Source organism: Andrena cerasifolii, chromosome 7, assembly GCF_050908995.1.
Source record: "Andrena cerasifolii isolate SP2316 chromosome 7, iyAndCera1_principal, whole genome shotgun sequence".
Taxonomy (NCBI): Eukaryota; Metazoa; Arthropoda; class Insecta; order Hymenoptera; family Andrenidae; genus Andrena; species Andrena cerasifolii.
Window position 1 is genome coordinate 2,538,923 of NC_135124.1, and position 121,954 is coordinate 2,660,876.

Below are 121,954 nucleotides of genomic sequence, written 5' to 3' on the forward strand. Positions count from 1 at the left end.
CAATAAAAATTAATTTTTTCGTTACAAAGTGTTCGTAAAAAATTAATTTTTTCGTTACAAATTTGCAACTCCGGCGTGCGAGTCCTAACGAACGTGTTCCTATATCTCCATTTCTACCGAACACTTTGTAACGAAAAAATTAATTTTTATTGTTTGAATGTGAACTAAAATACCCTGAAAGTTTGGAAAAGATCCGCTTAACAGTTTCTTAGAAAAAATTCCCAAGAATCACCTTATTCCTAGCGTCCTAAATAGGGCTTCCCCCTTAAGGTCGATTTATATTATCCGTTCAGACACGGAACGTTACGGAACGTTTCGGTTCAGACAACAACGATGTAGTGTTTATACCATCAGTTCACATTCGGCAACGACAAGCGACAGGCGTCAGAATAATATATCTTTTGTATGGGGGTCATCGTTTCAGATTCTGCCTGAACTAAATACATATCATACTAGTCTCCGTTCAAACACGTTCCGACAACTTCAGTCACGTATCGTTTCAGTCAAAACATTCTTTTCGAGAATGTCGATCGTCGTATGCCTGAAGCGTAACGTTGTTACGAAGGAGTTAGGTGAATATAAAAGATCACTAATATGTTCACTAACTTCAATTGTTAATATATATTTAATATAATGTTCGGACACAATAATATTCGGAATATGCGCGGTAACCTCGGTAACCGTTTACATGAAGAAGTCAGGAGTGTTTCGGCGTTGAGACTAATACCAGAACTGCCCTAGGTCAAGGGAGACAAGCTTATATACTGTCGAGATAGGTAGGTACGTAAGGGCGAGCCTGCCCTTTGGACATGACTCGAAGTGACGAATCCTGCGTGGTGATGCGGCAGTTTGGGATGACGCGTTGTTGTTGAGAATACACTCATTATGTATTCTTACTCATTACAACCTGTTGTAACTGATCGCGACGCTGCATATAAACATACGTATCCAATAACCCACAACAATATTTGTATGAAACGAAACGTTCCGTGACGTTCCGTGTCTGAACGGTTAATATAAATCGACCTTTAAGGTCTGCGCACACATATCAGTTCCGTGTCAGTTCCGTATCCGTCGTGCCAGTGGTAAGAAGAAGAGGGACGTAGAGGGTCTCTTCTTCTTACCACTGGCACGACGGATACGGAGCTGACACAGAACGGATATGTGTGCGCAGACCTTTAAGGTCAGAGCTTAGTTCATGCAGAATCTGAAACGATGACCCCTATACAAAGGATATATTATTCTGACGCCTGTCGCCTGTCGTTGCCGAATGTGAACTGATGGTATAAACACTACATCGTTGTTATCTGAACCGAAACGTTCCGTGTCTGAACGGATAATATAAATCGACCTTTATACGTGCCGCTACGGCACCGACCGCGGACTATGAAAACCTCATTTCCGAAAGTGAATGGTACGAACCGCAGTCTTTGTTAGATTGTGAACTATTAGCGTTAGGTACCGAACGCACTGCTTCAGGTAGCGATAGTGGATGACGTATCGTTCCTTATCACGAAGCGTGGCGAGCAGCTTGGTCTGTTTACCGGTAGTCGCGAGCTCGCGTACGGGACAGAACGGGAGATCGGCGTGCGCGTCGTGAATCTCCGGAGGATACTTGAGATCCACTTCCAGCGGATAACCCTCGGGCCCATCGTCGTCGGGGAAAGAGTCTGCGTTCATATCGTCCATCCATCGAAATCCTCTGTACGGCATCGCCTGCGACATCGCCCATCATCCGGATATCGTGATCCTTGTTCACTGTACTGATTCTGTTCTTCTCCTCATACTTCTTACCATTCTTTTCCTTCTTCTCCTTCTCAACCTCCTTCTCATCCTTCTTCACGGATGCTCGCACACGCATACGCATGACTCATTACCTCAAATGAGTTCCCACGGTATATTTTTTATGCGAAAACTATATACTACCAATTTCTGATAAGCGACAGGGGGGGGTGGGCAACGTAACGGCGCCATGAAAGTAATACACCGTCTCCCCCCTTCCACAAACATTTCCAAAACGTTTGTTTTACACAGTTACATATGTGTAGTGTCTCTTTTATTGTACTGAGTGACGCTGAGCAGTAACACAAATCGTATACTGTGGGCAAGCTAAAATTGTTATTTAGATCATTCAGGTAAGTTTCTCCTATTTTGTTTTTTGTTAATATTTATAGTTAAAATACAGATATTAAACCAATTATTTGCTAGACCGTTCTTAGATAAAGTCTTTAGAAGTTCCTGTACTTGATTTCAGCAAGTCTTGTACAGTTTGTATGTTATAACAGTTCTATTCTGAAAAAACATGGCTGAGGACAAAGGTAATACGTCACTATGGGCAGGAAAGTAACGTGTTACTTGGGGGAGCAAAATAGCATACAGGGTAGGAATTCTTCAGATGATAATGATTGTCTATGTTTGGTTTGCTTGGACCCTTTCAGTGAAAGCTGTTCGAGAGAGAAGTGGATCCGATGTCTAGATTTTAAGGGTTAGTCCCACGAAGCCTGCACCATGGGTGATCTTCACTACGTATGTCATAATTTTAATTCGGAGTATGTAAAATTTAATACCTAATATCATTCAACTAAATACATAATACCAAAGAAATGTCTGAAGCTGGTTATGCTTTCTACCTTTCGTTATTTAAAATTTATTTATTTTTATCGTTACTTAAAATATGTGTATTTTGTATAAATGGTTTTTCTATCGTTTTTTATAATAAAAAATCCAATTTTGCGTTGGAAGAAGTGTTTTACTTAATTCCCCTCAAAATAGTGTTACTTTCGCCCCCACCGTATGTTACTTTCGTCCTATCCCCTGCAGGGCAAAAGTAACAGTGACAGTCACTGCGTAAAACTGCCATAACTCTTTGACTACTAATCACGTAAGGCTGAATCTGGGCTCAAATGATAGACCAAGAAACATACTATCTTAAGGTATAATTGTCATTTATATATCTATAAAAGGTAATTGTATGTTAAGCTAAATGTGAAAAATGTTACTTTTGTCCCCGCTCTCCCCTACTTCTTCCACTTACATTTTTCCGCTATACACTAAACCCTTTTTTCTACACATTTTTTTCCTTCGCTGTTTCCATTAATTTTTTCCACCACTCTTTGCTTTTCATTTTTTATTCGTACTACGCATAATTTGACTAATACCGCTGACTCAGACACCCCCATCATCGCCACCGCTCCACGGACATACTCTACTTCGAGTCAAGAGGTCTTGCAGACTTCATTGCATCGCATACGTTCGTGTCCGCGCAATTAGTATCCGCGTCCGTTCAGTAGACTCCACCGTAGTACGTATTCAAAATGTATAACCGACATTTCAACACTTCCCACATGTGCGGAAACCACACCAATCACTGGAACGATACGGATTTTCCATACCAACAACAGCAACCTCAACAACAACAACAACAACAGCAGCAGCAACACCATAAGAATATAAGGTACATAGTACATTGTATTCCTCTGCGTATTTTTCGATTTATACGAAAACAACCGAATCAACAACTCTGTGTTGGAAAGTTACAAAAACGATTGCTTAAATGTTAATTTCGAGAATGCGGACTCGGCTGCGGTTGTCTCTCGACTGTCCTCCTGAGCCATCCAGGGTACCCTCCTCACCCTCGGCCCAGTGTCTTCGATGATCTATCAGCGCAACAATTGCCAGATGGCCCTCTCATATCTCTCCAGCTTCTATCGCGAGACCTTCCTCGCGTAAGCCGCCGTACCGCGACAAACACAAGGCGCGGCCCGCCAATATCCTACATCTGGGTATGTGGTTCTTACAGCAATGCATCTGCATCAGTACCGAAAAAACCTATCATACGAATCACGGGACGTGATTATTCATTGACCGCTACTGCCTACAAACGTCTCATAATCGGGATTTGCATCGGACAGGATTCGTGCTGCATCGAGATCGCGATAGCCGGTAATAAATGTCACGAGGTCTGCTTCTTTATGTCTACGTGGAAATTTCTACTGCAGCAAAAGAATCACAGATAGTTCGACGTTTCCGTTTCGATGCACCATTAGCGTACCAAGACCCTATCGTGATCGATCATTTACGTATCGATTTCACACGAATACACAGTGAATGAAGTGCTAAAATCTCCGATAATAGTTCCGTCATATACATGTCTGAAGCTACGATACTTCAAATGTTCAAATATGCTCGTTGTATCGACTACATGTTCTCGTATTTATCAGAAATTCTGTACTCCGTAACCAGCAAGTACGCTACTACAACGACCGCGGACTACGAGAAAATCATTACCGAAAGCGACTGCTACGAACAGAACTCTTTGTTAGATTGCGAACTATTAGCGTTAGAATTGGGATTGATCGTTCGTGATCAGTGGCGGATTTAACAGGGCGGCCGATGAGCAGGTGCCGCCTGGGCCCCTGCTCGCAAGGCCCCACTAGGGCCCCATCCATAACGAAAATTATGATTTTATCCAAACTATATTTTTTTCTGTATTATTACACTGAGCACGTTTTCAGTAAACTACAGCTTTAGTTTCTCGAAAAATAGGCCCATCCTCAGAAGCCCCCCCCCCCTAGGGCCCTGTCTTAAAAAATAATGATTTTATCCAAGCACTTTTTTCCCTATATTTTTCTGTACATTTACCCCCTTTTGGTAAACTACCTCTTCATTTTCCCGAAAAAATGGGGTCCCCTCCACGTTTGCCACCTGGGCCTTCTTCTTAAATCCGCCACTGTTCGTGATGCATACCAGACGCCGCAATAGTATATATGTATATATGTTTTTTCTATATAATATGTTACCAATAAATACAATACTTTTTCACACGATTATCTGTATTGTCTGATACCTTGCACGGCCCCTTTTGCATGCACGTTACCATGAATCGTTTCCGTATTGACAATGCCCAACAAGCAGTGATAAATATTCCTCGTGGAATCATACCTTAACGCATTATCGCATCTCACGCTCCGAATATGTTTTGCTACTCCACCCCACGGTTGATACAATGAATTACTCTCTCAACCAGTGGACCGTCTTCAGGGGTATCGACTTCCATCCCTTCAATCTTCTGAGCATAACATTCTGATGTCGACGACGACGACGATCAAGTGCCAGCGCATAATACCTATGTTTTTGTCCGAGGAAAAAGAGAGATGCGAACGTATTTCGTAGTGCTCTCTCGCTCGCGCGTCTTATTTAAACGTCGTAACTCGTTCGCGGTCGCGCCTGTGCGCACGCATTGCGCGGCTGCGACGAGACGTGGTTCCGCCTGCGTCGTCCTCCCTCGAAATACGAAACGAATCCCTTACCGTTTGAGTATACATATACACGCTTACAATGGGGACTTCTTCCTTGGATGTAATGTTTACTGAGCTGAGCACAGAATACGTAAAGATAGGTGGCAATTTGGATCTTGGACCTCTCTTGATTATTCGTGCACGCGCAGCCTACTCGCCGTATACGCATTCAGGTTTGGACCTGGTTTGAGAGAGGTGCCGGCAGAATTCGGTCACTTATCTCGTAGGACTGTGAAAATGTTTCGACTATATACAATAAAGATTTTCGCAGTTACTCCCAGGCTGATAATCCTGGGGCATCCGAGGACTTTGGTCGAATTCGGCAGGCTTTGTCATTGCCAGGAGGTCCACCACCAACCCAACACTACCTGTGGGCTGTGGACAGGATGCTCACTTGTGTCAAGGATGTGTCGTCTTCACTGACGTTACCCCAAAAAGGGTTGAAAATTCCCAAGTGTTTTCTCCTCGACGTAGTTTATTAGTAGTCAACGTAGGAGAATTATAATAATATTAAGAATAACGTCCGGACCCGCCAGATGCAACATTTCTAGAATCTTTCTGTGCACACGAAACCGCCATTCGAGCATATAAATAACTCGAAAATTCCAAAAAAAATTTGAACTTTGCAGGAATGTAGTTCAAGTGATGCTAATATAATGGAACTGTTACGAGCCAAGGCTGAGGGCAATGAGATTGGCGGCTGCAAGGCCAAGGATCGAGTTTGTTTGTTAGAGTTTGTTAGTAGTGGACGAACCGGGGTCTGGTATTCCCGGGATAAAGAAGTTGGTTGTCGTGGACGAACCGGGTTCTGGTATCCCCGGGAGCCACTAGGAAGGTAAGTTTCACAGACGAACCGGGGTCTGGTATCCCCGGGAGCCACTAGGAAGGTAAGTTTCACAGACGAACCGGGGTCTGGTATTCCCGGGAGCCACTGGGAAGGTAAGTTTCACAGACGAACCGGGGTCTGGTATCCCCGGGAGCGACTAGGAAGGTAAGTTTCACAGACAAACCGGGGTCTGGTATTCCCGGGAGCCACTAGGAAGGTAAGTTTCACAGACGAACCGGGGTCTGGTATCCCCGGGAGCCGCTAGGAAGGTGGAAGTCGTGGACGAACCGGGGTCTGGTATCCCCGGGAGCCACTAGGAATGTTAATTTAGCCTCGTAACTTTATAATGCGATACACCTCGAGCGGTAAAGACTTATCTATGTGGGTTAGTCTCGTAGAGGTAGTTCAGATGATGATTGGATTCAAATAAAAGAACTCTGAGTAAGAAATAACTAATTATATTCTATAACCTTGGTTCTTACAATTGTTTGAGTGTTTAGTTGTCGCGGTACCTAACTCCACCTCTCGGTTTTGACGCACTGAGAAATGCAGGGGTCTCAAAGACTTTAATAATTACAACGCCTATCAGCAACACTGCGAGCTGTATGGCTTAAGTTGAATTAATACTTGACGAAAAATGTTACTCGATCTCGCAAGCCTCTTTCGTCTAAACGTAGTACACTTGCAATGAGCCCCCGAGTGTGGATTCGTAGCCCTTTTTATACGGTGAAATTCAGCTAGAAAGTAGTGGGGACACGAATGCCTTCAATTGAATATTAGGTTTTCGGGGAAAACTCGGTTGCATCACACCACTGCAGGAAACGGTGACCCCGCCGGGTCACTGCATTCCAGACACCCGAAAGGGTTAAAAAGTCAAAGATAGGTCTGCGTACGTAACAGAACAATTTTTATTTCGGTAATGGAACTGTAATGGGTCCTACCATATTTTTTTTAATATTCGCTTATTTTTTATAACTTTCCCATCGTCTCTAGGGTAAACAATCATGCATTTCGGATTCCTTATGACCTGTAGGAACATATCCTGTAAAAAACTTTCGTTGTCAGCCAGGTCCAAATTTCACCAATTTCTACCATTCTCCTTTATTACTTATTGTTAGTTAAAACACGAGTGTTTTCCTATACCGTAACAGCGTTGCGCTGCCGATAGGCGGTGGGAAACTGTGCAAGTAGAGGAATGCGTGTGACTGCTGGCAGTGCTCAGATATCCTCACGTATCACATATGCTCACGTCACGGGCAAAGAGTGTGCAGTATCGATTTGCTTGGTACTTAAAGGCAGAAGCACACTGTTATCACGCACTTATCACGTCACGTGAACTCACGTGCTATTACATAAACTCATGTCACGGGCAAAGTGTGTAGTGTTGTTTTACTTGGTATTTAAAGGCGGGAACACACTGTTATCACGTCACGTGAACTCGTGTGCTATTACATAAACTCGCGTCATGGGCAAAAACTGTGCGATGTCGTTTTACAGGGGACAATGCAATTGCAATTTGACAAAAAAACGATTGCACGCAATGGCGTTAATCGCTTGCAGAGTTTTGTTTCTCGTCGAAACAACTTCTACTCCGTTTGCTTTTTCCTCTTATGTTCCTTTCTTAGTCAAATTACAGTTGCGTTGCAGCCGTGGACGAACGGTCTAAGTAAAACGACACCGCACACTTTTTGCCCGCGACGTGAGTTTATGGGATAGCACGTGTATTCACGTGACGTGATAACAGTGTGTCTCCGCCTTTAATGTACCAGAACCACGCTGAAGTCACCTCATGCATATCACGTCACATCACCATTTTCATGCGTGGCAGTACCTAAACACGCTATTATCCTCATTTTTGCAGTTTGTGGTTCTGTTTATTTGAAAATGGAAAAGTTGTTAATCGAAAAAGTCAGGGGACATGAAGTACTATACAATCATAGATCGTCTGATTATCGCGATCAATATATTCGCCAAGCAGCTTGGGAGGAAATTGGAAGGGAGCTAAAAATACCAGGTAATTACAATATTAAATGATATTAAAAATCTAAAATTAATCAAACTATTTAAAAATTCACACAATTTATATTGTTTTTCTTGTATGTATTATGTACGGATTCTTTCCTCACGAACACTATGAACTTGCCAAACTACACAGCCATCATCAGAATTAAAATATTCTTTAAATTCCTCCCGATCGTGAAACACTTCATGAGTGCTAGTTCTTCTTAGAGATCTAAATTCAAGAACGCTGCTTCAGGAAGTTGAAGTGATTCAATATCTGGTTCAAGCGCATAGTCTGCACACAACATGTTGTGTAGACAGCGCGATGCAAGTACGATTGTGTCTACAATTCTGGTTGCACTTCTAAGTACAACGCATTTTCTACTACGTGTCTTGCCCATGACAATCTGTAGTTAAATATTTTATCGGGCTCGTTGCCTCCTAAATGACTCCTGCGATATGTGCGAAGTAGTTAAATTTTTACTGGAAATGCTTTGTCTCCAACGACGACATGTGGCTGTAGTTCTCCGTTTTCTATTGGAGGTGCCGGTTCTGGCACATTGAATGTCTTATTGTGTAAATTTTTACCAATTGCTGACTTAGAAAAAATTCCACCGTCACTGTTCCTGCCATACGAACTGATGTCAATTGCAATAAACTTATGATCAACATAAACTAATCCTCCAAGTGCAATAGAATGGCTTCCTTTATAGTTGTAATACATGGATCTGGCATTAATAGGACACTGGATATTAACCCCTTGGCTTACAACATCAAGTGAGATTCGTGGTCTCTCGATCGGGCCAAAGATGGAAAGCACGGGTGAGACTCGTGGTACATCGATTGGGCGAAACGTAAACAACAAAGGTCAAGGGCACGCCTCGCGAGCAATCCTCGACGACGACTGAACGTTTCGCTGATGTCTTTTCATCTCAGTTATTCCTGGCCGCATACACATTTATTTACACATCATAAGCCCCGTTAGCCAAGTTGCCGGCACCTTTGTCGCAACTGCGTAACGGGGTTAAGACGTCTGCGATTGACAACTTCGGACGCTGAGCCGAACCGTGAAATGGCTCGACGCGTGGCTCACCACTGGTGCTGATTTGGTGCCGGCGGTCGGAATTTAAACGGTAAGCCAAGGGGTTAATGTGTTTGCCGTCAATAGCACCAATGCACTTTGAAAACTGCCACATCTGTCTGTATCTTGCTGCATTCACCAGGGGCAGGTGGTTCTTCTAACCCCTGTACGGGCGGTTGCGTTCCCGGTGTACCCGATTCGCATGAGGACTGGCATGCGATTTTATGCAAGGCCGTCCCCGGCCACCAGAGCGTCCCTGGTGGTCCTGGGTGAGTGCATGCACCCCAAAGAGAGCAAAAGATAGCCAGGGACTTAGTCTGGTGGCGAATATATTATATTCTTCGTGACCTGGCATCCTGCTCAGAGAGTAAAATTCCTACAGTGGACGCCGTGGAGTCAAGCGTGGTCCTTCTCTGCTTTTTCCGACCCGGCCCTGGCGGGGTCGCTAGTTATGTACTGCTAATACCACCTTGCAAGCCAAATGCTCGTATAGGCGAAAGCCTGAGGAAGAGCGCGCCCCTTTTGGGTCAAGACGGCTATACTAGATGTATCTTGCTGCAACAGTTTTCCACCTTTCTTCTGCAGGTGGTGGCATTGCAATTGGCCCGAGCCTTTTCCATATCACATCACAAACTTCTTTTATAATTTCTTGAACAGCACTAAATCCCAATCTAGTGTTGAATACATCTAAAAGAATCGCCTGTCGCCAAAAATCTGAAACAGGAGGAACACTGTAAATAGTTTCCAATGTTTAATATTTCCTATTCAGGGAATAAGGCCAAAGAATGTTGGGACAAACTAAGAAGATGTTTCTGCAATGCAAAAAATAGGCGCCGTGATGACACAAAAAATGGTACGGCATCCAAAAAGAAATCTTGTTGGAAATACGAGCAGCAAATGTCGTTTATTATACCTTTTTTAGAGAGCAGAAAGTGGGTATAAGAGGATTAAATTACTTTTCTTCTAGGGTTTCGATTTTATCTAATACTTTTCTATTAAAGGACGCACGGCAAGTTAAACAGATCTCAGACTTCTGTCAATTTGGCGACTGAACCGGAAGGTGTGTCAGAAAAGTCTAAAGCAGAACTTAGACACATTGATTTAGATACGGAAAGTGAACTAGGAATTCAGGACAACCAAGCTGCAGATGACGAAGCAGCTTTTAACGATGCTGGAACTATTGAAACACGTTATGAAGCCATGAAACTTTTACATAACAAAAAGCAAAAACAACAAATTGATACTCCAGCACAGCAAATGGTTCATATTCTAGAGGAAAGTTCAGCCGTAAGAAAACGTCCGTATGAAGAAGGGAGTATGCGCCCAAAAACATCTAAAACAACTAGCCTTTTAGAAACTCTAGATGACACGGACATGTTTTTTCTAAGCATGTCAAGAATGACAAAGCAGTTGCCAAAAGTTGAACAATCACAAATTAAACTTGCATTGAGCAATTCGGTCCTATTGGCAGAAGTAAAGTGTAATGAACAATCACTTCCTTCAACTCCCCATCCACAACACTCCTTTCATCGAAATCCTATACAACAACAATCATTTTCTTCATCTCCATCGCCGGCACCAAATAAACCCTGTCTTAAATATTTGCAAGTATTTGATTATTTAATACTTACCTCACGCAAACAGCTAATCTTCCTTCGGTACTGACGACTCTTTGAAGTTTTTGTATGTCACTTTTAATGAGTCCATGTAAGAAATCAAATCCTTCTTTGATCATTCGAAAATACCTGTGAAACCGTTTCGAATCTTTTCGTTATTCTTGAACTAATCGTGAAATTCGTCGAATTCTTTTCTTTTTATTTATCTCATGGCTCCATGCTCATCTTGGTTTTTTATTTTCTCTATTGAGAACTGTAGAAACAGCCACAGTTTCCATCTCCTCTTCTCAATCCGAAGAACTATATAATTGTAAGCACGATATCGCGGTTTAAATTTGTCAACGTCGTAGCACGTGAGCTCACATGACGTGATAATCGTTTGTTTGAGTCAGTTTCCGCCTTGACTTTACCAGCTGGCATCGATGAAATTCGTCGATTGTACATACACATAATTCACTATCGCGCGCCGGCTCAATTTTGGGGTCAATCCACGCCGAGTCGATCATTTTTTCCCTCGATGCCTGGGATTTTGCTCAAACTTGAATATGTTGTAGTCCTCGTGAAATTAGGGGGAGGGTTAATTCACCATTTTGACGATTCCGACTTTGTTTAGAAACTACAGGGCTTTGAATTTTGCGATTTTTGCCCATTTTCGTAAAAATGGGTTGTACTTAAGAATTTTTATCTCGGAAACTACTTGTGGGATTTATTTGATTCCTTCTTCATTTTAATTTAGACGGCTCGGCCTTACTGAATAATTTTTTTTCGGTTGAAAAATCATTTTTACAATAATGAAAATTATAAACAAAATTTTATTTTTCAAATTTCGGCTCAAGGTCGCCATTGTAAAAATCCGAAAATATACTACCATACTCGCTGAAGTGTTTTCAATAAAATGAACTAATCTCTTATTGGTAATTTTATTCAACGTCGCAAGAAGCTGTTTAAGACAGCGGTGCGCCTTGTTTCAGGTAAGCGAGCCGCGTGGTCCGCTGTTACGGTCGGCAGATCGTACCACTCGCAGGACCCATCACAAAAGTGTCATTTATGCCTGCAGAGATTTTCCTGTGCTGAAACGAAACTGTTGTGTATACCATGAAATTGTTGTAAATAAATGATAGTTTCAAATAATAAATACAAAATGATAAATACCCAAATATTGTCAGATATAAAAGTAAATACTTCATACAAAGAAACACTAAGATATTTTAAAAACTGAATCGATGATATTTGACTGAATCGGTATTTATTGATAAACTTTACAAGGTGCTTAATGCAATCAGCTTTGTAATTAAATAACAGATTTAAAGTTTCTCTTTTAGCTTATTACACCTATACATGGACGAACAAAGTAGTTTTTGTTTAAAATTAACATTAACTTTACAAAGCAAGCTTTAAACACTGTATGTCTACAGCATCTCCTTTGTACCTATTCAATTGACTTAAGAGATGTAGCTTTGGTTGTTCGCAGTGAGTCGTATGTAATTCATATGCACTGCATATGTTTAGGAGTATAGGTTCTTGTAAACTTTTTACAGGGTTCTTTGTAATCGCACTTTCATATAAGTGTACCGCTGCTTTCAACTGTCCCGTATATAAAAGACAAACAGCCATATTATTAGTCAACGCAATATTTGAAGGATCTATTGTTGCTGCAGTTTGAAAGCATTTGTATGCTTCCTGAAATGAATTTTGAGCTACTGCCATTAATCCTCTGTCCATTAGCTCTCTAACAGTTTGCCCACTGTCCTGTTTATGACGACTTATAAGCAATTTCTCTGCAGCTGAAACATCTCCCAGAAACAGATGTAGCCTTCCTATGCTAGATTTTAATGCATCTGATTGTTCAGGACTCCAGTCCGGGGAATCACATAATTTTTCTAAAATATCTATAGCCAGTACATAATTCTTCATTGCAACTGCAGAATTAGTAATAGATATAAGGACCCTGGACCTTCTGCCTTTCCATAATCGTATAGCGTCTTCTTGCTCTGTAGCATTGATTTTAATACGAGCTCCATCCCCACCGTGTCCATTATTAAAATTTCTTATTAATTGATTGACCGTGGCTAAAATCTTATACAAATTATCTAATGCATGCTTAGCTTTTCCACAGTACAGTGGAATTTCAGCTAAAAGCAATCTAAAGGAAAAGGAAGCCATGGAACCTGGTTTTGTACCATACAGTTCAGGGTAGAATGTGAAATACATATCAGGCTTGTCTAAATTACCAAACGGTTTTGATTCTTTCTCTAAAACATCTATTTGTCTAAGTTTAGTAAGTAGAGCAAGCCTAGTGTACCATAATTGTAAAGAATGTGGTGTGTGTTTGCTAGGTTGATTGATTTTGCCATACCCCTGGGCATACACGGCCAAAAGCCTTCCTGATAAATTTATTGCCGCTTTGTAGCAGCCAGCTTGTATTAAGTTTCTCAAACCACGTTCATCTTGCGTTACATCGGAAGCAGTAAGTACATTCCTGTGAATGTTTTCATCTTCGCCTAAGAAGTGGATAGCAGTAGTCTTTATTAAGTCAGGCATGTCTCCCTGTATTGCAAGTCCAGGCATTGTTAAGTTGTCTCTATCAAGAGAGTTAGTTCCATTAGTCGATGTGGCGATACTCCTTAAAACTTTCCTTGTCTGTTCTGATGGTATCCAGACATCTCTGTGTATATCGTTTGATGCACTGTGGTCAAATCTCTCATTACCGAGCAACACACTATTTTTTAAAAATTCATTCGAACGATCCGTTAATAACTCGAAATCTGGAATTCTGCTGCTCGAACCCCTCTGCATGTTGAAAAAATCGTCTTTTTTAGGCGGAACAATCTCGTCGAAAATCGTGTGCGACGTATTCTCGAAATAACGACTGATATCAGCTTCCTTATCTTTTATAACCTCTCCCATAGTTTCGGATTTCGGTTTCGCTGAAGTTTCATTCTTTTCGGCCATTCTACATTTATCTACTGGTTTCTTCCCATAAAACTTATCTAAATAAATTTATATGATCTTGGGAATTGTTATAAATTTCAAATGATACCAGGCCTTAAACGTCAACTGGTTAACTGTCAAAACCAAACAAAAGCATTTTACTACGAAGTACTTAAGGTCCGTTTACACGTGACACATTCATTCCCAACGAATCTTTAGTCCTACCAAAATCAACCAATCAGAATCGCATGACACATAACCTCAACTCGTCGCTCCCAGAACGGAACGGTGTGAAGTTGCGCCAGAAACGGCATTACCTCACTACTCGGTGCGGTGATGTCATGAAATAAGCGTAAGGAGATTCATCTGCCTAGATTGAAAGTGGTCAGAAAAACTGTTCCGTTCAGCGGAATGTTTGCCAAATGGAATAACTTGGACTTTGTCGTCGCCATCTTGAAATTGTAAATGACAGATGATGAGACAAAAAAGTTAGAAATACATGGTTACATTACAGGAGAAGTACATATACACATATCCGAAAAACATAAAATAATGTACGGATGGTGCAATAAATACTAATATTACGTGGTTACAGTAGGACGTGTGAATATGAAAAATTGAAAGGAAAGTAATGTTATAATTTTTTAAAAGAAAAAAAATTTATAAGCTACAGTATGAGTAAAATAATCATTATATAAGAAAACGTGTATATATATAAATTAAATTTGAAAGAAATAACTTCCATAGTAACAACTATGTTTACATTAATTAAAGTTGTTAGATTATAATAAGATACTTTGTCTAATACTTTGACTGAATAAATCGAGTTTGAAACCAAGAAATTTTTTATTAACCCTTATGTGTCGTAAGGATATAATTGGAATGGCGAAGCATCTTATTACATAGAAGTCATAGAAACCAAACAGTAGAATATAATACTATGTATATACCTATTTACGTGAAGTAAACAGAAGTAAAATACCGCCATAAACGTAAGAGTTGTTAAGAGTGGTTATTAAGAGTGAAATGGTATATATCTGTTTCTCTCTCGTGGGATTTCGATCAAACATGGCGGACAGTGGCTGCTGTCCAGACTCTTATTATAGTGTCTCTATCCGAGAACGTGACAGTAAAGTCGTGACATTTCGCTGTCGTGACATTGTATAACAGCGTGAATCAAATGCCACGACATGTTTACGATATCGTGAAATCTAGTGTTGCAACATTTGATTCATATTGTCAAACAATGTCACGACAGCGAATGTCATGACAATGTCACGACTTTACTGTCAAAAGGTAAGTACCTTTAGGGTGCGTTCCACTTAAGCCCACAACATCCGCGTCCACGACCGTAGGAATATCCCGTTCCACTTGCTTATAAGCTGTTGTGAACGGGGTTCGTAAGCGTCAGTAGGGAAAGGCGATTTTACTAGATTTTTTTCTGAAAAGTCGATTATTTTACCGATTATGAATTATTTACTATGGTCGTAGTACTTGATCTTGATTAAATTATTTTTTATAAAATACTTCAATATAGCTTGTGTTACAGTCAAAGCGTGTTAATTCAGAAGCGATCACGAAAATCGCAGTTTTCTTCTGAGAAAGACGAAAGATTGATACAGTTACGCGATGTAGCAGAGATTTTCTGGGAAAGGAGGCGGATGGGTTCTCTGCCCGTGGAGCGATGATCCGCTCTGCTTCACGTTCACCCTTTGGTATCTGCCTCCAACTTCTTCGCGGGACAATAGTAAGGAATTTGAATAAATAAACCAAAACTTGTTTCTGTAGTAACTGGTTTTACTTTCTATTTTAAAGCAGGACAAATTAAAGAACACGTCGAATTGCTTTTGGCGTTAATCAACGAGAAACTATGTACAATGACGCCGTTATTCAGAATTAAAATGTATCATGTTTTTTGTTAATAAAATTATCCAATTATAGAAATAGTTTCTTAATTAATAATGGAACCAATCATCTGATTGGTCTCCGCTTATTAAAAACGAGCGTTTCACAAGGTATCGGTGATTGAATTGCAAATCAACCGAAAACAATATTTAATCAAAATTATTTAGCGAGCGTTTTTAAATAGTATTCGTTGGAAAGGTTTTGTTCATAGTTTCAATTGCTTCGCTTAACAATTCAAATTTGACACGTCTAAATTTTGCTATGCAGAGCCATTTAACATAAAGCTGCGTTCACGTGTTACCACGCGGTATATACATACCGTAACATTCCTTCACCCTTACGAAAAAAGGTGTTTTTATAAAACAATTTTTCTAAGCTTACAATTCTGTAAGTGCATACTTCAATTAATAATTTAATAAATATGCGAAATATGAATGTAGCATTTAATAACAGGAATAAGTATATGGTATGGTTTTATTTTTCCTTTACACCCAGATAGCACACAGACGTCTATAGGCACCCAAAAGACGTCCTAATTTAGGACTCCTAAAGCCGTCCAGGCCTAAAACAGACGTACACTGTGCGCCAGAATCGGCTTCCCTTCGGAAATTTGGCAACGTTGCATGTCACTAGAACCGCTGAGTTATGCCTAGTGACATGCAACGTTGCCAAATTTCCGAAGGGAAGCCGATTCTAGCGACTAGTGTACAATTGACGTTTTTAAGACGTTTTTGCTGTGTAGGTATGTACTGTACCCGAATGGAAAGAAGTCGGTTTAAATGTCACAGGGGCAAGAGGGGTTCTTCGCTCGCATTGCCTCCCGCCGCCCGTGTCCCGTTTGCTTACTTTGTATTTGTCGAGGTTGTCGCGCCGGCCAATAGGGATATACTATTCGGACCCTAGAGTTTCTCAACCGACATAATTTCCATCCGGGCACAGTACCGCCTCATACCGCCCTATGTTTTACCTCCTTTTCAACTTTAGTAACTATCTTCAATTGTTAACTATCAATTGGGGGCACAGTAATTGGGACAAAAACATGTATTTTTTTTTCAATTAAAATAATATGAAAAATTAACATTTTCAACCCGAAAAAATGCCATAATAAAGAGAAAAGTTCAAAACACCAATAAAAATTTTCACCAAGCAAAATTAAAGTAAGAGAAGACAGTAATTAATTCCATCGCGAGCAAGTCGGCGTCAAAGCACGGTAATTGGGACATCTACCCTATTTAAGGAAAGAACTATACAAAATCATGGAAACAATAAAAATAAGAAAATAATTAACTAAGGTTAAGGTTTATTTTTTCCTTGGTATGTTTACAAAAATGTATACCCCACACAAAGAGAGGCATTTTAAGACATATCTTATACAGCCCAACGAATTTTAGTCGGAAAATAATTAATATACTGTATATTTGTAAACATTTAGGGCGGTATTCTCAGTCGCTACTTATTCTTAAGCATTTGCTTACGAATTTTGTATTTGTATTTTTTGTTTTCCTGTGTGTTTCTAACACACAGGATGGCGTTTCAAGCATTTCGCTTATATTGCCCAATGAACGATAGTCATTTCATTTGCTTACGAATAAGTAGCGACTGAGAATACCGCCCTTATGAAACTGCACTTTCTATTTTCTATACGAAAATGTGTGCAGTGAAAACCAGGCTGAAGTAAGAGCTCTGTGAAGTGCTTAACCAATCGGTTCCATGCTCGACGTTCCTGTCACTTGACAAGTTCGTCTTCGTGGTATCGGATACATGAGATAACTGCATTTTGTCCGTATATTTTCTTTCGGACACTGCCTTCTCATTAGACCACAGAAGTTTTGATGGTGATTTTCCAATTGTTGAATTTTATTTATTAACTTTTCTTATCAGATATATCAATTGAAAAATGGCTGTGGTAGTGAGAACATTTTCAAAATTCACAGGTAAGATTTGAACGATCATTTATGGATCATTCAGTCTTCAAATAAAAGGGATACACACTTCGACATTATTAACACCTTCGCGAAACACGGCGAGATTCCTTACCCCTTTCCCAAAATCTTCAGTGAAAGGCGCCGTTTCGGAAACTAAAAATACGTCTGACATCCCGCGTTCACGTTAACACTCCATTATATAAGGAAGCGTAAAATTATTCGTAACTCGCTCATTACAGGGAAATGTGCTTTAATCAATTAAGCTTTTAATATACTTTCGTTTGCTAGCAACTAACAGCAAAGTATTATGTAATTCCTTATTAAATACCTTTTCCACCTACATGTGCTGCAGCATGAGCCTTCTAATTCGTTTTTTTTATTTCGTCTATATTTTACAACAATCATATTACCTGTTAGTATTATTTCACGAAACTATTAAAGCTGCCGTGCTTTCTGTTCATCTGAATAACACAATTAATTCCTTTGTCCTGACATAGTGTATGTCATACCAATCGATCAAACACATTGAATGATATTCAGTCAATGAACCTTGACCTAAAAGTTAAGAAATTTGATATTGTCTCTATAAATAACATCTGGCTTAATACAATAATGATTTATAGTGCATCTCTCTAATGAATTAATATGTGCCCTGTATTTGTCATGCTCTTAAGTCTGATCTTGAGAGAAATATTAAATAGGAAATTGTGGGTAACATATTTTTCATTGATATTTGGTTCCAATGTATACCGTAACTAATAAGATCTGGGTTATGTACAGCATCGCCATATATTATTCCTTTTTCTGTTACAGTCAGGAATTGTGGAAATTTATTACGTTCTCAAGTGAGATTCAATTATACAGACACTAGGAAAAATCTAAAGATTGATTCCAACACCAAAGTTATATGTCAAGGTTTTACTGGAAAGCAAGGTACATTTCATAGCCAACAAGCTATCGATTATGGTACTAAAATTGTAGGTGGTGTTAGCCCCAACAAGGCTGGCACAGAACACCTCGGTAAACCAGTCTTCAAATCTGTGAAAGAGGTGGGTAAATAAAATTCATTTACAAATATAATTTTCTAATTTTAGTATGCTATTGTATATGTTAATGCTTTTGATAGTACAGATGTTTACAAGTGCCCTGGGCAATTATTTCGAAGTTTTCCATCCTCGCCGATTTCGATGGTTTTTCGATATGTTGTCGGGGACACGATTCTAAGCAACTTTTTCCTATACGTGTTACCACCGCACGACCTTCGCTTTCGAGATATTCGCGGAAAACTGCTACTACTACACAATGTATTCTGTCGTATAGGGTCACGCGAACTCGGACAATTTTCGGAGTAACATTTCGAATTTTGGTGCAACTTGGATATGTTGTAGTCTTTAGTGATATTTAAACGTACCTCAAAGGATTTTTCAAAATTTTGAAAAATGTCGATTTTACAGCTGTTTGAAGTGCTAACTTTTTTCAATACATTATAGCTATGGAAGTAGTAAACGGGTGGAGATGAGCTTTACGGTGTTTATACAGAAGAAATCGAAGTTTTAAGACAAAATTATTTCAGTTTAAAAAAAAATTTTGTAACCATTTTTGTGCAATTATTTTAAAGAAATGCAGGTTTTTAACAGCGGGCGCGATTTAAAAAATCTGAAAAAGTAGAATATAGTTCTATCCTTCCCCTTGATGGACAAATTTGCAAAAATATGGACATTTTAAAATTGGCCCTGTAAAAATTTTGCCGAAAGGTGACGCTGCGTCGCCCAGCACCGGCTCGACTGGTCGGGCCGGGCGGTACTCGCAGCGGCCAAGCGGCTATACCTGATATTCTTATACAGGATTCTCGAAAATGGTAAGTATTTGAAGAAAACTGAAGGTGGAAAACTCTTACTGTTTTTTATATCCAACATAATATGGTATCTCAATTTTTGGTGTTCGCAAGATTTTCCTTGAAACGAGGGTGATTTTTAGTTTTTTTAAATGGAATTCTATATATTTGATTACCCTATACGAAAGCGATTGTCAAGACAAATTCGACCATATGGTATACTATGACCTTTAAGGCCACACAAGGTTAGGAATGAAAGGAAGAAAATCAATCTGCTAGATAGATAGTTTAATATATTTCTTTCATTCCTAACCTTATGTGACCTTGAAGGTCATAGTATACCATATCAAATATATAGCATTCCATTTAAAAAACTGAAAGTCACCCTTGTTTCAAGGAAAATTTTGCGACCAAAAATTGAGATACCGTATTATGTTGTGTATAAAAAACAAAAGAAAATTTTCCTTCTTCAGTTTTTTACAAATACTTACCATATTATAGAACACTGTATAATAATATCAGGTATAGCCGCTTGGCTGGTGCGAGTACCGCACGGCCCGATCAGTCGAGCCGGTGCTGGGCGACGCAGCGTTACATTCAATTAATTTTCATTTGGCCAATTTTAAAGTGTCCACGTTTTTGAACACGTGTCTGTAAAGTGGACAAACAGGGCTATATACTCCTATTTTTCCAAATGTTTAAAAAGGGGCCTTCAATTATAAAATTGCATTTGTTAAGAATAATTGCTAATGAAATGGTCAAATATTCGTTTTTATTAAGAGAAATAATTTTTATTAGGTACTCTTATATCTCCACTGTAAGCACCCAAAAGGTCATTTTTTAATTTTTGGAAAAAAGTAAACTATATTTCAAAGATCTGTAACATCCACAATTTTTGACATTTTGAAAAATCCTTCGAGATATGTTTATATATCCCTAAAGACTACAACATATCTAAGTTGCACCAAAATCCGAAATGTTACTCCGAAAAGTGTCCGACTTCGCGTGGAATGACCCTACCTACTTAGAGCACGCATCCGTGGCAGCGTATGCGCCAGCATGAGACAAAATAAATGACGAAGCTGACCTTCGTTTCCGAGATATTTGCGAAAAACTCCTTTTGACTTATTCTAACGCAACGCATTCCACTTTCCAACTTGTCCCGGGTATTAGTATTGGTCGGGGCTAAATGAGGGCGGGGGGCGCGCGCCCGCTCGCGGGCACGTAAAGCATGGTAGCGAACCGATATGAGTCAGGGTGTTGACGGGCATCCGCAAGTTTCTGGTTCAAATCTCTAAACATGCATCAGTTCGCTATCATGCTTTACGCGCCCCCCGCACTAATCTAGCCCCAACCAATACTAATACCCGGGACAAGATGGAAAGTGGAATGCGTTGCGTCAGAATAAATCAACAGAAGTTTTTCGCAAATATCTCGAAAAGGAAGGTCGTGCGGCGGTAACATGTATAGGAAAAAGTTGTTGACAATCTTGATTCTGATAACATATCCAAAAATCATTGAAATCGGTGAGGATGGAAAACTTCTAAATAATTACCGTGCTCTGTTAATTAGTGGAGTGCACGCCGTGCGAAGAGCACCTATAGATTTTCTGTGAAAATGATTAACAATGATTATTTGGCGAATAATCTCTGTACATGAAATATGCTAAATGCAGAAACCTTAGTACGCGTCGCAAGGGTTGTATTAAAAATATTTTGTATGTTGTTTTCCATACAGGCAAAAGAAGCCACTGGCGCCACTGCAACTGCTATTTATGTACCTCCCGCTGGTGCTGCATCAGCAGTCATGGAGGCCATCGAGGCGGAAATGCCATTAATTGTATGTATCACAGAAGGTATTCCACAACACGATATGGTGAAAGTTAAAAGGCGACTTCTGGAGCAAAGTAAATCTCGTCTTATTGGGCCGAATTGTCCTGGAATAATAGCTCCGGAACAGGTGCAGATACTTTAAATTTATCACTATTTTTGTGTTAGTTTTCATATATATATATTACTGCATATCCAATAAGCGATATAAAAGTAGCCTGTCCTTGCTAACTGTTTTGTAACATGTCACTATTTCAGTGTAAAATAGGTATTATGCCAGGACATATACATCAGAAAGGAAAAGTTGGTATTGTGTCAAGGTCTGGAACATTAACATATGAGGCTGTGAATCAAACAACCCTTGTGAGTGAACGACACAATTTCACAATTCTCCAAAATTTATATTATTTTCAAATATGTCATAAATAATACGAGTTAATTACATTACGCTTTAAGGTTGGTCTGGGGCAATCACTTTGTATTGGAATTGGCGGCGATCCATTTAATGGAACAGACTTTATTGATTGTTTGGATGTATTCCTCCAAGATCCAGGCTGTGATGGTATTATACTGATTGGTGAAATCGGTGGCAGTGCAGAAGAACTGGCAGCAGAATATCTCATCGAGAAGAATACTGTTGGTTGCTCTTCTGAATTATTGGTACCCAATTCCCGTCCTATCCTTTTCAACCATTGTAACTCTCTTTCCCAGGAAATCCCAACGTTCCTTATTATCCAAAAGCATTTCACGACTCTTGTAACTATAAATTATTTAAACATCAATGCGTGTAGATATTACACGTGTAACGTAATTTTAGGGTGACAAAGCTAAGCCAGTAGTATCGTTTATCGCTGGTATCACTGCCCCACCTGGACGAAGAATGGGACACGCTGGCGCAATTATTTCAGGAGGAAAGGGAGGTGCGCAAGATAAAATCAATGCACTCGAAAAGGTATCAGGACTCGCTTATTATACAATCCGAACATCGTGCTCGTAATTTCTATTATATTCTGATGTGAGAAAACTTTCTTCATAGGCTGGTGTAATCGTGACAAGGAGTCCTGCGCAAATGGGAAATGAGCTTTTAAAAGAAATGACTCGTCTTGGTTTGGTTTGTAATTAAAAAAGAAACACATGCTGCTATAAGTATATGTAGTTTGCCTCATGTGCATGTATCTTCAAAGAATAAATTGAAAGTATAAACAATACTGAAATCGTTTACAGAACGAAACAATATAACATATTAAAATATACAAATTCTCGGAGTTGCGATACTATGACATTGTTCGAAATTGTCCAACTATGTTATTCCTCGCGAGAATACTTATAAAAGTAAACACGAACATTTGTTTAAAGAACTAAATTTATTTTCACATTGTACAGTCACAAAAACTACTTTTACCAATATAGTTTCTATTTTAACAGTCGCAACTATCCAAAGATAATTTTAAAAGTATCTAAGGAATCATTAACTGTTATTGCTCTATCACTGTTTTTCTTAACATAAAATTATAAATTTTTCTATGCCATTACGTGATATTTTTAAGAAATGATTAAGCAATACTTACTACTATTGTAAATTGTGTCAAAGCTATATCTGTTATAATAAATAATCAAAACAATCGATCAACCTGTTTTCTTATAAATGCAACGCTTTATAATTACATATAAATGCTTCTAAAGTCTTTTAACAATCTCTTCATGTGGAAAAACCCATTATTTGATTTATATACTCCGCGATACGTTTACATTTTTTATTAACAAATGGTTTCAGCTGAGCAAAGTCCATCGTTTGGATGGTATTAAGCAAAGTTTTGCAGGTACAATAATATAAATACTTATCCATATGAAGTTGTTGCGCTAATTCTATTTGATGATTACTCATCAAACTCTGATTTGTAACTACAATCACATTTTTCTTATTTTCCAATCCATCAAGGATACTTCCTGCTCCTGCATGGCTTATAATAAGATCTACTTTTTGGACATACTCAAGTATGTTCGTACTGATGCAAAAATATTCTATAGTATCAAATCCACAACGCGGAGTACAATCCGGTGCCAATGAAGTTTTGCCAATTTGCAAAATTAGCTCATTGTAACCTTTTAATGACAATGCCTAAAATAATTTTACTAAGGTAGAAAGTGATTATGTGAAACATTTTAGCAATTAATGATGTCTGCTATTTTATTACAATCTCAAGTACTATAAATAAAAAATCATAAGTAATCTATAGACTCATTTAAGATTAATGAGCAAGCCTTGATTGTCATACATCATCGAAAGGTATTTGTCAGGAGGAATAAAATATCGTCCTTACACAATCCTGCATATCCTTAAAATCAGATGCGAATAACATCAAAAATGGATATAATGTTAAAAAATTTCAAGTTCACCAGCCAAAGAAATGGCTGTGAACTCGCAATGGGTGCAGGGATCGGCGGGCTTAAGCTACGCTGGATGGAGGGGGAAACACCTACAGGATACGTGCGTAAACTGCGCCTGCGTCAGTCACGCACACATTACCACCGCTCCTGTAGGTGTTTCCCCCTCCATCAATGTAGCTTAAGCCCGCCGATCCCTGACTGGGTGTAAGTGTATATACACCGCGTACACGGAGTGTAAACAATTCGGATTTCAGACACCAACCGCCCCCATACAGTGAAAGAGCCAACCAAAGTGAGGAGCGACTATAGGCGATTTACATGATTCTCTTCGGTTGGCTGTTTTACGCTGTTTTACGCTATTTCACTGTCGAGTACGGTCGGTATTCGTAAATTACTTGCATTCTGTGTATAGGCATTCAAGACATTAAGCTACAATATTCTTGGTCAGCTGCCATTCAGGTCTTCCCATGGTATTCTATAATGTATAACAAACAATATTTGGTGGCTCAATCATCAAAAATAAGAGGTTTATGTCCTTTATTGACAATCCCGAAATTACGAATTTTCAAACCATTTTCGTCGGCGTTTCTACTTGATTTTTAGGATAAAAAAGCCATGGTTAAATGATTTTTTATGATAACTTTTCAATATTGTATATCAATCACAGCATTCTTTTAAGTCACATTATTCTATAGACTGAAGATTGTTCTTAACATTTTTTACTCTCCTTACCTCTAACACTGCTGAGGTGAGTACAGTCTCTATTAATTCATGAAATTTGGTTGTGCCAACGGTAACAAATACTTTCTTTTTTAGCAATGCCATTTCAAGCAACGTCACGTGTTGAACGTTGAACTTGGTTTAACTGTTGCGTAAACCTTGCATAAACCATGCATAGTTAGCATACACCGTTGGGCACATAGATAAATATAGATAAGTATCTCTTTCACGGTAGAGACACTATTATAGCGTCTCTATCTCACGGTAAGTTAGAGCACTAAAGAGGCGAGTATGCGCATCCACCATATTGGGTCCTATGGAGAGAGAAGATTACTGAGTACCCGCCTTTTTGGGTATTGTCAGATTCACTTTATAAACAAAATATGCGTTGTTGATATTGATGCATAGTAGCATGACACATTATTAGAGTGTTTTATTACATTTAAGTTTATATTTGGTTTATAAAGCGAATCTGCCAATACCGAAAAAGGCGGGTACTCAATAGTTTTCTCTCTCCGGAGGACCCAATATGGCGAATGCGCATACTCACCTCTTTCGTGCTCTACCCACCAGCGGCCATGACCGTGATGGAAATACCGCTTCCCGTAAGATCACCGAAGTTTTAAACATCACGGGGTGGCGTACTGGGGAAAGATGGGTGACCAACCTGTCTCCCGGTGCGTCGCTGCTGCTGGGACCCGAAGGAGAAGAGGGAAAAAGGAAAAATGACTATCGTTCGTTGGGCAATATAAACGAAATGCTTGAAATGCCATCCTGTGTTAGAAACACACAGAAAAACAAAAAATACAAATACAAATAGTGCTCTACTATGTCCGCCATGTTGTGGCTAAATCTTACGAGAGAGAAAGAGATGTAGACAGGTATTCATAGTCGCTACTAATTCTTAAGCAAATGCTTAAGCATGCGGCATCCTCTACTAATCTAGTAGCTAGAAAAGAATGCCGAATGCTTAAGCATTTGCTTAAGAATAAGTAGCGACTGAGAATACCGCCAAAGGTCGTACTTTAAGCATTTGCTTCAGGAAGATCTTGTTCAAATAAGTACATGCTTCTATGACGTCACATGTTCTTAAGGCCATATCAAGCATTTGCTCAAGATGCCGCCTAGATTCATAGACGTGACTTAAGATCTTAAGCATTTGCTTAAGAAACGCTTATGAATACCGCCCTGTTGTCCATGCTCCCGGCACCGCACTACACGGTGTGTATTTAGTTGCGCCAGAAAACGGAACGATACGATGAGGAGTTGCGCCAGAAACGGCACTGTACGCTTGTGCATGAAGGTGGCGCGTAGGCGCTTCCGACATTCAAACATTCACCATTCCATGCTTCCTCGTGCTGTTTTGTTTATAACCACGAGTTTAGTAAAACATGCCGATAGAAGTGAAATCTAAGATTTTGACGTACGAAGGGTGTAATTATTTACGGTATCGTTTGCTACTATCTACGTTATCGGGCAAACCTGTGCGAATAACAAATATCAGAATCAAAGATGATGATCCCGGACTTAAAGGTTAGTTACTTTTCGAAGGTATATGAAAATCATAAATTTGTACACTCGTGTATTAACTTTTTGTATGTGGAATATAATTGCTTTGAAGCAAACTTTGACAAATACCTAACATCCTTTTAAACTTCGTATATTTAATCTACACATAACAGTTCCGAAGATCAATGCTTGTTTGATTTTATACAGGTTTTTAATTCACTAATCAGAATTCTGTTCACTTCAGTAAAGGTCACGATTTTCAGCAATTCTTTGTAATCCATTGTATATTTTGTTTATTAGAGTACGAAGTAAGTTTCATACGTTTATTGGATAAAATTACAAATGGATCAAGGATAGAATTAAATGAAACCGGAACTAATTTATATTACAATCCTGGTTTATTAAATGGTGGTGAGTTGGAGCACGATTGTAGCTTGCAACGAGGCATTGGATATTACTTAGAAGCAATTCTGATATTGGCACCATTTTGTAAAAAAGCAGTTGATGTAAAACTTAGAGGAATTACTAATAATACAATAGGTAGGTAAATAGTTTAGGTGAAATTTGTATTATTAAATATTTACCAAAATCTTAGCATTAATTACACTAGTTTACAATAATTTCTTGATGTAGACTCCGCTATGATATTCTTATGTAAGGTGGTCTCGTAAACTCAAAAATCGACATAAGACGAAATCCTATGGATACGTTTTTAAGATATCGCCCGATGAATATTTTGGTAATTTTTTAAGGAGACGACCCAACGTTTTTGGCCATATCTTGCGTTAGAGTTGACCGATTTGATCTCGACGACTCTTAAATTAAAGATAATTAAATTGCATACAATTCTTTCCTACAGTGTTTTCCAATCGGACCAATAGTTTAGGCGGAATCCAGCGAAACTTAAGAAAAATGTAATGTTTTGCGGCCGAAATTGAAATCGAAAATTCACTACATAGCCTGAAAGACATGGAAATTATCATGTGACATCCAGTTTCTTATTTTTTACGTAAAGTGCGCACCTTTACGAAGAAAACAAGACCAATCTGGGCAAAATCCATGCACAAATAAGGAAGTTATGGGCGAAAGCGCAGGAGAGCCTATTTTCAACTTTTTCCCCATTTTTGCATTTCTTCCGGTTTCTTGGCGAATTACGTATTTGTCTTCAATGAAAACCAATTTAAATGTATTTTATTTTATTTTTGTTTTCAAGCAATTCTAGCTCTTTCTGTTTCGTTTGCCGCATTGAGATCTGTTTCTCCTACAAGGAACCAGGCATAGTCACCCATCATTGACTCATACCAGAATCCTTGGTAGCGTCTCAATACTTTTCATCTGTTGATGAAATCTCTCGCTATATTCATCGCTTACAACACCAAGATTTGGTGGGAAGAAATCCAAATGCGAGTGGAGGAAATGGATCTTCAAAGACATCTTAACGCCTGTATTGAGAGAATAAAGAAGTAAGAAGCATGTTACGGCAGAAGATCGATACAAATGATATTATTAGATACACCACTGCCACACCGATTTTTGTATAGTTCTTGAGCAAATCATTGATGATTTTCACAAAGTCTGGACTTTTATTGTTGCCAAGAATACCAGCGACGACCAATCGAAACGAATTGAATGCGGCAGGTTCATTTCACGATAAATGCAATTCAAATTACTCACTTTCCCGCAACTTTTTGATCTGTGGCCGATCGAAAACGCCTTTCTTGATCTTAGAGTCGGAAAGTTTCAGGAAAATGATCTTCAAATATATGAGTGGACCTGTTTGTAATAATTTCATTTGTATCGATCATCTGCTGTAACATGATTTTTACTTCTTTATTCTCTCAATATAGGCGTTAAGATCCATTTTCTCTACTCCCATTTGGATTTCTTCCCACCAAATCTTGGTGTCATAAGCGGGAAAAAATAGGGAAAAAGTTGAAAATAGGCACACCCACGCTATCGCCCATAACTTCCTTATTTGTGCATGGATTTTGCCCAGATTGGGCTTGTTTTCTTCATAAAGGTGCGCACTCTGCGCGAAAAATAAGAAACTGGATGTCACATGATAATTTCCATGTCTTTCAGGCTATGTAGTGAATTTTCGATTTCAATTTCGGCCGCAAAACATTACATTTTTCTTAAGTTTCGCTGGATTCCACCTAAACTATTGGTCCGATTGGAAAACACTGTAGGAAAGAGTTGTATGCAATTTAATTACCTTTTATTTAAGAGTCATCGCGATCAAATCGGTCAACTCTAACGCAAGATATGGCCAAAAACGTCGGGTCGTCTCCTTAAAAAATTACCAAAATATTCATCTGGCGACATCTTAAAAACGTATCCATAGGATTTTGTCTCATATCGATTTTTGAGTTTAGGGGACCACCTTACATAAGAATATCATAGTGGAGTCTCGATCAAAAATAATTTTTTGGATTTTGTAAACTAGTTTTATTATTGAAACTAGAATTTGGAAGAAAAATTATTATAATTATGTGGTTTAATTTTTAAGATCCATCTGTAGATAGAATTAAAGCAGCTGCTCTGCCCATACTAAAAAGGTTTTTAGCAGGTGATAATGAAGTTGTATTTAATATTAATAAAAGGGGAGCTGCACCACTGGGGGGCGGAGAAATTTATTTCAAATGTCCTGCCAGTCGTTATCTGAAAAGTACTCAGGTTAGTTTTATTCTTTAAGTCAAAAGTGGCTTCTTTTAATAACTACATTTCGTAACTTTATTTTAAAGAAAGTTTATTTGTAGTTTCAGAATAGTGGGATGGTAAAACGAATAAGAGGCACTGCATGCAGTATACGCGTTTCTCCTGCTATTGCTAATCGAATTGTAGAATCTGCCAAAGGTGTTTTGTTGACGTTTTTACCAGATATTTATATTCACACAGATCACTGTAAAGGTGCATCTAGTGGAAAATCACCAGGTATAGATATTTTTAACCATTGCCTTCATTGTATTCTTATGTGTATTAATTGGGTAATTATTTACTGTAGCGATTTCTCACCGATTTTGATGAAATTTGGATATGTTGTAAAACTCCACATTTTGAACAACTTTTTCCTATACATGTTACCGCCGCACAGTCTTAGTTTCCGAGATATTTGCGAAAAACTTCTGTTGATTTATTCTGACGCATCGCATTCCACTTTTCAACTTGTATCGGATATTAGTATAGGTTGGGGTTAGATTAGCGCGAGGGCGCGCGCCAGCTCGCGCGCGCGTAAAGCATGGTAGCAAATCAATGTAAGTTTGGAGATTTCAACCAGAAACTTGCGGATGCCCGTCAACCCCGACTCTGTTCGGCGGCGTCGGATATTAGTGTGGGGGCTCCCGGCAACACCTCGGCTCACATCGGTTCGCCACTATGCTTTACGCGCCCGCGAGCGGGAGCGCGCCCCCCGAGCTAATCTAGCCCCAACCAATACTAATACCCGAGACAAGTCGAAAAGTGGAATGCGTTGTGTCGGAAACGAAGGTCGAGCGGCGGTAACATGTGTAGGAAAAAGTTGCTCAGAATGTGGAGTTTTACAACATATTCAAATTTCATCAAAATCGGGGAGGAATCGCTAAAGTAAATAATTACCATTAATTGTTTTAAATATATATGTATATACTTACATACCAATGTGCCAGGTTTTGGAGTAAGTTTATCAGCTATAACAACCACTGAAGTTGTTTTTAGCGGCGAAGCATTTTCACCTCTTATGACAACAGGTTCTTTACCTTGCGTGCCAGAAGACCTTGGTAGAGAAGCAGCTATGAAACTAGTTGACGAAATTTATAGGTAGAGTAGACAATTTTAGGTGATACGACATATGAAATAGTCAAAATAGAACGTAAGTTTTTGTAATTTTAGAAATGGGTGCGTGGATTCACCTTTCCAATGCATCACTGCAATGTTCATGGCACTAAGTAAGAAAGACGTTTCCAAAGTTGTAATCGGACCTTTAACACCAGCGATGTAAGTAACTGTTTACTGTAATTTCTAACAAATTTAAAAAGTCAATGTATAGATAAAACCAATTCCGTATCCTTACAGGATACAGTTGCTACGTGATTTGCGGGATTTTTTTGGAGTTGTTTTTAAAATTGAACCGCTAAAAGATGAAGATGAAATATTAGATCAAGTTGTTTTAACTTGTGTAGGCGTGGGATATACCAATATAAGTAGGCGGACATTGTAAAAGATTATATTGTACTCATATTTTTATTATACATATTAGTTTTTATAATTGAAATTAATAAATTATCAAAACATGTCCTTGTATTTTAAAACAATATTTTTTTTTTATGTATTCTTTATAAAACAAACATTTGCAAGCGATTTGGTTTGGAAGGCCACGCACGGAATAACTCCAATTTCATTGTGTTCCATAAACTTTGGTAATTTTTAGACCACTTTTTGCAATCCAAATAAGTAACTTTTTTTGGATGCCTTATATTGCAGTCAAAATTTGGATACTTGTCACAAATCCGTAAAAACATTTCAAAAAGAGCTCGCCTGGTTACAAGTAAATTGTTACCTTTTTTCCTTTTAGTAGCTCCTTGTTTTCTACCCTCCACTGCAACTTCTGTATTGCTATAAATGAAAGTTTATTATAATTACTTTTACTATTGTAAGAACAGAATTACATATTTGTAAAGCGCGACAAGACGTCCGCCGTGTAGCGTCTGGCCGAAAGCAAAGGGTGATCGAGGTAGGCCTCCGTCCGCAGCCGACCAGCCGAACGAACGACACGTCTGCGTTTTATTAACCTTCCCCGATTCCCTTACATTATTAATTATAGTTAATTACAAAGGACGCTCTCGTCGGTATATTTTAATGCCAAAGAATTTTTAACATCAAACCATTACCGATTTCTTACAGCAGACCATATGATACTCGATGGACATGGATGCTTTCTTTCGTGGTTTCTTCGTTGTTCGAAAGAAATCTTAGCTTGCATGATTTTTAATTCATGCGTCTCCTTATTGAATCGTTTGTACAATCCACGTTCCATTGATTCTAAAGAAAAAGGACATTTACCTCCAACTGTAATAGTTGCCATTTTTATTGGAGGTATTAATATTGATAAAAGTGAACCTTGTAATCCAAGAATATTCCACCTAGAAGATATGCAAAAGATAAATACCATAGGATATTATTCCGGAAGGGATCGGTGGCCGATCGAGATGAGGTTTGGGGGGAGGAGGTGTGGACCCTAAATCTAAAATTGTAGCTTCGGGTATTTATTAGTTTCCGAAATATTAATAAAAAATTATTGTTAATTTTTTTTGGAAATTTTGTTTGGACGTTGGTGTAGGCTCCACTACCCGGGAATCCTCCCGTCCCCCAATTTTTTAATTTTGTAACTACAGTCTCATTTTTAGCATTGCCAAACTCATCGGTTCGCCACCATGATATACGCGCCCGCGAGCGGGCGCGCGCCCCCTGAGCTAATCTAGCCTCAACCAATACTAATACCCCGGACAAATTGGAAAGTGGAATTGTGTCGGTATAAGTCAACAGAAATATTGTTAAAAGGGGGGACCGTGGTAAAGTGATTAAAAAAGATCGGTAAGGTGTATCCTCTTATGCACAATTACCCCTGTATCTTTTGAACGCATTAATTGCCGAAGCTAAAATCTTATATTTGGGGTCTTTCCAAACCCCTCGTAATACCCACCACCAAGTTTCATCTCGATCGGCCACCGGTCCCTTTCGGAAGTACAGCCATCCATCCCATATTCTGTAGAGGGTGCCTGAAAATTATCGAATAAGCCAAAACTGTAATCATAAGTGTCACTTTGTGTGGTTTATACTTACTTTGCCATTTTATCTGAACACGACAAACTAAGAGTAGGATTTCCCCTCCCTGGTTTAGTCCGCAATGGTCCAGCAATATGATAATTCACTCCAGGTAAATAAGGATCTTGATGCTCTTCTGTTTCAACACATTTTGCACCTGTTCTATATATATCTTTAATTACTTGTCCTTTTTTATCATTACTTGATTCCATTATTACTTTTCCTTCATCATTATAATCGTCTTTCCTCTGTTTTATTGGAGGTGCATTATCTCCATAGAACTCTTCTTTGGGAAATATAGAACAATCTCCACAGGGTGTTTGACTTGTGAAAAAATGGAACGATATTCGATCGTTTAGTTTAATTTTTGCGTTCTCATCCATTATAAAGACATCACTTTTAGCGCCACTGAGTAGTAGATCAATTTGTTCATACAAGTATCTTAAAAAGGCACGCCTGGAAAGAACCTCGGCATGGGAATCACTTAATCTACAGCCTTCCTCGTACAATTCCATATTTATTAAATCTATCTCCCCTAAGCACTTTGTTCCTGTAGCAAGAGCTGCCAAAGACAATAAACCATCGTGCTTTCTTAACAATATACCAGATAAAACAGTCCACTCTTTCTCTGATGGTTTACCAGTTTTATTTAGCTTTCTATACTTTTCCGTGCAAAGCTTTGCAACCTGATCAGCAAAATCCTCCATGCTATTTGGTTAATATAAAAGTAACATCCATCAAGCCAATATTTATGGATTAGTTGATACGATTCATTTTTTTCATTTGTTCAATATACATTTGAAGGGTCCCAGGCATATTTCTGTTGAGGCAGAGAAGACAACACTTTCATACTTTCCTCGTCAATGGTAAAATCCAGTTGTATGTTATCTCTTATATGTTCTCTTTTTACAGCTTTGGGAATGACACCTGCAATAACATTGTTGAATGAAACTTGATGGTAATATCAATTAAAAGAGTAAATTACCGGCTGTACTTCCGAAGGGGACCGGTGCCCGATCGAGATGAAACTTGGTGGGTATTACGAGGGGTGTGGAAAGACCCCAAATATAAAATTTTAGCTTCGGAAATTAATGCGTTCAAAAGATACAGGGGTAATTGTGCATAAAAGTGTACACCTTATCGATTCTCTTTATTCACTTTACCACGGTCCTCCCTCTTAACAATATTTCTGTTGAATTATACCGACACAACGCATTCCACTGTCCAAATTGTCCCGGGTATTAGTATTGGTTGGGGCTAGATTAGTGCGGGGGCGCGTAAAGTATGGCAGCAAACCGATGTGATTTTGGCGATGCTAAAAATGAGACTGAGGCTGCAGAATTTCAAAATTAAAAAATTGGGGTCCGGGAGTTCCCGGGCAGGGGCGCCATGCACCAACGTCCAAAAAAAATTAAAAAATTTTTTTTTTATTAATATTTTGAAAACTAATAAATACCCCAAGCTACAATTTTAGATTTAGAGTCCACACCCCCTCCCTACCCCTCCCCCCAAACCTCATCTCGATCGACCACCGGTCCCTTTCGGAATAATATCCAAATTACCTACCAATTCTTTGTTGTAAGGCCCACTTTAATAGTAATTGTGCTGGTAATACGTTAAGTTCGGAAGCTATTCGTGTTATAATCGGATCTCTTAAAAGACTGGTATTACTGCTAGTTCCCAGAGAAGAATATGCTTGTACATGAATGTCTTTTTCATTACAATATTTAATTAATTGTTCCTGACGATAATGTGGGTGACATTCAACCTATAATATAAAAATATAATATACTATCATAACCAGTGGTGGATTTAAGAAAAAAGGCCCAGGTGGCAAACGTTGAGGGGCCCATTTTTTCTGAAAATAAAGAGGTAGTTTACTAAAAGGGGGTAAATGCACAGGAAAATATAGAAACAAAAGTGCTTGAATAAAATCATAATTTATTTTTGAAGACAGGGCTCTTGAGGGTGGGAGGGGTCTTCTGAGCTGGGCCCATTATTCGGGAAACTAAAACGGTAATTTACTGAAAACGGGCTCAGTGTAATACAGAAAGAGAATATAGTTTGGATAAAATCATAATTTCTTTTTAAGGATGGGGCCCTGGTGGGGCCTTCCGAGCAGGGGCCCAGGTCGCAACTGCTCATCGGCCGCCCTGTTAAATCCGCCACTATTCATAACCACTATAGACTAAATATTGTTAGAGTTATATTACTTGATTAACAGCTGGTGGCACATCTTCGCAATCACGCTGTAATTGTTCTAGATGATTTACTGTGTAATTAGATACACCTATAGATTTGAGAATTCCTTGTTTCTGTAAATCCACTAACTTTTTCCAAGTCTTTGCTCGTAAACTTCGATTGTTTATAGAATTTTCAGGTATACGAGATGCACCTGGCCAATGAATCAAATACAGATCAATATATGCAATATTTAGCGCTTGAAGAGATCTTTGTACGGATTTTTCTATTCCTTCTGCATTCCCATTTTCACTTGGCGCTGTTATAAAATACAATTTCAGAATATTTTGTTAACAACATTAAATGTTAATATATTCACTATCTGGACCATGTATACTGCAATTGACAAAATAGTCTTTCAGTATTCATACTATACTACATCAGTTATAAGCTTAAGGCCCGCTGCCCACATCCGATTTTTTAACGTGCGGTGCTTTTGCGTTGCCGAAATTACGGTTCAAGCAAAAGGGGTACATGGACGTGCGTCGCATCAAACAAATGTACATCGCCTAATTTAATTTATAGTACTTCAAACCGCAATTACGTTGCCGTACCATCGCCGCACGTTAAAAAATTGGATGTGTGCAATGGGCCTAAATTAAATTAGGCGATGTACATTTGTTTGCGGCGCAATCGTCGCAATCGCATATATGGTCTTTCAGTACACAATAACCGATACGGTTAATGTACACATCCGTTATTTCGCCGCAAAATGGTTGAATTATTGCTAACGTTTCTACAGGAGTTATAGCAAGTCTCATCCATGTATCTTGTGATTTGATTCTGTCCGTTATTGTTGCTGTTAGCTCATCAAATGATTGAACACTCATTCGAAAATAATTACTGAATTTTTTCTTAAATCAGCTAAAGATGTTGAAAATCTACCTCGCCTAATTCTCAAATCAATAAAAGGATGCACCCAATACAGTCTTCTTTTTTTGAAAAGAAAATATGTATTTGTATACAAAATAGGCAAAAATTGCACGCTTCCTTTGATATACCTCCATTTTCGATAGCAGCAGAAAACGCACTGACCATCATTTTTTCCGGCAACAAGCAGTCGCCGCGAGTCTCACAAATGCATGTGTACACCTTTTGCCTGAACTGTAATTCCGTTAACGCAAAAGCACCGCACGTTAAAAAATCGGATGTATGCAGCGGGCCTTAGGCCCGGTACAGACGAACGGTTTTCGGCAGTTTGCCGCTGCGTTAATTCGTGGTGAAGCAATACGTACGTTCGTCAAAACGAACGCAAACGTACTGCCTAGTCGCCGCAAAACTTTGCGTCCCGTGTGAACTTCATATACATTTATGTTCTGCTAAAACGCGCGCGGCGAACCGCTCGTCTGTACCGGGCCTTACGATAGACTTTGCTATGGTCTAGCATATAAAAAATGATTTGTTATTTCAGTCCAGTAGTAAATGTATTAATTATTCATGGCTACATACATAGCTTGGTTGTGATAAAAATATTGTTTCTTTCAAGATTATATTTGGGCAATAAACTTTTTAAAGCGTAACCAATGTCTTCCTCATTTCGATAAACTGCAGCTGTGTCTGTACATATATAATAAAGGAAAAGAAATATACAATACTTTTAGGATATATTTAGAATCCAATAATTACTTTTATCTGTGATCTACACATACCAATAGAACGAAAACCTGCTTTTAAGCTTTCATCAACAACCTGATATATTATATCCCTCCCTTGAATCCTGTATGTCCCAACTGAAAGTAACATGATTCAATATTTTATAATCAACGACATATCCTATATTAGGTACAGTCTATAACTTTGTTTTATCTTAAAATCCAGCAATTAAAATAAACAATATACCAAAAATAAATAAATGAAGGTACTGGATGTTTTTATTATTATTTTTATATTTTCCTTGTTTTATACCATTATACGGGCATAATATATATTTCAAATAAAGTTACATTGAAGTGTGTATGTTAATGTAAAAGCCTGAATATTGAACCAATGTTGGTAAAGGCCTGAACTAATGTTTCCCACTGGGGAGTATGGTACACCATTAGAAATGGTTGAAAAGCTTCTACGTAGAGAAATCCAACAAGTGTGGTCATGACTACTCTGTAAGAGCCAAAAATAATGTCCCGCTCTGATTGGTAGTTGGTAGGGACTTGGGGTTAGATTTATTTAGCAGTGCCCTGTGAGGGGGCCCCCTAATTTTCCAGAGATTTAAAATAAAAAATGTGTTTTAAAAATGGATTGTCATGGGGATTTGAACAAGCAACTCGTGGATCGTACGCATCCGCAAGTTGCTGGTATGCTGCCTACCTACCCAGATAGCACACAGACGTCTAAAGACGGCTAAAATACGTTCTAAAGATATTTAGAGCTAAAACGGACGTAAAATTGGCGTCTTTATGACGTCTGTGCTATGTGTGGGTATTTACGTACGTTTTAGAGTACGTTACTGAAACGTTTCTATATCTTAAATCTCAAAAGTTGGCGGGCCTTCTCGTGGGGGGGGGGGGGGCGCTAAATACATCTGACCCTAACCTACTACCGATCAGAGGGAACATTATTTCGGGCTTTTACCAACGTTGGTTCGTAAATCTTAGGTTTCACCGGTAATTCTTAAGATCTACCGTATTCGGACTTTTACAGTAACATACAGTATACAATAATACACATCAGGAAACAAAACAATATCTTGTATGCCCTAATAATCTTACATCCAACAAGAGGCATAACATATCCGCTTGAGAGACGAACATTTTGCATTGAACCGCTCATAATAACATTTCATGTACATAACAATGTTTCATTTCAGTTTCATTTATAAAATTTATCAACAAACACATAATCCCATAGCGAATTCGGCAGACACGCACTGGCACTGCACTGGTTCCAGAAACTGTTGTGCGTGACTTTGATTGGTTGATTCTTATAGAGCTATCTTCGTATCTATCAGCAACAACCAATCAATGCCATGTATGCTAATTTCTGACACTACTCATCGGTATTTTACACCGCGATGCAAATGCATTGATGACATGTTGCAAATGTACGTATATGTCGTTTTTAAGCTGATTTCATACGTGTCACTTGTCGCAAATGTAGTAAATAGAAATATTCATTATTTCAAGGTTTTAACAATTAAAGTGTTGGAAAAATATAGTTCTTTCTGACTCGCTTGTTGGTTGCAAGCGAATACTGTAGAGTACTGTAAAATACGGCGATTACGTCGAAAACTATTGGGATTGGCATGTTGCGAGTTGCGATCCTCGCCCTAGCGGCGTTTAGCGCAAGCTCTTAAAGCGCGAAGTTCGAACTTTAAAGAGTTAAGGATGTTTATTATATTAGAAATTTGCCTTCGCCTCCTTTCTTATCGCTTGGAAAACAATGTATTGATTAAAAAAAAGGAACAAACGTACGAAGAAGCCTCTTTCTTCGCCTCGCAATTCATCAACGACGTTGTTAAAGCACAGACGTGATACAATAAAGTCCGACCTTTGATCAATTTTTAAATATCTTTGTTTCATTTCTTAATAGTTCCGGTTAATATTCAATAATTGAATCTAGTTCAGTTCTGTAAGCTTTATTCGATTCAAAGTTATTGGTTACAAGTCGTTTCGTTCAATTAACTTCACACGTTTCGCAAGCAGCTCCACGGACACCGGACCACATAGAAATTCCCCCAAACCATCAGAATTCTCCAGCCGACCCGCAACAGGCAAAGCTGCGATACCTGGTGGCGACCTACTCCTTACATCCTCTATTAACCTAGTAGCTAGTAAAGGATGCCGAATGCTTAAGTATTTGCTTAAGAATAAGTAACGACTAAGAATACCGCCCTTAAGCTTAAGATCGTCTTAAGTCTTATACATTTGCTTAAGATGCCGCATAGATTCATAGACGTGACTTAAGATAATCTTAAGGTCGTGCTTAAGCATTTGCTTGAGGAAGATCTTGTTCAAATAAGTAAATGCTTGTATGACGTCACATGTTCTCAAGCCATCTCAAGCATTTGCTCAAGATGCCGCCTAGATTCATAGACGTGACTTAAGACTCTTTCAGACTTTAAAGACGTCTTAAAGACGGCTTATAGACGACGTGTGCTATTTGGGATCTTATTAAATATAAGCAATTGCTTATTCTAAGCAAATGCTTAAGATCATCTTAAGCAACGTCTATGAATTCCTGATATCTTAAGTGAAATACGATCTTCTTCTAGAACATGATCTTAAGCATTTGCTTAAGAAACGTTTGTGAATACCGCCCCGAGTACTGACGGAACGGCCACGGCCGCGTGATGTTCAGTGGCGCTGTGGTCGGCGTCACGGACCCTGGTATCATAGATGGGAATGCCGTTTTCCATAGCGTGTCCCGGGCGGCAGGAGTGGGGTCGCCAAGTATTTTGCACGTATTTGCACGGCAGTGTATATATCGCAATCCGTTCACAAAATCCATACATTTTAAATAAAAATATATCATGTGAAAATTAAAATACTACGGCAAAAAGAGGAGTGAAGGCAATTTCGAGAAGCAAGCACATACCGTGTTCATGGATATTAAATTCATGCTGCAGTTTGTTGTACACGAACATAATGGTGGTTCTATGCCACGGAAAGGTAGCATGCTGCATAATCAACGGAGATTTCCTAACATTGAGCGTAGTTAATGAAAATTACGATTGATGGTATCATAGTTGCCAAATATTAGATTACTGAAAGAAACTCTACGTATATCCTTTTTCGATTTTATTGTTATTACTGACATAAGAATTTAATTATATCGGAATTTTTTACACGGATTAAAATTTTATTGAAATTTCAAGTGATCCGATTACGAGACTAATATTGACGCCCATAGATAGCACGACATAAATGACAGTGATGTATAGAAAATAAATATCTTGATAAAAATGACGTGGTGAAGAGAGCCTTATCGTTTTATAAAACCATCGAAGAAATTGCAAGGTACATATGCTTTTCACGCATCTCTTACAGTTCCTCCTTGATATTGTTACAAGCATTTACGACAGAAATAAGCTGAACTCGAAATGCCGTTTCTTTCCAACATACTCGTGAAAAACAAATCTTCTGACAACTAAATTCTCTTCGAATAATATGACGTACGATACGATATACAAACATTTTCACTGCATGTTACTGCATGTTGCGTGACATGCAGCAGTCCGTTTATATATCGATGGTTAATATTTTTCTGTTCGAAATATACACGTTCACGAAAAGAAATTCCAGAAGCCAGTAAGAAACAAAGAAAATAAATGTGTATTTTTTTATTCGAATCTTGCGTTTCTGTTGTTCTTTAACGTTTTATTTCGATTTGTTTATTACATCATTCATTTGGCTTGGACAATCAAACATATATATATGTATGCGTGTGTGTGTATATTTATACTTTTGTATATTTTTGAGAATATATTTTAGAATATTTATATTACAAGAGCGCGATGATAATAATGCACAAAGAACTGTAAATTCTATTAGAATCTCTTGTCAACAATATGTTTACATTATTGGTGTATATGCTTTTTACTTTACTCACTTTTTACATGGATATCAAATAATTGAACTTGTGAAATAGGATGGAAGAAAGTACAAGCTCCGAAAAGGTTTGGTGCAAGACTAAAGCAGAGAAACAAAATAGTTTATACCATGGAGAATCTACAACTCAGTCTATGGAGGATAATTCCACTTCTTTAGCAGATATATTTGATACAGCATTTACATCTACAGTCGATCCCTCTCCGCAATCAAGATTTAATTCAGGTACAAATGAACCATTAATAACATGAGGCACAGACATATCTTTACCACATTATGCATATTCAACGTAACCGATGTTTCTTCTTTTATAATTCAACTGTTCCTTACTTTCGACAAAATTATTTAATCAACATTATTAAGTGATGTATTTTTAACAAAAATTCCATATACATATTTGTGTGCGTGTATATATGTATATTAAGAGGTCTCAGTGAATTCAACTTTTGGTTTCTTCATTTGCAGCCAATGAAATGGAATATGAACACTTATTTGCGGAAAGTGATAGAGACGAACCTGAAGTAGCTCCTATTAATCCTTATGTAAATCCACCACATCATTCTTCTTCAGACAATAATTTTGTTTTTGGAAGTTATTTAAGTGGTCCTCACACAGCAGGAGACTCTCACGAATATTGGCCATCTGATCGTTTAAATTGTAATATGTGTCAAAACAGGCAAGAAAGAAGCACAAAACAGGAATCTCATAGTCGCCAGTTAGGAAACGCGTGCGAAGAGAGAGCTTGCGAAAATTACCGTAAGAGAATTTTGCACGAACGAGATCCGCCGGTTAAGCATAAAAGTAAAAAGAACGAGGAACATAAATCATCGAATGATCAGCAATCCGATAGTTTAAGTATAGCTGGACCGTCAAGGTTATCAGATGGCGTTTCTCACAGGTATGTGCTTTAAGTTACAAGGGGACATCGCGGTAGTGGTAATCACTTTTGGAACAACAGTATTTGGGGGTTGTACTACTCGTGTAGTATGAAAATACCATTTCGGCTTTCCGTTGAATGGGCCTCCGTTTTCGAGATATTGTAATTTAAAGTTTTGAATATTCTTCCGAATGGCTCCAGTGGTCGATCGAGATTAGGTTTGGAGGGAGGAGTGGGGAAGGGGAATGGACCATAAATCTAAAATTGTAGCTTCGGGTATTTATTAGTTTCCAAAATATTAATAAAAAATTAGTGTTAATTTTTTTTAAAATTTTTTTTGAACGTAGGTGCAGGCACCCCTACCCGGCGACCCTCCCGTCCCTCTAAACTGTTTTACGAACTGCTGGACGCGTTCCCCTTACCTTCGCGTGCTCCTCAGGCGCTGGAAAGGCACACGGAGGTAATTAGCTGAAATTCAAAGTCAATTTTGTCGAAAATGAAGCGCGATATTAAAAAATTGTATTGTATATTTTCGTCATATTTTGGTCTGTAGAATCACCCCATAGAATATTGACTATCAGTAGAATAACACCCTATATAGTAGGATAGGTCACATTCGCAAGTTGCTGGTTCAAATCTCCAAACTCACTTCGGTTCGCTACCATGCTTTACTGAAAGTTCTTACTGAGTTTGAAATACTAAAAGTTTTTTTATTAATATCTTGGAAGCTAATAAATTCCCGAAGCAACAATTTTAGATTTAGGGTCCAAACACCCTCGCCACCCCTTCCCTCAAACCTCGTGTCGATCCACTGCGGCCATTCGGAAGTACAGCCAAAGTTTTTAACGTACGTATCGTGCTCCGATGGAAAGAAGTCGGTCGAGAAACTTTAGGGTCCGAATAACGGGTCCGAATAGTATATCCCTATTGGCTGGCGCGACAACGTCGACGAATACAAAGTAAGCAAACGGTACACGGGCAGCGGGAGCCAATGCGAGCGAAAAACCCCTCTTGCCCCTGTGACATTTCAACCGTCTTCTTTCCATCGGGCCACAGTAGTAATCTCGGTATATACCATCTATAGTAACCTGCACCAGAAGGTTCCGTGGCCACAACGGTAGCGCGTCAGATTGTCGCGCGGGCGGCCGGGGTTCAAGTCCTCCCCCCATATTCCCCCCTCCTTTTTTTTCTTTTTTTTTAAAAACAATATTTCCCGTGGAAATATATTTTGTGGATATTACGTATTATATAGTACATTACATATTACTCTACGCAAATTTTAAGTTTGAAAATGCATTTGTAACATAACGTATTATTCTAATCATCTCTTTCACCGGTGCTTTCATATTCTTGTACCTACTGCGAAACTATTTCATTCCGAAACTCTCGACACCTACGATTGTCGAGCAGGCAAAGAGGGATAGTCGTTACTTCTGACCGTAAGGGTGGTCTTATATATGCTCAAAAGAATGGTCGAATATCTGGTCGTTGGAAGCGAGTAAGTCTTGACAACGATTTCTGTGTTTGTACTGTATAATCAGTCTGGTAATGCATATTTCGTTTAATTAATTAATCTTTGTACAATACTTGAGGTGGAAACAGTGTTTAAAAAATGAAAAAAAAGAGTGTATTGTGGGGGTCGAAGTTGCGGGGGATTTGAACCCTAGCCGTTCGCGTGATAATCTGACGCGATACCGTTGTTGCCACGAAACTTTCTGCGGTGTAGGTTACTATAGATGGTATGTATCTGGTTTACTACGTACGTTAAAAACTTTAAATTACAATACCTCGAAAACGAAGGCCCATTCAACGGAAAGCCGAAATGGTATTTTCATACTACGTGAGTACTACGACCCCCATATACTGTCGTTCCAAAAGCAATTTCCATTACCGCGATGTCCCCTTGTTAGCTTTCACTCGTTAATACCTATACACATTTGTTTCTGCTTTTACTTTTTCAGCACAACCAGATCAACCAATGGGAATGTCTTAAATAGAATTATGCAGAATATTGAAAATAATGGTGCCAACGAATCCAATACTTTATATCACCCAGTTTTGCCAAATACAATTAACTCTCAACAGCATTCTACTCGTACAAGTATTAATTATTCTTTTATAGCATCAATATTAAATAAGAAATAAGTCAAAGATGAAGTATTTATTCACGGTAACAGCTATTGTTCGAATCGTCATGTTACACGTTAATGATACATTAATTAGGTTTGTAAGTAACAAAACATTTTCACAGACTGTATTTGTTCGCATGAATAGGAAATGATGATACGCCGTCAGCACCAGATCTACAATTAGATTGGTCCTCCAGTAGCGACGATGCCACTAGCAGTGACGACGAAGATGGATCGGTTGAAGTCCTTGGAACAGTAAATCACAATAATAAAGTAAAATTGCTGAATTATATCCGGATAAAGTCCGCCGTCAAGATTAAACTATATATACATTCATTTAACAGAATTGTGTACAGAATAACGAAGAAAGTAATCGTCCAGTGACTGTGGTTGATTTAACTGTGGAATCAGATGAAGAACATACCCCGTCTACACCTACAACTTCGGTGACAAATTCATGGACAACAGATTATGTACATAGGTATGCAGAACAGGTCATTTAACCCGCCGACGGGCGCGCGTGTTTACTCAGTACACGGAGGTCAGTTTTTAGCTCAAAAAGCTGTTTTACCGCGATCTATTCTACTCAGCACCTCTATGTATTCTTCCAGCGGACATTTTTGCATAATGCTACGTACTTGTCAGGTTCAAATTTAGTTTGGAAATGTCTCTGATTGAATGAAAACGAAAGTATGCCGCGTATCCTGCTTACGAGCGCGCCCGTGTACTCACAAGTTTCCCAGGTGTCCGCCTCCGATTGCTTTGGTTTTTGGATATGTTTTAGAGGACAGAAAAATAAGAAAGAGGTGTCTTTTTATTTTGGGGGGTGAATACACCCCTGAAAAGTTTCCAGGTAGTCGTCTCCGATTGCTTTGGTTTTTTAAATTCTTATGAAATGTGAGGGGTGGTTTCACTCCCTAAACATACAAACAGGCCAAAATAAAAGACACCTGTTTCTTATTTTTCTGTCCTCTAAAACATATCCAAAAATCAAAACAATCGGAGGTGAACACCTGGGAAACTTGTGAGTACACGACGCGCCCGCTCGTGTAAAACATTTAGGCGCGACTGCCGGCGGGTTAAATACTCGTATATCATTGTACATTATCCAATTTATATTTTATATGTTTATCGATTTCAATAATCATTTTAGTGGGAACAACTCTTACTGCATGCATGGTTCACCAGACTATATGTATCATGGCCGATGTATGCATCATAATTACAGAATCCCAATTCCAGTTATACCTGTAGGATATGGTCAACTACCAGGTAAAATGTTTGTTCACACTATAAAAGCATACTCTGTAACGTTTAAGAACGGAAATTATTTTTGGTGGTTCCTCCGCATGGTAACTGTATCAGTATTTTAATGTACAGGGTGATACTCTCGGTGCGCCTGATCAAAGAGATGTCGCCTGGCCAACCGTGACGAGGTTAACCCCACGTGGTGCCTCTCCTAATTTATGGATTTCGACCCTCGAAGGGGTTAGAGTACCTATTAAGAAGTGCAAAATGTCCCGTTTCCGCAGTTCTGATCAGATCTCTGCGAAAACGGTGCCAATCGATTCCTTATGTTTCACCGATGAAAACCATACCAAATATCATGTAAATCGGACCATTTTCAACGAAGTTAGTTTGAAATTATGTAAATCAATTTTTCATGTAATTTCCTTCACTATTGTCCGAATTACGTCGTTCTTGGAGTCAGTTTCATCGGCGAAACATAAGGAATCGATTACCACCGTTTTCGCAGAGATCTGATGAGAAATGCGGAAACGGGACATTTCGCACTTCTTATTAGGTACTCCAACCCCTTCGAGGGTCGAAATCCATAAATTAGGAGAGGCATCACGGGGGGTTGACCACGTCACGATTGACCAGGCGCACCTAGAGAATCACCCTGTATAACATTGTTTTTTATAGATACGCCTACGGGAGTGTCGAGGACACGTATGCATCCTATGCAAGAAAGACTATGGGTGATCCAACAGCGAGTACAAGAACTACACAGAAGACGTCTCTATGCAAGATCTTCGTCACACCACACGTTAGTATAATAATAAATCGACGCCATTTGTACGTACAGTAGTGCCTGCTTAGCTGGCCGAGGTTCGGGACCATATCTAGCCATCTATCCGGGCAGGTAGAGTTCCAAGAATTCGAGTGAGCGATTGAGAAACGTTCAGTGTGAGTGAGATAACCGATTCCTGGCACGAGATAGTGACGTCTTAAGTCGGTAGGTTGTTGAAACAAACATGCTTGGGCGTTGGGAAGAACTGGCGGGAATAGCGACGGCTAGCTGATAGGGCAGAAATCCGATCATCTAACGGGGGACTACTGTATCTTAATATATAAAGCAGAAAGCTTCTGTATCTTTGTGTGTTTGTCTGTCGCCTAAAAACTTTCGAGCGATAAACTCTGGGATTCCGAAATGTGCCTCAGCTCATTATGACTGACTAATCCAGATGAATGTGATTATTTTCACAAAAAAAACTTTTTTTCTTCTAAAATCAGAATCTAAATTTCGGGCGAAACCGAGTAGTCAGTGGCGGATTTAACGGGCGGCCGATAAGCAGTTGCCACCTGAGCCCCCGCTCAGAACGCCCCATCTGAAAAACAAAATTACGATTTTATCCAAACACTATATTTTTTTTCTGTAGTGCACTTAACCCGGTTTTAGTAAACTACCTCTTTATTTTCCCCAAAAGTGGCCCCTTCGGAACGTTTGCCACCTGGGTCTTTTCCCTTAAATCCGCCACTGCGAGTAGTAAAGCTAGTTATGTAATAACTTATGTATTTAGTAGCACAACATCCTGTGGTCCACATATGCATCAAGCATCTCAACATATGTGTAATAATGGCACCACCAGTCCTTTGAATAACCGCTGCAACGGATCGGAAAACATGACGTTTGCAGAAAATTATCTTCCACCACCAATTCTGCCACCACCGCAACAACCTACTGTTTATAGTCATCCAGAGGCCAGAGGGCCACCGAATTTCAATCCGAATTGCCCTGTACAACCTATGATGGTAATTTGATATTTTCAGAAAAATTCTATTGCTCAATTCGAGGATTATAATATATAGAACAGTTCACCATTAACAATGTTAAGCTTTTTTCAGGAATATGACTTTTACTTAGATAATTTATATACGGTTTTCTGTGCGCAGGTAAATTCTTTGAGTGGTGTTGTAGAAATGAATCAAACGCCACCAGTAATGTTGCCTTCGATGCCACTTCATCGATATGTGCATCATCATATGGTTCATCATTACGGCCATCATCAGAGACCATTGGACCCACATATGCATGGCGTTGTTCATATCAGTTTTCACCCCCGTTTGGTATAGTCTTAAATTCGATATTTTAAGCTAAATCCTATGTAATAAGACGCTTAAGGTGGATGTTCGTTTGTTAGCTCAGTTCGTTGTTCGTCATAACTCTTTCCGGAGGCTTTTTTTCGTACTTCCCGATGACCCACAAGGTTCAGATTCGGCATGAAGTTTCCTCGGCACCCAAAGATGCCGCAAAAAATCCAAAACCTGGAAAATTCGATAACGGTAGTCCCTGTGGTCTAAAACAGGTGTTATGTACAATGTAGTAGCCGCTACTGCATTGTATGTAGGCCCGCACAGGGGTCGACTTCGAGCACGAGCTGAAAGACGAAGCGAAGCAAAGTATCGTGCTTTCGCTCGCTCACGAGTTCTCTCACTTTCGACCGAAGGATTCCAAGAAGTGAGGAGATGAATGTGCCCTTTATTTGGGCTCTCATGGAAGCAAACGAAAAAGCGGTGTTGTAAGAGTGAATATGCTCCACAAATATCTTGGATTCGGGGGCTTTGTCACACATTAGTTGTTGTAATAATATCGAAAATTATTTTGTTTCTAGGGGGGAGGGGGGTCTCAAATGTCGCCGGGCAGTGATTCTGGGCATGTATGTGACTTAGGCCCGTCCAAATTCCCTTCAGGAGACTAATTAGACGGGTACCCTTCTGGTACCCAAAAGTTGTAAAATTTCTAGGGGTGTGCGGGTACCCGAGATTATAGTCTCGGGCCGGTTCGGAAAATTTCGGGCGGGCTCGGGCGGGTAGCCGCAACATACGAATGTTCGGGTAGCTCAAAATTTTCGGGCTTGGTTGGAAGAAGTCGGGCAGGTTCGGTCCAAGGCGTTATCGTCGTCGATTACTTATACAATCATCGGACATAATTATAAATTGAAACGCTCTGATATATACGAAAATTTTGCTGCTCTTCCTATAGTTCACTGAAGACTGAGCGTCATGCATTGTCAATTCATTAGCTCGGGCAGCGTCGTGTCCCAAAACATAAACATTATAGATTCGTGGAAATGTAACTACACAAGATTTCCTATATTGTCAATAGCAACTATAATTGTATGAGTAATTGACGACGAAATACGACGATAACGCCTTGGACCGAACCTGCCCGACTTCTTCCAACCAAGCTCGAAAATTTCGGGCTACCCGAACATTCGTATGTTGCGGGTACCCGCCCGAGCCTGCCCGAAATTTTTCGACCCGACCCGTCTGCTCGAGTACCCGTACTTTCGGGTACCCGCACACCCCAACAAATTTCATATTTCGCAGCAAAAATTGTTTCTAGGGGGATTTCCAACAAAAATTGTGGTTATCTTAGGCGCCTCATTATATAGGATAGTAATGCCTGGCGAAGACAGGCTAAAAAACTAATTGTTTTATAATAGTTTATACAATACATCTTTTTCAACACGTAGCAAGGGTCTCGTGCACATGATGTGATGCCACTAGGACCTGTGATGCCACTTTCACCTCCACGTTTTGAAGACTATATGCGCCTTGTCGATTTACGACGTATGGCTCACATTAGTTGTGGAGCAACGCAAGAGTCAATTGAAAGTCATACATTCCCTCATAAGTACAAACGGGTAACGAATAATAGCATATACACATTTTTCCCCACATTATCATTATCATGACGATTTCGCATTTATGTTTACTGCATTTTTCGGTGTTGTAGGTCAAGAAGGTTGAAAATGGCGAAGATGCTATTGAAAAGTGTACTATATGTTTGTCTGAATTTGAAGATTGCGACAGTGTCAGGTACTAATTATTTTATATATTCTTGTCAAGACCTTTCCTTTTTCTAACGCAGGCTTGGGAATTAAGTGAACGCGGCGACAGATTTTCAGAGGCAACGCCTCCTTTCTCCCGCCGCGCGTCTTGGCCCTCGCAGCAGCCGAGGTGCTTCAAGCGCCTCAGGCCCGTGCCGTATGAACCGCGAGTGGCGCATTGGGGCGAAATTGTATCAATAGGTTTCCACATCGTCCCAGAGAGCACGATTTTCGATGCGTTTTTGTTTTGTCAACGCGCCACGCGCGGTTCACGTGGTACGTGCCCGAGACGCCCCAAGCACCTAGGCCGCCGCGGGGACTAAAACGCGCGGCGGGAGAAAGGAGGCGTTGCCTCTGAAAATCGGCCGCCGCGTTCACTTAATTCCCAAGCCTGTTCCAACGTAAACTTTCACTTACGAAAGATTATGTTTAGTAACTCTTTCAAAGAAATAACTTTTTACATTTTTTTGTTGTACAGGAGGCTTCCATGCATGCATTTATTTCACATAGACTGTGTCGATCAGTGGCTGTGCACTAATAAACGCTGTCCCATATGCCGAGTGGACATTGAAACTTTTCTACATAAGGAGCTTGCTACCACTGCATAGTTTAAGGTTGATTTTACCTATCTCTTTTCTTTTTTAAGTATGATCAGGTAATATTTGCATCTTCTAAAACACTTAAAAATATCCTATTCATGGATACACATGCGTCTGACATTACTATGAAGGTTGGTGTAAAATTTTTATTGTGAATAATCAAAATATCAATAACTGAACAGAACTAAGTTCCTGGAGATGTAGGAGGGGTTTGTTTTGATTTAACGTTATTATCTTTGCATCCGTGTCATGGGTATTAATAATATTGTATATAAGACACGTTAGGTTTGTTCGTACCGCGTTATCACATTAATGAATTTGTATTTTTTCTGATGATTATTACGTATACAAGATGTTCGGAAATTATGGGACAAGCTGAAACATACACATTCATTGTGGTGGAAGGGATTCTAAAGTCAGTTACCATTTTGCAATTTAAGACTTCGTTTTCAAAATAGAGGCGGTTCAGGATTAAAAATCCGACTTTCAACGCGAGCTGTTTGAATGCCACATATTTTCACTTGGAATTCGCAATGTTTCAGCAAAATAGCACACTCATTTTATATGCCCGACATTTCACATTTAATTGTACAAATTTTTATTCAATCACTGGTTTCAAAGAGCATCGAATGAAAACAAGTTTCACGATCACATTGCTCAACAACGCGTCGTGAGAAAAGTCCTTCGAGGGAATTCCCTGAGGGAATACTGATTGCTCGAAGTTAAGCTTGGCAAGGATATCGGGGTTTATTGCCGAATTCGGAATACACAAAAACTGTAGGGTAGGCAGTCGTGGAAGGTCGAGAGTGGTCAGTGGTAAGAAGTAGGGGTACATACAATGTCTTGCTTATTTGTAAGGGTAGCTGGGACAAAGTCTATTATACATTTCACCAATGACAGTGATCAAAAGAATCCCATTTCTCAATTAGCTCCCTTCACACTCTTTATGTATTCTTAAATCTGAATTGGTTATATTTTCAAAACGAAAGCTCAGATTAAAAAACGGTAAAAGATTGCTCGATTCTCTTTGCCATAAGGAGTTTAGATGTTTCTACTTATCTCACAATTTCGGAGCACTTTGTATAGTGTTCAGATGATAACGAAACGATGATGTCTAGCATTTGAAGTGATAAATGTCTTCGCGATTTTTTGTACCTTACTGTTTTATTATGCGTGATAAAGAAAACATGTTAATTATTGATATCTTGGCGGGCTCGCCAGTATTGTGACTTTTTTCATTGGAAAGGAAACAAATGTAAACTAATAAGAATCGTGCAAAAAAATACTTTATTTCCGTGTTACAGTAATTCTACTGGGTGCTATATTGATATAAATTCTATATACATACTCTAAACGTTGTAATGATTTGTGAAAACGTTAGAAGCTACGTATTGATACATAAATACTTTTTGAGGCTATGTAAACTTTCATAAGTTTTTATATTAAACGAGTTTTTTAACCGAATTGTATTTGCATAATTCTGCGAATATATAAAACAAGCAGCTGGGAAATTCCATTGACCGTTTACGAATTGGACACGTATTATTATTAAAATAATAAATTCTACCTTTGCTTAGATTTTCAAGTTTTTAATAATAAATGGAAAACAATTTTTCATAACAACAAATTTTATAAATAGCTGGAAGCCTTTATAAAAGAGTAACTTATGTCAGAAATAAAGGAGCATAATGAACAAATACAAGAATAATGTAGAAAAATTCTAAACAGTAAGTATAATTAAAGGAACGCATACTATCGCTAATTGTATGTGATGTTACTGTATTGTGTTATTGTATATATTGACATATATATATATACATGCGTAGCAGATACACACACATATACACACGCGCGTGCGCGCCCATGCAAACGTACATGCGTGCATGCAGTAGCATTGCATACAATACTTACTTATAGCAGTATATTGATCATATACAGTATAATATTGTATCTTTAAGAGTTCAGATTGAAAATTAATTTCATCTGTTCGATATGATATAACAGTCTTCACCAAGTATATTTGCAATAAACCAAAATAAGTTGCCTACTTTGAGTTGTTTTTATACAGACAAAGAATATAGACGCCTTTCCAAAGTAAATTTATCAGATAAATGTCCCTGATTTTTATACTGAAAGAAAATGTTAGTGCTGATGAGAATTTTCGTACTATTATTAGCAATAAGTATTGTGCTTACACGATGATTCTCTGTGTGTAACATCGGGGAAGATAGAACAGTATAATGCGAACGTCAAACTAAATCAACAATTGAAAGTCACTGAATTGATTATGCATACCTTTTCAGCCTAATTAGTAGAGCTAAGTGAAATATTAATTAGTCAATTGTCCTTGTTGAGTATTGCGAAGCACAGATTTTATAAATTACATCAAATTCTCATTTAGCAGATATATAAAAACACAAACATTTAAAAATTCATTTGATGCACAATAAACACCATTTACATGTGTTTTCAGTTCGAACTCGCTCATTGAAATCAAAGCTTTGCTATAATTTAGAAGGGAATTGCTGTAAAAGTTATTTACTGCAGGGCTGGGCAACTCGCGGCCCATGGGCCGCATGAGGCCCGTTCCCCGACTTGCCTACTCCTCTGGGCCGCAGGAGAACGGCCCCCTCCACACCTACTTCACTGTGATGAATTTCTCCTCCGGGTGCCGCACTCTCTCCCTGCCGGGTCTCGTGCAACGCCTGGAGAAAAATAAGTGGGGGAACCGGGGGCCCGACTCGTGCGGCCCTCGGAGTGGGGAAGTTCGACACTCCTGGTGTACGCCGTACCTATATATGACCGCACTCGTAGGAGTAAAAGGAAGGGACGGTGGGGGAACTGGCTGACTGGTAGTGGGGACCGTGCGGCCCGCGGCGGCGAACAAGTTGCTCAGCCCTGATTTACTGCACTCTGCGGGCCTTATATAATATTAAAATTGTAAATAGTTAATAGATTATAATATAATCAAAATGAAATTGAAATGTAGAAAGCAGCGGTCATGCGCAAATCTATCATCACCGAACTTCCTCATGCCTATATACCTACAAGAAGTAAACTGATAAGTTCCATGTTGTTACCATGCATAATTGCAATTGTAAAACATGATTTATCATGCAGGGAAAATAATATTCATAATCATTTTCAAATGGAGATCCAGTTTAAACAGCAATGTACGATACTGTTGAAGCTGTATGAGAAATTTAGAAATCTTACTGCTATCTAATCATTGGGATTATGTACTACTAATTTTAACGAGCAAAGAAAACATTTGAGGAATTAAATTACTTTAAATACACACTGTTAAAGTATTTAAAACGCGTCACTGTATTGGTATTTTAACTTGTGCAAAATCTGTTTTGAAGTTAGTGGGTAATTTGTTACCTTCGTAAACTAAAAGTAATTGAAATGTATGGAGTTTGAATTTCAGTAGAGGTAGGAACATACGTGTCGGAAAAAATCACCAGGATATTTACCACATTTACCATAGTGTTTCTTACTTGGGCATCTTTAAGCATAAAAAATGTGTTTTGTTTTATAAATATAGTAGTGATTATAATTAAAAACTGTGTTAGTAGTTTTACGATAGTTTGCTTAACTCGGCGGGAGGCGCTACTGGGTAAATTTACCACAGAGCCGCTAGTTGCGAAAATATGAAGACTGAGTTTTTGTTACAATTTTTTAAAGAACTTTAATAAAGATTTTAAGATATTTCATCAATTTTGTTTGATTCTTGAAACACTGTACTTTCACATAAAAATTACAAAGTTAAATAAAAAATATTTTCAAACCGTGGTTTTTTACGTTTCAATTTTGGGCATTTTTGACCCGGTAGCGACAACCTGTGTTACAATATGGGGCGCGCCTCCCGCCGGGTTAAATAATAAACTTGTATTACGGTATTATCAGAAGAATTTCAATATTTGTGTATCAAAACAAGCTGATAACAGAACAAACCTAATTTTGCAATTGAGAAATTGCAGAAAGTTTGCAGTAGCACGGTTTTATAAGTAAAAAATTTTTTATTGCTCTGCCATTATAGGCGGGGCTCCGAACTATTAATCGATAGAAAGCTCTTGTAGCTGTTCTATTTTATTTATTATTTACATGTATCTCAGTATTTGAGATATAAATTTTGTTATGCCAATGCAAATGCATACATGTAATTTCATTTGTATACATCACTGAAGGCGTGGGCGTTTAGATAGTGTCTGATGGAAAATTATAGTCTATGTAAATGAAGTTGCTGTTATAATTGTTCGAAAATACATGTATACTAAACGATAAATCTGAATAAAAGGAATGTATGTATTTGTGTGATGTTGATAAACTGGCCATCAAAAACTTATTTCTTGCATTTCTGCTGCATAACAATGAGTGGACGTGTAATTTTATATGGTTATTAAATATGTACATTGAGACACAATCATTTTATATACCTTCGTAAATTATAAGAATATATCTGATATATATGTTATTATAGGACTACAATCCTATAATATTAGGATTACGATGTAATACAATGTTAATTGTATTGATATATTGTTAAATTATTAGAGAAAAACTTACTCAAAATAAATGACATACAGAAAAGCAAACTATAATTATTATCAGGCATAGGAGGAATAGTACGACTGAATGTATAAGAATATCGTAAAGAACTGAATAGTTTAACTTTTCCTGTTTAAAATATCGAACATTTGCAACTTGGTATCATATTTTTCATAAAACTATGACATAATATGTTGAATACTTAATGTGTACTATAAAAAGTAAATTTCACTTCGTACTTGTTTGCGATAATAAGTAGGCAATTTAGGGAGTATTTACTTTTCATATTTTCAGAATAAATGCAGATTAAAGACCGATTCCAAATTTATGGTAAGATGGACGAGTTGATATATATTACATTCACGAAATACAATAATTGGAAGTTTTTTTCTTCAGTCGGATTGATGTAATAATCTACAATGATTTATTGTCGAGCGAATAAAAGAATTGTTTCAATGGAACTTGTTTTGTTCCTTTCTCAACTTTATTTATTGAATTTTGGTTACAAAGCTAATCGAGAAAACCAAAATTATTAGTACGAATAGATTTTTATCAGTTGAACTGTTTCTGTGGTTTCTACATCTTTTCACATAATCATGATTTGGCAGGTATTTCTTGACAAATTGTAATTGTTCTTTTCCTCTATTAAGGGGAGGTTCCGGTCTAGAGCCCCTAAAAAAGGTGATCTTTAGGAATTAATTAAAGGAAAACTACTATATATAATTTAATGGGATTTTTTGCATTGTATTAAGGATGTCTTAAATTATAGAAATATATTTTTTGTTTTATAATTAATCATTACAGACGGCACTGGGGAGTCGTTAAAGTCAAGGCGTCAAAAAATTGATCCAAATCGGTGGGACCTGTATCTCCAAAAGTTATTATTCGATTCGACTGAAACTTTTCTTATTTTGAAGAATATACTTCTGGCTAGGGTGGAAACCAGAACAAATTACAAAAAAAACATTTTTTTTAGAAAATAACTTCGGAATCACTTTTTCCCTATATTTCCATCCTTTCAACGCCTTTGAAAATTATAAATTTTCACTATTTTGTAATTTTGTCTGGTTTACCCCCTAGCCAGAAGTATATTCTTCAAAATAAAAAAAGGTTCAGTCGAATCGGATAATAACTTTTGGAGATACAGGTCCCACCGTTTTGAGAACACTGTTTCGAGAAAAACGCGTTTAAGTTTTACCTGAGCGCCGAGTGGCCGGTTATTGGGCCCATGCATTTGCCGCTACTCAAATGCCTATAACTTCGGGAATTTTACGAATTTCAACAAATCTTTTTAAACACGCATTCCTAAAAGGTTGAACATTCGAAAAATGAAATAAAAAATCGACTTTTAGACCGGAACCTCCCCTTAACTGTATTAACATTGTACACATACATATACTCAAGTGTGGTTTCCTTTTGATAACCACATGTTTAATAATAGGGTGGCTGTACCAGTAAATGAACACGTACCAGTGAATGGACATTTTTTATTAAAACGCGTCAAATAAGTTATTAAAATAAGCAACTAATTAATTAGAGATTTCTTTTAATTTCTTCCTTCATATCCAAATAATTTTTGCAGCACGTGGAATCAATTGCGCTGCAAAATCAATTGGCGCGTTTACCCTGCAATGAATAATAATATATTTTTCATCATAGAACGTTTTATCAGATCCAAACGTGAAGCAATTTTATTAGTTGAATACCGCTAATGGACATTTTTTTTTACAAAACTTTTGGCCAAGCATTTAGGCACACATAAATATACCAGTTAATCTTGTCTTACACGTATTAAGAAGTGTTAATGAAGCTATCATTGTAAAACTTCACATCTCAAATCCGCCGCAATCTCGAACTCTGAAATGCCAATACTGCAAGTATGTATTTACTTTTAGTCAAAAGTCGTAGTGTTAAGGATGTATCGGACGTACAATATTCGACAAAAGTAGGGGAGATCGGGGCTAGTTGATACGTTTTTCAGTTTTCAATTTTTTTCTTTTTGTATTTGAATTAATTACTTGATAACAAATATGCTAAAATATACTTTGGTCATTCCTCTTTAATATGTTGTGAATGAAAAGTTGAGAAAATACATACAAAATGAATGACAAAATGTTATTTGGACGAAGGTAAAATGTATCAATTTACCCCACTGCGGGGCTAGTTGATACGTTATTCCCTTTTCAATTTTTTTCATTTTGTTTTTGAATTAATTACTTAATAACAAATATGCCAAAATATACTTTGGTCCTTCCTCTTTAATATACAGTAACCGGAAACTTGAGAAAGTACATATAAAATGAATGAAAAAATGTTATTTTGAGGATCAATTTGGATGTATCAAAATTATTTACTTTTTCTCTATATAAACGAAAATAGTTAAAAAAAAAAAATATTGTTAACGTCAATGTACACACACGTACGCTGGATCGTAGGAAAGAATTGGACAACAATCTTCACATATCTGGCTCAAATGGGGCTGCATATATACGGTGTCGAGATAATTCGTTTGTATCAACTTACCCCTGTATCAACTAGCCCCGGTCTCCCCTATATGAAACTTGATGATCTAGATGTAAGGGACTCGAACGACAGTTGGAGCCTTATTTTTACTCCTAGGAAGGTATTTTTCACTTTACAAATGCTTTCTCAACCATTATTTGCTAAACTTTTGCCAGTGAAAATGCCCTGAATTCACAATTTTCTCAAGTTATAATTTATTTCTTTAAAACGGTGTAGTGAAAACAATTGAAACTTGGCAGATAATTTCATCTACCCATATACTGCATGTAAAAAAAAAATGAAAACATTGGTACTATTTCTTCAACATTTTGGCAGCTGTTTTATCTGTCAAGGTCGTCTCTTTCCATAAGAGTACGTGTAAAATCAGTGAAAATTAAAATCGTTATAACTCAGCAGTCATTCAGTGAATTTGTTTAAAATTTTTTGAGCACATCAGGTAGATTAGAAAGAGCAATCTCACAAATTTTCATCAACTTGGTACCATTTTGTAGATAGGTCCAATACATCCTTAAACTGTCTGAATTTAATGTTATATTTACGCAGAAACATTGCACATAACATTAGCGAGCAAAATGTCGAAAGGATTCTCACTGGCAAAACGAAATCAAAGTTCTGGGATCGTTAAGTCCGATCAACATCTTAGAAAACGGACATGTTCAGTTTGCATTTCGCCACCTTTTTTTATAAATAAGTAATGGAAACAGTTATGAGCAATCTTTCTTTCTCTGATCTAACAAGGGTAGATCTCGAACCGAGAAATTCAAAAAATTCTGAAACTTCGTGAATATGTAGGGGATTTCCTCCTGATTACAACGGAATTTTTGTTTTCTGCCCAAATTCACTCTAAGGGGGTGTAATTGGCACCCCTGAAAATCAGGTTATTTTCCGATTTTGTGTCGTAACTCGCGAACTATAAGAGATAGAAAAAAAGTTTCAAGACAAAAGTTACTTCTTTTAATTAGATCTATCATATGGCAAAAAAAAATATTTTACAGTTCACGAGTTATAACAGAAAATCGGAAAATAACTGGATTTTCAGGGGTCAATTACACCCCCTTACAATGAATTTGGGCAGAAAACAGAAATTGCGTTGTAATCAGGAGGAAATTCCCTACATATTCACGAAGTTTCAGAATTTTTTGAATTTTCGGCTTCGGGATCTTCCCTGTTAAGATTGAATCAGCGATGGCTTTTTTCAACATTTACATTTCTCAGCAGCGTTTAGTATTATTTCCATAAACTTTTCAGAAGCTGGCGAGCAACATGCCTACGCGATACAGATTCCGTAGCGTAGCCGTGGATAGTGAAAGGGGTGCAATAGGATTAAAAAGAAGAAACCAGGCCACGCACGGCATAGCTATTATGCCTCTTGGAACAGGTCCCGCACAGAAGGTTCAATGGATTATCCTGATTACGTACGTGTCTATTTAGCGTGCAATACGATCATCGTAATTATTGCAGTCGCGAACACTTCTATCGTACCAAGCATTCAGTATCGCGTGTTTAGTTGTATTTTTATCGAAGAACGTTTATTCAAGGCAATTGTTCAATTCAAAGATTTAGGGGGACTAGGCAGTCAGAAACTCGATTTTTTTGTACCTTTCGAAAGTACCACCCTTCCCGAGTAAACTGCCGTTTGGTTTATGATAAAATTCGCAAAATTAAGGATTTTACAGCCGAAAAGATCGAGCGCGGCATATTTCCTCTTCGTTTCGCAGTGATTGCGAGAAAACGGAGGTACAAGTCGATTTGAAAAAAATTCAGCATGTGTGAAACATGTCTAGTTACGACTTGAACCTACGCGTAAGTCTGTGAAAACTTCTGTTTTGACCAAAAAAAAAAAAATAAAATGGCTCCTTTCCCTGGCGAAAAATCAAGTTTCTTTAAAATTTGCCGTTTTACAGCCGCCATTTTTGTAATTTTTATTTCTTTTCTTTTTCAATAGGTTCAGGGCAGAATGGGGGTCAGGGTGAAGTATCAATTTCAGAGGATATTTCACAATTCAATTTCTTGCGGCCAGAATCACTGCAAAACTGCTCCAGAAAAAACACCTATATATGAGGCAACTGTAGCGCTGTCATACATATGTATATATTATTGAAATAATTATTTTTTTACTGTTTATAGTATTAACAAACATTACCCAAAAGTACTAGTCACAATTTGTATTCATCTCCTTGTAATTAATTCGCGAAAAGTACTTGATTTTCGAGCGATCTGACTGCCTAGGCCCCTTAATGCTTAACAAAAAGGTAACGCTTACTTCATCGTTCGCTTATATAATAACAGGGTGAAGAAGAACGTGGAAAAGAAGTTACCAGCCCATTGTCAATACACATGAGATTAGATTATTCTTTGTAGAAAAACATTACAAACGTACAATCGTGTGAATCGTTTAAGTCAGCCGATTGTTTACACACCCCACCTTTGTGATCTTGGCAAGATGCAATTATATAATTCAAAACTCGTACTTGGAATCGTCCAGGTGTGCAGATTGAGACTGTAAGAACCGAAATTGGCTTCTGGACGTCAGGAACTTAAATAATGCTGTATAAGTAGATTGTTTGAGTCTCGGTAACAAATAAAGGATATAACGATTTACTTGGATCAACCCCATTTACATTGTTATACAACAGCCTCGGTTTAGACGTCTAAAAATAATTATTTCTCAAATAATATTGAATACGTAAGAAAGTTGTTTATATAAAGAAGTGTGAAAAATGTTAGCTGATAATTTGAGCGGACAGTTTGTAATGTATATGTTTTCTTCACAACACTTACGATTTACGAAATTACAGCTATTTAAAGTTTTACTGCTTGATACGACTATGTGTCTCAAATGAATCAAAGTAAAAGACCTCCAGACTTGAATCCTTTAAACATCCTGTACGTATAATAGCGGACTTTTATTTATTATGAGATTATTAATTTCTGAGATATACTTTTTCTTTTAATAGAACCATATGTTCCTGTTAGATCCATTTTATGTTACGCATGGAACCACATTTAATAAGATAATTCAGTTGCGCTTTTGATGATCCGTTTATGAGGATTTTGTATTTCCACAAGCTTAGGAATATTTTATGGAAGATGTACCCATCAAGCGAGGAATCGTTTATATTTTCACAAAGAAACAAATCCCTGCAACGATAATCTTGCAAAAATTCAAGTTTTAACTTTTTAACCGATTTCAAAAAAGAGGAGTTTATAGATGCAATCCGTATGTATTTTTTTTTTATATGTTTGTCCCCGCATAACTCTTTAGCATATGGGCCGATTTTGATGAACTTTTTTTATTTGAAAGAAGGCGATGCCCCGGTTGTCACATATACACTGCATCAACATTGGCCCAATATTTTGCCAGTTCTGGTTAATAATATAAACTATTATTAACTCGCATATATCATCAGCATTTTCTGCCAATATAAATAAAACTAAAAAGTTAAAAAAAAATTAAAACCGACTTCAAAAAAATAAAAATGCGCTAAAAAGTAAAAATAATTTTTTCCCTTATTTAATCTACGACTCTCATATTTTTTAAGTCGGCGCCTCATCACTTGCACTGTGTAAATCTGGCGCCGACTTAAACAAATTAATAGTCGTAGATTAAATAAGGGAAAAAATTATTTGATACTTTTTAGTGCATTTTTATTATTTTGCAGTCGATTTTAATTTTTATTTAATGTGTAAACAACTTTGTTTCTTCAATAGTTGGAGAACTAGTAATCTGCATACACTTATCATAAAAATGGATTAGCAACTAATCGATGTAACTCCGAAGGTTACCTTGTACGGCAATTAAGCGAGCAGCATCTTGTAAAAGAAAAGAAGAGTTCACTATCTAATGGAAGAGCGCAGAGGAAATTAGTCGATTACCAATGACGAAGATGATTGAGGCGTGATCTGCGATCTGTTCAATGCCACTTGCAGAGCAGTGAATTCTGCTCACTAGGGAAAAGAGAGGGAGTACCTCTCCGCCAGTGGCTATATAGCCAGCCACAGAACCGATCATTTCAGTTCTGAACTCTTCTGTCAGGACTTGTCCTCTTTACTTTTTCTTTCTATTCCTACGTCAGGCCAGCCTGACTTCGTCGACGAGTGTCTGAGATTCTCCAAAGAATCCTCGCGATGCCGACAGTAAACAGTAAGATCCACACAGCTGATACCGCGCTTTAAAAAGTCTTTTCTCAGATAACGGGCAACGCTGTTATCGACGAAGCGCGCAGATTAATTGGTGTGAAACGATTGTCTGTTAAAATGGAATCAGGACGGTTCATTCGATAATGCACGTCTGTGGGACGATACGTAAATTTTAATAAAGAAAAGGAGATCGAGTTCCTCAAGTGCTGGCAGAGAGCTGGATGAGCACGGAGAAGGCAGGCGCCGAGTTATTCTCTCCTTTTCGAGTTGCCCTCCAGCTTTAATCGGCGATCTTTGACTTGGAACGAAGATGCCTCCGCAAGAGAAATTTGAGACGCCTGTTCACTTGAACAATGCCTGCGACAACAACGTGGCAGTCTATCAAAACACGTTGAGCCAGGGAGTACACCAAGCCGATCAGCACGTTAAACGGGAACAAGACATGAGGGATATGGACTTTGACGAGCTGTTGCCCTACGTTGGAGAATTTGGCCTCTATCAGAAGATTCTGTTCATCCTGATGATCCCTTTCGCCTCGTTCGTCGCATGGGTGTACTTTTCACAAATATTCATTACGCTGATACCAGCTGAACATTGGTGCTGGGTACCAGAACTTGCGAACCTCACTGTCGACGAAAGGTGCGTGAATTGTTTCAGTTGCTTTCTCACAATCAATCAATCGCCAACCATAAAGGCCGAGTCAAAAAGATGAGCTCGGCTGCTTCTTCAAAGTGGACAATCGTGTCTTCTTGGTTTCTCATAGTCCAGTAGGTGCAGTTTTCTAAACATTATCTTCGGTTTGTCGGGTGAAGTGGAAGAAAGCTAATGTGTTGAAAATAGTAAGTTCAGTTCGTTGATTATGGGCAACATTTGGTTAATTTCAGAAGGAGCTAACGGAAAGCGTTAACGGAAGTAACGTATTAAGGGGTTATACCTAGTCAGGCGGCCGAAAAGAGGCGGATATTTGTGATTTTTTTTTGAAGAAGCGGAAGCGTATATTTTTACAAAACTTTTTGCGCTTAAAAGAGCAACATTTAAAGAACATTTGGTAATTTTTTTGTAGAAAAATATTCGCGTTTATAATAAAGTAACAACCGACATCCAAGAAGCATTTTTAAAAATTTGGTTTTACGATGAGCAACTGCCATTCGGAACCAGATTATCTAAAGTCAAAAAACAAAAAAGATTTCGTTAGTATATTAATGCATCCTTAGGTTGACGGAGAGAATTTTCCGAAATATTAATTTAAAACAAAATAGCGGCTATTTGAAGTTGAAATCCTGATTTTTTCGTGCAAAATGCTTCTTGGATGTCGGTTGTTACTTTATTATAAACGTAAATATTTTTCCACGAAAAAATTACCAAATGTTCTTTAAATGTTGCTCTTTTAAGCGCAAAAGGTTCTGTACAAATATAGGCTTCCGCTTCTTAAAAAAAAATTCACAAATATTCGCCTCTTTTCGGCCGTCTGACTAGGTATAACCCCTCAAGGAAGTACACATTTCAGTTAAATAATGTCATTCTTTGGTTGAAATCGAATTTATTCTCCATTGCCAGTTGAGGACTTTTTTACTTTAATGACCATAGCGAAACTTGACACAGGATTTGTGCTTCGAGTGCATGAGAATGTAGGGTAGACCGTTAAACCATATACCATTCCACCTAAGAGTAAACCGACGTCCTTACCGATTTGCGACCGATCTATGTAGCTCTCACGGATCTGACACACGCGATTGGTCGTAAGTAGCGTTTTCCCTGCCGGTTTACTACTAGGGCTAGAACTACTTGTCGAATTTTTCGGTATTCGATTATTCGAATATTATTCGAATATCCAAGTATTCGAATACTATTCGAATATCCAAGTATTCGAATACTATTCGAATATCCAAGTATTCGAATACTATTCGATTATCCAAGTATTCGAATACTATTCGATTATCAAAGTATTCGAATGCAATTCGAATATCCAAGTATTCGAATACAATTCGAATATCCAAGTATTCGAATACTATTCGAATATCCAAGTATTCGAATACTATTCGAATATTTAAGTATTCGAATAGTACGGTGTGAATTATAAATCAAGTTTTTTAGGTTCATTTGTCAGGTTGAAATCTTGTAAGCTAATTTTGACCCACTTCAAACCATACTATTCGAATACTGATGTATTCGAATATTCGAAGTTTACTCGTAGCATTCGAATACTTGTGAAATATTCGAATATTAAATTATTCGAATAGTCCCAGCCCTATTTCCTACCAATCCACAGTATATCCCTGTGCGGAACGAGTCTACTCTTAAGTGGAATGCGGTATACTTATAACCGATACTAGGGGTGTAGAACGTTACACAGTTTTCGGGGTACGCTTTATTATTTCTAGTATTTGCCATTCAGATTCGAACTGAGTTCTTTTTCCAAATATCAACTTGCTTCGACTTGCGCTAACGGCTGCAAAACTTAGCGGCCAAATCGGCCGTTAGTGAAATCGGTGATGATCGGCTACTATCGCGCTCCATTTCGATCGTGCGCGCGCAGAAACATTGCTACAAGAACATTTTTATTTTATAAGTTAAATACAACAATTCGTTTTCGAACCGATGTTCACCAATGCGTTTCTGCTTCCTTCGGTGAGTGCTGCCATAAAATACGAGCTGGCAACTGGAAGTGTTCCAGAATTTTACCATTCACAGCGAGAGTTAACAAATACTAACTTGGAATTGTCTGCTGCTAATTGATTTAAAATCGTCGAAGAAGGCTCTGTTTATATTGCGTATGCCATAGTATTGTATTCACACGACGGTGGCGTTAGAACCGTGTCATTGTATTCCAATCGATAATTACTCCAGAAGCAGACTCTAGTGGTCTGGATTTTATGAATTACGCGGGAAACGATGATTCATACGGCTATGCTGCATTTATTACGGTATTTGCGTACCTATGCGGCGCGCAAAGTAGTTTTTACAATCCTGGGCGAGCGTCTCACAGCACGTACCGCAATTAATTAATGTTCCTGGTTCGATCTCGGATAATGCGCCGAGCAATGGCAAGAAGAGCGCAGAAACTATCATTTGGATGCTGATGAAAAATGCGGTTGTATTGCGCCACTCAGGCAGGCTTGCTTCGTTGCATTTATTAAAAAAAAAAATTCGTGATTAATGATTACCGTCGACATTTAGTAGCTGCTTCGCGATGCAGAATAGGTAGCGATGAACCAGATTCGCATTCCTTGCGTAAGTGCATTGTTACTTTTACCACGGAGGTAAAAAAAAAAAGAAATACCATCAACAAAGAATTTCGACACTCTATGTCCGATAGCCGTTGCAAACGATTTCCCAACGTGGTAAGATCGTTGTCTGACTTCAACGGCGATTTCTACCTTAACCGTCGAAGTTGCCGCGTTGTTGTTACGCGTGAACTGGCAAATTGAGTATCCCTGAAAACTGAAATGCACCAACGGGTATCACGATCATCTGGAAAGTGTGGAAACACGGTGACGAAACGTCGCAAGTAACTGGACTGCACCTCCGTTTGGTTACGTGATCGCGTAAGCCGCACTGTAGGTTAACAACCTTGGTGTTATTCAAATAATGTAACACTTCAGCCAGGTAGCTAGCATTCCATAAAGGTCTAAATAAAAAGGCATCCTATTCTCAGGGAGTGACAGGTTGGTTCCTTCGCGCGATCTGTCTCGTATTCTCCGCCATTCCCCCAACGAAACTCCGACAAATTACGTAATGTAAATTCTCATCAGTCCTTTACTTCAGCAACGACATGGCATTCTATTAACACAATCACCGGCGTGGAAACATCAAGTGAAACACCAACAACTGAAAAAGAATCCACCCACATTCGACCGTTCGAGTAGGCGCTTGATAGTTTGCGAGACACATACTTAACAGTAAAGATGGAATACAATAATTATTGAGGAAGTGTCTGAATAGATTTGGGTTCAAATGATGATAAAACCAATTTAAGTGTGAAAGAGATGATTATTAGGCGCAAATAAAAGCGACAGGAAAAAGAAACGCGTGCCAAAAGGAAACTGGGAATAGGTGCTCTAGACCTAGATCTAGGCTTGGAGCGTACCTGCTGGGTTATATTGTTTGAAGAAGTTTGGAAAGACAAGCATTTAATAGCGTTGCTAATCTATGTATCTATGCAAACAACCAAGCACGAGTCAGCTATAATATTTTTAGAATTTCTATCTATTTACAATTAGTTTTGTTAATGTAGGTAGGTGTGGCGCTAGGTTCATGAGGTGTCCTAGCAAACCGTCGCGTTCTATGCTTATTGGTTTACCGCAATTCGTTGACAATTCTTCAGCAAATTGGGGGAAACTGCTTCAGCGATTTTAAGAACGCGAAATTGTTACAGCACGCTTGCTAATCGCCCGTCTTTTGCCTGCTCTCCGGTGCGAGCTGGCCGTCGCAATTATTAGGAACGTCGTAATAAATTGACCACACAGGGAAACGTGTTCGCGCGTACTTGCATGGAGAAGCATTGTCGCGTGTAGCGCAAGAATTCGTTGAGAAATGTGCAACGATTTACAAGAAACCTTCGTAGGAATAATGAGAGCGTGAACGCGAAAGATAGCACTAAACACGTAACATTTTGTCTAACATTCTGTGTTAATTTCATGCCAAATCGACGCCAAATGGGTACTTACATTGGGCTGTACCCATAGAGTTTTCTTTAGAAACCTACCAGTTTTTATACCCTGCACTATAAACTCCATGATTTTGCAACTCTGAAGGAAAGATTTTTGCATGCTCCACGCTGGGGTCAATTTGATCACTAGATGTTATACATACAACACGTGGAATTCATTTGTTTGTACAAGTAATTAGCGGTTTACCTAGAAGCAACTTCTTCCACACTCCACCGTAGCTATGAACTTGTTCTGTTTGCTAGCTTCTGCGAACTAATTTTTGTTCTCAAGTAATTAGTTGCAGCTATCCTCATAGTAGCTATCGCACCCCAACTATGCCATGTCCATCTGTTGATCTGAATTAACGCTACAATTTGTGGTAATATCGTAGTCCTCCTTCTTCTATTTTAAGCAGCATCAATCGCTGGGTTCCCCGATTATTTAGTGTGTGGGAATCCCCGGTTTCACGTAGATTTTAGAGCCATTCCAGGGAAGAGTCCAAAATCATAACAGACGTGAATGTATGATGATGATGTCAGGATTTATTGCACACTAGCTTTGCTACTCGGCTTCGCCCAAAATTTAGATTCTGATTTTATAAAATTTTTTTTTTTTGAAAATGGTCACATTCATCTGGATTTGTCAGGCATAGTGAGCTGAGGCACATTCCGTGATCTCAGAGTTTATCGTTCGAAAGTTTTTAGGCGACAGACAGACAAACAGTATATAGGGTCTTTCCGGGGTTTCCCGGCATGCTGCAGAAGCATGATCTACACGTGGAGATAAGAAAATGCTATATATGAAGTTCGGCTGTAAACGCTGAACTTTGTTTATTACAAAGTTATATGCAAATGTGGAACTTACAGCAAGAGGGGTGCAGCTCCATCTTTACCAACTTCGAGTAAATTTGAAAAAACCTGTTTATAAAATTATTGCTTTGACTTAACATTAAAAAGAGAACACTAATTAAAAAAATATATATTTTCATACAATAAGTAGTAGTTATTGAGTTGATAAGTTTTTATTTCTATTTTTGGCAAATTTTTCAAATCCGGAGCATTCGTATTGCGCAAAACAGTAATGGGTACAGATTCAAAATTTGCAATAAATCGCTCATTTATTATCGGATTTACATGCAACTTGCACCTCTCTTGCCGCAAGGTTTTCAAGTATTGTACGCAATATGAAATATATTATGTAGGTATTAAGTAGCAACGGCTTAATTTCTCATTTCAACACGGTCGAACTTTCATGTTCTGCAATCCAAAATTCCGTGTCATACCTACATATCATATTTCATGCTGCGTTCAATATTTACTTATAACCTTGTAATAAAGCATATAACATTCTCTTCTTATTCTCGATTGTAGATTATACTCCTGCAGTTTCTCGGGGAAAATTGGAAACACTCTGTATACCTGCATTACCTACCTTAAATTGGTGTGAATACGATGCCCTGAATATTATTAATAAAACCTATTCTCTAATTGTGGTTATGTTTTAATGCGATAGATCTTGAACTGTTTAATAGGTGAGAGTAAAGTATGATTATTTTAACGATCTTTTATGATCTTTTTGTGATATATTATAATCCGCGAGAGTTAAAATGTGATGGAACTTAACTAGATTGCTATTAAATACAAATCTTATGGGGATCTGACATGGGGGCGGGGCCTAGCCAAGATGGCGCCGATGTGGGTACAAGATACATGTGTTGTATATGCGATAATGTAGTTTTTTTTGCGAAAATGTTCCTTTCTATGCAAAGTATTTGTGATTGGGCAGGTTCAGATCCCGCTCGGCGGAATTTTTGCAACGCCACGAGAAGAGGCAGGGATTGATGTGTATCCAACGAGCGCTTCTACTTTCCGCCACCAGATGTCATTGAATTATACATATAATTAGAGTAATTATTCTTAAAAATAGTAATAATTTTATTTTTAGATGAAATAGTAAAATTATTCTTATGAAAGTGTTTATAATATTAATTGATGTTAATATAGGTCATGGTCTTACTGTAACTATATGAAATGGGTGATTAGATATTGTCATAATTTGATTCATTAAAGTATAAGGTTCTTAAAATTGAGAATACGTAAGATTGAATTATTGCAACTGAGATTTCTAGAATAAATAGTATATTTTGAACAATAATTATAATTGGTATAATTATTAGAAAATTATTTAGTGAATTACCGGTGGCGGATGTCAGATCCCAATAACGAATCCTTCTACCCAGTTTTATAATTCAGACTCACACCTACAGGTATTCATAGTCTGGAGTGTAAGAATAACCACCAACAGGGGCGGCTGTAGCATACTTGGCACCCCGGGCAAGATTATCATGGCGCCCCTCCAAGGGCACGAAAATCAATTAGCAGAACGGATATAAATGAATAAACGCATACAGTGGCGCCCCTACAGATTTAGCCCCCCCCCCTTAAAGCCGGCCCTGACCACCAATGTATATAGAGTTCATTGGATTTCTTCGGACGAACCGCAGTCACACAGTCAGTTCACACACTTTCCATATCTCTCATAGGTACACACATATTGCGCCTAGGAGGGAGCGTTTACACTGTACGAGTGCGGTTGGTTCGCGAGAATCAAGTAACCTCGATGTACGTGTGTCCGCGATTGTAACGTTGGAAGGAGGGGGGATGGTACGAATATTGAGTCGTAACACGAGCTTGCTACGCTTGCAGCTTTCAAAGATAGTTTCCAGATATTTAGCGGATACTTACTTAGCCGTTATCAACAAATGCAGCTAACAAACGAAATAGAACAATGTATGCGCTCCGAAGTCATCCTAGAACATCTTTGCAGACATTTCTATTAATATTCAAATATCTCTAATAGTTACGACGTTACGCAAATGTATATAAAATTCTAGCCAGTGAAAAAGTAATAGTAACAAAATTAAATAAATATTTCCCCGTCGTCTAGTCCAATTCTTGACCACAAATTCACGAATAAGTGTGCGTGCTACGTTAAAGTAGAAGTCTGTCTTTAATTCCATGTCGAATTATAAACGTTGTAACTTCGTTTTTCGAAACCAATGCATACTTAGAGAATCTAGTTTGGTCCTTTTCTAACTAAATGGACAATATGTAGAGTACGCTACAACTGTATATGCTTATACTCAGTGGCGCACTCTGGTGGTGAGGGGGGGGGGGGGGAGGGGTCATAAGGGAAACCAGGAAAAAGGAACATTCCGCTAGGAGATCGACGTCTCGCAAAGAACAGAGTATCAAGCACCCGAAAGGCGGAGAGAGACAAAGTATCAACGCGTCGCGCGTCGTCTGTCTGGTGCCGTTTCTCGCTCGCTTTTAATCTTGGGGGAGGGGGGGGGGGGAGTTTAACGGATATAACTCCCCCCCCCCAATAAAATCCTGAGTGCGCCACTGCGTATATAAGGTGAACCGCGTAACATGGTCACCTTTAGCGTTTTCGTTTTTAGTGGAGCGACCAATTTTTTTTTTTGGTCATAGATGACACGATTTGGTAATTATTTAGCGATTCCTCACCGATTTTGATGAAATTTGGATATGTTGTAAAACTCCACATTTTTAGCATTTTTTTCCTATACATGTTACCGTCCCTCGGCCTTAGTTTCCGAGATATTTGCGAAAAACTTCTGTTGATTTATTCCGACACAACGCATTCCACTTTCCAACTTGTCCCGGATATTAGTATAGATTGGGGTTAGATTAGTACGGGGGCGTGCGCCCGCACGCGGGCGCGTAAAGCGCGGTGGCAAATCGATGTAAGTTTGGAGATTTCAACTAGAAACTTGCGGATGCCCGGCAACCAACCCAGACTCTGTTCGGCGGCGCCGGCGCCGCCGGATATTAGGGTGCCTCTGGTTTTAAAACATAATTTTTTTGCTAGGAAGAGGGTGCTTTCGAGAGCACCTATTGGATGCGTGGGGGCTCCCGGCAACACCCCGACTCACATCGGGTCGCCACCATGCTTTACGCGCCCGCGAGCGGGCGCGCGCCCCCCGCACTGATCTGGCCCCAACCATGGGCATCCGGAGGGGGGTGCAAAAGGGGCAATTTATACTAAAAAAGGGAATATTTTTAATTTCCTATTTGAAATTTTTAATTAAATTGGCACTGCAAAATGGGTTAAAAAAGCAAGAAAGGGTATATTTTTCTTTACCATCATCCCAAAGTCGCCCCCTCCCCCTGGAAAAAAGTCTCCGGACGCCCTTGGCCCCAACCAATACTAATACCCGAGACAAGTTGAAAAGTGGAATGCATTGTGTCGGAATAAGTCAACCGTAGTTTTTTAGAAATATCTCGGAAAGGAAGGTCGAGAGGTGATGACATTAGATTTTTTCTATGTCTGTCATTTTCTTTTTCTAAATTGAGGCTATCAGCGGCAAAGTGGCGTAACCCACAATTTTGAGTGAATTGGCATTTCAGCCTAAACCACTTCTTCTACAGTCACTCACAAAAGTGTTCGTACATTATTTAACACTTTTTTAAAATTGCTCCAAATGACTTGAGTTTTTTTGACAAGCTAGAAGAGCATTAGTTCACTAGATGACGTGCCACGTCATTTAAAAAAATTCAGCTGAACGGAATAGTGAAAAAAATAGTAAAGGTCGTTTTTTAAACTTTTTATCCGAGCTTGTAATGAGAATTGAGAATTGAGAATTGAGAATTGAGAATTGAGAATTGAGAATTGAGAATTGAGAATTGAGAATTGAGAATTGAGAATTGAGAATTGAGAATTGAGAATTGAGAATTGAGAATTGAGAATTGAGAATTGAGAATTGAGAATTGAGAATTGAGAATTGAGAATTGAGAATTGAGAATTGAGAATTGAGAATTGAGAATCGAGAATTGAGAATTGAAAATTGAAAATTGAAAATTGAAAATTGAAAATTGAAAATTGAAAATTGAAAATATTTCTCAACTTTCGTGAAAAGAAGAAAACATGACACAGAATATGCTTGGAAGTGCTTTTAAAATCAGGATCAAACTGGCTCTGTGTATTAAGGTTCATCATCAACCGCTGATTCATATGATTAAATAAATTACTTTTTACTGTTTCTCGAGCATTTGACGTATGAAATCTGTCAGCGATTATTTTCCTTTTGTCACTCTTGGTATCGACTTTCCGTTTTCATAACAGTAAATTCAGGATGTAAAATGCACTGTACGTGTGCATAATACAATTATTCACGTCCTGTAACATGTCGTCATTCGTTCACTTCACACGCAAAGGTCAGCCGATGCGCGTGATTAATCGCAAAGTTGTAAGACACAGTTATGTAGACGTATCAGAGGTATCTGCCCTATCGTTCGTATTTTATAATATTGTTTTACTGTACCGATGATTCCTGTCCCAGAGTGATCGAGATCGTCATTTCGTAGCTGCGGTAACAATTTCCAATTTCAATGCGATCGACCGTTCGCAAATTTTCTACAATAGCTATTATTTAGCTCCGCCGGAAATATTTCGTTTATTATTACTGTGTTTCATTTTCAGTGTAAAATATTGGAAACTGAAGTACCTAAGTAACTTAAAAAAAAAACATTTTTTGGCACTTGGCTAGATTCATATTGTAGGTGACTGCAAGGTCAGCGAGGGGCTATCTATTTTGGCTTTTGATTTCCTTAAGGGGGTATACCCGTTTGAACCCTCGGAAAATGTATACATTTTGTGGATTTTTTTACAAGTCAACGGTTTGATGCAGATTTCCCGTTTTTTAACTATGTTTACATAGTATTATGAACTATTTATAAAAAAAGTTTCAGTTAAAAAACTATTGTTTTTCGGAAGTTACGGATACATGTCCGAAAGTCTCTCGATTTTAGACGGCTAAACGGTGGCCCTAAAAACTCGCGCTACGTTCAACCAATTTACTTCAAATTTTGCATGCAGAATCATAATAAGATTCCACATCGTCCAACGAAGGCGATTTTGAAAATTTTGAAAAATAAAGAAATGGTGAGAGATCAAAGGTAAAGTTAAATTTTTCTAAGAGAAAAATCCACCTTTTTCCTTTATAAATAATAAACGGGGAATCGAAATAAAAAAAGCCTTCGTTGGACGATGCGGAATCTTATTATGATTCTGCATGCAAAATTTGAAGTAAATTGGTTGAACGTAGCGCGAGTTTTTAGGGCCACCGTTTAGCCGTCTAAAATCGAGAGACTTTCGGACATGTATCCGTAACTTCCGAAAAACAATAGTTTTTTAACTGAAACTTTTTTTATAAGTAGTTCATAATACTATGTAAACATAGTTAAAAAACGGGAAATCTGCATCAAACCGTTAACTTGTAAAAAAATCCACAAAATGTATACATTTTCCGAGGGTTCAAACGGGTATACCCCCCTAAAAGAAGCGATACCAATAACAAGTAAAGTAATGTATGTACATGCAGGGTGTATCTTAACATGTGGGACCCACTTCAACGTTGGACGGGGGACACAAAAACGTTGAAAAAAGTTCATATAAACACGTCCCTATTTGACCTTGTTCCCGAGTTATAACCAGTTTTGTATTCTACTACTGTGCAACTCCTTATCTTTATAAGAAGTGTCCGAAATGGCCACGTTCGCCCTGACTGTAAGCCTATAGCGGTCGTGTTGCAGAATTTCTAAAAAAAATTAATAAATGTGATCAAAATGTGGTGGTGCACTGTGATGCATAAACCACGTGCGACGTACGACATCAAGTGGAAATTCTTGCAATACTTCACTCAATGGAATGCTTAAGAAATTTACAGAAAATTAACTTGTCAATTTCTCATTACGAAAGGCAAGTCCAACTACAAAGAGTTATACAAACATTTAGTAGAATCAGTTACACTATCTCTGTTTGCCAGCAAGAATCATTGGAGTACAAAGTAGTTATAACTCGGGAACAAGGTCAAATAGGGCACACGTTTATATGAACTTTTTTCATCGTTTTTGTGTCCCCCGTCTACTGTTGAAGTGGGTCCCACATGTTAGGATACAACTTGTATGTACGCATGTATTTACTTATGTAGGTATGGGACTGGTCAAACTGGACCCCTTATCCACCACGCGAGGCTTAACAATTTGGTTCCAAGAGGTCACGTCAGTAATTCCTATTTCCTATCTCATTGAAATTGTACGCGTTATTAAAATCGGTATAGCAATCGACGTTGCAAGATTTACTTAACCCTTAACTGGTATCCTGGGGTCAGTCGTGACCCCAAGCACGCAAGGTTCGCTGCAAAATATTTGGTTGTCCAAGTTTGTAAACTGAATTTCTAATTAATTTGATCAGAATAGTTTAACTTTCTACGTATCTATTATTTTATACATTACCTACGAACAAAATAGGTATTCACAGAGGTTGATCTAATGTCGACTTTACAAATTTCTGTGTCCTTTTTTATTCGGGGTCTGCCACGACCCCAAGATAACAGTTACGTTTGAAAAAACAGTATACCAGTTAAGGGTTAATACGTACTTATTTTGCATGGACCTAACCTAGACCTTTCTTTTTTTTCATAGAGGGGGAAAATGCATTTACGCATACCCCGACATTTGATGTCGGGGTTATGTGGGACTACCCGTAGAAATTGCGGACTACCCACTAAAAACCCCCTCTGAAGCCCTCCAAGGGCAGGCCCCAGTGCGGTACCTGGAACTTCTGACGTAGTACGTCGGGTACCGCTAAGACCAACCCGGACCTTTTTTTTTTTTTTTTCGTGGAGAAATCCCTAACGGATACCCCTAACCCTCGGGGGAGGGTCAGGGGTTATGTGGGGCTTGCACCCACTAAAACTCCACGGTGGTCGTCCTCGGATGCGGAGTAGCGCGCCTGAGGAGGAGGACTTGATGCGGGAGCAAGCTAGCGATTCGTCCGCTTGCCCCCCCCCCCACTCACGCGCATGATGTTGATGCATACTCCGCACCGATTCCCCGACGACTCGGGGACTTCCCTGGGGACCTAACCCGGACCTAACCCGGACCTAACCCAGAGCTAACCCAGAGCTAACCCAGACCATCTTGTATAAACCATCAGGTCTCATAAATCGCATTTGCAATGTTCCCAATGAATTCAGTCACTCGATCGGTCTTGTTTTCGTATCCATTCTATTTGCATATTCATCGCGTAAATTTACACAAACCCATTTTAAAATACCATTCCAGACAAATGCTTTTATACAATCTCTGAAAAGTGCCATCTTTATATTGCACGTTTCGAATTCATCTCCAATAACTCGAAACTTGGAAATCTTCTTCAATTTAATATTAATATGCATGAGTTAAATTGAAATGATGCATAGATAAATAAATCGCTTGTTTTAAGCTTATTCTTCTAAAGTTATTCTTCAATTGTAATGACAGAGCGTGTACTTGGAAAACTGCACAGTTATCATAGTTTGTACTGTAGATTATAAGTAGGTAGTTTCGATTGTCTGTATTTTTCTCGTAATGAAGCACTTCCCATAGTGTTATTATTATACGTTAAACAATCCTGGACATTAGCTACATCCTCTTCACATCAGGTCGTACTTCCTCTCAAAAGAATCTGTTTATTTACACCCACCAAACGGCGAATCTCCAATTTCATGAGGTTGAATTTAATAACTCGCTCTCACCTACGTCAAAATTTACAAGTCGAAACGAAAGCTGTATCTGTATTAGATTAATGCATTTGTAACATTTTCATATTTCCTTTATTCTATCTCGTAGGAACTGCTATTGGAATACACGCGGCCAATTAAGAAGGAAAAACGGATATGTGAACGAATCCAAGTTTTTATCGACAGCCACATGTCTGATTGCCTTTCAGAACTACTAATAACGCTGTCCAACAAAATTGAACTTTTTTTCTGTTCTGTAACATTCAATAGCCGCTTCTTATAGCTTTTTGTGCGCTGAAAACGAATCCGCAAACCGCTTATCGCCATCACCCTCAGTTTTCGAGAAATTCGATTTCGAAAAAAAATGCAAATTTTCAACTTTGAATGTCTTTTGTGTTTAAACAATAATAGTTATTCGGTTGCATGGTCTATCAAATTATTCTATGAACCCTCGCGAACACAACGATTTAAGTTATTTTTTAATTATAAGCATTTAAATATGTTTATTGAACCATCGAAGGGAAAATGACACCCGAAATGCACCAATTTTTGCAGATATCTTGCTATATATATTTTAAAAACTAACGATCTAGGAGAAAATTTAATTACTCCACGCGATGCAGCAGAAATTTTTCTTTCGGAAACCACGAACAGAATTGGGAAGTCACGTTTTGTTTTCAATACAGAAGCGAAATAGTTTGGCAAAACGTGCGGCGCCGACAGTGGTAGTCACGCGCGTTAAGCGATTGTGTGACGCTGAGCGGCAGTGTATCGCGCGCCGCCGTTGACTACCACTGTCGCCGCCGCACGTTTTGCCAAACTATTTCGCTTCTGTATTGAAAACAAAATGTGTCTTACCACTTCTGTTGATGCTTTCCGAAGGAAAAATATCTGCTGCATCGCGTGGAGTAGTCAGATTTTCTCCCAGACCCTTAGTTTTGGAAATAAATTTAAAAATATCTGCAAAAGTGGGTGCACTTCGGGTGTTCTTTCCCCTTTGATCGTAGTTTAAACATATTTAAATGTTTATAATGCACCAGTAACTTATATCGCGGCATTCGGGAGGGTTTATAGCATAATTTGACGTAACAAGCTACCGAATAACTATTACCGTTTCGACACAAAAGATATTCAAATTTGAAAATTTGCATTTTTTTTTCAAAATCGAATTTCTCGAAAACTGAGGGTGATGGCGACAAACGGTTTGCGGATTCGTTTTCAGCGCACAAAAGTCTATAAGAAACGGCTATTGAATCTTACAAAACAAAATGGCCGTTTGACAGTGATAATTATTTATCTACTTGCTGGAACGTCCACGAGCCTCGAAGTCCCTGAACTACTACAATCTCCCTTTCCTTCCTTTCAGACTCGCGTTGGCGATACCAATCGGTCACGATGGTTACTCGAGATGCAGCATGTACGATGTAAATTACACCCAGATCCTGCTAAATGAAAGCCACGTGCCGGAGTCGTCGTGGCCAACGAAAGCTTGCCAGCACGGTTGGGAATTCAATTACACCACTGTTCCTTATGCAACGGTGGCGACCGAGGTGAGACGAAATAAGTACTCGTGGCGCAGCTTCCCTCAGCCATTTTCGCCTCCAGTTTATTTCTCGCTCGAATATATTTCGCGCCTTCCCCGAAGCCTTTGTCAAGATCGATGCTCTCGAATGTATTCTTGGACCCTTTGTTCTGTCGAGTCTTGTACTGCTCTGCGGAATCAAAACTGTTCCTTTAAGAGGTTTCGAGCGGGAGGTTAAAAGAAAAGGCAGAAAGTTGGCTCGTTGAGCTCTAATATTTATTATAGTCATTAATTCTCACGAAGAGTTTTTCCTGTTTTGAAGGAGGGAACAGAAGCATTTCGTTGAATGCTTCTAACACTACATAGGTAATAGATGCTATACACCCCTAAATTCTTCGACGTTTTTCTGGAATCACGCAGAATATTTTTTTTTTGTTCGACTACGTATCGCTTTATGCCAAGTGTCTTACGCAACTGGGGCATGCTGTATCTTTAGAACGGTTAGGAATGGAGAAAAATATCATAAGGTGAAATTGAATGGTTGAAGATGGAGCATATTCTTGAATTAATTTTATGCCCCCTTGCGCATCATTTATGACGGTTTTCTCCAGCCCCAACCATTTTAAAGATCTAGCTTGTCCCAGCTGGGTGAGACGTCTTGTACGTATATTATATCAAATTATATTTTACAGTTCTGGATTCAATATTCCAGCGCGAAGTGAATTGTAAAGTGTCGGTTGCTATAATACATAAAGTGTTACAAAATCAAACGAAGGAAAAAGCGTGTGAGAATATTAACTTATACTTGAGCCTCGATCTACGTTCCTTTGATGATAATTGGGCATACTTGACCTGTGACTACAGTGAGCAAGTGGGAAATTGCCTCTGCTAGAGTAGGTATAGACTTTTCCACTCAATCGCGTTATCACTCCTTTAAAACCTTTTTTATGTAGTTTTGAGAATAATGCGAGGATGTTTAGTATCAGTGTTCCTCGCCCCTTGGCATTACATTGAATGTATAGATGAACTGGACACCGTAGAAGAATTAAGAGAATACGTACCTATGTATATTACAAGTGACTCAATCAACACGAATATGTATAAGACCCTTTTGTTGCCCTACCATCACGAACTACAAGTTGCAAGAGAGGAACGGAGTCGTTGATGATGATGAGATGTCTTTGAAATTTGTTTACGCTTATGGAACCCAACATTATCGGCCTGATTTCGTGGAGAAATCGCTAGTCCAGGTCCTAACAGTTCCTTGCCAGTTTTACAAATCACTCGAACGTAGATTCTCTGTTGATCTCTGTTGTAGTTAGGATGGGTGTGCGAGTACAGCGCCCTGCCCACTGCGGCACAGAGCATCTTCTTCGTCGGTGCGATCTTCGGGGGATTGATATTCGGCTGGGTGGCTGATCAATATGGCAGGATACCAGCGCTAATCGGGGCTAATTTAATGGGATTTTTGGCGGGAGTCGCCACCGCTTTCACCAATACCTTCTGGCAGTTCACGTTATGCCGTTTCTTCGTCGGATTTGCGTTTGACAATTGCTTCACCATGATGTACATATTAGGTAATCAGTGTTTTCTTGCTGCATGCGTTCATTCTCGTACGCTATGCTTTAATTTTAATCTTCCCCGCTAACAATGAGTGGATATTACTGTGCTTAGAGGGAATAGTACTGCTCGAGGAAAATAAAGAGTCAGAGTTCTTTGCCGATTGCGCAAAGACTAAGCGAAATGCTTTTTTCGTTTCGTAAGCACTTAAGGGGTCAGTCCACTGTGACGGTTTGAAAAATTAAGCTATTTTTAAAGATTTTTTTTCTCCGTAAATATAGCATATAATGCAATAAATCTTTTTGGTATTTATTAAGCTACTCTTATATTATATAAACAAAATTTAAAAGAATTTTTTTAATTTGTTTTAAAACTTAAAACGCAATTATCTCAAAACAACATTTTTTCCAATCAGTCTCAAATTTTTACACGTTATTCAGAACATCAGTGGCTATGCCCGGGACCACGGAAACCTTTTTGGATTAACCATCTCATACTTTTTACAAGGCAAAATGATTGAAAAGTTCACCGTATTTCGACATGTAAACTTCAAACCTCCGCCATTTTGTTATTTTTTTTTCAGTAAAAATAATCCTGGTTCCGGTGATAACCACGCTCATAATGATTACAACACACTTTAATTTTTTTGTTTCAAATGCGTCGTTCTCCCGGAATCACTTGCACCAACACTGCATCGCTTTCTCAAGGCGCTCACATCAGTGCGATATATATTTAAAAAAAAACTGTTAAAAATTTAAAATAGATTTTTTTTATACTGCCAATAAGTGTATGAATAAGTAGACAAAACATTATTTGCGTTGGACATTCCGTTTACTAAAAAATAAATCCTAAAAAATGACAATTTTTCACCACTTAACAGTGGACTGACCCCTTAAAGTTACAAAGTTCTAGCAGAATTATGTGTACGAAAAACATGGAGAAGTAGTAGCGCTCACGAATGCATTTAGCTACGAATTGATAGTTTAATATACAGGGTCATATAAAAAGATTAACTTTGATCATGGATTCTGTGTAATAAAGCATGGAAATAAGGTTACTTTTCCAGTTACATATAATGAAAAGACTACTCGTGGACTGTTGAATTCGTTTAAGGGGACGTTCCGGTCTAAAAGTCGATTTTTTTATTTCATTTTTCGAATGTTCAACCTTTTAGGAATATGTGTTTAATAGGATTTTTTGAAATTCGTAAAATTCCTGAAGTTATAGGCATTTGAGTAGCGGCAAATGCAGGGGTAACACCCGGCTACTCGGCACTCACGTAAAACTTTAAACGCGTTTTTCTCGAAACAGTGTTCCCAAAACGGTGGGACCTGTATTTCCAAAAGTTATTATCCGATTCGACTGAAACTTTTTTATTTTGAAGAATATACTTCTGGCTAGGAGGTATACCAGAATAAAAATACAAAAATTGAAAATTTATAATTTTCAAAGGCGTTGAAAGGATGAAGACTATAGGGAAAAAGGGATTTCAAAATTCAAGTGTCGTTATTTTCTAAAAAAATGTCATTTTGTGTTTCTTTCTGGTTTCCTCCTAGCCAGAAGTATATTCTTCAAAATAAAAAAAGTTTCAGTCGAATCGGATAATAACTTTTGGAGATACAGGTCCCACCGATTTGGAACAATTTTTTTACGCCTTGACTTTAACGACTCCCCAGTGCCGTCTGCAAAGATTAATTATAAAACAAAAAATATATTTCTGTAGCTTAGGACATCCTTAATACAATGCAAAAAGTTCCATTAATTTATATATAGTAGTTTTCCTTTAATTAATTCCTAAAGATCACCTTTTTGGGGGGGCTCTAGACCGGAAGGTCCCCTTAAAGGCAGCGGAGTGGTTATGAATATTTTGAGTCTTCAATATCACTGCTGGTACTATAACCACTACTATTTCTTCTCATTAGTTTAATAAACAAAATTCGTAGCGCAAGATTTCTAAGCTTTTTATATCACCATGTACATCCACAAGAAATTCAGAAGAGAATGCCGAAACAAGTTCAAATCTCTCTGGCTTTAGCAATTTTTCTATCCCCAATCAATTTCTAACTGATTCACAAGGTCATGTGTATATCTTCTCCTGCGTAGCCACATGGCTTCTCTCAAGTGCTAAAAAATATTTTTACAAATCAAGAAGATTTAGAATATCTGTCTTTACATCCATCACCATACACCACGTCGAATTTCACGATGCCGTAGTGACAAACAATGCACCAGGCAAAGATCTCTACTCTAAACGTTTCCACATGAGTGGGCACTTAAAATTCTTCGCGTCGAGCGATGAATTTCACGACACCACAGTGTTACTGGAAAATTGAACGCGTGATTGCTCTCAGTGTATCATATGTGGGATACAACGCACGGCTACGACCTCGATTGTGTAATCTATTATGCGCTGGAAACGAGTTAAGGGATGCTGTCGCATTCTGTATTGGCGATATGTATGCGGGTACTTTCCCAAACGCCATATTAATATACGGCTGACGAGCAGATCGATCAATTTTTTTCGCGTTCGTTGGGAACGCTTCATTGGTGCCTCGCGTGCAGTCAATTAGTACAATCGCTGCGTAGCGGTGACATTGGTAAAATTAGGAAGTTCGAGCAACAGCCAATTAAATGTCTCGATGGCCATGTGAACGCGGACGTTCGAATCTTGTCAACTTAGCCTAGTTTTCGATAGTGGAACGAGTCAGTTGACGGCTGTCGTAAATTCTTCCAGGCCTTCGAATTGAGTCATTGTGTCACGGTCCATGCACGCGCGAAAGTTGCGTTTCGATTTTCATTGCAGGAATGCCGTTAGCGGGGCACCTTGTTGCTTGCTCTAGGGAACATACCTTGACGCCCGTTCTACACACACACACACACGGTGTCCGTGTATATGGGCACAGAGTACACAGCATCACGTGTGGATGGCACGTGTGAAAGCGCCAATACAAGTGATAACCTTTGCGCCAATTAAACGGCCACGGTCATCACTATATACTTAGCATTCCACCTAAGAGTAGACCTACGCCCCTACCGATCTGCGCAGCTCCCACTGATCCGACACTTGCGATTAGTCGTAGCGTTTTCCCTCTCGGTTTCCTACCAATCAACAGTACGGGGTCAGCGTTTTATCCTGCAACCCGCGCTCGCGCGAACAGTTAAAATGGCAACAGCGCCTCACGGACGCATTCGTGAGACGCTGTTGCCATTTTACCTGTGCCAGTGACCGCTGGACAGCAATGATGCCCGAGTTTCGAGAAATTTGGGATGGTCTCTTTCAAATTAACGCCGCAAAGAGCTATTCAGAATTTCCCTGCCCGGGTTGAAAAATTTGGGGCCTTTTTCGTATAACTTTTGAACTATAAAAGATATTGGAATACAATTTGCGCCGAATAATGAGAAAATTATTTCCTCTTAATGGTGGATAATTTAACATATTTTACATTTACTTAGTTTTTTTCTATCAATTTTTTAACCATAATTGTTGTAAAAAGCTTTTGCAAATTGTTTATTTGCTACTGTATTTAATGCTGTTTTTAAAACTCGTGGTGTTGATAAACAATAGGCTAGTTGTTTGTGTATCATTATTTTCAAAAATTGAGAAATGAAAATTTTATTCAATTTTGTGTTAGTTCTGCAGACCTCAGAATCTATTGTTCTGGTTTTCTTTTTTATGATTTTATCCTTAATGCAGTGCATACCTAGATCGGACGTAAGGGGTAACTAATGGGGTGTGTCTTTGATTGTAGCGGTGTTTGGATTTTTTTTCTAGAATTTTTATGTCTGAATGTTTTAGCTACTCAACGCCACACCTATACCGTCTTCCGTTAATGTCATTTTTTGGAGTGATGCGCCATTATTGTGGCTTTTACACGCAGGTGGCGAAAAATCTCTCCGTAGAAGGGTATAGCGCCGCGATCAACTCTGTCGTAGCTAAAAATTTTTTCAAACCTCATTACAGTAATCTGGGGTGCAAGTGGTAAACCGATCATTAAATCGGAGCGCGCGGCTCGATTACCTGGGCCGGGAGATTCCCAATAGCTCTTTGCGACGTTAATTTGAAAGAGACCATCGTAAAATTTTCGGACCTCGGGCATCACTGCCAGAGTTGGGGATTATTCGACTAAATTGTTCTTTGATTAACCTTCGAATAAAAATTTCGAAAACAGTGAAGTTATTCGAGAATAACAAATAAATTTTTAGTCGACTAAATTTTTTGTCAACTAAATTTTTAGTCGTTAATCGTTCCTCCTTATTCGTTATTCGAAGGACCGTCGTGGCGACTAAGCGTCACGAGTAGGTACACTTGAAAAGTGTTCCCCTTGCCTCATGATACCCCCTTCGGCCCGGCCGGAGGTTGGGGGCTTCGGGGCCCGAGCCGGAGCGGCTCGGGTTCTGATCCCCGCTTATTCGTGGCGCTTAGTCGCCACGGCGGTCCTTCGAATAACGAATAATGACTACAAATTTAGTCGAATAAAAATTTATTCTTTATTCTCGAATAACTTCACTTGATTCGAAATTTTTATTCCAGTTCATTCGAATAAAAATATAGTCGAATAAAAATTTATTCAACTAATGCCCAACTGTGATCACTGCTGTCCAGCAGTCGCTGGCAGCTCTTCGCTGGGCCGGTGCATGGTCGTAGTAGAATGCGTCCGTGAGGCGCTGTTGCCATTTCACAAGTTCGGGCGAGCGCGGGTTGCAGAATAAAACGCTGACTCTGTGTATTTCTGCGCGGAACGAGTCTACTCTTAGACGGAATTCTGTATAGACGGAGAACGGCCGCCGTGATGCCGCTGTAAACCACGCAAAGATTATCACTTGTACGGACGCTTTCACACTGGCCGTCAACAGATGATGCCGTGCACCCGGTGCCGTTGGTATAAACGTACGCCATGTATGTGTGAAACGGGCCAAACACTTTGAGCCGCATCGACCATACATAAACGGGCGATAGACTTATTTATAAGATTTGATTTTCATGTCTTTTTAAATAAAGATTGATTTCCTAAAATTCAACGATTTCACCTTAGTTATCGAATTATAATATATAGGTACTGACAAGTTATGCTAGAATTCGAGTACTTTAACGCTTTGTCACGTCTTTTCGATATATCACTTCCCTTTTTCTCCTAAAAATGATCATATAATCATATAATCACATAATCATATAATCACATAATCATATAATCATATAATCATATAATCATATAATCATATAATCATATAATCATATAATCATATAATCATATAATCATATAATCATATAATCATATAATCATATAATCATATAATCATATAATCATATAATCATATAATCATATAAGCATATAAGCATATAAGCATATAATCATATAATCATATAATCATATAATCATATAATCATATAATCATATAATCATATAATCATATAATCATATAATCATATAATCATATAATCATATAATCATATAATCATATAATTATATAAGCATATAATCATATAATCATATAATCATATAATCATATAATCATATAATCATATAATCATATAATCATATAATCATATAATCATATAATCATATAATCATATAATCATTTTTAGGAGAAAAAGGAAACTGCAGACATGAATATTTTTCCAAAATTTTTTTACAGTTGTGTTTGGTTAATCAAAAGACAACTATCCCCCACCCAGGCCAACTGAAAATTCATATTTAAATTTTCGCCTATATAGTATCGCTCCGTCCTATTATATATAGTTCGTTATTCCATCAAGTATTTCCAGCTTTTTTGGTGTAGGTTAATAAAACATTTAATTTCAAAGCAATAACCATTGTTGCTCCTGATTGTGCATTTACATGCATCAATTCTGATAACAGCTTACACTCTAGCCTTTCTGGTATTCATATTGGTAAAGTGCGATGAATATGTGTACCTACATCTTGAATAACATGTTAGATCTTTCAAACTATCCTTTGAAACTTAAATTGATTTTTTAAAGTCTTAAGTAAATAATTCAGGTGATTCTTCCAGGTCATTCATCTCTTTGAGGAGATGGTAGTATTCCATTTTCAGCCATATCTAGGTCCTTTCAAATATTCTTTCACTAGAGTTGACTGAAAACATGTAGTTGAAGAAGGGACAGATTGTTCTAAAACATTCGCATGAGTTATACATACATAGTCATTCGTATAGGTACAGAGTGTTTATAAAAATGTGGAACATTTCTTTTTTATTATTTTGGTGCGTAGCATCGATCTTGAAAAAATGCTCCACATTTTTATAACCACCCTGTATATGTGTAAGTGAAAGTTTCACATGTATAATTACTTAGGAATTACCTACACGTACTTGAATTGGCTTCATGAACCTTACCTGTTAATGAATCTGTTCTCTACTTATTAACAACCATTTCTTCAGTGCGTAATTCATTTATACTTCGAGCAGTAAATCAATGGACGCGCGTCGTTCGAGGCTCGTTAAGAGCCTCACTACCAATGTCACGCGTGCGTTTGCATTTGAATGCAATACATGAGGGATATATAGTTGGAAACTCGCGGGAAAATATGCGGCAGGATTACAGTTGTGTTGGGCTGGAAAAAAGACATAGAAATTCATTTCGAAACGTACTTGTGTCCTTGTATTTAATACGTTTATGTTGATTATCGGGCTGCTTTGTGTTTCGCAGATATGCAAAGTAACAATGGCGATATTATTAATACAATATAATTTATGCTTCTTTCTCGTACATTAACGATTAGTTGAAACAACTCTTTATGATGAACGGCGACATGGAATTGAATATTTCCCGTGCTTAATGAAGGAAAATGCCATCAAGAAACTCGAATGCTCTGTCTGAGAGAGTAAAGCCGGGAATCCACCGGGAAGCTAAGCCAAGCTAAGCTATGCTATGCTATGCTATGCTATGCTATGCTATGCTATGCTATGCTATGCTATGCTATGCTATGCTATGCTATGCTATGCTATGCTATGCTATGCTATGCTATGCTATGCTATGCTATGCTATGCTATGCTATGCTATGCTATGCTATGCTATGCTATGCTATGCTATGCTATGCTATGCTATGCTATGCTATGCTATGCTATGCTATGCTATACTATGGTATGCTATACTATGCTATGCTATGCTATGCTATGCTATGCTATACTATGGTATGCTATGCTATGCTATGCTATGCTATGATATGCTATGATATGCTATGTGTTAGCTTAGCTTTTGGTGGAAACGGTTCCATAAAGCCGGAATCCACCGGGAAGCTAAGCTATGCTATGCGATACTGTGGTATGCTATACTATGCTATGCTATGCTATGCTATGCTATGCTATGCTATGCTATACTATGCTATGCTATGCTATGCTATGCTATGCTATGCTACGCGATGCGATGCTATGCTACGCTATGCTACACTATGCTACGCTATGCGTTGCAATGCTATGCTATGCTACGTTTTAAAAAAATTAGCTTCAATAGATTCTTATGGGACCGTTTCCACCAAAAGCTACGTTAAAACATAGCATCGCATAACATAGCTTAGCTTCCCAGGGGATTCCCGGCTCTACGTTGAAACATAGCATCGCATAGTATAGCTTACAAGGGGAGGACACCATGAGGTAGATACTGATTTTGATGAGCCTTGGTACGATGATTCTATGTCGAAAATAAGTAAATAGGTGTCCGAGCGTTTCTGCCAATGGGCCTTAATAATGGAGATATTTACATGGAAATTATTAAAAATTTCATAGTGGTCGTGGGGTTTTAGTGGGTAAAAATGCCACACTACCCTGGCGTCCGCGGGAGATTTCCTTCTGGAGGCGTTGGGGTGCCTTTTGAAGATGTCTCAACGTTAAAAAAAACTTTATAAATTTTTTTTTATAATTTTTTTTAACATGGGGAAATCTTCAAAAGGCACCCCGACTCCTTCAGAGGGGAATCCCCCGGTGGGCCTAGGGTAGTATGGAATTTTTACCCACTAAAACCCCACGGCCACTATGAAATTTTTAATAATTTCTATGTAAATATCTCTATTATTAAGGCCCATTGGCAGAAACGCTCGGACACCTATTTACTTATTTTCGACATAGATTCATCGTGCCAAGGCTCATAAAAATCGGTGTCTACCTCATGGTGTCCTCCCGTTGTTAGCTTAGCTTAGCTTCCTGGTGGATTCCCGGCTTAATGGTCCTTGCGTTGGAGGTAATGGTGCATAAGATACGATGAAACAAATCAAGAAAACGTTTTTCAGTTTCCAGTTCTTTGCCTCTGTTTGTATTATAAATATGTCCACGCAGGGTGTCCAAAAATTGGTGGATTTTTTTTTAAACAAAACGAACAAATTAAAAGTGTTGAATAGAATTATTTCGCTATGAGCCATTGTCGAGAAAATCTGTTTTCAACGTATGTGAAATATGCGTGTTGCATAATGTATTCGTGGGGTATTATTGATATATTTGTACGTAATTCAGGGAGTTAATTGTAGCATAATCCAAGTCATCATCATTTAAGATTTAAGAGAGAAGATTGACTTTACGTAAGTCGAACTGTGAAAATGTTGGGAAATGTCCAGGAGAGACTAGCTAACAGGCCTTGCTCAATTGGCAATTGCGGTGTACATTCACTTCTCCTTAAAGACAGAAAATAATGAAAATATACATTCCAATGGAAATGTTTCAACGTTTTAGGTATATATATTTATTGCTTGCAACCTATAAAAGCGCAACATTAGAACAGATGCCACTAGAGTTCGTTGATGTCTAACAATCTTGTGTGCTATTGCGGATTTGTAGAAAGAGAAACTTAATGTCACGAACGGCCATGAAAGTGAAACATTCTACGATTCACAGTGACGATAGGAAATTATAAGTTTCTACTGGTGATTAGAGTGATGATAGTTGACGTAGTGGCTTTGTAGTACCTAATTGACAGTCGAAGGTAATAGCATTACGAACCTTTCTTGGAGATCCTACAGCCACAACTCACGCGTTACCTTCGTCCGAAGTCATCAATCTTTGATTCTTATATGGAATCAAGGTCGAGGCAATCGATGATATTCTTAAACGACTAAACTTGCAATTGTGTGGCAGTCACGTGTCACGAAACCCGCACGAAACTAAGTAGTGCAGTTTGTGAACCTAGCATCCACATGGCGCATTCGACAAGTTAGAAACGTGGCTCTAATTCCACGATTGTGTAATGGCACAAGAAGCAGTAAACACGATGAGCTTTCTTGACATTGAATGTCATCTATTTATATACTCCACAAAATAGGGAATAATTGTTCTTAACGAAGCGTTAGTCATATTCTAGAGCTTAGTCTTTAATTGGGTTTCTCCTCTAATAGATCCCCCCAAGTACAGCAATCATATTTTTTTTGTTCTATTAGGAATTTCAATTCGATTCGACAATTGCTCAGTATTTTAAACATTAAGTATTGGATACCTACATATAGGAACCAGCATTGAAAATGCAATGTTACTTTTTCCCAGTACTTTAATTCCAGTTTCTTTACTAACACTTTGCAGTAAACTAATATGAGCTACATGTTGTGAAATTAATTTCCTTTAATATTATTTTAAACTATCTTTCCTGGTTGAGTGCTGTGGTGCACTGGATCAAAACGTAAAACGTTCCCAACATTAACATTAATTTTCATCTAATTATTACTTCATAATGTATAACATTGTATTAGTTAATATTCCATATTTCCTCAGTGGGATATGTTCGACCGAAGTAGAGATTGTTGTGACAAATACACGTCTGCGTGTTGTTCGTATTTTATTTTCAACTGCGAGCTTTCCAAACTTTACTATTGCTACTAATACATATCTTTTACATCATCATAGTGAAACTTTCCATTCGAAGTCACTTTTCCTCTTTCAGTATTGGAATACGTTGGACCAAAATGGCGGACGTTCGTGGCGAACATGTCGATAGCCATGTTTTTTACGTTCGCTGCGTGTGTTTTACCCTGGATCGCGTATTTTTTGGCCGACTGGAGAATGACTTGTATCGCCACGTCAGTTCCGTTGGCGTTAGCGATAGCGACGCCCTGGCTGGTTCCAGAAAGTGCTCGATGGCTTGTGAGTCAAGGTCAAGTGGAGAAGGCCATCGGTATCCTAAATAAATTTGAGCGAATAAACGGTACCAAAGTGCCTGAGGACGTCTACAACCGATTTCGGGTAAATACGGAACAAACCTTTCTGTGGACCATTCAGCTTTGATGCTACCACAAAATGATACCTTATGATACCTTGGAAGCCTTAAAACAATCATTTCACGAGAAGTTAACTTTGTTGGGGTACGTTTATGTTGGAGCTGCGATAAACGATCAGAGCGGCGATTAGAGCGAAGCGTAGAAATACATGCTATAGTTTTATAATGGAACTGTTTACACTGGAGCAGCAGCGAGATGGCCAACGATAAAAGTGTCGAGAAAGAAATATTTCTTTTTCTTCGGTATTATCGCCGATCTCGTCGACATATAATGAGATGAGAAACCTTACGCTATGTACTAAGGATGTCGCACAGCGACAAAATCGTTGTCGTCCAACAGATCGACTGAAGTCGGTCGTACGACAATGCCACAGTGTCCATATACGACCGGCTGTATATAGAGTACTGTCAGCTACGAGAAAACAACAATTTGTTTTATCAGTATCCTCGAATCACACAAAATACGTGTAATTATATTCTTGAGGCGATACGAGAAAAGTGTACCCGCAAAACTACGAACTTTAAGAAGCCAATTTCAGTAGAAGAAAGACTAATTTTCACCTTAAGGTAAGTACAAGAATGTTTTATTAACACATGAAATATTACATATTAGGGCGGAGCAATACTATATAGGTGAAAATTTAAATTTGAATTTTCAGTTGGCCTGGGTTAGAGATAATTGTCTTTTGATTAACCAAACACAGCTGTAAAAATTTTTTGGAAAAATATCCATGTCTGCAGGTTCCTTTTTTCCCGAAAAAATGATCATATAATCATATAATCATATAATCATATAATCATATAATCATATAATCATATAATCATATATTCATATAATCATATAATCATATAATCATTTTTAGGAGAAAACGGAACCTGCAGACATGAATATTTTTCCAATTTTTTTTTACAGCTGTGTTTGGTTAATCAAAAGACAATTATCCCGCACCCAGGCCACAACTGAAAATTCAAATTTCAATTTTCCGCTCCGTCCTATTACATATTGCTGTCTGTTCTTTTCGGCATCATGCTGTCTTTTAAAAATGATAGCATTGCCCACTATTGGTGCTCATAGATGGCCTGCCAGGATCTCCAGAACGAGGCTTCTTTACTTTTTTTCAGCATTATCTGGAACTGATTTCTCATATAACGCCATTTTACCTTCACTTCAACCTCTAAAATAAAAGAATATTTTACATTTTTTTCAAATTCTTAAAATGTCAGATAAATAAATAAATTCAAATAGCTTATTGTCTTTTCTTAATTCTACTGCCACTTTTTCTCATTCCTTGTTTGCTAATAATAAACGGTTTGTATAATTTTCGGCCCATTTGTTCCATAAAATCGGCCCTTTTTGCACTTCGGAAATCTGGCCGTCCATTGCTTTTTGCGACGCCGTGCGAGCGATACGACAAAATAACAAACTGGTTTGAAATTCAAACAAAACAACCGACACAACGCTTACTATAGTCGAATTAACGAAAGAAGGCACCTGGGCGGCCCGTGGGCCGGCGCGCTTGGCGCGGGAGAAACCCAATGCCTGATCCGTACTAGAGAGCTAAAAAACGAGAGCTAAAAAAAGTAAAGAAGCCTCGTTCTAGAGATCCTGGCAGTTCATCTATGAGCACCTATAGTGGGCAATGGATGTATTTTAAAAAGTTCTCATTATTAAAAGACAGCATGATGCCGAAAAGAACAGAGAGCAATATGTAATTTTTCATGTGTTAATAAAACATTCTTATACTTACCTTAAGGTGAAAATTAGTCTTCCTTCTACTGAAATTGGCTTCTTAAAGTTCGTAGTTTTGCGGGTACACTTTTCTCGTATCGCTTAAAGAATATAATTACATGTATTTTATGTCATTCGACACTGATAAAATAAATTGTTGTTTTCTCGTAGCTGACAGTACTCTACAGCCGATCGTATATGGACACTGTCGCATTGTCGTACGACCGACTTCAGGCGATCGGTTGGACGACAACGATTTTGTCGCTGCGCGACATCTTTAGGACATGGCGTAAGGTTCCTCATCATATGTCGATGAGATCGGTGATAATAGCGAAGAAAAAGAAATATTTCTTTCTCGACGCTTTTATCGTTGGTCATCTCACTGCTCCACGCTTCGCTCTAATCGCCATACTGATCGTTTATCCCACCTCCAACATAAACGTACCCTTAGAAAGCATAGCACCGAAACATTAATGACTTCTGTTTTTTAAACGACAGGCAACTTGTGCCGAAATACGTAAAGAAGAGGAAGCGGAGAAAACGTATTCCGTGATAGATTTATTTAAATCTCCACGACTGAGAAGGATCACCTTGTTGTTCACTGTTATATGGTAGGTACCATTATACCTACATATGATAGGCATTGAGAAACTTAAATAATAACAACACTTGTAGCAATTAGGTTTTATTAGTAGATAATATATTAAGACAGCTCTGTCCAGCGTAGGGGCCCCTCACGCGCCTGCTTCCCCTTCCAATCTTTCTCTCGCACAGCGTGCCTTCCGTTGTCAAGGAGACCGCGCGGCGCTATGAAGGCTGCCATGACGGACTAGCCGGGCTAGCGTCTTCGCGGGTAGCGCCGCGCGGTATCTCTGGCACCGCGGACGAGAGTGGGAGAACCCCAAGCTCCCGCCGGGAGCAACCTTGGACAGCGCTGTATTAAGAGATTAATTTTTAAATTCATTTCGATCAGCATCTCCACAAATTTCATTGCTCGTGTACAGAAATTCTGGATGTCACGTGTGTCTCGAGCATGAAATTCTGACAACTATTTTTACATCAAACGGTGCACAGCCTTTTACCTGTATCTAATCTTCTTTTGCACTGTAGGATGGCGATCTCTTTGGTGTTCGATGGTCACGTACGAAACGTCGACAACTTGGGCTTGAACGTCTTTGTGACGTTTACGATTGCGGCTGCCACCGAGTTGCCAGCAGATACTTTTCTCACAGCTGTTCTTGATAGGTGGGGTAGGAGATGGCTGGCGTGCGGCTCGCTCGTCATTTCCGGAATCTTTAGTATTTGGGCCAGCGCGGTTTCAAACAGTTCGTATTATCCACCCGTTAAATACTCATTATTTAATACTTTCAATCATTAGACACGTATTCATATAATATGTTTAATTAGTACACTTATGCAGGGCGCTTCGATGTAACCGTCATGGAATAATTTCTGGAGAAACTTTAAATCGTAATTGTTTGTTCTGGGTTTGACATTTGTAAAGGAAAATTGTCATAAAGTCATCAAAAGTTACAGATATTATTTAAGCAAAAAACAGTACTCGAATCAGATGTAGAGTAGACCGGGGCGGTAGTAGCACTGTGACTTTGGACACGATTATGCAAGAACTATTACATTTACGACAAAGTTTCTTATCGAAAATGTTACTTACTTATCTGATATTATTGAGTACTAACAGTTTCGCTGAATGTCAGGTAATATCCAGGTTATTAATAAAAAGGTTGTAACACTACGTGGGGTAGATATTAACACAAAAACTTTACAAAATTAAAATATTTGTCGATTTAAATTATAATAATAAGTGAAAAGAAGTAAAATTTGTAACCTATTATTCGGTATCGCAATTGTGCCAAATATAAAAAACGTGTTGGCTGGTGCATTCTTCATGTGCCCATTCCTTACATTCAGTACCTACATTGCACCCATTTTTCATTTGGTTTGCTTGTACTGTGCTATAGGATTTCATGCCAACAAGACAATAATTTCATTTATCTTCGTCGTCACTAGACTCATTATTCCTTTTCTTATAGCTGTTAAGAGGATGTTCCTGTCTAGAGCCCGTAAAAATAGGTAATCTTTAGGAATTACTTAAAGGAAAACTACTATATATAATTTAATTGGACTTTTTGCATTGTATTAAGGGTGTCTTAAGCTGTTGAAATATATTTTTTTTATAAGTAATTATTGCAGATGGCACTTGGGAGTCGTTAAAGTCGAGGCGTCAAATGATTCATCCAAAACGGTGGAACCTGTTGCACCTAAAGACCCTTAAGCCGGGAATCCACCGGGAAGCTAAGAAAAGCTGAGCTAAGCTGTGCTATGCGATGCTATGTTTTAATGTAGCTTTTGGTGGAAACGGTCCCATAAGAATCTATTGAAGCTAATTTTTTTAAAACGTAGCATAGCATAGCATTGCAACGCATAGCGTAGCATAGCGTAGCATAGCGTAGCATTGCGTAGCATAGCGTAGCATAGCGTAGCATAGCGTAGCATAGCGTAGCATAGCGTAGCATAGCGTAGCATAGCGTAGCATAGCGTAGCATAGCGTAGCATAGCGTAGCATAGCGTAGCATAGCATAGCATCGCATAGCATAACATAGCATAGCATAGCATAACATAGCTTAGCTTCCCGGTGCATTCCTGGCTTAAGCTATGCTATGCAATGCTATGCTATGCCATGCTACGTTTTAAAAAAATTAGCTTCAATACATTCTTATGGAACCGTTTCCACCAAAAGCTACGTTAAAACATAGCATCGCATAGCACAGCTTAGCTTAGCTTCCCGGTGCATTTCCGGCTTTAGTCAGAAATGAAAAGCAATGCCAGATTATTCAAGGGCATGAAACTCGCTAGTGAACTTACCAGAAAAAATTACGAAAAATTACATTTTTTGAAAAAAAAAGACGACACTTGAAGTTTGAAATCATTTTTTCCCCTATATTCTTCGTTCTTTCAAGGCCTTTAAAAAGTACAAATTTTCAAAAATTTTAAAATGTTAGTGGTTTCTCCACTACACAGAAGTATATTCTTCAAACGATTTTAAGAACATTGTTTCGAGAAAAACGCGTTTAAAGTTTTTCATGGGCGCTGAGTGACCGGGTGTTACCCATGTTATTTGCCGCTACTCAAATGCTTATAACTTCGGGAATTTTACGACTATCAAAAAAATCCTTTTAAACGCGTATTCTTAAAGGGTTGAACTTTCGAAAAAAAATTTAAAAATGGATTTTCAGGTCGGAACCTCCCCTTAAAAGAATTCTTTCCTTTTGATTTGTGCACTATATTTTTCTTAATTTTTTCTCTTACTTTACTTTATATTCTGTTCTAATTTTTTGTCTCCCAAAAATATCGGTGTATATCGGTAGACTTCTTTTCCTTTTTATCCCCATTTGAAATCTTTCGAGGAGGACAGGCTTTACGAAATTAGATTCTGGCCTGAATCCTTCAGGTAGATTTATTTGTTCACTTTCCGTTGATAGAGTTTTATTGCTCAAATTAAAACCAAACGTTAACGGTAAAAATTCGTTCGTCGCACTACTTGGTTCTGTTGCGGTACAACCAATCCCGACGATGTTACAATCGTCCCCGACCATGCTTTTCAACTTAAATTATAAATTTTGACTAACAAGACGCTTAAAGATTAAAAAATAGTGTATACTTATAAAGGGAGTACCTATGATTTATATTGCAATTTGAAATCGGTAAGAAAAAGTTACTTCAGGGCATCCCAAAGTTATTTTGTTACATGTCAAATGAAAGTTATTTTGTTATATTATAAATGTCAATTGCGTGTCTATACTGCTAGAACATGCATGTGTGTATTCCAAATGCCATTTTTCATCATATATCCAAAATTTGTGTTAATATCTATTATACAGGGTGTCCCACTAAGGAGTGGACAGCGCGATATCTCTTAAAGTATTGTCGATAAAAATATAAAAAAATAGGGAATTGCATGGTTCGAGGGGGCCCATTTATTAGCGCGAACGAATTTTGTTTCCGATTATTATTTTAAAAGATACGATGGTCAAGTTCGGTTTTTCAAATGGAACTATTTTTTTTGAAGACCTGAGTTGATAGTGCGTTCCAAGACAAATTCAATAAGCTTTAATGTATACACTTTATTTCCACTGGTTTTTAAGATATTGCGCTTGCAAATTTACTGATTTTCACTGGAAGAAAACCCTCTGGAATAGGAAGGACCGGGGTCGGTCTTACTGGCGCTACGGGTGGCCTTGCCTGTTGAAACTGATACCTACCTGCCAAAGGTCTACGACAGGGTTCGCAGGCCCAAAAGCTGGACAATTCTTTTCCGTCAGAAATGCTACTTAGGTAGGTATCGTTACTTTTATTTCGCACTTGCTTCTACGCTCGGATGGCCGGTTCTTTTTGGAGGGATGCAAGTTGGATTGGTTAGGTTAGGAGGAGTGAAAGTTGCTAGACTAAATTTCAACCATAGGGAGCAGATTGTATCAGAACCAATCCAACTTGCATCCCTCCCAAAAGAACCGGCCATCCGAGCGTAGAAGCAAGTGCGAAATAAAAGTAACGATGCGCTTCTCGATACCGCAGATGTACCTACCTAAGTAGCATTTCTGACGGAAAAGAATTGTCCAGCCTTTGGGCCTGCCATTTCTGGCGTAGACCTTTGGCAGGTAAGTATCCATTTCAACAGGCAGTGCCACCCGTGGCGCCAGTAAGACCGTTGCAGTGAAAATCAGTAAATCTGCAAGCGCAATATCTTAAAAACCAGTGGAAATAAAGTGTATACATTGAAGCTTATTGAATTTGTCTTGGAACGCACTATCAACTCAGGTCTTCAAAAAAAATAGTTCCATTTGAAAAACCGAACTTGACCATCGTATCTTTTAAAATAATAATCGGAAACAAAATTCGTTCGCGCTAATAAATGGGCCCCCTCGAACCATGCAATTCCCTATTTTTTTATATTTTTATCGACAATACTTTAAGAGATATCGCGCTGTCCACTCCTTAGTGGGACACCCTGTATGTTTTGAGCAGTGGTGGGATTCGGCCGGTCCGCCACCGATTCGGTAGAACCGTTTCCTAAAAGTTTTGTAGTTTTGACGAACCGGTTATTAATATGATACTTGGAATCGTATTTACTTGGTCATTTCATAAAATTTCCATTATTAGTTCGTTGTTTTCATTCCTGTAGTTGACGCTGAGGTTGTGGTTGGGGTTACCATTGAGCTTTGGTTCGCTGTAACACTGTACCATGTTTACTGTTTTACACTTGCGTGTTTGGCCTTTGGTTCCATTCTGTTCTTCTGTATGATTAGTTTGCTATAGACCATAGCTGCACAAACCGAAATTGGGGAACTCTTAGTGATTCTGGGCACCGCACCGGGTGATAGCCGCACGTCAAGCTGTTACGTTGCTAAACATGGCATAGGCGGAGGGTAATCGCCAGTAGTGCGCGTGCATGCAGGCTCGTACCGCGCACACTATTACAGTTATTATGGAATAATAAACTATTTTTTCGTTAGTAATGCACGAAACCGGTTGTTAAATTATTTATTTGAATCCCACCACTGTAGCACTGGTTTTGAGATATTTGACGTGGTACACCCCCCACCCGAAACTACTGCCCTCGGTCTACCCTACACCTATTACTTTATTCCACACTCGTTTCATATTCTCTGTGTACATATTTCTTTATTATTATCTTCCTTCAGCTCTTTGTTTATCCTTTCATTTTCTCGAATAGATTTCATTGTAAGCACCATTAATTTGGCGACACATATGATTTAGTTTGAATATTAATTATTAAACATCGGCAATTTTCATTAATATTTCTGTTTCAGATATCTATTCAGCTACTTTGGCCATTCTGGGACGATTTTGGATAAATATATCCTATAACATCGGTCTTCAGTACGCAGCTGAAGTGTTACCAACTGTCGTCAGGGCTCAGGGTGTAGCCTTGATACATATAATGGGATATGTCGCGAGTATATTGGCTCCTTTTGTAGTGTATCTCGATGTCGTTTCATCGATTCTGCCCCTTCTGGTGTTAGGCATCTTTGGGATCTTAGGAGGTCTCCTTACTCTATTTTTACCGGAAACATTAGACATGGATCTACCACAAACATTGCAGGATGGAGAAGACTTCGGGAAAGACCAAAAGATGTGGGACTTCCCTTGCATCAGCAGGTAAATTTGCAAGTGTTGACTATGAACGCTTATCTAAATGTACAAAATGATTTATGAGTGCATGTTGATGCTTGAGTAGCTGAATTTATACACTGAAGGTGTATGTAAAAAGTGCCATATGAACATAGGTCGTGCGTACTATGATTTCTGAGTTATGGAGGATTAAACTCATCAACGCATGCTATGCCGGGTTTTGCCGTTGAGTCTCGCCTTTGCTGGAAAATACCAGGCATTACTTGAATAATTCTGAATCCATTACGTATCTTTTCTTACAGTTCTTTAGCATCAGTAAATCGTCATCGACGACAGATTTTAAATGGTCCCAAAAATAAAGATCTAAGGGATTCGTAGAGTATATTGAAGCAAAACACAAACACTTCAAACATTCCCTTCGATCCTCTATAATTCGAGCACCATGGTATGTACAATCTATATTTATATAACAGTTTCTTCCTATTTCGCATATACGTATTTATGTCAATGCATGTATGAATTACCATGTTTGTTTTGCCACGTGAGTAAGGACATCAAAAGTAAAATACACTATTAAATTGTAGAATAACATGTGCTTAATGATCTTCTAATTTTCGTAAAGAAATATAAGGTGTTCCGTTTAAAAAACCCACGGTGACCTTCAAAACTTTATGTACGAACAAATGTAGACCAAAAATAATTATTCTACCGCATGTCCCCTTAAGGGGTTTGCCCACTGTGGCAGATAAAAGTAAAAGGCTTTTTTCGGACACGGATTGTGAGAAAAGTAAAAATTCAATCAATTTGCGGTTTGGCATTTTATTTGAGCATTGCAAAAACATTAAAAAGTTGAATATATTAACTGTGAGCCAATGGGTGTACATGATTGTGCCTTGCAGGAGTATGTGAAATAAAAAAGCGAATATTTTTCATTAATTATAATGCATTTCCTAGGTGATGACCTTACGTTTTTCTTAATATATAAAAAATGAACTGAATGGCAGGTGTTTGAATATTTTTTGCGACTTTCCGCAGAATTTTTTTTACTAAATTTGTTTAGAATTTACAATAAAAAACTGATATTGAAAAAAGAGCAGGTCAACACTTAATAACTGTTATGACGAATATGTGTGTAAATTTTTATTGCAATCGGACTATTAGAACCCGAGAAATCGTGTTCACCAGCGTTGCCCCGATGGGCGGTCCGAGAGCACGAGCACCCATCGTGTTTTCCAAAGCTCGTGTGGAAGGGGGCGCTCGAAACTTGATTTGATTTGTGGTTATAGGCTGATTTCAAGTCGTTTGGATTTGTGGTTATGGGTTATATTTATTGATCACTGGGTAATTTTTTAAATCCCTGGGGGGGGGGTTCTTTTTCTTCATAATTTTGTATTGTCACCCAAACTACGCATGCCTGCAAAGTTTCAAGTCTATTGGATAGTTGGAAGTGGGTTAAAATTGAGTTTCTAGATTTGAACTAAATAAACATACATACAAACAAACAAACAAATAGAGGATTGAAGCTGAATAAAAATCGTTTAATAAGAAACTTTTTGTTAATCAGCGGTGTAAGTGGGACTATTATATAATATTATTGTTTAATCATTAGTCAATGCCTGTTTATTTTCCCAATTCCTAAAATGTAGAACACTGGGGCTCCAAGAGTCCCAGTTATATAAGCCTACGTGTACGAGCCTACACGCACACTACTAGGGTTTTCCCCCTCCGTTACATGCTCGCAACTTCATTGGTTTCGAGCGCCCCCTACCACGCGAGCTTTGGAAAACGCGATGGATGCTCGTGCTCTCGGACCGCCCATCGGGGCAACGCTGGTGTACACCGTTTGTTCGCGGAAAGCTATAACTTACGTACAGTCGTCCCACGGTTAATATATTAAATTTTTTAATGTTTTTGCAATAGATTTTATTACTTTACAATATGTTCAAATAAAGTGCCAAACCGCAAATTTATTGAATTTTCACTTTTCTCACAATCTGTGTCCGAAAAAACCTTTTATTTTTATCTGCCACAGTAGGCAAACCCCTTAAATGCATGCACATTTTGCTTCATACATTTTTTCGTACCGCTAATAGTTTACGAGTAATTTCAAGTAATCAAGTTGGGCGAATCACCCTGTATTTTACAATTCTTGTTTTTGTGTAATTATTCAGTTCATCTATTGTTGTATCAGACTTATTTTTTGTACTCTGTTAAATCTTAATCAAGTGCTCGCGTACTAACAGAGTTTCTACATTCGATTTCCTTGAAAACAAAAGCTAGTATGAAAATTAAAACAATTTAAAAACACTCATTAAATTTATGTATATATCTATACTGCCTGTCATTTAAGAAGGAACCTGCCGGCCGACGAGTTTAGACCGGTTCTGCGCAGGTTGACGCTCATTGGTGCCGGGAGAAGCCACTATTGGCTGTACCCCCACCAACGCTTTTTCGGAGCCAATGAGCGCATTCTACATGCGCGAAACGGGTTCCTTCTTAAATGAGAGGGAGAATATTTATAAATTAAAATTACTGTATGATTTCCATTCCTTATAATTTAATCGTTCAGAATTAGTTTTGTTTTTCTTCATAAGCAAAGAAACCTCATAACTTTCACCTATACCGAATTTCATCTAAGAGTAGGATTGTTCCACGCAGGGATATACTGTTGATTGGTAGGGAACCGGCAGGGAAAGCGCTACGACCAATCGCGCGTGTTTACTTTTAGGTGGAATGCTATACAGTAACAAATCTTGCGTAAATATTTCAGATATTTGATTCTCGTAAAGAGTAGGATCTTCATATTTGTTCAGATCATTCTTTGACTTCTGAATTTTTGGGAATCACAAATACACTGATTCTTAATTCAATGATTCTCAGAAAACACGCAGACGAGGAAACACCGCCAGCTACGTTCCGGTCCTTCTCTAGATGTAGCGCGAGGAACTCGATGAGGACATCCCTCCGCGGTGAAACCTTAAGGAGTAGCATGATACGAAGATCGAGCGTGAGGTCAAGAAAGATCAGCAACTCGGTTACAGAAGTGGAAAGGTTATAACAAAGTGTCGTTCACTCTGAAATCTCACACACCTCGATCTCGATCAAAGAATCCCTAGTATTACAAAGCCGTGTGATAGCAGCGCTGTCCAAGTTATCGAGCGGCGAGTCGTTAAAGAGATTATGAATATTTCAAGTTTAGCAGCAATGGACGAGACATAAACAGAAACATTTTGTACAACAGAATATCACCAGCAATAAGAGAGAAATGAACTTCCCTTCACTCTCTGTGTGTTGAAATTAATGATAATAACATTCTGTTTGGTAGAACAGAATATTTTGCTTATTATTACTGAAGCGCTTAATAAGAGATATAATTCTGTTTTTAGATTACTACCAATAGAATGTTTTGGTATCATTAACACTATGCGTGGCGTCGCGTCGACGTGTTCTCGCGACAAGGGATTTACGTCCAGTATACAGGGTGTCCCAAAAATGGTGGAGTTCCTTGAATGGGGGGGGGGGGGCTCAGGGGGTGATTTGAAACAACTTTTTCCTTAGCGAACATCTTGGCCGAAGCTTCGTTAACAAGATATTAACAAAAAAACCCGACCAATGAACGACAAGGGATCGTAATTCGTTATTGAGGTAAAAATCCGTAGTTTATTAACGACCAACACAACGAAATTTAAAAAATAATATTAGGTGTATGAATAAATTCTTTCCGACTGGATTTACATAATCGGTACATAGTTACCGAATTTATATCACAGTGGTATTCGTAAGCTGCCAGAAAAATGGCAAAGGGTAATTAACAATAATTGAAATTATTTCGATGATTGAGTTCTTTTCCCTGATAGCCAGATCTGGGCAGCAGAATCTGACATCAGGCACTGCACCTCAGGCTCTGCACATCAGAACGCAGCCAAATGCGGACACAGACTGCTGCAGTTCTGACGTCAGATTCTGCTGCCCAGATCTGGCTATCAGGGTTCATATTATTCAAATCAAACTGTTATTGTACCCTAAAATCGGAAAGAATTTATTTCTACACCTAATAGTCACCAATAAATTAAATAAAACTCACCTTTTCGAACATTCCTTTCCTTCCTTTCCGGAAACTAGGTCACTAGGTCACTGTACCGATCCTGGCCATCGGTGGACGAAAAGATTTATGGTAGGGTGCCCAGTGCTCAGCTGATCGCATGTACATACGAGACTACTCAGAGTAAAGGATTACGTTCGGATTAATGTACCGAATATTCACTTCACTGCACGGATACTACCACTGATCACTTCATTTATTTTTCATGGAACGTGTTGTTCTTACGTTATAAAAATTTGTGGAAACGAATTTTCACTTGGCGTTCACAGCTGTGGGTAGCCGTGGGCATAAACTCAAAACATCGCGTATTACTCTTGTGTAGATAACATTTCTCTGACATGATTGCTAACTGACTGACAGGATTTTATCTAAGGAGCTTCCTCTATCCCCAAGTAGTTTCTCTCGTTGCATTATGAGTTAACTCCCACCACGATAACAGGCCTTAGGTAAAAAGATGCCAGAACATTTTCGAAACACACGTGCTTTGCAGAAGTGCATCGAAGCAGCCAAAAATTCATCAGGCTGACCGGCCTGAGCATTTCGCTAGGGTCGCGGTTTATGACAGTATTGTCCCGCGAGTCGACGGTAGAGAACGGTTTCCTACAGTTTTGGGTAATTTTTTGGCTTAGCTGGTTCCTCCTCGTAGCGGAAGGAAAATAGGAAACAGGATTTTCTTCTTTATAGCAACTCGAAGACTTTCTGTTTCTCTTCTCTTCGGAACCTTTCGAACCGAAACAGGTGGTGTCTGCTGCCTATCTCGAAGCAATGGGTATATTGGCAGTAAAAGGACGGAACGCGGTCTTTTGTAAAAGTGCACGATAGTCCGATCGTTGCGCTTCTGCAAAGCACGTGTGTTTCGAAAAGGTGCTGGCTTCTTTTTACCAAAAGCCTTTTGTCCTGGTGGGAGTTAACTCATAATGGAACGAGAGAAACTACTTGGGGGTGGAGGAAGTTGCTTGGAAAAAATCTTGTCAGTCAGCTAGAAATCACGTTCCAGAAATGTTCACGGCCCAAGAATATTACAGGATGTTCTGGGTGTATGCCCGGAACAACGGAGACGCAAGTGCCGCTGCGCGATAATTTGTGCGGGAATGCCCATGGCTCCGAACGCCAAGTGAAAATCCATTTCCACAAATTTTTATAACGTAGGAACAACACGTTCCATGAAATATAAATTAAGTGATCAGTGTTAGTAGCCGTACAGTGAAGTGAATATTCGATACATTAACCCGGACGCAATTGACGTTGCGACCATTAACTTTGGGTGGTGTCTTATACCTGGGACCAGCTGTGCACTGAGCGCGTCCGTCGATGACCAGGATCAGTACAGTGACCGAGTGGCACAGGTTTTCAAGCTGCAGGTGAATTTCCGAAAGGGTGAGTTTTAGTTACTTTATTGGTGATTATTATTTTTTAAATTTAACGTAGTTTATGGCTAATTTCTGGCGATAATTCTTCAAATTTCCGTACATAAATTTTTCTTGAACATTTTTAAACAGTCGTATTCATTATCAGCAACAGTGTTGGCCGTTATTGAATTAGGGGTTTTTATCACAATAATGAACTACAATCACTTTTCGTTCATTTCCTGATAAATTACATTTTCGTCTGTACGATATTAACAAAAGGAAATTTGCGTATTCCTTATCCTCTCACTCCAAATAATTATTATTTTCGATTCTGTTAAAAAAAAAAAACGGTGTATTCGTCTTTTTACGTTTGACAGGATTTTCCTCAATTTATCCTTTACTAGCTTAAAGTAGGGTAGATGTACCGTTATTGGCCATTGCACTGTTTTTGGCCATGTGCATATTATCTTATTTCTAAATTGCTTGCAGATCATTATTATGTGGAGAATTTCACATCATAAATGTTTTGTTTAGTATATCGCCAGAAATATAAGGTTACATTTATTGCTTACCCGGAAAAATATTATATTTTTTAAGAAGTGGCCAAAACTGGTACAATACCTTAAAGTGGCCACAAATGGTGCATCTACCCTACCCGACGTTGCCTGGGCTTGTTATACATGTATATATCTCTGCATAGGAGAACGTCAAGTTCCCGGTAAGCGTTTGTCTGTCTGTTCAGACTAATCTCGAGAACCACTGGACGGACTGCGATGCGGCCCCGAACAGCCCATAGAGCAGGGGTGCACAGGGAGTCGTTTTTAGCGCCTAGCTGCGAGCAACCCGCTTGTCCCGTTGCTAAGGTTAGAATCGGTGAGGCGAACTGCAGTAGTGTATACAGCTGGGTTCAAGTCATACCAAATGCACGTACACTACTGCAGTTCGCCTCACCGATTCTACCCTTAGCAACGGGACAGGTAGGTTGCTCGCAGCTAGGCGCTAAAAACGGCTCCCTGTGCACCCCTGCCATAGAGCATTCTCGAGGAATGCCTCACTAAAATCGCCACTGCTCTGCATCCTTTTGTCATAGGTTAGTGTTTCATTCACCTAAACCTTCCTCGAGAAATACTCTATAAAACGGTGAAAACCGCATCACAATCCGCCCAGTGGTTCTCGAGATTAGCGCGAACAAACATAGAGACGCCTACCGGGGACTTCATTTTATACTATGTAGAGATTTATTATTCACTTTAAATGACAACCAAAAGATGACGAAAAGTTCAATTTTGTTTGGTACGTCTTTTTCAATTGTTATTTTGCGCGGATTCCTTCGATGCATGTCCATGTGTTTGTTCGTAGTACAAGTGCAGCCGTGTACCACGTAGCCAACGCTACCACGGGAGCCCGAGCGGACGGCTAGCGCTCTGATTGGCCGGAGTTTTTTGTTAATATCTCGTTAACGATGCTTCGGACAATATTTTCGCTAAGCAAAAAGTTATTTCAAATCACCTCCTGAGTCACCCCTGTCAAGGAACTCCACCATTTTTGCGACACCCTGTATGCCTTGGGCGTGTTTTCGCGTCAATATTTTCTGGCAAGCATCGAAAGCATTGTCAGCAAGTTGTTGAATGTTTTCTTCGAAAATATTGCGAAGTCGACGATCGCTTTATACTCCACCGCCTCAGCGAATCTTCGCTTGCATGGCAGTCGAGTCTACGAAGAGTCATCTAGTAACGACAACTTTAATTTTGGTATTCTTTATTAGATCTTCATGAAGATATTACCAATGGATTAGCGAGATTCTCCTGATGAAAGTGAGTCTAAACGCGACTTCACTGGGACTGTTTTTAATCACACGCGATGTGCAAACAAATTGGGCTGTGGAATGTAGAAACAATTTGAATTATCCATGATTAAAAATTGCTCGAAAAAGATCGTAATCGGACTTATTTTCATCAGAAAAATATTGCCCATATGTTGGCCGTACTATCGCAAAGACCTCATAGGTAATAGTTTTGGCTCGTTATAAGTCCGACGCTCGGGAGACAACTCGAACCTCTAACGCAGGCACATTCAAACTCTGCTTTTGCGTGGAAGCTTTCGGTCCTTGCGAGCAAACAAGAGATGAACGCCACGAGGAATAAAAGTATGGGGGTGTAAAAGTAAAAGAATGGGCATAGTGGCGTAGCGTGAGTGACTAGGGCTAGAAGTCAACGCCGGTATCTGCATTCACAAGATTTCCCCACCATGCAACTTTCGTAAAGTGTAAAGATCAACTCGCGGCTGCTTATGCAACCAATTGCTTGGGCGCCTCTACTCTAATGAAACTGTATGCTATTTGGCTCGCCTTTGATCTTTGCCGTCTTCTTTCAGTAAGACGATGTCGCGGCTATTTGGACCAAAATTTGTGGCTTGTCGCAGTCGCGTGCCCTCTCGCTCATTCTCAATCTCTCGCACTCGCTGCGCCGACTACAAAATAAGTAGTGGGGATTGAAATGTACTTCTAACGAAATTGGGGACCGGACTTATAACGGGACAGCAGTGTATAGAAATTCAAATCTTTTAATTAGCATCGGTATGTGTTCAAAGCGTGTGGCGAACTTGATAAAACATTTATTAGGACAGAGGTGATCTTTAGAAAAAATTTGACCAATTTCAAACGGTATTTCGCTAAACCTTGTACCCGTCAGTGTTAACGTATCATCAATAAAAAACGTTAGTTTCTTGTTGTAAACCTCTAATAGGTGCGGTTTTTGACATCACACAGGTGCGTCGTGTACGGAATACACGTGGCATTAAACAAAATTTTTGTTATTCTTCACCTTCCTATTGTAAGCTAATCACTTGGATTTAATTGAAATTATTAAATTTAATTCGTACGTTACAAAAACTGCTAGTTTGCTCTGTCAATTCCCGGAGTATGTACTTTTGTTGCGATAATGTACGGGCACCAATGAACCTATGAATCTCTTAGGTAGGAAATTTTTCCTTCAGCTGGTGATAAAATTGCAAATTTGTAATTCCATTCGAGTGAACGTGGACTAATGTTGAGATAACTTGATCAGCGTTGGCGATGTGCAAATATAGCTCGTGTATGTACAGACAGTGAATTTGAATCTTTAGGGCCGATCAGACACATACGATGTAGGAGGTGGCCACCACCTAGGTCCTACCGATCCTTTACGTAGTAGGTATCGCGTCTAGGAGGGGACCGGCCCCTTCGCTGTTAGTGTATGTGGTTGATTCAAGGGATTCAAATTCACTGTGTGTGTATTAGTACGTGTAAAAATTTCTGGTTTGATTTTAGAAGTTACACGCACCTTTAGGCGTGCGCGCGAATGTCACGAGTAAGGGAGTTCGCGTATTTTGACGTAGGACTACGTCTAACAACTCGGATAGTATTGTTGTATGGAACGACTTATGGCGGATCGCCTGTGACAAAAATATATCCCAACTCGTTATATTTCGTTAACAATAAGTGCCGAACAGCAATCGTGTTAGCATATTCGTAAACAGCATGGAGTCCAATTCGCCTACTGCACAATACATCGTGGGCTCGACGCTCCATTCGCTCCCCGTGCGCGGGGAGGTGATGCACTATTTCTGGGTGTTCCGCCGTGTTTGACTCATAATATCTCGGCAACCGTGAACCCAACACGACTGTGTGAGGTATCATTTTAAAGGTGTCGGCGAGATCTATTCAAATATATAAAGAACATATCGCAGTGATTTAAACCAAATTTAAAAAAAAATTTCTTGTGATCTGTAAGTTGTAGTCCTACGCTCAAACTGACAGCTCAATCAAAATTGAGCCTATTTGAGTTTTTTATTTTACTGTAAGGCGTTCGTAGTTATTTTTGTAATAAAAATGATAACGATCACTCGGTTGCTCTTATATTTTCCAACTACATGTCTCCTATTGAACCAAACCGATAACATGCATGCATAGGGATGGGAATTATTTTTAGGTCTGATGACGTATCAGGCGATGTATATATCCTTCTAGTGCTCATTCTAAGTATATATATAATTTCTCTTAGCGCGTCATTGATAAAACGGTCCTGTTTAATATACATCAATGCCATCCTCCCATCAAAAGACGATATTTTAAACAGTAATAAAATTAATTTGCGTATTGCAGATCATTCTGAATATTGTTCCTATTTATCAAATTGGTTATGTGTAGATATTTTATAGGAGGATACACTAGAAGCAGATCACCCCAATATTTTCCCCCAGTTTATTATTATTGGGCCCGTTTCACTCACCCCCAAATCGCCGACGTAGGAATTTCCGTCCCACTTGCTTATAAGCCGTTGTGAACGTCGCGGGTGAAGAGTGTATGAACGGGATAGGTGATAGGCATGGACCTGAAGAACAGTACATGAGCTAGACTTATATGTAGACACGGGGGTTGAAGCGAAAGACGGAAAGGGAATCGAGCTGTTTCAGCCATCCTGTTATGTGTGAGGAGCGGCGTCCCCCCTCTCTGAGTATTGTGCAGAAGTGGGGAACTGCCGCGCGCCAGCAAGCGTTGCCAGACACCACGCCATGGTTCGTTGTTGCGCATTCTATAGACTATCGTATAGGCTGCTATAGAGCACGGTCCCTGCCCGTCTCGAGGCATAGAACGTGCTATGGCACTCTCTCATTTTGGCACACCAGTAGCCGTAACCGCTGGTGGTTGTGTTCGTTCATTAAAGTCTGCCATATACAAATCAGTTGAGAGTTATTATCCAAACCCTTATACATTACACATTGCGGATATGGGGCCACCGAGAAGAAAAACCTTGATCTCAATCTAATCCCCACATCTGGTGACCTCGACGTGACATTCCACGTGGGTTTGGATCTGGACAACTGAGGCCGGCTGCTGAAGTCCAATCGCCAGGTCTGAGCCTGGTGACATCAGGGATCTTCCAAACTGCGGTGGCTGTTCCTGTGGCTGTTCTGATGGACGCAGGTAGACCACCCGGCTGCACTGGCCGTTCCGGTGGGCATCAATTGCTCGCTAAGTTGCCGTTTTCTGCCGCCGTCCCGGCACGTTGCCCAGCGCGACGTCTTCGGCCGTGTCTTCGTTTGACGATGTTGCCATTTCGTCCCTCCGGGGTAGCTTCTGCTGGCTGCTGAGGTTTCGAAGTCCTACTGTCGCGTTGCGGGATCGACGTGGGATATGCGGTTGTTACGTCCCCATCGTTTATTTTTCAAAATTTCAAAAATCGTCTTAGTCTCCGTGTGTGTCTAGGGCAGGGGCCATTACCTGGGCGTGCAGTTAGACTTCAAACTGAACTTCAATATACATGTTGAACCTCAAATTGTAAAAGCAAACAAAGCCTTTCTCGCTCACCGAAGGCTATTTTACGCGAAAGCCCTGCATAGTTCAGTGAAAATGCTTTGTTACAAAACCCTCCTATATTGACATGTGGTTGCCAGATTTGGTTCAATATTAGCCCTGGAACCATGGAAAAAATTAGGATTTTTTAAAGAAATTTTGTATATATAATGTTTGTTGATAACTGCTTTCTGCAGAGGACGTGTAATAAGTGTATTTCATGTTCTGTTTCGGTGCTTTGCTAGTAAAAAAATGTCTAACCTAACAAATTTCATTTTCTGGGGACATTCCCTCATCTATTTTCCCTTTTCACTTAGAATTCCTTACTGCTAACGTAGAATATTGTAGCATAAGCACATTTCAAGTAATTAAAATGTACAATGAATTTTCTACGTTTACAGTACCAGCCGACTTTCCGTTTAAATTTTTATAAGTATAACGGAACAGCTGCGAATTTCTTTCCTTATTCAGAATAGAATACAGAAATAGCAAACAGCTCCCTCTCGCGTTCACCGGGTAATCGTCGATCTATCGGTATTACCATTTCTGTGCAGAAAAAAATGCTGTAATACCGACCTGCCGAATCGGCCAGGTCACGTGACGTGTCTACCCCCTTAAGGGGGTATAACCTTTGTCACGTCGTCCGACATTCAATCGCCACCTAGTAATCCGATGTCATGAGGATATGAATCCGATCGAACTCCAGACATAATAATCGCCCCTCCACTCTATAAATTCCGATATGTAATAATCGATGCGGTTGCCAAGGCAGAATAAATGACTGTCAGTCGTTCCAAGCCTATTGTCGTGTGAAGTTCATTCTACCCGACTCTAAGTCTAATTAATACATAAGCGTACAGCGTGAGCCGAAATTATTATTAGATAGCGTCTACCTCTAAGGAGCTGTCGCGCTCCGAATCCTACTTAGAAATAAAACATAGATTTATTTCACATCCACTGGTTTCACGTGCTATTCCGAGCCGTCCAGCAGGACACGTGCGAATCAATATACCGTGTCACCAATTTTGCTGATTTCCCCGTGACACCTTAGAGCATATAAACATTGAGGAAGCATGAAATGGGCGAAAAAGTAGACAGCGGTAGAAAGAGAAATGTTGATGTAAATTATTTGATGCATATATATATTCTCGAGTGGGCATGTTGTTCGTGCTTAAGACAGCGCTGTTCGGCCAGCTACCGAACTACGAGAGAGGCATCCTACCACCCATCGAGTTGCCTTTCTAGACAGGACAAGCAAGCGTGTCTAGGCCTGGGTGGGTGCGTCGAAAGAAGAGAAAAATGAGACCAAAGAGATACAAGTGCAAGAATTTTTATAAGACTGATTTCAAAGTATTATTTCATTGTAAACTTCATATCTAAATATATTACCGAATATTAATCCAGAACAAACACAGCCTATTTTATTGCAACAAGAAATATATGCATTGGGGCACCTCCTCTCTTTCTAGCGCCAGGGGCAGCAGCGCTTTTTATTGATAGTCCATAATGCAACCCTAAGAAAAGTTAACTCAAAGTAAATACAATACAATACAAACCCTAAGTACCCGAGAGGTTATGGTTACCACCCAAATACTATTTAACTATTGCTATTTGATGCGTAAAGTGTGAGTACCCGAGAATATGCCAAAAATTTGTTGCGTTTCCAATTGTAGATTGCGAAGCGAAAATTCTACAGCTCATAATATAACTTTTACACATATTTTTTTATTTTATAATTATTATTATCTTCTATTTTTGTGATTTATTTGATTTCATGTACTTGGCGTAATTTTTTAATTTTTTTTAAGCTTTCTATGGGGATACTATGTAAACATGATACAAAAGCCGAAAATCTTCATCAAGCCTGATTTGTAAAAAAATCCACAAAATATACACATTTTCCGAGCGTTCAAACGGTTACACACCCTTAAGGTGAATGTTTTCCTGGTATCGATGTTTTTGTGATGTATTCTGTCTTGAATTGTTTTTAAACCTATCAATGCTTCAAAATATGCAGGAATATTAGTTTTAGAAGTGTAATCTGTTTTATTATTCATTCGCACTTAATTATTATTTCATATTTTTTGTTCTATTCTGAAAATAGTCTATTTCATGACATTTTCTAAGAACACTTTTTTACCGAGTAAAACTGTGTGATGTTCGAATATTCGAACGTTTGATTAAACGGTACTCGATAATCGAGATTCTCTACTGTATAAAATTCATAAGACCTGATATAGCAATATAGTACTTTTAAATAAATGTCCATAGATATAGTGGAAAAAAACTACAAATGATTTTAAATTTAATAAGTAGTTAATACGCCATGACGCTGAAAATTCCTAATGACAGGGATTAATACAGATGTTCGAATTAATTATGTACATTATATAATTAATCCCCCCCCCCCTCATAAACATGACTCATATATGGAAGAAGCTAATTCCCTTTAATTCTCGAAAAAATTAAAAAAAGTTCAGATGCAAAAACTGTGAAATCAACTTTGCTAATTCCAATTGTATACAAATCAATTCAGTGCTCAGATTTTCAGCTTCGGATTTAAGTATTTAGCGGGCCGTATGAAGATCATTTTACGATCGAAGATAATAAAAACTTGGTACAGACTAATTTAAACGAATCAAAGTCAGTAGTGCAAAGGCCCGCTAATTACTTAAAACCGAAGCTGAAAATCTGAGCGCTGAATTGATTTGTATGCAATTGGAATTAGTAAAGTTGATTTCACAATCTTTGCATCTGAACTTTTTCATTTTTTTCGAGAATTAAAGGGAATTAGCTTTTTTCATACATGAGTCATGTTTATGGCGGTGGGGGGGATATCATCACTTTTTTCTTATATACAGCTAAATCTAACGTAGAAGTACAAATAATACTCTGTTTTGTCCTCGACTTTTTCATGTATTTGAGGGGGGTAGGGCAGAGGAGCGACATTATATTATTAGATTTCTGGAAAACGGTTTTCGTCTGTTGATTCTGCTTTCGAAAGGCGACATCTACTGGCGTCAAGTGGAGAAGTAAAACGAGAATGGCGACATCTACTAGCGTCAAGTGGAGAAGTAAAACGAGAATGGCGACATCTACTGGCGTCAAGTACTAGCACTACGTGACGTCTGACTGTCTCGTAAAACGAGTATCATTTTTATAACAATTAATTCAGAATAATTCTTTTATCTTTTAGAAAAACAGCTTGAAACATTAAGTAAAACGACAAATAGGTTAAAAAAAAAATTATTCGCTGGATCATGTTAAAACACCGGAACTATGTCTAAGAGAAGATAATAAGGCCAAAATAGCTGCGGAGTCGTACCCATTTCGCTAGCATTCGTGTATAGGGACATGATCGCTCAGTGTGCCTATGGGTAGAGGGGGAAGGGGAATTAGCTTCCAGACGCGACCGCGTCTGTTGATAATCCTAACGTAGCGAGAATAGATATTGTTTCATTACATATGTATGATATTCCGATACCTACTACAAACACACTCTCATCTTAAAAGAATAAAATTAATATATAATGAGGGGCTCAGTGGGAAACAGGCACATGCTACATATGCATAAATTTTCGTTTCTTCGTACCATTAATTCGTTCCTGCAATGTAGTGTAATTCCACCACCTCCTAGTATAATATCATGCACGTTTTACCCAGCAGAATCATATTAAATTTTCTCCACTCTGAAAAAAAATAAATCCGCAGTGGAAAAGGGGCCCATAGCACTCGACCGCTTGGGAACACATGACAGATCTTAAAACATTAATCATTTATACGATTTTTGCCTACTAAAACCCCACAGCCACTATGAAATTTTTAATAATTTCCATGTAAATATCTCTATTATTAAGGCCCATTGGCAGAAACGCTCGGACACCTATTTACTTATTTTCGACATAGATTCATCGTGCCAAGGCTCATCAAAATCGGTGTCTACCTCATGGTGCCCTCCCCTTGTAAGCTTTGAATTAAAATATAATTTTTTCCCTAGATGTTTATGCAACACGTCATTGTTTGTGGATGAGTTGTCTGTTGAGAACATCAAAGCAACATCTAGGATTTGGCGCGGGCTCCCGGTGGACGTCGAAACGTTACTTGCAAGGGAAGATTCCGAACCCGAAAATTAAAAAATTTTGAAACTTTGTGAACATGTAGGGGATTTCCTCCTGGTTACAACGCAATTTTTGTTTGCTGTCCAAATTCATTCGAAGGGGGTGAAATTAACCCCTTAAAATTCGGCTATTTTCCGATTTTGTGTTATAACTCGCGAACTGTAAGAGATAGAAGAAAAGTTTCAAGACAAAAATTACTTCTTTTAATTAGATCTATAATTTGGTAAACAATTATTTTAGAGTTCACGAGTTATAACACAAAAGCGGAAAATAACCGGATTATCAGGGGTCAATTACACCCTCTTAGAGTGAATTTGGGCAGCAAACAAAAACTGCGTTGTAATCAGGAGGAAGTTCCCTACATATTCACAAAGTTCCAGAATTTTTTGATTTTCCGGGTTCGGGATGTTCCGTTGTTAGTAACCGCTTAGTTTACGCGAAAGCCGGGAGTGACACTATTGTGTCGCTATGTCTGATATTTTGAAGATTTAAATCTGTTTTTATTAACGTCTATGTACATTCTTGTTTGGTTACACCGTATTGTGTTCCACTTTATCCAGCCTGTTCAATGCCAGTGAAGAGTAGTTTTGTATCTGTGTTTGTGTTTCTATGTTCTGTGTGAAGTTTTGAAAGATTAAATTATTAAATTATGAACGGTAATGAAAAAGCAAGGTATTATTCCCGTATGATCTCCGCCAACGAATGTTCGATGGATACCCCAAAATTTCTGAAGGACCGGATTTATTCTGAAGAATACGAGGATCATTTAACCGAAGACTCGAGACGTGCATAGGGCAAGAAGGCTATTTAAGGCTTACGCAACAGACGATCGTAATTGAAATATGCGCAATTACGAATAAGTTTAGATCGCGATTGGAGAGCGCTCGAGGAGCGAAATAGGTATAAATACGGGCCCATAGACGCACAGTGGGGAAATTTTGCGGTTTTATGGCCAAAACTACAGAAATTAAATTTTTTAATTTTACAAATTTAATACACATGACAACTGAAGAACTATATCTATTTTCGTGGTCGAAACCTGAAAACTTATTTTTAATATATAAAATTCGGCACTTTTATATTCTAATATATGAGAAACTATATTATCCGAAAAACAGCACTTACAAAAATTACGAACGATAAAGATTTTTTTATTATTTACATTTATACACCTTTTTCTTTGAATTTGATTTTATTAGAAGCTGATTAAAATCGTTTAGAAAAGAATAAAAAGGTTTGTAATGTATAACATGTGAACCAGTCTCGGTCACAGTTATGTCTTATGTTAGACAAGACACACTGAATCGTGTTTAAAAAAATGCATATAATTACAAGATTAGCAACTATTAGCAATTAATAATTGCATTTATAGAATCAAAATAGTTCAACGTAAAATAGGAATGAAAGTCATTGCAGGATATTATGGGATTTATGAGTATTTTATGTAACGAAAATTGATTCTTATATGAAAAGGTTATTTCTAAAACACTACTTTAAAAATTGTATGAATTACATACTAAAAACCGAAACATAACTATTTTGAGGACAAAAAGATATCTTACGCACCACCAGGAATTGAATCCATGCCTTCAAATTATTTTCAGATCTTTGGATAACACAATATTAGTGTTTGAAGCAACTTGAAAATCTGGATTAATTCTTTGCGATCGGTCTAACCTCACATGAACATAAACATTTGCGAGTCTATCCGAGCTTTGTATTAAAAGATTTAACAGTAAAATTGGTGGCATTTGATACTCATATTAGTTCTTCAATTGACATTTGCATTTTGTCGAAATAAAAAATTTATTTTTGTGGTTTTGGCCGTAAAATCGCGAAATTTCTCCACGGTGCGACGGAGAGAGTTGACTATCTTTCCGATATTCAGAGAATAGACAATTCTTAAGCCGGGTCCCGACCTGAATGAGTATACGCCGAGCAGCCTGAGCGCGCACGAATACAGTATTTCTTCGATAGCGGCTCGCTGGTCGGGACCGGCGTTGGGCCCGTATCGTGAACAGAGCCCTAATTCCGAGTGTTCGTTTCTCGCTTCTTTCTGGCCGAAGGGGGGAGCGAGATGAAACACTGCGTGCGCGACGAGCGTGCGCGATGGTCGCAAGGGTTTACCGTGAGCAGGAAAACCGCTTCGCAAAATCTTGATGCAGGCCCAGGTCACGGTATGCGCTTGCGACCATCGCGCACGCCCGTCGCGCACGCCAAGGACAGAGTGTCAGGCGTCCGAAAGACCGAGCGAGACAAAACATCAACGCGTCGTCTGTCTCGTTCCGTACTCGCTTGCTTTCAGTGCCTCTCGCTCGCTCTCGCTCCATCTCGCTCTCGCCTTCGCCGGGCAAAAGTGAGACAGAAGTGGTGGTGGATAGCGAAAAGTCCGTATCGTGTACACCAAACCGAGCCCGTAACGAGGAAATACTGTATTCTGATTTGGCCGGGTGAAACGGTAGCCAGGACCGCATGCTCCTACGTCAGAAAGGGTGAGCGTGAACGTATATGCTAGTGTGGACGTGTCATTCGTGATGACTCGGCGCATGCCATCCGACCAGGGGGACCAAGCCGTCTTTGTTTGGCTGAAGTTTTCCCGTTTAGTTTGCACCGCATTGGTAGGAGGCGCTAGGTACATCACACACACATACCTACGTGTATCAGTGAGCACGACACACAACCTTTCGACGTTGGTGAAATGTTACCATGACGACCGTCGTCATTTAGAAATGTTTGGCGCAGACACGAGGAAGTGTCCTCACTTTCCCTGGTTTACGCTTTCTAAGGCCGTCTGACCATGGATTGTCGCGTCAGTGACGCGTATGCAGCAGATAGAAGGATATACAAAGAAATTGAATATATTTTCTTTTCCTAAGAAAAGAAGAAATATTCAATTTCAATGTTTATCCTTCTATCTGCTGCATACGTGTCGCTGGCGCGACGATCCGTGGACAGGTTTTAAAGTAAACGGTGCATTACACGTATACACATACACATACGTCCCGATTCACACCAATTCACACATTCACAGTTTAGTACGCACCTCATTGGTAGGAGGCGCTACAAACTCTGCTTCAACTTTCGTAAGAGGGAAGCTTGGCCCCCCTGCATCCGACTCACGAATGCCGACGAAGGCACATGGACTGAGCCGACCGTTGGCAGTTTTCTTCCGCACATCAAAGGGAGTTTGAAGTGCATTGCGTTCAGCGTGGAAGAGAAGCAGATGTGATACTCTTTTAAAATCCTCGATGTCTTGGATTTTCATGATATTGAAATATATGATAGTCCATAATAATGGAGGGTTAAGTCCTCACTTTTGCAGATACGAAATTGTTTAAAAAATACGAATCTTCAAAGTTACCTGCTTTCGGTGGTTTTTACGAAACCCGCCTACAGAAATTAATTTTAATGACCTCTAAATTATTGAAGGTATGGACTTGCGTCTGTTTTGTTTTTAATCATGAAGGATGGATCTATGTGAATGAATTTAATCCATTGCTAATATTGTCATAAACAGTTAATCAAAAATCTAAAAATTACATTTTCAACAATATAATGCAATTACCATATGATCTACTTTAAAGTTCTATTTTACTGAATAATTTCTTTCTTTTTTTCACTACACCCTGCATTGTCCTTAATTCACATAGCCTGACCGACTCGCTGTTGTGTTAAAAAATCACACGAGACTATTTTTAACGAATTCAGCTTGAAATGATATAAATCAATTTTTCATGGGATTTCCTTCATTATGGTCCGAATTACGTCGTTGTTGGTGTTAGTTTCATTGGCGAATCATAAGGAATCAATTGACGTCGTTTTCGCAAAGATCTGATGAGAAATGCGGAACTCTTAGATATTTCTGACTTTTTCATGGTATTCCAACCGTTTCGAGGGTCGAAACCCATGAAATTCGGTGAAGCACTGTGGGGGGTTGTCCTCGCCACGGGGTACCAGGTGGCACCTCTTTGACAGGCGTCGCTGGAGAATCACCCCGTATTGGTAATCAGGATGACTCGGAGGGTTAAGCTGTAGGTTTATTTAGCTAATCACACCATCTGATTAGTCTTTCTAGACTAATTAGCTAAATAAACCTACAGCTGAACCCTCCGAGTCATCCTGTTTACCAATATGGGGTGATTCTCCAGCGACGCCTGTCAAAAGGTGCCACCTGGTACTTTCGACTGTGGAGTGGGCTAAGCTAAGCACAGAAGTTGGCGAAGAAAGACACAATGGCACTTTCGACCCCTGCGCATGCGTCATTCGGGCGCGCTCAGCCTGCTCAGCGTATGCGCATTCAGGTCTGGAACCGGCTTTACAATAGCACTTATAATTAGCATTCTGGGTAGCCCCTAAGACGGCTTCTGGACAACGTGAATCTTCCATCTCAGGTAATTTCAACCAGCTCCTGAGCACCGCGGAAGTATTCATCTCAGGTTGTTTTAACTAACCCCTGAGCCGTGGAAGCAATTATCTAGAACAACTCTCCCTGTCAACCACTAAATAAAACATTCTAACTCCTTACAAGTCCAGATCAAGCAATCCGTTCAAATTCTATCATTACCTAGTCATTAAGGGGACTAAGAAGTCGAAAAATCGATTTCTTTTTTATTGTATTTTCCGAAAGTACTATCTTTTCTCAATAAAATGCCGCTTGATTTATAGTAAAATTCGCAAAATTGTAGATTTGGCAGCTAAAAACGTCAAGCGGCAACCTATAGCGCCGCCTTTGCCCAGAAACAATGATGGTGCGCTACCAAAATTCGGTGACTTCTTAATTTTTTTATGAAAATCTCGAATTTTTACAGACCATATCAGAGGTTTGCGCCAAAATGACACATGTTCTATACATCTTGTAATTTTTTCCAAGTCGATTTGAACCTCAATTCGCTCGCAATCAGGAAAAAACGAAGAGAAAAAAATATTCGAGAAAAACGCATTTAAAGTTTCTGGGCAAAGGCGACGCTATAGGTTGCCGCTTGACGTTTTTAGCTGCCAAATCTGCAATTTTGCGAATTTTTCTATAAACCAAGCGGCATTGCATTCAGAAAAGATAGTACTTTCGGAAAATGCAATAAAAAAGAAATCGATTTTTCGACTGCCTAGTCCCCTTAAGGGTAGGTTCCGGTCTGGGTTAGGTCTGAGTTAGGTCTGGATTTTTCGACTGCCTAGTCCCCTTAAGGCCAATTCCTGCTATATCGATCGTAGGTATTCTCTTCTGTACCGACCATGAGTCGCAACCTAGATCAATCAATATCAATTATTAATTTGCGTTCTATTTCGACCAAGCGTAATTTATTATTATTTTGCGTTCCATTTCAACCAAGCGTGTTTATAATAATTTATGTTCCATTTCGACCCAGCGTCATTTATTACTATTTTGCGTTCTACTTCAACCGAGCGTGTTTACTATTATAATCTGCATTAAAATCATTTATATTCCTTTATATTGACTAAAACGTCATCAACTTGTTAAATAGTTATACGTAGAAGGTGTTCCTTATGAATAGACACTGTTAAAATCCTGTAACTCGCGTCAACGCCACGCCTAGAAACGTTACAAAAGTGATAATATTTACAAATACATATCGTCAAGAAATCGCACCGCAGTAGTGACCGTTTCGGATGCAAAGCTTTTAGAATCGAGGAAATTAAATTTCAAAGCGACAAATCGTTGTAATAACTGATTAAAGGAATTATGTGATTACTGCTGAATGTGGGATCTAATACGGTGTGGTTACTTCCCACATGTGTTCAGTGCGATGTTTTGAACGCTGCAATGCTGAGTCGATTCCACCCGATGAAATCCATTTGATTGCTCATGATACAACGAATTGTGCACCGTACTTTACAAAAAGGTGTCAAAGGTGCTAAACAATAATGACGATGATAACTCCCGAACTGCGGGACTTTCCAGGGTTGTAATTGTTAAAGTAGGAATGCAAATCATGATTAGAAGAAATATTGATGTTACACTAGGTCTTGTCAACGGTACCATTGCTAAACTTGTTTCAGTTACACGAGGTGTTGATAATGACGTTGAAAAATTGAAAATTAAATTACCCACTGGGCAAGAACATATAAATTTGAAGTAATGGATAGAGCGTTCGTTATTAGAAAACAATTCCCCCATTTGCCTCAGCTATGGTATAACTATTCACAAAAATCAAGGTCTAAGCTTGTAGAATGCTGTCGTAGAAGCAGGTAATTCAATATTTACTTGCGGACAAATTTACGTTGCTCTTTCTCGGGTGACCACATTACAAGGACTGCATCTTATCAATTATGATCCACCTTCCGTAAAGGCACAAGAATCGGCTATAATAGAGTACAACAGATTGCGAAAAAAATATAGACCTGATCTTATGACTATTTCAATTTCTAAAAACCGCGTTCGCAATGTTCGTGATGCTGTTTGGGCATACCTAATTATTATGTATCCGAATGTCAGAATACTAATGATCACATCGTGGATACCACTCAATACTACGTAAGAGGTCTCCCAAATTCTGATGGTGTGTCTTGTTATGCGAATGCCACAATCCAATGTATGTTATATTGTTCGTCCATAAGAGAAAACTTATTTTCGACTGAAAAAGCTGATCATATTATAAAAGTCTTTGTGGACCAATATAAACCAGATCAAAATCCAAAGATAATATCATTACGGCAGGAGAAAAATGCGCTTACAATCAGCTGCATGATGCAGCTGAGTTTATTACCTCTCTTTGTGATCATGAGATTCTTATTAAGAATGCAGTACAACACGAAATAACAACGGTAGTAAAATGTTTGCGCGTAATTACACAAGTACTACCATCAGTACAAATTGTGTGGTAAATCTTGCACTATCCAAGATGTTAACAAAAAAATCATTTGAATTTCAAGATATAATAAAACACCATATCACAAGATGGAAAAATCTGAAAGATCCTTGCAATAATTGTGATAAATTAAATTCAAACAAACAATGAAGAAAGTCTATATAACTGCTTCCAAACAAATTCTTATCACGATAGTAGTGGAACAAAGAAAGTAGAAAATTTCTCCATCAAAAGCAATAGACACCTACTACTAAAATACAAATGGGGGATCACTGTTATAAACTTAAGACAGCGATTTTCCATCACGGTAAATCTATTGTCGATGGTCATTACACGAGTATGGTAAGGGGTAAGGGCACAACGTGGGTATCCGTCGATGATTTACGAGTAGAAAAAAAGCTTGGCCACGAAATTCTAAAAATGCATACATATTTTTCTTGGAAAGGTGTTAATTGCGATTGTTATTACAGTTCAATGTTAAATACGTGCAGCGCCATAAGCTGCTTCGCGCACCATGTAGGTACTGTACACAAAGTACTATCCATACAGGGTCATCATTTTGCCTAATCTTACAACCCGCGCGCGCGCGAGCAGACGAAAATGGCAACACCGCCTCACGGACGCATTCCACTACAACCATTCACCGGCCCGGCGTTCGGAGGCTGTGATGCCAGATCGGGGACGGGTTCTCTCGCGAATTTCCCCCACCTCGCGCACACTACGCCGGAGCTGCGGGTCCGTGAGTTGGACTCCGAAGCGCCGAGCTCACGGACACGCTGCTCCGGCGTAGTATGCGCGAGGTGGGGGAAATTTTCGAGGGAACCCGTCCCCGATCTGGCATCGCAGTTCGGAGGGCTGCCAGCGACCTCTGGACAGCAGTGATGCCCCAGCTTCGAAAATTTTAGGATGGTCTCTTTCAAATTAACGTCGCAAAGGGCTATTCGGAATTTCCCGGCTCAGGTAAGCGAGCCGCGCGCTTCGCTTTTATGATCGCTTTACCACTCGCACCCCAGATTACTGTACCTAATGAGGTTTGAAAACAATGTCGACTGGTCTCGAACACGACTCAATTTAAAAAATTGTAGCTACGACAGGGTACGATCTTAGAATTATTTAAAAACGCAAAATAACGAAAGTGTACTCATATATTGTCAGAGTTTTCAATTGACAAATTATCAGAAAGCCTGTGAGAGGGAAGGTATGGGTATTGATCATGTTCTGAGACTACCTTGCCACGCCACGCCAAGGATTTGACTGAAAGCACCTTTATGTACTTGCAGCTCATTTTGATTTCACATCTTTTTTTATTTTGTAATTATTATTATCTTCTATTTTTTGTGATTTATTTGATTTCATGTACTTGGCGTATTTTTTTTACTTTTTTTTAAGTTTTTTATGGGGATTTATTTTAACTCGTAAAGTAATATATGTATTTTGTAGGTTTTTTCTTACCAAAGTCGAGTATTTAGTCGGATTTTGGCTAAGACGTATCGTTTTTTATATATTAGATCGAATATGTCCAAAATAGGCTTTTTTGCCATATTTAACCTCACTTTTCTCCAAATTTTGACATGCTTCGCCATTTTTACAACCAAATTCGTTTTCAGCGAGCAAAAATTCATCAAAAACGATATATTTCATTAAGGTTAAAAAACCTTGTCGGACAGTGTTATTATATAATAGTTCCATTGCCAACACCTCTCTGTGCACAATTTTTCAGTAATATATACGCTGGCGGAAATAGCTTCAAAGGTCGTTAATTATATTTGTTGCGAAATTATTTATAGACACGGATCAGATTGTAATCGTATATCCCTCTCGCGTCAATGTTACTAGTGCATATATGTGCACATATGTATCAGAAGCGGTGCCAGATCGAGTCAGAGGAAACACGCTGAAATGACAATAAGCTTCGTAACGGATCTACAGGGTGTCCCACTAAGGAGTGGACAGCGCGATATCTCCTAAAGTATTGTCGATAAAAATATAAAAAAAATAGGGAATTGCATGGTTCGAGGGGGCCCATTTATTAGCGCGAACGAAATTTGTTTCCGATTATTATTTTAAAAGATACGATGGTCAAGTTCGGTTTTTCAAATGGAACTATTTTTTTTGAAGACCTGAGTTGATAGTGCGTTCCAAGACAAATTCAATAAGCTTTAATGTATACACTTTATTTCCACTGGTTTTTAAGATATTGCGCTTGCAAATTTACTGATTTTCACTGCAAGGTCTTACTGGCGCCACGGGTGGCACTGCCTGTTGAAATGGATACTTACCTGCCAAAGGTCTACGCCAGAAATGGCAGGCCCAAAGGCTGGACAATTCTTTTCCGTCAGAAATGCTACTTAGGTAGGTACATCTGCGGTATCGAGAAGCGCATCGTTACTTTTATTTCGCACTTGCTTCTACGCTCGGATGGCCGGTTCTTTTGGGAGGGATGCAAGTTGGATTGGTTCTGATACAATCTGCTCCCTATGGTTGAAATTTAGTCTAGCAACTTTCACTCCTCCTAACCTAACCAATCCAACTTGCATCCCTCCCAAAAGAACCGGCCATCCGAGCGTAGAAGCAAGTGCGAAATAAAAGTAACGATACCTACCTAAGTAGCATTTCTGACGGAAAAGAATTGTCCAGCCTTTGGGCCTGCCATTTCTGGCGTAGACCTTTGGCAGGTAAGTATCCATTTCAACAGGCAGTGCCACCCGTGGCGTCAGTAAGACCGCCCCCGGTTTTTGCCATTTCAGAGGGATTTCTTGCAGTGAAAATCAGTAAATTTGCAAGCACAATATCTTAAAAACCAGTGGAAATAAAGTGTATACACTAAAGCTTATTGAATTTGTCTTGGAACGCACTATCAACTCAGGTCTTCAAAAAAAATAGTTCCATTTGAAAAACCGAACTTGACCATCGTATCTTTTAAAATAATAATCGGAAACAAATTCGTTCGCGCTAATAAATGGGCCCCCTCGAACCATGCAATTCCCTATTTTTTTTATATTTTTATCGACAATACTTTAGAAGATATCGCGCTGTCCACTCCTTAGTGGGACACCCTGTATAACATTAGTTTACAGCCATTTGGCGGCGGAGACGCCGCTATTAAATTCTTATGTAAGGTGGTCCCCTAAACTTAAAAATCGACATGAGACGAAATCCTATGGATACGTTTTTGAGATATCGCCCGATGAATATTTTGATAATTTTTTAAGAAAACAACCCCACATTTTTGGCCATATCTCGCGTTAGAGTTGACCGACTTGATCGCGACGACTCTTAAATTAAAGGTAATTAAATTGCATACAATTTCTTCATACAGTGTTTTCCAATCAGACCAATAGTTTAGGCAGAATCGAGCGAAACTTAAAAAGAATGTAATGTTTTGGGACCGTAATTGTAATCGAAATTTCACTACATAGCCTGGATGACATAGAAATTTTCATGTGACGTCCAGTTTCTTATTTTTTACGTAGAGTGCGCACCTTTACGAAGAAAACAAACCTAACCTGCGCAAAATCCATGCACAAATAAGGAAGTTATGCGAGATTCAACTCTTTCCCTATTTTTTCATTTCTTCCTGTTTCTTGATGAAATACGTATTTGTCTTCAATGAAAACAAATTTAAATGTATTTTATTTTATTTTACTTTATTTTTAAAAAGCAATTCTGATTCTTTCTGTTTCTTTTGCCCGCATTGAGATCAGTTTCTCTTACAAGGAGCCAGTCGTAGTCACCCATCATTGACTCATCCCAGAATCCTTGATAGCGTCTCTCAATACTTTTCATCTGCTGATAAAATCTCACGCCATGTTCATCGCTTACAACACCAAGATTTGGTGGCAAGAAATCCAAATCCGAGTGGAGCAAATGGATCTTCAAAGACATGGATCTTCAGACCCCGTGCTCCCGCTCACCAAGTTACCAATATTCTAATAGAGTATTTCAGTAGGTGAGACTGTTTAGGGAATACAATCCCGGCCATTATTTAATATCCCGGGATTGCGGGAATTTTTAAAGTCTATCTCGGGATTCCGGGACTAATCCCGGGATTGGGTAATGGAAAATGTCAGTAATTAAAATGATTTATTACGTGTAAAAATTCTAAATCTTTATTTAATGTAAGCAAACTTACTTTCTATCATTAGTCTGAAACATAAGCTAAAATCATTTTTAACAATAAAAACAGTAGAACAATGAAGAATAATAAAATCTCAGTAAGTAGATAATATCAGTGAATCATTGTGATGATTTTTGGAAATGCGAACGAAGGAACAGCAAAGCACCTAAAGTACATATCTATAGCAGCAGTCATTTAAGAAGGAACCCGTTTCGCGCATGTAGAATGAGCTCATTGGCTCCGAAAAAGCGTTGGTGGGGATACAGCCAATAGTGGCTTCTCCCGGCACCAATGAGCGTCAACTTGCGCAGAACCGGTCTAAACTCGTCGGTCGGCAGGTTCCTTCTTAAATGACAGGGAGTTACAATGTTTCGATTTTACGTGTTCAGACAAATTGCGATTTGCAACTCGCGCGATTTCGCAAGAGCGGAAAGTGAGAATATCATTGTTAAAATAAATATAGTTTAGTTAGTTATATGCGATTTAATATTATTATTTAAGTGAATCATTATTATTATCGTTGCCCTTATTATTATGAAATGACCATGTTTATTTATTCTGTTTATTTTTATATTTTTCAGGTGTTCATAAAGTAATTCACATTTTTAAAAAATCCCCAAATTCTCGGGATTTGATATAACAAATCCCGAGACATTTTGAATCCAAAAAACAGCCGGGGTCGTGGGATTCCATGATACCGTATCCCGGGATTGTATTCCCTAGTAGAGACCGACGACGACGGTCGGACACTCTCGCACGCACGGTCGAGTCACGGCTGTCGCCTTCCGCCCCTCCCCCCTTTTTACCTACAACTCTCTAGGACAGGGGTGCACAGGACCCCCAATTCCGGGCGCGAGCGCACATTCGAGCTCGAACTGAGCTCGAGCTTGAGCTCCGAGCTCGTTCAAGAACAAGCGAGTCCGCCAACGGAGTGGGGAGCGGTTGGAGTAGTGAGAGCGGAGCGTCACAGGCTGCCGCAGGGGTTTCCAGAGTTTGACGCTCCGAAAGTAAGGCACACTTTGGGGAATTTTTAAAAGAAATGTATTGAGTATTATAATTCCAATCTCTTAACTCAAGGTTTCAAATTGAAGAAAAATGAATCCACGATTAATAAATATTAAGAAATTATACATAGAAATATATGTATATTCACGTATGGATCTAATATTGGACCAACTTTATAAGTATCCGAATACTTTTGTGGCCCACTGTATATGTATATATCACATATATGTTATTAGATATCTTCAAATGCAAATACTCAAATTTACGTATGTGAATTTGTTAAAATTAACTTTCTGTATATAATATAAAATTCTGTACGTTTTCGTTTGGTCTTGTATATCTATCGCGAGTATGCTTGTAGTTGTAACAGGCATACGGCCTTTGCAGTCATAGAGTTCCCCACCACGAGACATTATACCGAGGAGTGGGGGTGAGCATACCACGGTCGAGCTCGAGGGCTCACCGACTGCTCTAGGGCAGACTTAGTGTGCACCCCTGCTCTAGGATCTTCACCCTAGATAAGCAGCCGACCACTTTCTCCTCTTAGGATGTGTTTCAATTCACGCATAGACTGCAGGCAATGTTGATTGGTGGTTCATACGGTGAGTGTATAGACTGCATAACCTGATTGGAGTATTCGAATTCGAACAACTACGCATGCGCGCATTATGTGCATTGGCTGGCTATGGTTTGATTTTCTGTAGTTGCTGCACGCATCATGCTGTTATGTGACACTGTCCGAACTACCCGAACGCGATCGTCGGGTAGGACCTATCGACTTACCCGAACGCAGTTGTCATGCGGCGCTGACCGATTCACGCTTTAACGTGCCCCTGGAGTTAAGCATGTGCAGCAGCCGATTGGTGTAAGGTGGCCTGCCCGTGTTTCCTCCTTTCCAGGAAAAGCCAGGACCCCCTAGTTTTCCTGGTCACGTGGGCCACACCGAATCCCTTGTTCCAACAGGGAATAAAAGGATAAGCCCTCCGCCTCAAGGCGTCAGTCGATTCCCATGACTTTGCGCGTTTACGCTTTGCCAACTCTGTACGATCCAGCATCGCATACATCGTTTGTATTGAAAACAATAAAGAGGATTCAAAAGTGAAAACCCTTCAGTTTTCCCAACTCATAACGATGCGCTAGAAGTTGGAGGATTCTACGGAATTCTAGGAATTAGGTTATGCAGTCTATGCACTCACTGCATGAACCACCAATGACCATTGCATGCAGTCTATGCGCAGTATGCGTGAATTGAAACACACCCTTAGTATCATTGAAGACAATAGACCGGACCTATTTTTCTT

General features: G+C 38.8%; 9 protein-coding genes and 5 long non-coding RNA genes across 24 annotated transcripts; 8 read left to right on the forward strand and 6 right to left on the reverse strand.

Moving 5' to 3' along the window:
- The first annotated feature begins 6,332 nt into the window (after nt 1-6,332).
- On the forward strand, nt 6,333-10,889 carry LOC143371109 (uncharacterized). 4 transcript variants are annotated; one of them, XM_076815979.1, is made up of 5 exons: nt 6,333-6,523; nt 6,617-7,497; nt 7,985-8,137; nt 9,975-10,137; nt 10,207-10,889. In XM_076815979.1, the coding sequence occupies exons 2-5, from the start codon at nt 7,365-7,367 to the stop codon at nt 10,868-10,870; spliced, it is 1,113 nt and encodes a 370-aa protein (XP_076672094.1). In that variant the 5' UTR covers nt 6,333-6,523; nt 6,617-7,364; the 3' UTR covers nt 10,871-10,889. The 4 variants fall into 4 exon arrangements, with proteins under 4 accessions (XP_076672094.1, XP_076672095.1, XP_076672097.1 ...); XM_076815980.1 differs by lacking the exons at nt 6,333-6,523; nt 6,617-7,497 and adding an exon at nt 7,574-7,601; XM_076815982.1 differs by lacking the exons at nt 6,333-6,523; nt 6,617-7,497 and adding an exon at nt 7,642-7,866.
- A 356-nt stretch (nt 10,890-11,245) lies between these two features.
- Nucleotides 11,246-13,931, reverse strand: LOC143371108 (trafficking protein particle complex subunit 12). Its single transcript, XM_076815978.1, has one exon. It carries the CDS (start codon nt 13,771-13,773, stop codon nt 12,202-12,204), a length of 1,572 nt encoding a protein of 523 aa, XP_076672093.1. The 5' UTR covers nt 13,774-13,931; the 3' UTR covers nt 11,246-12,201.
- A 155-nt stretch (nt 13,932-14,086) lies between these two features.
- On the forward strand, nt 14,087-14,394 carry LOC143371273 (uncharacterized). The gene is made up of 2 exons (XR_013085993.1): nt 14,087-14,240; nt 14,348-14,394. It is a non-coding gene; the product is annotated as an uncharacterized LOC143371273 (long non-coding RNA).
- Nucleotides 14,395-14,830: 436 nt separating this feature from the next.
- LOC143371582 (uncharacterized) lies at nt 14,831-15,696 on the forward strand. The gene is made up of 3 exons (XR_013086048.1): nt 14,831-15,048; nt 15,302-15,499; nt 15,568-15,696. It is a non-coding gene; the product is annotated as an uncharacterized LOC143371582 (long non-coding RNA).
- Nucleotides 15,697-17,363: 1,667 nt separating this feature from the next.
- On the forward strand, nt 17,364-22,871 carry Scsalpha1 (Succinyl-coenzyme A synthetase alpha subunit 1). Its single transcript, XM_076817123.1, has 7 exons — nt 17,364-17,591; nt 18,396-18,631; nt 21,154-21,375; nt 21,504-21,608; nt 21,702-21,881; nt 22,063-22,197; nt 22,282-22,871. The coding sequence occupies exons 1-7, from the start codon at nt 17,555-17,557 to the stop codon at nt 22,366-22,368; spliced, it is 1,002 nt and encodes a 333-aa protein (XP_076673238.1). The 5' UTR covers nt 17,364-17,554; the 3' UTR covers nt 22,369-22,871.
- On the reverse strand, nt 22,656-24,777 carry Alg13 (Alg13 UDP-N-acetylglucosaminyltransferase subunit). The gene is made up of 2 exons (XM_076817154.1): nt 24,366-24,777; nt 22,656-23,364 (listed from the first exon to the last, which is right to left on the reverse strand). The coding sequence occupies exons 1-2, from the start codon at nt 24,456-24,458 to the stop codon at nt 22,945-22,947; spliced, it is 513 nt and encodes a 170-aa protein (XP_076673269.1). The 5' UTR covers nt 24,459-24,777; the 3' UTR covers nt 22,656-22,944.
- Nucleotides 24,778-25,661: 884 nt separating this feature from the next.
- Nucleotides 25,662-30,151, forward strand: Rtc1 (RNA terminal phosphate cyclase 1). Its single transcript, XM_076817100.1, has 7 exons — nt 25,662-25,886; nt 26,163-26,402; nt 28,372-28,538; nt 28,622-28,796; nt 29,507-29,657; nt 29,730-29,834; nt 29,913-30,151. The coding sequence occupies exons 1-7, from the start codon at nt 25,745-25,747 to the stop codon at nt 30,055-30,057; spliced, it is 1,125 nt and encodes a 374-aa protein (XP_076673215.1). The 5' UTR covers nt 25,662-25,744; the 3' UTR covers nt 30,058-30,151.
- LOC143371703 (uncharacterized) lies at nt 28,520-29,481 on the reverse strand. Its single transcript, XR_013086104.1, has 2 exons — nt 28,878-29,481; nt 28,520-28,778 (listed from the first exon to the last, which is right to left on the reverse strand). It is a non-coding gene; the product is annotated as an uncharacterized LOC143371703 (long non-coding RNA).
- LOC143371649 (tRNA-specific adenosine deaminase 1) lies at nt 30,062-32,368 on the reverse strand. Of its 2 annotated transcripts, none has more exons than XM_076817091.1 (3): nt 31,680-32,368; nt 30,728-30,979; nt 30,062-30,452 (listed from the first exon to the last, which is right to left on the reverse strand). In XM_076817091.1, exons 1-3 carry the CDS (start codon nt 32,366-32,368, stop codon nt 30,173-30,175), a joined length of 1,221 nt encoding a protein of 406 aa, XP_076673206.1. In that variant the 3' UTR covers nt 30,062-30,172. The 2 variants fall into 2 exon arrangements, with proteins under 2 accessions (XP_076673206.1, XP_076673207.1); XM_076817092.1 differs by lacking the exon at nt 30,062-30,452 and adding an exon at nt 31,540-31,615 and having other exon boundaries at nt 30,839-30,979.
- An 80-nt stretch (nt 32,369-32,448) lies between these two features.
- Nucleotides 32,449-36,780, reverse strand: LOC143371672 (uncharacterized). The gene is made up of 6 exons (XM_076817133.1): nt 36,608-36,780; nt 35,552-35,632; nt 35,352-35,459; nt 33,875-34,161; nt 33,228-33,429; nt 32,449-32,588 (listed from the first exon to the last, which is right to left on the reverse strand). The coding sequence occupies exons 1-6, from the start codon at nt 36,666-36,668 to the stop codon at nt 32,449-32,451; spliced, it is 879 nt and encodes a 292-aa protein (XP_076673248.1). The 5' UTR covers nt 36,669-36,780.
- Nucleotides 36,781-38,258: 1,478 nt separating this feature from the next.
- On the forward strand, nt 38,259-53,153 carry LOC143371629 (uncharacterized). 6 transcript variants are annotated; one of them, XM_076817025.1, is made up of 14 exons: nt 38,260-38,854; nt 39,486-39,670; nt 39,911-40,343; nt 42,284-42,423; nt 42,597-42,724; nt 42,796-42,932; nt 43,605-43,723; nt 44,378-44,501; nt 45,256-45,487; nt 45,629-45,802; nt 47,212-47,382; nt 47,475-47,557; nt 48,047-48,182; nt 53,013-53,153. In XM_076817025.1, the coding sequence occupies exons 2-13, from the start codon at nt 39,487-39,489 to the stop codon at nt 48,174-48,176; spliced, it is 2,055 nt and encodes a 684-aa protein (XP_076673140.1). In that variant the 5' UTR covers nt 38,260-38,854; nt 39,486; the 3' UTR covers nt 48,177-48,182; nt 53,013-53,153. The 6 variants fall into 6 exon arrangements, with proteins under 6 accessions (XP_076673144.1, XP_076673145.1, XP_076673140.1 ...); XM_076817026.1 differs by lacking the exon at nt 53,013-53,153 and having other exon boundaries at nt 38,260-38,617; nt 38,713-38,854; nt 48,047-49,437; XM_076817027.1 differs by lacking the exon at nt 53,013-53,153 and having other exon boundaries at nt 38,260-38,506; nt 38,713-38,854; nt 48,047-49,437.
- A 3,336-nt stretch (nt 53,154-56,489) lies between these two features.
- On the forward strand, nt 56,490-57,821 carry LOC143371690 (uncharacterized). The gene is made up of 2 exons (XR_013086089.1): nt 56,490-56,656; nt 57,531-57,821. It is a non-coding gene; the product is annotated as an uncharacterized LOC143371690 (long non-coding RNA).
- Nucleotides 57,822-59,221: 1,400 nt separating this feature from the next.
- Nucleotides 59,222-103,138, forward strand: LOC143371630 (organic cation transporter protein-like). 2 transcript variants are annotated; one of them, XR_013086079.1, is made up of 9 exons: nt 59,222-60,020; nt 73,981-74,164; nt 75,455-75,713; nt 85,574-85,872; nt 88,134-88,246; nt 88,746-88,960; nt 93,485-93,833; nt 94,109-94,251; nt 96,687-96,813. XR_013086079.1 is itself a non-coding variant. In XM_076817031.1 (8 exons), exons 1-8 carry the CDS (start codon nt 59,692-59,694, stop codon nt 96,862-96,864), a joined length of 1,926 nt encoding a protein of 641 aa, XP_076673146.1. In that variant the 5' UTR covers nt 59,230-59,691; the 3' UTR covers nt 96,865-103,138. The 2 variants fall into 2 exon arrangements, 1 of the variants encoding a protein (XP_076673146.1); XM_076817031.1 differs by lacking the exon at nt 94,109-94,251 and having other exon boundaries at nt 59,230-60,020; nt 96,687-103,138.
- LOC143371696 (uncharacterized) lies at nt 81,430-84,904 on the reverse strand. Its single transcript, XR_013086094.1, has 3 exons — nt 84,643-84,904; nt 82,051-82,268; nt 81,430-81,826 (listed from the first exon to the last, which is right to left on the reverse strand). It is a non-coding gene; the product is annotated as an uncharacterized LOC143371696 (long non-coding RNA).
- Nucleotides 103,139-121,954: the final 18,816 nt, after the last annotated feature.

Bases quoted from the DNA above. Each gene is read 5' to 3' on its own strand.
- Alg13 (XM_076817154.1), bottom strand. From the start codon at position 24,458: ATGGCATTGCTAAAAAAGAAAGTATTTGTTACCGTTGGCACAACCAAA. The intron at 23,365-24,365 runs GTAAGGAGAGTA...AAATTATTTTAG, and splicing joins TCACCTCAGCAGTGTTAGAG to GCATTGTCATTAAAAGGTTA.
- LOC143371108 (XM_076815978.1), bottom strand. From the start codon at position 13,773: ATGGCCGAAAAGAATGAAACTTCAGCGAAACCGAAATCCGAAACTATG.
- Scsalpha1 (XM_076817123.1), top strand. From the start codon at position 17,555: ATGGCTGTGGTAGTGAGAACATTTTCAAAATTCACAG. The intron at 18,632-21,153 runs GTGGGTAAATAA...TTTTCCATACAG, and splicing joins TCTTCAAATCTGTGAAAGAG to GCAAAAGAAGCCACTGGCGC. The intron at 21,882-22,062 runs GTTGGTTGCTCT...ACGTAATTTTAG, and splicing joins ATCTCATCGAGAAGAATACT to GGTGACAAAGCTAAGCCAGT.
- LOC143371109 (XM_076815979.1), top strand. From the start codon at position 7,365: ATGCTCACGTCACGGGCAAAGAGTGTGCAGTATCGATTTGCTTGGTAC. The intron at 7,498-7,984 runs GTGTGTAGTGTT...TCATTTTTGCAG, and splicing joins AAACTCATGTCACGGGCAAA to TTTGTGGTTCTGTTTATTTG. The intron at 8,138-9,974 runs GTAATTACAATA...TTTCCTATTCAG, and splicing joins AAGGGAGCTAAAAATACCAG to GGAATAAGGCCAAAGAATGT.
- LOC143371629 (XM_076817025.1), top strand. From the start codon at position 39,487: ATGGAAGAAAGTACAAGCTCCGAAAAGGTTTGGTGCAAGACTAAAGCA. The intron at 47,383-47,474 runs GTAACGAATAAT...TCGGTGTTGTAG, and splicing joins TCCCTCATAAGTACAAACGG to GTCAAGAAGGTTGAAAATGG. The intron at 47,558-48,046 runs GTACTAATTATT...TTTGTTGTACAG, and splicing joins GAAGATTGCGACAGTGTCAG to GAGGCTTCCATGCATGCATT.
- Rtc1 (XM_076817100.1), top strand. From the start codon at position 25,745: ATGCCGATAGAAGTGAAATCTAAGATTTTGACGTACGAAGGGTGTAAT. The intron at 29,658-29,729 runs GTAGAGTAGACA...TTGTAATTTTAG, and splicing joins CTAGTTGACGAAATTTATAG to AAATGGGTGCGTGGATTCAC. The intron at 29,835-29,912 runs GTAAGTAACTGT...GTATCCTTACAG, and splicing joins GGACCTTTAACACCAGCGAT to GATACAGTTGCTACGTGATT.
- LOC143371649 (XM_076817091.1), bottom strand. From the start codon at position 32,368: ATGGAGGATTTTGCTGATCAGGTTGCAAAGCTTTGCACGGAAAAGTAT. The intron at 30,980-31,679 runs GTAAGTATAAAC...CATATCTTCTAG, and splicing joins TGTTCAGATAAAATGGCAAA to GTGGAATATTCTTGGATTAC. The intron at 30,453-30,727 runs GTAATGGTTTGA...TTTCATTTATAG, and splicing joins TGGTCTGCTGTAAGAAATCG to CAATACAGAAGTTGCAGTGG.
- LOC143371630 (XM_076817031.1), top strand. From the start codon at position 59,692: ATGCCTCCGCAAGAGAAATTTGAGACGCCTGTTCACTTGAACAATGCC. The intron at 74,165-75,454 runs GTGAGACGAAAT...TCTCTGTTGTAG, and splicing joins ATGCAACGGTGGCGACCGAG to TTAGGATGGGTGTGCGAGTA. The intron at 88,247-88,745 runs GTAGGTACCATT...TTTGCACTGTAG, and splicing joins TTGTTGTTCACTGTTATATG to GATGGCGATCTCTTTGGTGT.
- LOC143371672 (XM_076817133.1), bottom strand. From the start codon at position 36,668: ATGAGCGGTTCAATGCAAAATGTTCGTCTCTCAAGCGGATATGTTATG. The intron at 35,460-35,551 runs GTATGTGTAGAT...ATATATGTACAG, and splicing joins AGCAGGTTTTCGTTCTATTG to ACACAGCTGCAGTTTATCGA. The intron at 33,430-33,874 runs GTAATATAACTC...TTTATATTATAG, and splicing joins TGCCACCAGCTGTTAATCAA to GTTGAATGTCACCCACATTA.